Source organism: Mixophyes fleayi, chromosome 4, assembly GCF_038048845.1.
Source record: "Mixophyes fleayi isolate aMixFle1 chromosome 4, aMixFle1.hap1, whole genome shotgun sequence".
In the NCBI taxonomy this organism is placed as follows: Eukaryota; Metazoa; Chordata; class Amphibia; order Anura; family Limnodynastidae; genus Mixophyes; species Mixophyes fleayi.
The window spans coordinates 84,270,333-84,414,511 of NC_134405.1; the positions used below are offsets into that span (position 1 = coordinate 84,270,333).

The 144,179-nt window shown below is 41.7% G+C and overlaps 1 protein-coding gene, 1 long non-coding RNA gene and 1 other non-coding gene across 5 annotated transcripts; 1 reads left to right on the forward strand and 2 right to left on the reverse strand.

Annotated features, from left to right (window-relative positions):
• Window positions 1–13,688: 13,688 nt before the first annotated feature.
• On the reverse strand, window positions 13,689–59,219 carry SYNM (synemin). The gene is made up of 4 exons (XM_075207695.1): window positions 58,312–59,219; window positions 33,817–33,941; window positions 26,706–26,779; window positions 13,689–24,241 (listed from the first exon to the last, which is right to left on the reverse strand). Exons 1-4 carry the CDS (start codon window positions 59,104–59,106, stop codon window positions 20,010–20,012), a joined length of 5,226 nt encoding a protein of 1,741 aa, XP_075063796.1. The 5' UTR covers window positions 59,107–59,219; the 3' UTR covers window positions 13,689–20,009.
• A 5,787-nt stretch (window positions 59,220–65,006) lies between these two features.
• On the reverse strand, window positions 65,007–65,079 carry TRNAV-CAC (transfer RNA valine (anticodon CAC)). Its single transcript has one exon. It is a non-coding gene; the product is annotated as a tRNA-Val (tRNA).
• A 280-nt stretch (window positions 65,080–65,359) lies between these two features.
• On the forward strand, window positions 65,360–90,517 carry LOC142149903 (uncharacterized). Of its 3 annotated transcripts, none has more exons than XR_012690915.1 (4): window positions 65,360–65,415; window positions 66,017–66,119; window positions 86,490–86,824; window positions 90,193–90,517. It is a non-coding gene; the product is annotated as an uncharacterized LOC142149903 (long non-coding RNA). The 3 variants fall into 3 exon arrangements; XR_012690914.1 differs by having other exon boundaries at window positions 65,408–65,512; XR_012690913.1 differs by lacking the exon at window positions 65,360–65,415 and having other exon boundaries at window positions 65,715–66,119.
• Window positions 90,518–144,179: the final 53,662 nt, after the last annotated feature.

Genomic DNA, 144,179 nt, shown 5'->3' on the forward strand with positions numbered 1-144,179 from the left:
GTTCTGGGCAAACGAAGGACTATATGACTGTGACAGCCCACTGGGTAGATGCATCCCCTTCCGCAGCAACAGCAACAGCTGCATCAGTAGCAGCATCTACAAAATGGCTGCTCATGCAAAGGCAGGCAACATTGTGCATTACAGGCTTTAATAAGAGGCACAACGCTGCCAACATATTAGAGAAAATGAGGGAAATTATCTCCCAGTGGCTTACCCCACTTAGACTCTCATGGGGATTTGTGGTGTCAGACAATGCCAGTAACATTGTGCGGGCATTAAATATGGGCAATTTCCAGCACGTCCCATGTTTTGCCCACACCATTAATTTGGTGGTGCAGCATTACCTCAAGAGTGACAGGGGTGTGCAGGAGATGCTTGCGGTGGCCCGCAAAATTGCTGGACACTTTCGGCATTCAGCCAGTGCCTACCGCAGACTAGAGGCACATCAAAAAAGCTTGAACCTGCCCTGCCATCACCTCAAACAAGAGGTTGTGACGCGCTGGAACTCCACCCTCTATATGCTGCAGAGGATGGAGGAGCAGCAAAAGGCCATTCAGGCCTACACAGCCACCTACGACATAGGCAAAGGAGTGGGGATGCGCCTGAGTCAAGCGCAGTGGAGACTGATTTCCGTGTTGTGCAAGGTTCTGCAGCCATTTGAACTTGCCACACGAGAAGTCAGTTCCGACACTGCCAGCTTGAGTCAGGTCATTCCCCTGATCAGGCTGTTGCAGAAGCAGCTGGAGAAAGTGAGGGAGGAGCTGGTAAGCCATTGCGATTACAGCAAGCATGTAGCTCTTGTGGATGTAGCCCTTCGTACGCTTTGCCAGGATCCGAGGGTGGTCACTCTTTTAAAGTCAGAGGAATACATTCTGGCCACCGTGCTCGATCCTCGGTTTAAAGCGTATGTTGTGTCTCTGTTTCCGGCGGACACAAATCTACAGCGGTGCAAAGACCTGCTGGTCAGGAGATTGTCCTCTGAAGAGGACCGTGACATGCCAACAGCTCCACCCTCATTTTCTTCCACATCTATGGCTGCGAGGAAAAAGCTCAGTTTTCCCAAAAGAGGCACTGGCGGGGATGCTGATAACATCTGGTCCGGACTGAAGGACCTGCCAACCATTGCAGACATGTCTACTCTCGCTGCATTGGATGCTGTCACAATAGAAAAAATTGTGGATGATTACTTTGCTGACACCATCCAAGTAGACATGTCAGACAGTCCATATTGTTACTGGCAGGAAAAAAAGGCAGTTTGGAAGCCCCTGTACAAACTGGCTCTATTTTACCTGAGTTGTCCCCCCTCCAGTGTGTACTCGGAAAGAGTTTTTAGTGCAGCGGGGAACCTGGTCAGTGAGCGGCGAAGGAGGTTGCTTCCTCACAACGTTGAAAAAATGATGTTTATAAAAATGAATAATCAATTCCTCAATGAAGTACAGCACTGCCCTCCAGATACTACAGAGGGACCTGTGGTTGTGGAGTCCAGCGGGGACGAATTGATAATGTGTGATGAGGAGGAAGTACACACTGTAGGGGGAGAGGAATCTGAGGTTGAGGATGAGGACGACATCTTGCCTCAGTAGAGCCTGTTTAGTCTGTACAGGGAGAGATGAATAGCTTTTTTGGTGTGGGGGCCCAAACAAACCAATCATTTCAGTCAAAGTTGTTTGGTAGGCCCTGTCGCTGAAATGATTGGTTTGTTAAAGTGTGCATGTCCTATTTCAACAGCAGACCTCTCAACTGCAGCTCATCCCTCCTCTGCGGGGATAATGTCTCCTGTGCTCTGACACGTCACTCTGTGTACTCTCAGCCTCAGGATCTGACACTACAGCTACCATGCCTCTTGTAGCAGCCCTCACTCCAGGGCCTCTTCCATGTGCAGTGTCCCCCTCTCTCTTGGGTTCACTATAGTGGCATGGAGTTCTCCCCCTCATCCAGGGCACACATTCCTTGCCCTGGCTCAGTCACCACGCTCAGACTTCCAGGCAATGCTGGGGGAGCCTGGGAGCTTCCACCCCAGGTCCCCAGCTACAACTCTCCTCTCCTGTGTCTTCTCTCTCTTTCTGACACTTTAAAGATCGTGCCTTTAAATGAAAAAGTCAGTCTTCATTGCACGACTATGTGCAAGTGCAACAGGGACATTTTTTTGGGTTTACAAAGTCAAACAATAACACTACGACCCTGTCTGTCTGGGGTCTGTCAATGACGAATTGTCTGGAGCATGTTTTGAGGAGGTATTGTGGCCCCGGTATCAAATTGGGTACCGGGGCCACCCCACTATGCAGTCCAGATACTTGTTTGGTGGAATTCCGACACGTGGAGGGTTTTTTAATTATATTGTGGCCTCGGTACCAAATTGTGTACCGGGGCCACCACACTACGCAGTCAAGATACTTGTTTGGTGGAATTCAGACCAGTTGAGGGTTTTATTATTATATTGTGTGGACCACTCTATCTATACCACACTACAACTCTATACCACTCTATTTCCTACTTTAATTCTATTTAATTCTATTTCCTACTTTAATTCTATTACTAATTAATTAACATAAAGAGGAACAAAAATAACCAATTTTACCAAAAGTATAATATGACTTAGACTTACAAACACTACACTTGAAAGATCGTGCCTTTAAATGAAAAAGTAAGTCTTCATTGCATGACTATGTGCAACAGGGACAGTTTTTTTACAAAGTCAACTAATAACACTTGGACCCTGTCTGTCTTTAACATACTTAATGGGATCTCAATGACGAATTGTCTGTAGCATGTTTGGAGGAGGTATTGTGGCCCCGGTATCAAGTTGGGTACCGGGGCCACCCCACTACGCAGTCCAGATACTTGTTTGGTGGAATTCTGACACGTGGAGGGTTTTTTAATTATATTGTGGCCTCGGTACCAAATTGTGTACCGGGGCCACCACACTACGCAGTCAAGATAGATAGATGCGTATCATAGATAAAGTACATTCAGTGGTGTGGGGCAAATTGAAAAATATTCAAAATGCACTGACATTATCAAAAACAAGAGGTTGTCACACGCTAAAACTCCAACATGTATATGATGGAGAGGATGGAGGAGCAGCCGTATGTGTAGTGTAATGCAGACCTGTTGAAGGTTTTTTATATATTTTATTGTGGTGCCCAGTGCCCACTCCTCTACGCAGTCCAGGTACATTTATTGGTGCGATTCATAAAAGTTCAGGGTTTTTAATATATTGTGGTGACCCACTCCTCTACGCAGTCCAGGTACATTTATTGGTGCGAATCAAACAAGTTGATGGTTTTCTTATTATATATATTGTGGTGACCCACTCCTCTACGCAGTCCAGGTACATTTATTGGTGCGATTCATAAAAGTTCAGGGTTTTTAATATATTGTGGTGACCCACTCCTCTACGCAGTCCAGGTACATTTATTGGTGCGAATCAAACAAGTTGATGGTTTTCTTATTATATATATTGTGGTGACCCACTCCTCTACGCAGTCCAGGTACATTTATTGGTGCGAATCATAAAAGTTCAGGGTTTTTAAGATATTGTGGTGACCCACTCCTCTACGCAGTCCAGAAAGATACCTTTTTGCAACGTTTTGGACTAATAACTATATTGTGAGGTGTTCAGAATACACTGTAAATTAGTGGAAATGCTTGTTATTGAATGTTATTGAGGTTAATAATAGCCTAGGAGTGAAAATAAGCCCAAAAACTTGATTTTTAAACTTTTTATGTTTTTTTCAAAAAAAATCCGAATCCAATACCTTAAATCCGAACCGAGACCTTTCGTCAAGTGTTTTGCGAGACAAATCCGAACCTCAAAAATAACGAAAATCCGGATCCAAAACACAAAACACGAGACCTCAAAAGTCGCCGGTGCACATCCCTACTAAAATCAAGCGGTTTTTTTTAACATAAACCAATCTGATTACTGTGCCTAATACAGGTGTGTGAATATGGTGATAACTCATAGGAAAACTAAAATATATATATCATTCACATTACATTTTGTTAATTGATAAAAATAAACTATTAACACTTCTATTTTTGAAAGCATTCTTACTTTGCAGCATTTTTTCCACACCTGCCGAAAACTTTTCCACAGTATTGTGTATATATATATATATAATATATATTTCCTAGGCTATGATTGATAGTGAAGTTTAGCCATAAAATGTTTCTTTGCTGCCTTATGTACTTTGATTTAAATGCCCAATCCCTGAAAATTAAACAAGGAGCGAAGCTGTTGCCTTTTAAAATAATCCTGACCTTTTGAGCTGTCAGTGGGAGCATTCCTTGTTGCAGAGCTATTCCTGTGTGGTGTTCTGTGCTGCTGGGAAGATGTTCTTCTGAGTTACCCATTCTTAACCTGTTGACTGCCTGAGTTCCAGAAGTCAATGACAAATGTCCTTCAGGCATAAAGATGAAAATGCACTTTGACCTGTACACACCAGCTGGACAATGTGTGTAATATGTGCAATCATTGGGGGTCAGTTGATTTCTGTCATTTAAGAAATGGTTCACCACTCTCCAGTTCAAGGATATCTAATCATAGATTCTTCTGAGGTTGAATGTATCTGTTTATTGTCATTATATGTGGGTAAAGGCTTTTATATCTCAGTATAACTATGCCCAAATATTTACATATACAGTAAATCAAAGCTCTCATCCTATTTATTAGTTTTGTTGCAGGCATCTTAACCCTTTTTCAAAATGTTTATTTATCGGTGACTGATACCCAGTGTACTATATTATCAAGGTTACCTTGGATGCAGCCATTTTATTATTATTATTATCGTATATTTGTAAGGCGCCACAGTACTCTGCATTGTCGTACAGTAGGGAAATCAAGACATACATAAAACAGTGACATACAAGGCAGACAAAATAAATGCAGACATGAAAACAAAGGGTATGGAGGACCCTGCTCATTAGAGAGCTTACATTCTAAATGGAAGAGGACACAGCTGAAACAAGAGGAGTTAGTGAGGCTTAGAGTTGAGATTGGGACATTTGTGAGGGTGTAATAGTGTCAATAGTATTATCGGGAATAAGGTCACCTTTAAAAAAGAGATGTTTTTTAGAGAACTTCTAAAGATTTGAAGGCTGTAGGAAAGGCTGATTGGGTATGGTAAAAAATCACTTAAGTGGGGAGCAGCACGTAGTAGGCGCGAGTGAGAGGCGATTTCCAGAGATGAGACAAGACACAGGTCAGAGGTAGACCTAAGAGCGCGGGAGGGACGGGAGGAAGAGTATTAAGATATGAGATTTGAGATGTATGAAGGGATGATGTTTACACACACAGGCCAGATGACAGGTTCATTTAGCCACTGAGGATGGTGAAGTTTGACAGATGCAGTCCTTTGGGACTCAGGCCACATTAGTGGAACATAAAGAGGGCTATTAATACTAGAGATGTTCACTGACCCCCTGTTTTGTTTTTGGATCTGGATTAAGTTCATGTTTTGGTTTTGGTTTTGGCAAAACTGCCCTTGTGTGTTTTGGTTTTGGTTTTGGATCTGTATTTTTTTTTTAAAATATGCTAAAATATGCTAAAATCACATAATTTTGCTCCTTTTTTGTTCCTACATTATTATTAATCTCAGTAACACTAATTTCCAGTCATTTGCAGTCAATTTTGACGACCTCACAGGTCACAATATTATTTTCATACACTTTCGGACAAAGACTGCAGCGACCTGGCTGGATACTAAGTGACAGAGCAACAACACAAACACACGGCAGTTCATAGCATATCTAGGAAACATTGGCACACAACAGTGACAGAAAAAAAAAGTGGTGCAAGATGGAATTGTCCTTGGGCCCTCCCACGCACCCTTATGTAAGATATTCAAAATGACATGTATAGTTTAGCAAACAAAGAACTCCAGCGACAAGCAGTGCCACTTTTGTGGCTGAAGTGCTTGGTTTGTTTGGGCCCCCACAAAACAAGCTATCAATAGCTTAGCTGCCTTAAGCCCAACAGCGCTGTCAATGAACTCTACATTATTAATCCATGTCTGCTTGTGCTGCATCTTTAATCTCCTTCTCCTCTCTGGATACCTCCCTCTCATCCCTGAAGAGCTGTCAAACTTATGTAGACACAGGAATGGATATTACAACTGGAGTGGCATTACATCTGCTCAGACAGACTGTGACACGGAACATGTGGGCAGCATGGAATCCATCACGTTGGAATACGCTGCATTGAACAGAGATTTAAACCAATATATAGATGCAGTTGAGGAGACCGTAGATAAATTAAAACATGACCCACTGGATGAGGTCCCAAATTTAAGAGAGCTAGTACATGAGAGATACACTGCGCTACAGAAGAATAATACAGAGGCCTTCATCTTATCACTGGCAAGAACTTCTTCCACTGGTGCAGGACTTACAAAGTGGTATCCTACATTTGTGTATCACTGGCTACACTAAGAGGCATACCGCTGACAACCTGTTTGATAAACTAAGGAATGTCTTTGCAACATGGCTTATCCCGCTTGGACTCTCCTGAGGATATGTCATTTGTGATAACGCAACCAATATTGTGAGAGAATTACAGTGGCGAGAATTCCATCACATTCCCTGTTTTTCTCACACAATGAACTTGGTGATACCGAGCTTTTTGAAAATTGACAATGACATGCAGGAGATGCTGTCTGTGTCCTGAAATAATTCGGGTCATTTTCAGCATTCTGCAACATCATGTAGAAGATTGCAGCTGCTGCAAGAAGAGTCAAATTTGAGGGGGAATGTACTTTAGTCTAGCGCAGTGGAGAATACTTTCCATGTTGTGCAAGGTGCTGAAACCACTCTAAGTAGTCACCTTTGAAGCGCCCAAAAATCGTGACAGCTGTCGTAAAATGAACTACAAATTCCACTGGAAGGCCATTACCTGCAATTAAATCAAAGTATAGAGACTTCTGTAATGGTGGATTCCAGTAGGGATGAATTAATATTGTGTGAGGACGATGTACACACTGATGAGGGTGAGGATAATGACAGTGTAGATTGCAGGTGCTGGGATATAGCTGAGAGAAGGGAGTTAGCTGATTCTGGTATGCTTGTTATTATTTTGGGTAGAATGGCATGCTGGCAATTTTATGTTTTTCTACAATAAACTTTAACTTTCACCCTTATTAGAGAGGCGTTTTTTTCTTTAAAAAGGTACAAGTTTTGTTTTTTTTTACATTTTTGTTTCCCTAACATAAAACCAATGTGCACTGAACATAGGCTTTAGCACATGACGTAGAGGGATTAGTATCATCATGACTGAGACTGGAGAGTGACAAGAACAATGTGACTGAAGACTGGAGAGTGACAAGAAAAATGTGACTGGAGACTGGAGAGTGGCAAGGACACTGCCACCCCTCCTGTTTCTGTATGAGCTATGGCACAGTAGAATGTCACTGGAGACTTTTAAAAACACTGCCAACCCTAATGTTTAAATTTCTGTTTCAACACTAAAAACTGCCACCTCTCCTATTTCTGGGTGAGCTATGGAACAGTACAATGTGACTGCAGATTTTGAAGAACACTGACAGCCCTATTATTTCTATTTCAGGAATGACAATTAGCAATGGAGCAATGGACCTCTCCTGTTTCTGTGTGAGCTATAACTCAGTATGTCACTGGAGACTTTTAAGAAAACTGCCACCCCTCCTCTTTGTGGTTTAGATATGACGCTGCACAACTGCACTAGAGACTGCCAAAGAACTGTGCTACCCCTTCTGTGTCTCTCTGTGAAATGGCATTGGAACTCCGTGGAGGGTGGTACTTATAGAATCCAAAACTTGGAAGACCTGACGAAACAACAATGATGTTTTGCCTCGTTTTCTCTTCCAAGGGCGTGAAATACCGAGCCAGCTCGGTTCGCAGGGGAGGGCTGGCACGGGGGGCAGGGGGGCACATGTCCCCCAGGCCGGACATAAAAAAATTATTTCGGGCCATAAGGGACCAGCCACCTTCAATTGGCCGCGGATCCTAATGATCCATCCCCCCTCCCTCCCACTTTCTGTGCTCGCGCGATGCACTTCTGCTGTGCATCGCGCGGGTGCCGTCCCATGTCTGAAGAAACTGACAGCACGTGGGATTGATAAAGAAAATGGAAGTTGCTCAAATCAATTTATAGGCTATATCAGGTGCATGAAAGGGTGGGGTTATCCTAAAAGGAACAAACACAGACAAATACCCCCAGCACGTGGGATTGAGCCAGGTAAGTGACGGGGGAGGTATGTCAGTGTGCTAAATTAATGTCTGTGTGAGAGGGGGGCCAGTATATGAATGTATTGTGTGTAGGGGGGGCAGTATATGAATGTATTGTGTGTTTGTGGGGGCCAGTATATGAATGTATTGTGTGTTTGTGGGGGCAGTATATGTATGTGTTGTGTGTTTGTGGGGCCAGTATATGTATGTATTGTGTGTTTGTGGGGGCAGTATATGTATGTATTGTGTGTTTGTGTGGGCAGTATATGTATGTATTGTGTGTTTGTGGGGGCAGTATATGTATGTATTGTGTGTTTGTGGGGGCAGTATATGTATGTATTTTGTGTTTGTGGGGCCAGTATATGTATGTATTGTGTGTTTGTGGGGCCAGTGTATGTATGTATTGTGTGTTTGTGGGGCCAGTATATGTATATATTGTGTGTTTGTGGGGGCAGTATATGTATATATTGTGTGTTTGTGGGGGCAGTATATGTATGTATTGTGTGTTTGTGTGGCCAGTATATGAAAGTATTGTGTGTTTGTGGGGCCAGTATATGAATGTATTGTGTGTTTGTGGGGGCAGTATATGTATGCATTGTGTGTGATGGGGGGGCAGCAGTATATGTATGTATTGTGTGTTTGTGGGGGCAGTATATGAATGTATTGTGTGTTTGTGGGGGCCAGTATATGAATGTATTGTGTGTTTGTGGGGGCCAGTATATGAATGTATTGTGTGTATGTGGGGGCCAGTATATGAATGTATTGTGTGTTTGTGGGGGCCAGTATATGTATGTATTGTGTGTTTGTGGGGGCAGTATATGAATGTATTGTGTGTTTGTGGGGGCCAGTATATGAATGTATTGTGTGTTTGTGGGGGCCAGTATATGAATGTATTGTGTGTATGTGGGGGCCAGTATATGAATGTATTGTGTGTTTGTGGGGGCCAGTATATGTATGTATTGTGTGTTTGCGGGGGCCAGTATATGTATGTATTGTGTGTTTGTGGGGGCAGTATATGTATGTATTGTGTGTTTGTGGGGACAGTATATGTATGCATTGTGTGTGTAGGGAGGGTGGCAGTATATGAATGTATTGTGTGTTTGTGGGGGCAGTATATGTATGTATTGTGTGTTTGTGGGGCCAGTATATGTATGTATTGTGTGTTTGTGGGGGCAGTATATAAATGTATTGTGTGTGTGTGTAGGGGGGCAGTATATGTATGTATTGTGTGAGTGTGGGGGCCAGTATATGAATGTATTTGTGAGTGTAGGGGGGGGGGGCAGTATATGAATGTATTGTGTGTGGGAATGATCAGTCTAGGAATGTAGTGTGTGTGAGGGAGGGGGTCTTAATATAATGTGGGAGGTAGGCTATCAATTTAATTGAGGAGTGCAGATGGGGGCTAAGTATTGGGTGCTATTTTATTTGTGGGGTGATGGTGGGACAATTTAATTTAATAGTGGGTCCTATGAATTTAAGATGGAGTAATTGCACCTTTAAGTTAATGCTGGGGTGGTGAGCTATTAATTAATTGTGGGGCTGTTTGGGGAGAATGAGGTCTATTTATTAAATGTGATTATGAATTATTTAATGCCTAGGATTATTGTGGGAAATGGTTATATTTGTTAGACGTAAATGCTATTTAAAATAATGCTTGGGCTGTTTGAGGGGATGGAAATAGGTTTATATATTGAATGTGTTTGCTATCTAATGTCAGGGTTGGTTGGAGGGAAAGAGATCTATTTTGCAAATATGAATATTATTATTTTAAATTGTTGTGGCTGGAGGGAGGCCTAATTATAAAACGTGGGTGCTATTGATTTAACACTGGGACATGTTGGAGTTTTCTAAATTTTATGTACCCATTTTTTTTTTCCAAATAGGGCCTCCAATATTCCAGGATCCAGACAACCAGCAAATGAGTTAAAGTAACCAGCAGCCACAAGGGGTGACAGTGACAAGAACAGGTAGGAGAGATCAGGACAGTCTGCCAACTGTCCTGAATCTGGTGAGACAATTCCGAACTTGGATCACTGTTTCCCTTAGGACATTTAGGAGGTATGTGCCGCTTCACCGTGTACTGCTCGTGAAGGCAGAACTGTGTGCACCTAACAGTAGTGCACACAGTATTGCCTGTGTATTTGTCTAAAATGATAACCATGCTACATCATAGGGGGTTACTCAGTCTAAAGTGCCCAGGCCCCCCAGAGCCTTAATCCAGCTCTGGGCCTGGGCATAAAATATATATATGCATTAGGCAACACTACAATAGCCTCTTTTTATATAGATAAATATATATTGCACCAAAAACCACCCTTTAAGGATGGGCCGCTGCTGTGTGCTTGCCCCCTGGGCAGAAATCAGCCAGCCCTCCCCTGTTGGTTCGTTACTCGGATCGGCGAAGTTCGGATGGGCTCGGTTCTCAGAGAACAAGGGGCTGCATGATACACGACGGCTTGCTGTAATCCTTCTGTCCCAGCTGTTGCTGGGCAGCCTGGACACCTTCCATTGGCTGCCTCTCTGCATGTTCCAGCTGCTTGACAACCAGCCAGGATGAAAGAGTTACAGTGAGTTGTCACTTCTTCCGTCCACTGTAGCTGACATGTACCTGAACCGCTTCTTCTATCCCTGCGAGGGAGCTCACATCTGCAGGAGTTCCATGATTGGTCTACAGTTTTAAATGGCAGGAAATGCTTAGCCTCCCTGCCGGTTATAGCCTTTGTGTCCTGCACCTCATTTGCCTGCTTTGCTGACTATCTTGTTGTTTGATTACCTCTGCTTGTTCCTGGCTATTCTCTGGTGGATTACCAGTCTCTGCACCTCCTGGTTACCTGGCACTAAAATAAGTCTTTACTTCTTTGAGTTTAAGTCCTGGAGGCATCCGAGTACCTGTAGGAATATCACTCTCTATGGGAAAGGTGGCTGCTATAGGTAAAGACCTATATTGTTCTAAAGAGTCATCTAGTGACAGTGGTAACCGGTACATCATGTCTTAATGCAAATGACACTTACAGAAAAAAGGATTTTTCCAAAGGCGCCAAAATGAATGTGTATAGACACTAATAGGTTTGAAATACAGTATATTTAAACAACAATTTCAAATCAGTGCACTGATAACACAACAACCAATAGTGTCATAAATGATTACAGTATACATATTATGCTAATAGCATGTATGTACATAGATCATAACGTTACAGTCCATGGTGAATTGAGTCATTTGTAAACAAAGTCCATTGAATCAGTATACGATGATATTTCACGAATAATGTCTGAAGTTCTCGAGGCAGATGATATTCCAGTATTGACAGTGTTGCCTTTGGCTATATATAGGACAGTGACCTGACGAAGCCAGACCGGCGAAACGCGTAGGAACAGACATTACTGCACGATACACGCTACTATCTGCCCGCTTCCCCTGCGAATACGGAGAACATTTCTACCTTGGAACTCCTAACCGCAGAGTGTGCAAGCATGGGATAGACGACAGGGCCGCGTCTCTACAACAGCATTCAGAACTATACAGCCGGAGAGCCCTGCGAGGATACTACGGATCAGCACTGTGGATAAGATCACATGATCGGGTAAGCGATCCTTTCCCCTTTCAAATTATGAACATTGTATAGAAGTCTCGAGTGCGCTTTAAAGTGATAACTCGGTTTGAGTATACAGAAGCCTTCACTGCGCTATTGGAAAACCCTCAAATATTGGCATTAAGCTCTGGAACCAGAGATACTGTACACCAGAGGGAACGCTGTCCTATATATAGCCAAAGGCAACACTGTCAATACTGGAATATCATCTGCCTCGAGAACTTCAGACATTATTCGTGGAATATCATCATATACTGATTCAATGGACTTTGTTTACAAATGACTCAATTCACCATGGACTGTAACTTTATGATCTATGTACATACATGCTATTAGCATAATATGTATACTGTAATCATTTATGACACTATTGGTTGTTGTGTTATCAGTGCACTGATTTGAAATTGTTGTTTAAATATACTGTATTTCAAACCTATTAGTGTCTATACACATTCATTTTGGCGCCTTTGGAAAAATCCTTTTTTCTATACGTATGGAGGGATGAAGCCCACCCCTTCGTTTTACACATCCTATAGGCTGCCTATTTACATACGTTTAGGGAGCGCAAATTCCAATCCTCCCCCTATACACCGTTGTTCAAATGACACTTACGACTGCCTACAACTTGAGAGGTGGTAAGAACATTTTGATTTAAGTATTTTATGGCAAAATTTTTTTTTAACAATCCATACTTTTTTTTTTATGATGATACTGTTTAGAGTTATTCATTTATTTTATAATATATATATTTTGTATGCGTTCTGATGTGACCTTTCATTGCACATATGCATGTGTGTATCCTGCACTCTGTAGTGTACTGTCTACATACAGCAAGTAACATTTAGCATTGAGCATACTTGCACCCAGATTCAAATAAAAACATATCTTGAGATCCACTTGGATTTGAATACATGTGGACCTACGCTAAAGTTCTGTGTTATTTTAACCGAAAGGTGTGTTCCGATTTGGATCAGGCCCTAAAAGTGTTCTGGGTGTGTTCCGCTTGCATTTCCAGTTATTTCACAAACCTGCACTGTGATGTGAAACATACTTTGAATGCTTGCTTTAAAATACAAAAAAACATTAATGTACTATAAAACCCCAAATAAATAAAAAGCATAACAAACACATTTCAGGAGCATCTGAAAGAATGCTTTTATGCATCATTTGTGTGACTCATCCATCAAACACTCTGGGTCATTCTAAAACCATGGGCTGAAATACTTACGCTTCCATAATATGAACTCCAGGTTCGCTTTCAAGATTACATATTCATTACACAACAAGCCCATCAATCCAAGCTCATTAGAACATACATCTCTTCACCCTGATTATCTTAATACCCACAGCAATGCACATACTGAATGTATTTTGAAATGAATAGCAAGAATTTTACGCCAAGACACTGAATGTCTGGGTTAATTTTGAGAACACCCCTATTATACTGAAAACTGCAAGTATTCATTCAGAACTGTGTGTACACAGCCTAAACCTGTCCACAAAGGTGTCTATTTTGTTATAAATTTAAATAGATTTTGATCACACTGGTTAGAATAGGCATCTGAGAAACTCACAAAATAGCTGTCAAAATCCAATATGATCAGAGTAGATAGGTCAGGCCGCTATGCCTGAGTTTGGGGTAATTTCCCATCAGGTAGCACGGGGCCTTTGTGATGTATTTATTCAACCCATCCACAGAACAATTAGATCTGTCCAATTTGGCATGCCAGAGATTTGGTTGTAAGGCCTTAACAAATGGATTTCTATGTATGTGACCAGCAAGAATTTCCTGTTACCCTCGGACCACTTTTATCTTATTGACCTGATGCTTCTGTTACTGTATTTTGAAACTGTATACATGCGGCCCCTTAGTTTAAAGAATGACACCAAGGCTGCTTTTTTATATATTTTATTGTTCAACCGTAAAGGAAAAAATTGCAAACATAAGTAAATGGTGTAGTATCCAAAGCCTGGATATTAACAACACTTAAGTGGACAATTCCATCTGTATATAATACACAAGTGGTGCTAATATATGCAAAAACTCCTGTAATTCATAAATGTATACAGTGAGTTCTGATGTCATCGCTTATAATCAGTGAGTTCTTGTGTTATCACGTCAGTGTTCATTAGGACATTTTGTGTATTATAAAGAATAATGCACCCCTGTGCTGTAAATTACTACAGATATTAGAAGTCATCTCTATCTACAGCCTTGTGCTTTCATATGGTCACTGAACTGTTCTGTGACTTCTAATGTCCATATCATTTACAGTAGGCAGTGCATTATCCCATATATTACTAAGCTACACCAAGTGGAATATTGTGAGCTGCAAAACCATTCACATTACAAAAATAAACCTCATTTGCCTATATATCATAATATCATATCACTATTTCAGTAAAAAAAACACCAAAAAAAACCATAAAACGCTCTGGAAATGAAACATAGTTTGGATAAAATTCTTTATGGGGGGGAATCCAATTGTCCACGGAATGGTGGCACAGGCACTCCGTGGCGATGTAACATTGTGGATTTCTCCTCACTCCCCATAGAGGTGAACAGAAAAATCTGCAATATTGGGTGTACCGTAGTACCTGGAAATTTCCGCATCCACAATGTTCAGCGGCACATCACGCACAGTTGAATATCCCCTATATGTTCTAATACTATGTCTGACTGGCTGTGAGGAGAATGTGTCAAGCTACATTAAGGTAACCAGTGGCCAGGGCTAGTGTACACAAGCATATTTCTCCCACCAATTATTGTTATATTTTACAAATGCTGAACAGAGGTACAGAAAACTATCATTAATCCCTATGGCTAGATGCTTTTGTGCATTCACATGGCTGGGTCATGCTAAGATAGCATATACCACTCTATGAAAAGCAACTATAATTGGCTACTATGATGAAAGGGGAGGTGCCTGGACCAAAGGTCAGGCCCACCAATGCAAGTATGCAAGAAGCGTCACTATCTTATCATGGCCGGTATTAGCTCTCTATTGTTCCCAAGTGTCTGTCTATCCCAGCCATACTGAAACCAGCCCAGTTTAGTCATCGCAACACCATTTCTATCTGGGTAGCCAGAGTGTGTCTGCCAAAAGTGGGGAGACTCTAGGGCCTGGTGCTGTCTGCTGTTAGTGGCAGTGTGGGAAATATGAACTCTGTGGAAGCATTAGACCACTGGATGCCATTGTACATCCTCTGTGGGAACAAGCCCCATGAGGGGGATAAAAATCTGGTAACATTACCTGGTTGTTGTTTCTGTGCTTCTCTTATATGTTAGTGTGCAATTTTACTTTTTAGTGTGATTGTTGTGTTAGTTGCTGTAAATCTTCTAGGGATAAGATAAACGTGCTTTATATTTAATCAATATTGATGTGAGCTAAGAGTTCTACCATGCATTGGTATCCAGTCCCTCTGTTCCCTAGTCCATAATTAGGGGTTAGGTTACCCTCAGAAACAACTGAGGGGATTCCAGACCAAATTAGACCTCAGGATAGTTCTTTCACCTGGGTTTCATAAAAGCCACTACTCTAACATTAGGCACATATGAAATAAGCATGCTGCATGGCTGAATTAAAATTAAAAAGCAGCTATCATCTGCTCACAGTGGAGGAAGCCATTTTATTGTCTGAACCCATGTTCATGAGAATGCAGTCAATCCATTCACTAGGAACCAGTAGCATGGCTGAAACACCATGCCTCAGTGAAATTACTGGTTCCTAGTAAATAGATAAGCTGTATTCCCATAAATATTATTTCAGAGAACAAAATTACTGGCTGTGTGTAGGCGAAAGGTGGCATTTAACTGAGATGTATGCTTACTGCACTAAATGCAATAACAGAATGTGTGCAGCATATTGCCATGCATCATGTGTGTTTCTATATGTGCCCATTTTTAAAATGGCTGATCTGGCTTCACCACAGGTAGTTGGTGAAGTTCTGTCATGCTGTACTAGTCAGCATATGCACTTCAACCGCCTCTGCAGGGTCACATTTTGCCTTCTCCAGAATTAAGCAACGCAGCTAAATAAAAAAAACAAACCCCACATAATGTGTGAATCCAGCTGAAAAGAAGGCACGGAGAGGATCAATATAAAACAGTGACATCTGTAGAATAAAATATACAAACCTATGTGTTGTTGAAACATGCATAGTACAAGTTTAAAAAAGAAAAAGAAAAAAAGGATGAATATTATCTACAGATCTGATTTTCCCCATTGGAGGCCTATTTATCAAGCATTTTTTTTTTACCCAAAATCATGTGGAAATGGCAGTAATTTTTCTACTGCCTTCTGAAGAGTACCTTCCTAGGCCAGGGCCATCTATGTTATATTCATTATGTGTTCAGTGAGTAATGGTGCTTTCAAGGTTTACGATAAATTATATGTATTGCTTTATATTTATATCATCTCTGTATATATGATCCATTTCACACGGACATAATACTCCTCCCCCATTTTTCACTCTTATATTCCAATCGCGTCAATAAGCTGAACTGAATAACTGACTGTAAAGGTGTTTTTCAGTATGAAATATTGTATCTATCCCCAGTAATTCAATTAGGAAAGAAGTGGATAAACCGGGAGAAGGGACTCTGTCTTGTGTAAAATGGATCTAGTTAGCATATATGGTATATCAGGGCCGTAACTAGGGCTGTGCGACAGGGCCCACCGCCCAGGGCGCAACGCTGATGGGGGGCGCAATTTAGGAATATTTTAGGTTAATTTGGTTAAAATTGAGGGCTAGGGAGGCGGCATTTGTCTTTCTCGCCCAGGGCACTAGAATTCTAAGTTACGGCTCTGTGGTATATGAACTCTTCTAACCCTGTAACCTAACCTTAAATATCACAGACAAGCTATCTATATGATCTGTATTAACAGACTGCTTTATGACTTTACAGCAGCAATTAGTTCACCTCACTCTGATCTATATATAGGATAACACTTGTTTTGTCTAAATGAATCAATCAAAATCACATGTGAACTCAACTGCAAACAGCATTTAAAGACCATAACATATAAAATTATAATTTTTCCACCCTCCATCATAAAATACTAACCCCTGCCCGTTTGTCTTTCATGCCAGGCTTATTGGAAAAGCCGTGCTTGTTTCAACTCTACCGTAGAAAGTTTAGCGTGCAGTTAGTTGCAAAACTCCAGGACCAGCAATGAAGTCCTGCCTTGTTGTGATCACATTGCTTCCTCACCCCATCTGATTCAAAAGCTGGAAGGGGGCAGACATTTCAAGCTGATCTGCAGAGTACACGGTCAGCTGACCAGTCTAGGATGGTCCCCTTGTTTTTATATACTATATTATATAAGTATATTATGATAGTGGAGTGAGTGGGAAAAATATAAAAGTTACATTTAGTGATCTTTTAAATGGACCTTCAGAAACTAAGCTGCAGCCTAGTGATATGGATAAGAATATCCAAATTGTCAAACAAGTCAATCATGTGTTATTTTACAAACACACAAACTTTGACAAACTTGGGCAGCATTGCACTTTTTGTTCATAGTCTTATCAGATTGACACTACTGTCACACAGGGCTACAAAACACTGGTATTTTGCTATCATTGGTTGTACTTAGCAGGGTCCAGGCACTCTCACATGGCCGAGACTGCTATCACAGTGGGTGCTCCTCCAATCAGCAGCCGGCTTTCATGCTTTTCATAGTAGCTGTGTTGGATCTCTCCTGCTCTGTAGTTACACCAGCAGTTCCAAAGGTGATCAACAGTGGTCCTAGCTATATGTGACTGCTATATGTGAATGGTGGGGGCACCAACATAATACTATTATTGGAATTGTGATGATAGAGGAAAAAAATAACACTTATATTGGAAAACCACTTTAGTCTACATCTTTCCTTTTTGTGGAGATACAAAAAGTTTATGTGGAGCCGTTAAATGCTAATGCAGCAGGAAACCAGAATCTACATAGGTCACAATGGGAGGGAAATGCAGAGATCACACATTACATTTTCAGCTATGAAACAACAGCGTTTGGTAACCCTGTATAACATTACCGTAACCCCATGTTTAGCAAAACATCTCACACCTTTTCTTGACATTGAACCAATTATCTGATCTGTGCATCTGACCTCCCAGTTGACAGTCTGTATTAACTAAGCCCTGCAGGAACATTCAACTGCTAAGCCATGCTTTCATAAAAATAAACCCCTCCATTCTGTCCATTTACCGATTGACTATATTAATCATTACTCAGTTGGTTGAACACATTGCTGCAGCACAGGAAGAAAACACGATCAGTGTGCAGAATACTGGAAACAAACATTCAGCTTTCAGATACACAGAAGAGATAGATTCCAACTATTTAATAGGAACCCAATGATTGTAATTCATGAACAGTCCTGAAAGGTGCAAATCTGCACAAAAATATTAGCAACCAATCTGTGATGAGCTTTGTTTGTCTATTGCAAAATACACAATTAAAGAGCAAAAACTGACTGGCTGTCATGTTTTCAGAGCAGATCTGAGAAATGTTAGTAACAAATCATCAGTGTCTCCCATGCAAAGTATTGTCAGAATAATTAATACACGCCATAAATACAACTCAAACCTAGAGACATTCCTATTTCCTGCTACACATATTAAAGTATCTTCACAGTCTGCACATAGTGGAAGCAGCCAATTTATGTGCCGAGGCCGAGTCAATATGTATGAGAATGCAGGCTATCAATTCACCAAGAAGAGGCATGAGGTAGCACCTAGTGCCTCAGGTCTACAAACCGCCCATCATTTAAAAGTGCAAAATTGGTACAAAATAAGCCACACTTCTGAGCCACCCAAACCCACCCTGAACTGAGCAGCGACCTTTGCTTGATGCCTTGATTGCTTTCCGATAACCCCCACAGTGGTCCACAGATCGGAACTATATGCTGATGTCACTAGTTCTTAATTCTTAGCCTGCATTCTCAAGAATATGCCCACAATATAGCTGCCATCAAAATGTGTACACTATGGGTACACTGTAAGAGGCAGGTGCTTATAATTTACATTGACAATTTGACATCAATGAGCAATTGAAATAGCAAATTGATCTGATCCCTATTCACCACTGATTGTTCTTACAAATCAGTTGTTTCAATTGGCGATTTCAACCAGTTCATTAAGCAAATGCAGCAAAATGATTTAAAAAGCTATTTCACTAAGCAGGCTTGGCACAACTTTTGTTGATAATAGGCAAAAAGTTGGTCATCTCTAGACAATATTCTATTACACAGTTACTGGTGATACTTTTTTAAACAAAAAGTAAAGATACCCAGTATTCTAAAGTCCTTACACTGACAGCCACTCTCAATGACCTGTAGAAGAATGTTCAGATCACTATCTTGTCCGGTGGTAATCATCATATTGACACTGATGCCACCGATGATGACAACACCGACAAAAAAAAATATCCAATTTTTCAAATTGGATTTTTTTTGTGGGTGTTGTCGTCGTCTGTAGCATCACACTCGTAATTTCGTGCCCAACTCATCTTGTCCTGAAGCAAATGTTGGGTAATCTAAGGCTCTCCTGATGTTGATCTAAACTCTTACCATGTTTTACTGGCTGGCACAGCATATTGCGAAATTGATTCAACAATAGCTAGAGAGACACACACTTTTAAGAGGAAAGCACTTTACTTACTGAATGTGCTTAGCAAACTGAAACTACACTAAGGGGTAGATTTATCCAACCTTCTAAAGTGGACATGTTGCCCATAGCAACCAGTCAGATTCTAGCAATAATTTCCTACAATGTACTAGATAAATTATCGCTAGAATCTGATTGGTTGCTATGGGAATCACCTCCACTTTTCCTTTTTAGAAAGTTTGATAAATCTATCCCTAAATTGGGTTATAGAAAGTCATTCTCTGCACATCCCAGTCTCATTGAAGGACTGATGAAATGACTAGGATAATAAGAGTAGTTTTGAACAACAATACAAGTACTGATTAAAAATCAGGCCTAGCATTTTTTTACAGTCCTTGCAGAGATTATGCCATCACTTATGTATTAGGTACAACTGAAGGTTCAAGCAGTCTATAGGGATTGGTTGCACGCCCTAGAAAACACAATGTCAGTGCATTAAGATAGTTCCACTTGTGAGAGGAGACCAAACATATTTTTGCATCATTATGCCTGGAGGACATGTTATGTAGGTTTTCTTATTTTTTTTGTTGAATATATTTCTTGATTTTAAAATGAACGGCGTAAATAATCTTGGTCTGGTTCCTCGTCTTCATCAAGGTAAACAACTGCCACTTTCTTATCATCAGAGACCACGTGACTCTGATGAACTATTCTTTGCAGCTGCACTGCTTTATCAGTCTCTGACATATCTGTAATGCTCTGGTTGTGGGACATGATGTTATAAGAGAGCTGAGAGACGCCAGCAATTTCTTCCTCACCATATCCGCTTTCTGCCACCTCTGGATCATCCGTTAATTCACTCCATGACTGATTCAATTCTGGCTGTCCTTCAAACTTTCTGGAAGTTATTACCAGTCCACTATCCTGGGCTTCCTCTTCTCCTGAAATCTTTGTGGCAATTTTGGTTATATCCATTTGGAAAGTGAATGACTTCTCTGTTGGGCCCAGTTTAATATGTCTGATTGACCTCTCACTCTCACTGGAGTCTCCAGATGGAGAAGAAACAAAAAAATCTGATGATTCGTAAGATTCCGTAGTTGGTCCTTCGAATGTTACATGTTCTGATGTAAGTATTTCTGGGGAACCAAGCTGGATATATCTCATGGATCTGCTTGTATCTTCCAAGCGAGAGCTGTCTTCTTCACTCACGCGCACATTTGGAGAAAGAGAACCTTCAAAAACTATTTGCTCTCTGCTAGGACCTAATTTTATGTGGTGGACAGATGTATTGACATTGGACAGATCTTTCGACTCAACAAGATTCCCAGTATCTGCCACTTGATGTGGATCAGAAACATAACCCTGGTACTTAATTTGTTTTGCAACATGGATTTTCTGAGCAGCAAAATTATATTCAACAGGCTTACTGTCATCCTCTGAATTAAGGGTTTCCAAATTGATACGTCTACTAACATCATGATCACTAGGAATGGATCCCTCCAATATAATTTCGTTGTTCAAAGTTTCACCTGAGTTGATCTTAAAATGTGAAATGGTCTTGCTTGCACCTGCAGTAAAGACACTGCTCTGACTTGTATTTTTCTGAACACTAGCCTGTTGTCTCTCAAAAAACAAGTTAGCTTGGTTTACACTGTCTGATGTGGTTTCTTTGACTGATAAGTCTCCTGTGATATTAGCAGTTTTAAAAATAGGTCCCTGAAAAACAATCTGTTCTGTTGGGTACTTTTCTGTTGGGCTTATTTTTATGTGTCTAATAGATGTGTTCTGATCTGATCTGTCTTCTGTATTTTTAACTATGTCCAGTTTAAGTGTTTCCGAGATGGGACTCTCAAAGATTATTTGTTGCCTAGAGAGGAATTCCCTTGGCCCAAGCCTGATATGATGTTCAGATCTGTTAATTTCTGTTGGGGAAAGTTCATCAGACGAACCCTGGTTAATTATTGACTCCTCTGGTAATATTTGTTCATGGCTGCCAAGTTCAACATGTTTTAGGAAACTGTTCATATTTGTGGAGAATCCTAAAGATAGTTCCCTTGTAGGACTTATAAGGACACTTGTAGTAGTTGGTTCTTTCTGGCCGATTTCTTCAGAAGTGTAACACTCATCACCTTTAGTTGCTCCCACTGTAACAGAATGGTAAGACTCTTCAGTCCCACCAGATACTTTTGTTAATGTGAAACATTCCCTTTCTTCTGACTGGCAAGATGTTACATCTTCAGAGGCCTCACTTTTAACACCTTCAATTAGATCTAACTCATCTTTATTATCTATGTCCATGGTTTGTGATACATTGATCTCTGCTACAATAGTGACCACACCACTTTCTTCAGTTTGTCCAACCTTTTTAATATCCAGTGCCAAACTGCTGCTGTGTGTTTGTACTTCTCCAGCCAGTGTTGACAGTTCTTCCGCGATGTCTTGTGGAAGGCTTCCTTGCAGGCAATCCAATGTCCCTTTCAATCTTTCATGAGGATCTTTGACATCTGTTGAAAATAGATCCATTAATGATGACCGGATTTCAAGTGGAACTTTAATTTCCTTCTCAATCACAACAGTTTCAACAAGTGGCTCTTTTTGTTTTTCATTATCCAATCTATCACTGCTGTCTTCTGAAGTCATATGACTAGTTGAGGTTGGTTCAGTGGTTGTAGCATATTTAACAAACTCAGTCAAAGTTTTACGACCTTGAGAGCCCTGTAAGAACTCATCTTGCCAGGAATACTTAACATGGGACTCTTCCTCTGTGTGAATCTGTCCTCGTAATGTCTCCTCCTCCTCTTCTTCTATGTATTGGCTGTCATCTGGAATAGAAACAAAGTAATTTGTCTCCTCATCAACATTTTCACCCTCTATTACTTCTTCAACTTGAGTAGGACCTTCAGTAGATTGAATTTTATCTTGCAGTTTTTCTGTTTTTATTGCAGCATGTTCTTCAGTATTGATAGACCCCTCAACATTATAGTTATCTTCTGCTTCTTCTACGTGAAATGGAGTAGAAAATTCTCCCTTTTCATATCCAAAAGTCTCAAAGGTCTCCTCAACTATCTCAATGTTGACAGACTTTCCTGGTGTCCCCTTTAGTCCAGTGTGGACTATATTTCCAATCCATTCTTCTGCTTCTGCTCCTGTCACATCTTCCAAGATTGTTTTCTTAAGCTTCCTGTTATGGGATTCCTCTTCCAAGCACTCAGTTGTCCCACTCTTTTGGGATGATTGAGTGGTTGCTGTATTCCACAAATCGGTTAGGTCAGGTTCATCAAATAAATCAATCTCTTCCTCTGTTCTAGACTGCACGAAAATCTCAGTTTTCACAGATCCATCACTACACTGCGCCTTCCTTTCTACATAGGTTACATTAGTATCATCCAGGGCAGAAGGTTGGCCTAATTGTCTAAGGATATCAAAAACCATAGCCTTTTTCTCACTGTTCTGTGATGAACTGCCGACCACTTCATATTTCTCAGTCTTAATGCTTTCTTTGTTTTCAATATCTTTACTTGTTTTGTGCATTTCTTCGGTTCTTAGAAAAGTAGCTTCTTCATTCACATTTGTTTGTTTAACATTCCTTGAAAATCTGCTTTGCTCTGAATTTTCAACAATGTCTTTCTTTGAACTAAGTTCCGTGTTGCTCATTTGAATTTGTATTGGTATCTCCAGTACGACTGGTTCATCATGCATTTTTTCTCCAAATGTCACATTAATCTGACTCTCATCACAATACTGGCCTAGATGTCTAAGAATATCACTGACCACTGTTCTCTCTTGTCTGGGTTCTGATGAAGTTCTCGCTCTGTCCTCGGTTGTGCTGTTGTCAACATTTTTACTTCTGTGAAAAGCAGTTTCTTCATTCACATAAGTATGACTAACATTTCTCGCCATTTTGTTTTCAATATCGCTTGCATGTGAATTGTCTTCATCTTTTCTTGCTTTAAACTGTATCGGTATTTCAAAGGCAATTTGTTTACCCTTTGGTTTTTCTTCAAGTACAACTGTTTTCTTCACATGGGTAGTCTCATGTACCTCTACCTTTGATCCTGTTTCCACATTCATGTCACCCACTTCAACTTTCTCTACCTCTTCTTGTCTTTTTTTGGATTGCTCTCGTTTCTTCCTTTCTTTTTTAACAGGTATCTCTTGTGCTTTTGGTTCCTGAATTGTCTCTGTCTGTACTATCTCTTTTACACTTGCTGTAGCATCAATATTTTTTTGTTTATCTTTTGCGGTATATTGTACATTGTTCTCTGAAACTTGCTTTTGCTCTTCTACGGAATTCGAAGCTACTTTCCTCTCTTCAACTACTTTAGTTTCAAAAGCCATGTGTGAGTTTGATTCATGTTTTTTGTCTTCTGTTCTAATATCCACCTGACTTTTTCTGGCCTCTTTGGATTGAGTTCTTGGTCGAGCTACTGGCTTCAAATCTTTAATTTGCTCTTGACTAGTTGTTTTTCTAATGACTGTGGACTGAGTTGATGAATATGGTGTTACGATTGTAGGTTTTGCTGTTTGGTATGTAGTGTGTGGAAGTTCAGTATTGTGTGGTAAGTAATACCTGGAGGACATGCTTGTGTCCCATCTGCCACTTTTTTCCTGAGTTGTGTTCTCATTAGCATGTGATACATAAGATCTACTTGTATTACCTAAATTTGTATATTGTGGCCTAATCTGTGTTACTGGTACAGTCCGAGTCAGGAATCTGTCCATGTTTGTGTTCTGTGTTGTCCTTCTTATCTCCTCTTTGTTTCTGGTAATTGGGTATTCAATTATTTTTCCTCCTCCATGAGAGAATCTTGAGTCCTCAAAAGTCGATGTCACATATCCTAGGGACAATATAAAACATTAGTATATTACATATATGAAAACATTTCCCGCATTTAATCTAAATATGTTTTACATTGGTATATTACATTTTTTAAATGATAAAGGTGGATATACTGATTTATGCTTTACTTTGTTAATTAATTATACTATTATTTCTGTGTAAGGGAAATGTTTTTATCGGCCCCTTTCCCTAAATATCAAAAGCAACATCATGACAAATCTCTACTTGGCCTTGAACCTGTGAAATCAAATTTACAGGACCAGAGAAATGAAATTAGACACAGCGGTGCAAATAAATGGAAAAGACTGGAAACAGAGTTCCTGTAAGACATTCTTTAAAAAAAACAGCTGTTCAAGAAGAAGACGATCAAGATTATTACAGTTTTGGTATTATTCATGCTGTTGTAAGTGTGAGAGGTTATGCTGAACATACGGCTCTATGCAAAAGTATGGGCACCACTGATCAAATTACATGGCTTACTGAATCTCTAAATGAAGACATTTACATAACCTCTGCAGGGTACAAACTTAAACATGACATATTGATGCACATTTAAATGCACAATTACACTTTTTTGATGAATTTAACAGAGTTAAAAAAATAAAATGGTGAATGTGACATGTCACCATTCCAGTTGGTTTTATTAAAGACTCAAAACTTGATTGACTCTTTAGGCCTTAAATAAAACCAGGAGACAATTCCAAAGATAAAAAAATAATCTGACCCTTCTAACCTCTCAGAATGCAATATATCTCTACTTTCAAGTCCAGGAGACCATGGATGTGGAGAATGAACATAGGTTCATTCTCCACGTCCATGATCTCCTGGGACCTGATTCATTAAGGAACTTAAATTAAGAAGTTTCTTATTTAAGTCTCCTGGACAAAACCATGTTACAATGCAAGGGGTGAAAATTAGTTTTCTGTTTTACACATAAGTTAAATACTGACTGTTTTTTCATGTAGCACACAAATACTTGATAGCTTATTTGTACACTGGAATTTAAAGTTGATATTTGTGTGCTACATAAAAAAAACAGTCAGTATTTAACAGAATACTAATTTTCACCCCTTGCATCGTAACATGGTTTTGTCCAGGAGACTTAAATAAGAAACTTCTTAATTTAAGTTCCTTAATGAATCAGGCCCCTGGACTTGAAAATAGAGATGAATCACTGATACAAATCACAAAAAGACTATGAAAATATATGTAAATGCTTTCAGGTTGGGATTTTCACTGTCAGAAAACATTATTAAGGGATGGACGTTAAGGGGTACTGTTGACGTCAAGGTAACATCTAGAAGACCAACAAAAAATTTCCAAACTGGAGAGATGTAGAAAGCAGAACCCACATATGGCTGCAAAAGACCTGAAAAAAAGGTTTATCTCACACAAGTCTGTATACATAAAAATCTGCATAGAAGAGTTATCAGTAGGAATCTTTACTACAATCTCACCACAAAGGTCTGAGTTATGCAAAGCAAAACTTAGATTGGCCCAAAACTTTTTGGAACTGAGCGCTGTGGACTGATCAAACAACTTGCAGCTTTTTGGTCACAATCATAAGAAAACACAGAAAAACGGGAAAAGCATTTGACGTCATGTTAAGCATGGTGGTGAAATTATTATACATTGGGGTTGTGTGACAACATAATATGAAAAAAAAAATCTTAGAAGCCCAGCGAAAAAATTGAAACCAGAAAAGGTTGAATATGCCAGCTCGACAATGATCTAAACAATGCCTCAAAATCAATCATATAGTACTTACATGGACAAGTTATTAAGGTTTTAGGAAGGACTGTCCATAGATTTAAATATTATTGCAAATATTTTGGGAAATTTCAAACGTGCAGTGCATGCAAGAAGATTAAAAAATATTTCTATGCTAGAAGAGTAATACCAGCAATAGTGAGAAGAAATTCCTAAAAAAAAAGACTGGAAAGAATCTTAGCAGTCTACAAGAGACTTTATGAAGCTGTGATTTCTGACAAATGCTGTTTTAATTAGGGTGCCCAAAATTTTGCACATGCCCTGATCTCTGCTTTATACTTATCAGTCTGTTAATTCATCAATATGTCATGTTTAAGTTTGTATCCTGCAGAGGTTGTGCTAACTTCTTTTACTTTAGTGATGCATACAATTTAACCAGGGTGCCTAAAGTATTGCAGATAGCTGTATCTCTATGTACCTAAGGTGGTGTAGTAGGATTATGTACTATAGATCTCTCCACTAATAATCTCCCTATTATCACAACAAATTATTCATGTGTTTGAATAGTTCAAATATCTATCTATCTATCTATCTATCTATTTGCATGTGTGATACATAGCAAGGGCAACAGCAGGATATTTATTAATGGGACGTTAATGGGAACATAATAATCAAATTTAAATATATGTCAAGGACATGTTCTTAGAATCTTGTTGCCTGAAAGGGAAATCTGTCTACAGATCAATCCCTACCTGCGGGCCTGTCTCTCACTGAGTGTTCCGTCCAGATCACTGTGCGCTTCTTGTTTTCTGCCTCCAGAAGTGCCCTGTCAGGAAAAGAATAAAGCTGATCACACATTTAAAATCAGACTAAATCAGAATAATAACAATGTGTAATATATACAAAACTATCTAACTTATTCCTAAAACATACAAGACAAATAAAAGAAAAAGAAAATGTTCCCTCTGTACCCCGTTAAAATATTTAATCCTACAAAACAAACTTGTTATGCATTTGTGCCCAGAAGCAGGCAGGTTACTTAGACTTGTCCATATTATCCATGGAACATTCTGATTTGCCCACGTCCAGACAGTTCCTACCATCATAAGAAGTAAAACTTTGCTGCCCTCACAGTTGGCACCAGGCTAATTAGTGTCCTAAAGGCCGGATGCAGCTACACAAATAGACATATGATATCATAAGAGAAGAAGAAACGATTCTTGCACTGGGCCTCTACATTTTTCCAGTTCTTAAATTGCCACAATAAGGGGCCTATTTATGATTCCGGGATAATAACATAGATTATCTATCACTGCTCATTGCGACCATAGAAAATTAGGCTCCACCCCTACTTATCAATAAATTTTCGCCAGGGCGGCTGAATGAGTCTTACCGCGCGCCAACCCAGTACAGGGTACCTTTGTGTATGCACAAGGCGTCTTGCAGTCTCATGCATGAGCGCTGGATCTGGAAACCCAGACATGCGCTTCCAGTTCCAGATTTGTAAAAAAAAAAAGATGTAAAGTTTGAAAGAAAATAAAAAAATAGATTAAAAAAAACAAACAAACTATTAATAAATTGAGAAAATGACTTATTGTGTTAATAAAGCATTTCTTCCTTACCTGCCCCCAGAGCTTCACTAGAGGCCCCTGACAACGGCTACCGCTGCCGATAGCCGTCAATAGTCTTTATGGGCTGGGGGACTTGGATAAATAGGAAACATCCCTAATTCCGGTGAAAACTCCCATTTTCGGCTGATCTAGGAGTTTTCTCCTGATGATAAACAGACCCCTAAGTCTTTGTAACTCCAGAAACAAAGTATAATAATATAAATTTATGCTTTTTTATCTAACTAGTTTTGACTTGATTATAAATCCATCTTTAGATATTCAGTTCAATCGGGGAAACTCTGGTGTCTATGAAATAGTTAAAACAACAGGCATGGAATTTGTTAACTATCTATATTATTTTCTTTTCTTGCTCCGTTTATATACAAGCTATTTTGTGTAATGGAGCCAAGTGTTCCTTATCCTGGATCCAGGCAGAACAACATAACTAACAGTTAAGTGATTGGGCAGATGGCTTGGAAGATCTGGCTGCTGCTGTCAGTAGTCCGTGCAGCCATAGAGACTTCTAAATATATTAACCAGTGGGACATCCCACGTGTGGCAACTGAGCAACAGGAGCTCAGATTTAATCTGTAGCTCTAAGTTGTGAGAATGTAGTAGACTCAAAATAAATTCGGAAACTGACTCACTGCTTCTCTCTCTCTGGCGATAATTCTTTTTCAATATGTTAGGTGTGAATATAATGTTATCCAACATGCCAACCACACCCAGCAGGACTATTAGCCACGGTTTAGAAATGTGACCACGCATAGATGACAGGTGGCCGCAGAAATGGGTAGACTTGTTTTACATTTGTTCCAAGCATCTATACCATTGACAGCGAATATATAGAAGTTTATTAAAGAAAGAACATATAATGCAGCAGTAGCAAATGGGGCATGTAATCAGTGGAAAATAGAGTAGGATCCTGCCATTTACTATGATTAGTCCATACATGTAAACCAGCCCCTGATGTTCTGATAACACTAACCACTGCCAAGTCCCACTGGTTTTCTGAAAGAAAAACAAACTATTCAAAAATAATGTTTGAGTCATATACTCATGTCTGTCTGATTCAGCACGGGGTGTCATTCATTTCTGCTTTGTGATCTCATGCATTTATTTTTGTTCTGTAATGTTTATTTTTAGAGAAATGCACATGGAGTACCAAGCACAAAGATGCAGGAGGACATAGTATGGAGGGTGGATCATAGTCTTCCATGCAAAAATGCAAGATAGAAGCTATAATGACCCTTATCCTGTGCAAGAATGCAAAAATGAGATTTCTTGTACAGGCATTAGATTATTTAATGAGCTGCAAGGGGTCCCCGGAGACTTTATAAACATGCAGATTCTTACCCCACATAATTGCGCCACTTTAAATAAAGGTTCGACAAATCATTGGCACTTTATCTCAGACCCGGATATCTCCGCCCCTATTGGGCAAAGGATATGCCACTGAAATGGGTGTCTAAAGTCATCCCTTATTTGGGGACTTGGCTCCTTAAAAACTTGAGTCTCCTTTATCGCCTCAATATATCAATGGCCATTAGAGAATTATCCCACGAGATTGAGGGGAGGAAGTCTCTCCGTCTTTCCTTAGGCTTCTCTATCCACTACATCGAAAAGATCTGGCTGAGATCAACAAACATTTTCGCAATTTCATTTGGAACAAAAAGAAGTCCCAAATTGGACTGTACAGGATCCAACAACCAAGGAATAATGGTGATATCAATTTCCCTGACATTGACCAATATAACCAGACTGCCCAAATCCATTATCTAAGGGATTGGATAAAAGGAACTGACATATATGCCAACACTCCATTAGAACAAAAATTTATTCCCAATGACCGAAACACCGCTTTTTTGCACATGCATGATCAAGAAATTCCAGCAGAACTCCTTGACAATCCTCTATAGATATCCACGAGAAAACAGCGGCACATACTTCGTCACAGATGTAAAGATAACAGAGGGTGGGGATTCGCCCGAGGTAACATAAACGCTGAGGGGGCAGGTAAAAGAAAAGTAAAAGTATAGCAAGAGTTAACTCCACTGGGGGGCAGGGGTCAGCCAATCAGTGGGGAGGTAGGGGGCAGAATTATAGTGGGGGAAAGCAGGATAAGGCCAGGTACTGGCAGTCAGCTTCCCCTTTCACTGCTGGAGAGTTTACCCACCCACCCAGTCCCTAAATTTGGGTGTCTCTATCTGGTTTGGTATAGGAATTGTTTCTTTTTTTTTATGGTTCTTGGTGTTAGGTCAGTTTGAGTGATAATTTCACAAACAGAGTTCGTGTCAGGTAAGCAGCCCAGTCAGCAGACAATTGGGTCACACTCATGACGCAGGAGGCACTCTCCCCTTAAGGGGTGAGCACTTAGGGAGAATACCCCTTCGGGGTTATGGGGCTCCGCTTAGGCGGGCGGGCCTCAGCCGTACCCAATCTAGTGGGGCGGAGTTCATAGCACATGGGTGTGGCCTAGGGGCTGATTGGTCTCCTTATATTGGCCACCTCTTCTCAATATATTGAACATTTCAATAAATTACTGACTTTTCATTTAGCCAAAACAAAGTCTCTGTGTCTTTATTTCATAGTGGTATATTAACTCTGTCAGTAACACTGTAAAGGTAAAATGTCACCCGTTAAGCGGATTAGTTGAACCTCTACTCTTCTGTCCACCTCCCCTACTTAGTAACCTGAACTTTCAGGATGGAATGCTGCTTACCCTTCACGTATTGGTCTCATAAAGGATTTGGCACAATGGACCACTTTTTGAATCCTTCTGCTAAAAAACTTCAAATGTTTGCCAAGGCTGTGACAACCCATGTCGAGATCAGACCTTTTAATTTGGCATTTTTGTCAAAGCATTATGCTAGTCCAGCATTATGCTAGTGTAGTGATTAGAAAATTTTCCCCTGCTGATTGAGACAATCCCCTGGACAGGCTTCTCCTTCACAAACTGCCCTCCACGCACTATAAATTTCTCCAACCTATCATAGACTATGATGTTTTGGGCATGGGACTGGGACAATGGAGGGAGCGTTTCCCTAACTTAACTACTAAGTTCCTACTTAACTCCCTGACAAATGCTACAAAACTCTTGTAGTATTTGTCAGGGAGTTAAGTAGGAACCACTTATGTTGAAATGTCTTTGAATGTTTACCATAGAACTTAACTGTCCCTGTCCCGTCGCCCTGCTCCTCTCTGCCATATCCTCTAACCATAGCCCTCAGAGAAGAATAGTGAGGTGTCCATGATCAACTGGGAGCTTAATGGGCTCCATGCTGTGTGACGGCCAACACCAGGTTTGAAGACCCAGAATTCCATGCACACGAGCCAATAATTTGGAGTTTTAAAAATTAAGTTCTTCTAAGAGGAAAGTGAAGTCTAATGTTCCATTCTTCTCTGAGCAGGAACTACGGAGCGACGAGCACTGGAGCAGAGTCAGACAAGGTACATGAGGTTAGTGCCTCCCTTTCTAGAAACTTTGTGGCCCCTTTAAAAATGTTGCTAAATTTCTAGTTTGCCCTTATTTGTGTATTTTGCAGGTTACATAAATGATTAAGTAAACTGCATTTCATGATCACTAAATAAGGAGATATAGTACAGCAGCGAAGAAAAACGATTATGAACTGACCACATTCTACTTCTTGTAAGTATATTTGTGATCATTGGGTTTTCCTCTAGTAGGAATGCCTTGTACGCTTTATTTTAACTTTAATCTACCTCTTGTCTTACATAAAGTAAACATGTCTATTGCTCCATCCCTGTAGTTTCTTGCCTTCTTTATGGGCCTCATTTATGTTTAGCAACAAAGCAAATTTGCTCCTGTTATAACCAAGTTGCAATGCAAGGGGAGCAAATTGCATTTCTTTATTTATTTCACCGCAGGTGTTAGCTCTGCGAATGATTCAGTCACAGATGATGAAACCAGTCAATGGGTGGCTTAATAATTATTATGATGTTAAAAAAATCAAGGCCATATGCAATGTGGCACTTTGTAAAACAATGGATTTCAGGCAGGTTTCTAGCAGTTTGGCCTTTGTAAACTGTTTTGAAACTAGTAAAAATCCACATTAAACAGGGTGGTTTTGCAAAACTGCCTTTTAGTAAAGCTAGCCCCAGTCTAATTTTATTTTTGTATTTGTTTCCAATTGTAAAACACTGCAGAGTATACCGCCACTATCTAAATAAATGTCAATATTAATAATCATGACCATTATATAAGTATAAAATATACACTGTGTTAAAAGGAGAGGGGAGAGTTATTAACTCCCTGCCTACATGATCATAATTGCTGACAGTTTATACATTCACAACTGACAATGAAAGGGTCACTTCAGTCCCATAACTACAGGTGACAGAACATCCCTAATGTAACAGATGAGAAGGTTTTATTCCACCATTTAACTCACATGGTTTATCAGTTAGCAGCAAGATACAAAACAAAACTTGTGTATCATACTGTATGTTAAAAATAGGATAAAGTTACCTCACTCTGCAATACAAGATATCACAATTTATCAGGGAGTTCTGTGCCCATATAAAGGCACACACATGCATTGCCTGCATGCCAGAAAATGTATAACACACAGTCCTACACATTAAATGGGTTGTAGTGTCCTAGACCTTTTTATAAATGTATTAAATTCTCTCCTGCCACATACTTTCCAGTCTTAGTCCCGCTATAGTGTTTATGGGCTGCTACAGGCTGAAGTTAATGAGGGTAATTATTAGCAACATGCTCTAATCTCAAGTTGTCTGTAACAATAATAACATAGTCTATGGATGCTAGTGGCAGTTACAGTAACAGAATGGTAATTCCTTATGACATACTGATTATCAGGTTAGACTGCAAAAGGAATGGACTGTGAATTGATCCCTAGTATTCCCGACAAGCTGTGATATGCCAAGTAATAAGCTGAACTAGCTATAATATGCCAATTGACATAACCAGCCAATATGTAATATGACAAGTGTTATATGCTGTATGATGTAGTATTTCCAGCAAGATATGAAATGTAAAACACCCAGAACTGTGCCCGTGAGATGAATATAACTGTGTTCAGTCTTGTGCCCAGAACTATGACCAACATAGTTCCCTACATGGTGGCTACATCTGTCTAACATGACTATATTTCTAGGCTTTTTCTAGGCATATTACTAATGTCCCTAGAAAGATGACAAGTGGTAACTTATTTGTCATGTTAGGTACATACAAATCCGTAGCCTTCTTCAGTCAGGTACCACCAACAGAGTAAACCATTGCACCACTGTGCCATGTGTCATATAAAGTGGCAGTGACTAACTGTGATCAATAACAATCCAGTAGTATTTATACGTAATGTGTGAATATTAGAGTGCAGCTGGAGCAGTCTATTACTGGCAGGACAGTTTTACTCTCATTGACCTCAACCTCCAACCCCTTGGAATTCTCACCAGGCTACCCTCGAATTCTTCCTAACACAAAGGTGGGCATAGATATCTATGTATAGAAAAAATGCAGAATACTGCACACACAGCAGGCTTCCAAGCTCACATGACAGCTTGCTACAAGCACAATAAATCACTACAATTCACAAAGTGTAGAGCCAGTAGCAGTATAGATCATCATCATCATCTATTTATATAGCGCCACTAATTCCGCAGCACTGTACAGAGAACTCACTCACATCAGTCCCTGCCCCATTGGAGCTTACAGTCTAAATTCCGTAACATACACACAGACACAGACACAGAGAGAGAGAGAGAGAGAGAGAGAGAGAGAGGAATAACTAGAGGAATGTAAAGTGCATGCATCAAGTGGATCCTTTGAATATTCAGTCCTATCAAGATTACACTTCTAAATTTCCCTTCTGATGCTTCAGATATTGATGTTAATTCTATTCAGAACCAAATCTCTATTTGGTTCTGAAATTCCCTAACATGCACAAACAGACAGACAGAGAGAGACTAGGGTCAATGTGATAGCAGCCAATTAACCTACCAGTATGTTTTTGGAGTGTAGGAGGAAACTGGAACACCCGGAGGAAACCCACGCAAACACGGGGAGAACATACAAACGCCACACAGATAAGGCCGTGGTCGGGAATTGAACTCATGACCCCAGTGCTGTGAGGCAGAAGTGTTAATCACTAAGCCACCAAGATAAAGTTACATACATTATGCTGAAAATTGGGACAACAGATAAAACAAAGGTATGGACTTAGTTGAAAAGTGAGGACATGTGGGTGGTCTGAATCATAAGGCACATTACCTATATGTAGCCACTTCCAGGCTGAGTCCACTCTTCACTTGCATGAGGTCGTGATAATCCTTTAGACGTTCAGTGATAGTGACGGCGATGGTCTGTTTGTCGCTCTCCAGCTCCTCTATTATGATCTGCAGGGACAAACAAATTGTGAGCTCAGTAGTGTAATAATCAGCTGTAGTGCACGTACTGTGTAATATCATTAATATCATTCCAGAAACCAAAACTTTTTTTGTCCTTGTGAGACACAACTGCCGCATACCTACCAACATTCCTGATATTCTGCAGGCAATATAGGTTTGGACTCCCAATTTGGGGTCCAGCTATATTATATTGTCGGCATGGTATGATAGTAAAAATTTTATTGATAGTTGTCGGTATCTGTGTTAATGCAGAGCTGGCCTTGTGCAATGCCCAGTGATGTATCAGGAGAATACACATTTCTCTTTCTTTATAAGAATGTGTTTTCCCTCCTAGTTTCCTTTCTTGCTGCTTATTTTACTTTGCAGGTTTTACCTTCAAATGTGGGTAACGCAGGAAATAACCTCCATTTATGAGCAAAGGAGTAAAGGAGACACAGGTAAAATATATAATCACATGATGGACCACCGGAGACCACTGTAATGTAACGTACTGTCACTTCCCCAGGTTACTACTAGCAATTAATCAGCAATAACACATCTGCTTAGCTCTACACTTCAAAATGATCCCACATATCCCAGCCCCAGACTGGGAGATGCATATCACCTACTGTTGCCCTTTGCTAATGTTATCGATTCCTCAGTTGGTTATGATGACCTCACCTTAGACACCGTTGCTCATTAAACATCAACAAAGCATTTACTAAAGCCCTTGCAATAGATGCTCCTTTTTCTATTAATAATCAATCAGATTGCTCAATACTTAAACTAGCTGGGATTATATGCACTTATACTGAGTATACCATATTAAGTGTATTATTAGTATTTTAAAACTTATTAAAGTGAAATGTTAACACTTACCTTTTTGCACTACCACTTAGGTAGAATATTTTGCTACGATCTCGTCTACCCCTAGCTCAGTGGATTCCAAACGGGGTGCCGTGGCGATCTCACAGGGCCGGTGGTAAGCAAGGCGGGGGACTACTTGGTAATTATTTTGGCTTAGGGCTGCCTTAAAAAAATTATGGAGACCCTTAGGGTGTCTCGAACTGAGAAAGTTTGGGATCCACTGCCCTAGCCAAAGCCGCAGCCATTGAAACGGTTGAGCTGAAGGACGAAGGATTGCACACAGCAGCCATCACAGTTCCGGCCAGGGAGAGCAGCAACTTAGGAAAATATTTTACTAGCTGGTTCTGCAGCTCTGGCAGTAATGTAAATAGAAGAGAAATTTATAGCAGTTTCCACTTCACTTCTGAGGCTACAGATAGAGATATTGCATTCACTGTCCATGTTATAACTTTCTATATATGTTGTGGCTTAGAGATTCCATTCCCTTTAATTAAAATTACTTACTAAATGATTGTGACAGGCATAGGACACATTAATGACAAATTAATGACTGAATAAATAATGATTACTTATAGCATGTGCAGGATATGTTTTATTTGTGTGTGGAAAGTATATTTTTATATGACTTATTTTATCTAGCTCGTTGATTGTTTTTGATGTGCATAAAGGAATCTTAGGTCTGCATCTATAACCCTGGTGATGCATCCAGCTAAGATGTGAAACACAAGCTGGTTGTTCAGTTGATAATATCACCGCACTGAACATGCTACACCTCTGGTACATGCAGCTTTTGCCTCTCACATTTGGCTGCTGTAATCAGAGATCTCAGATTCTCTGGTTTCAGAGCACCGTAATGGTCCTTTCATACATCACTTTGCCAGGACTGACATAATAAAGTGGCACAGTGATGTATTTAAGCTGTTCTATATTTTGTAATATGCTCCTTGTTATTTATAACTTTCATTGAATTGGTCATTGTTAGTTAGTCTAGACTAGTATAGCTTTGCATTAGCATATAGGTCATTAACATTTTAATTGCCGATTCAACATCTGATTATTTGTTATACACCAGTGTGTTTTCATTATTTGGGATATTTCTATACAATTATTAATTGTGGTAGTATTACGTTGTTGAAAAACAATTATTGTCATATTTGTTGTACTATATAATGTATATGTATGTGCTCTATTGTTTATAATGACTGGACAATGATTACCTTTTCTCAGAGGCAATATAATGAGGTTACTGACCAATGAATTGAATAGTGTTGATTTATATCTTTGTTTGCAATAAAATGATACCAATTTTCATTTCTATTTGTGTGCAATTATCCATTGCATATGTATTCAGGCTAGAGAGAACTTATCTGATGGAGACGCTAGAGAGAACAAATCTGATGGAGAGATTAAAGACAACATATCTGGTAGAGAGGCTAAAGAGAACTTATCCGTTGGAGAGTCTAGAGAGAACGTATCCGATTGAGAGGCTATATAGAGCTTATCTGATGGTGGGGCTATAGAGAACTTATCTGATGGTGAGGCTAGAGAGAGCTTATCTGATGGTGGGGCTATAGAGAACTTATCTGATGGTGGGGCTAGAGAGAGCTTATCTGATGGTGGGGCTATAGAGAACTTATCTGATGGTGGGGCTAGAGAGATTTTATCTGATGGAGAGGCTATAGAGAACTTATCTGATGGTGAGGCTAGATAGAACGTATCTTATGGTGTTTTGTACATAGGTTAAAGTATTTTGTGTGCTACATGAAAAAACAGTCAGTATTTAACTTATGTGCAAAACAGAATACTAATTTGCACCCCTTGCATTGAAACATGGTTTTGTCCAGGAGAATTAAATAAGAAACTTCTTAATTTAAGTTCCTTAATGAATCAGGCCCAAAGTGAGGCACTGTTTGTATTCAGGCTAGAGAGAACAAATCTGATGGAGAGATTAAAGACAACATATCTGCTGGAGAGGCTAGAGAGAACATATTTAAAGGAAGAGGCTAGAGAGATCATACCTGATGGTGAGGCTATAGAGAATTTACCTGATAGAGAGGCTAGACAGAACGTATCTTATGGTGAGGCTAGAGACAACATATCTGCTGGAGAGGCTAGAGAGAACATATTTAAAGGAAGAGGCTAGAGATAACATATTTGATAGAGAGGTTACTTGCAATTTACCAGGTCTATTAGAAGGAATTATCACAAATTTGGCTTCATTACAGAGGACATTCATACTTTTCCTTCAGTGGTATAGCCAAAGGCTCCCGGCTTCTGGTCCTTGGTGCAGAATTTGAACTACACCCATCCCCCCCCAATATGTCCTCAACATTAATAATACCTACCACATTTACCAACAACCCAACCATCCTACCTACCAAATGCACTGACATTTTACCTGTGCTGTCTGCCTTTTTTGGCCTCTCAGAAGCTATCTTTCATCTGTCCTCCCTCCTGCCTATCCCTCTTTGCGACCTCCTGCCACCATCATGCCTGCCCCTCTTTGTCTGTTGCTCTACTTTGTCCATTGAGTGGCTCCAGGTTCATCTCTGTGACAGCAGAGACATCAGCAGAGCATTTTTAGTACTTATTATTGACCTTTTAGATCTGAATAGAAATGGTTTCCTGCGCAGTGTGTTTATTGAGCAGTGCTACTAATATAGAAAGTTTCCTATATCTGCTAAGCAGGTTGTACTGGTGCTTTCATGACTACAAAGAAGGAAATAAACAGTTATCCCTAAGCCTGCGCTGCAAACAGGGCTCATAACTGTGTCTGGTTGCAGTTGCTGGCTCTACTGCTCATATTATATGCTTTTATTTTACTTATTTATAACTTATTCCCCTACGTGGCTACTCCCAGTAATACATTTATTGTTATGCATTAATGCAGATACGCACAAAAATTATTCTGTTGCAGAATATAGAATTCTGTGGTATTCATTGTTCACATAAAAACTATCAATGTTTATCAATAGGAAAACCTTCTTTATTATAAATGAATGCACATTGCATATTCTAATTTTACTCTAAGAGGCCCTGAAAGTTCAAGTTGTAGGGTGCTAAAATATTTTGGCGTAAACAAATATGTTTATTACATTTTTTTTTACTGCTGGACCAAGAACATGACAAGCTGGGGCAGGCTGATAAGAACTTTACTAAATGATGTGTTACAGGACATCATGTGACCACATTCCTTCCTAGCAGAACAACCGAGACATAATGATATAATGGAGAAATATGTCACCAAGACCTATTTCAGCTGGAACATAATGTCCTCTGCTCCCAGGTTGCCAACTTATTTTCCAGTTTTAATAATATCCTAAATTATGTATCTGATGTGCGCTTTTTTTTCAAGAGAGAATTTAATTAAGCCTGGCTAATTTCAATTGCAAAAAAACAATGACGATGATGAGAGTAGAACATTGCCCTCGGGGATCAGGAGGCTGCATCAATATAACTGTTACATAAATACCTCCCAACATTGTTCCTAGTCCAAATAAGGACAAGGGGCCTGATTCATTAAGGATCTTAACTTAAGAAACTCCTTATTTCAGTCTCCTGGACAAAACCATGTTACAATGCAAGGGGTGCAAATTAGTTTTCTGTTTTGCACATAACTTAAATACTGACTGTTTTTTCATATAGCACACAAATATCAACTTTAAATTTCAGTGTACAAATAAGTTATCAAGTATTTGTGTGTTACATGAAAAAAACAGTCAGTATTTAACTTATGTGTAAAACAGAATACTAATTTGCACCCCTTGCATTGTAACATGGTTTTGTCCAAGAGACTGAAATAAGGAGTTTCTTAAGTTAAGATCCTTAATGAATCAGGCCCAAGGTGAGGCACTGTTTATCAGTGAATATTCATTAATATTGGTTAAGACCAGAAAATGGCAGCATCCACTCTATGTAAACAACTGGTGCACTTTGAAAACCAGACATATATGATATAAATGCAGTATTGAAACTTCTGTTACAGAAATGCAGAATTTATATGTAATGACACCAATGAATCATTAGTACCTCATATGTGTTTGGCTTGAATTTTCCCAGCAATCCTGGTGACAATTGTATACTAAATATGTAGGAGGTATTATTATTATTATTATTATCGTTTATTTGTAGGGCGCCACAAGGTTTCCGCAGCGCCGCACATAGTACAAACAGTAGACTATACAGTAGACTATACAGGGTAGAACAGTACAGAACAATAAACACACAGTACCAGTACTTCAGAAACTCCGGGAGGGCAGATACAGTAGAGACGGAGCAGAAGAACAGGTATGGAGACTGGAGGGAAGAGGGCCCTGCTCATTCGAGCTTACATCCTAAGAGGTATGCTGTTATTAAAATTAAAATGAAAGCAGAACTAAACATGTGGAAATGTCAGATCAGCTTTTTTTATCCTCATAATTCTTACCAATGCAAAAGTAAAAATTATCCATATCCTGTCACGCTGTAGGCCTATGAGACTGAAGATAATATGACACTAACCGGTATTGGTGCCACTGGTCAAACAGGCGCGGAGTCTAACGTACCCCTGGTGTTCACCAGGGACCCCCGCAAGGAGGTTTGGACTTCGCAGCAGAGAGTACGCAGAGAGCAGAGAGCACGCAGGTCGCGGTCCTTTTAGCCAGTTACCAGTGTAACGTAGAGAGGTCAGACGGTTCCGGGTCACAGCAGTCAGGAATATCAGGTACAAAAGGTACAAAAGGGTAATCCAAAGGAATAGTCGCCAAGCCGAAGTCACAGTACAGAATGGGTCACACAGAAGAGTAGAATGGTCGCCAAGCCGGGGTCACAACAGGTAATCAGGAATCAGAATACTCAGGAGTATGGAGGAATAGGGAAGCCAGGAACACTGGTGGTGAACCTGTTACTCTGGCACTCTAATGGCGCCAGAGGCAGGTTTAAATAGAATCCAGACTGAATTGATTGGTGGAGAGCGGAGGCGGCAGTGGGAACAGAAGCAGCGTCCCGTTGCCTAGCAACGGAACTGAGACCAGGGCGCATGCACCCGCTATCCGGAAGTCCTGCGGCAGCCGACGGGGAGATCAGACGTCCGTTCCCCGTCTGACAGGGAATCAGCGGGGACGGCGTCTGACATATCCATTACTGAACAAATGGGTATACTCAATTAAAAACAAAATACACAGCTTGGACAATTGAAGTGTCAACTTGTGTTTTGTATATTTTCCATGCTTTTTCTCACTCGTTAAAAAAAAGGAAAAAAAAAAGAAATCAAAAAATTCCAAGTCAGAGGAAATTACATCATCAATTACTTATCCAGGTGATGTAATTCCCTGTGGAGATTATGTCAGATTACCATTTAAGCACTTTAAAAACTAGTTAGCATGAACTAATGCACAGGAGCTTTAACCCAGAAGTGCTACAAGCCGAACAGGCACACGTTACATATGAGTTCTCACATCTGGACTAAAATGCAGGATACAGAAAGTTGGCACTAGGTCAACGCGTTCACTACAGATAGGAAATGGTGTTGCTTAACGTCAAACTCAATTTACCACATAAACTTTACATAGAAGAGCTAATGAAAAGGAACAACATGCTCTAAAAGTAAAAAAACGTGATCGAAATTTTGTGCGAAATAAAATGTACTGAAAATTACAATTGATTTCATGAGAAAAACTTGCATAGGTTTCCAGTCAGTCTGTAGGACTGGCTATTGGCCACAGTATGGATTGCCATTCCGAAGAGACTTTATGCATCACTGATGTTGTCAGCTAAGTCTGCTAGTATGGATTCTAGTAGCATTTCCAATCTATCCTGTATAGATTGATCTTCTTGGGTTCGATGCTGGATAGAGGTACAGCAGAATTCTTGAGGCATGCCACCAAAACTGTGGGGGATATGTAAGTTATAGTAGTGAAGAGTATCCAGTCTTACACTTCAGAGAAAGACAGAGAGGCCAGGATGGCAAAATAAAATTAAAGGTGTTAAATAAAATTAAAGGTGTTATGAAGGAGGATGTCCTCTACACAATTAAGTAAGTCTACTTGGAACGGTTAAACAGATTTGCTGAATAATTATTCCTACAGAGGCTGCTGTGGATTTTTTTCAAGCAACTTTAGGGAAGATTACCACTAAACCTCTTCAACTGAGGTGTCCCTGCTCTATAAGAGGAAGTCTATGAAAGGATCCGGTCAGAGTCTAAAGAGGCAAAAGTTACTAAACTAAAAGCTATGTACACTTTGCAGATTCATTTCTGGATATTGTATGGATTTCAAAGCATAGTAGTGCTGTACCATGCATAAACTGCTTGATAAAATCTGTTAGAGCCTATGTTTCCAAACATTTCAAATTATCAAAGGTAAACACTTAATATGCGTTCTATACAGAGGCAATTTTATTGCATTAATTTAATAAACACCTGTATGTACCTTAAATGATGTAATGTACAAATACTTAGGGCAATGCTATTTTACAAACACGTTTTGTGACAAATTGAGTACTTTCTGTATACAGACGGATATGTTAGATTTGGAAGGAGATAATATTAAAATATTAACAGGCACAAGGTGATGAGGGAGAGAGAGAGGGAGAGAGAGAGGGAGAGGGAGAGAGAGATAGGGAGAGAACACACAAAGGGAGAGAACACATAAAGGGACAAGCACTTAAAAGGGACTCTACTATAAGCACATTGTTGCAGGTGTATTTTTATTGACTTTTAGTACTATTTGACCATCTTCCCCATGCTTTGTACTATATAGGAACAGTCAGTGCATTTAGTTGTAATTTTAACACGGTTTTGAAAGTTATTCCATCAGACGGGGCAACTGTGCATACTACACAAAGCCTCTTAGGATGAAGGCACTGTGTAATGAGAAATCCTGCTTCCTCCCAGCAGTGCTTCAGACACCCTCATCATCATGACCATTTATTTATCTAGCGCCACTGATTCCGCAGCGCTGCACGGAGAACTCATTCACATCAGTCCCTTCCCCATTGGAGCTTACAGTCTAAATTCCCTAACACACACAGACAAGAAGAGAGACTAGGGTCAATTTTGATAGCAGACAATTAACCTATTAGTATGTTTTTGGAGTGTGGGAGGAAACCGGAGCACCCGGAGGAAACCCACGCAAACACGGGGAGAACATACAAACTCTACACAGATAAGGCCATGTGTGGTGGTCGAGTACTGATGGGAATCCTTCCCTTACCTTGTCCTCCAGACACGATTCAGGTTCTTTTATGTTCGGATATCCGGTGGTCAGGAGATAAATACTTCAATGAAAGGGACAAGGATTGGTCAAACAACTCGGGTTTATTGAGAATGCGGTAAGGATAGTTTCGGTAAGACACCACGCCACTGACCCCTTCAGCTCAATAGTATGACAAAATAATGCGTCTGATCAGCATAGAGCACAATAGCATTTAACATATAACATACACATTGTCTAATAAGGCACACTGGTAATCACAGTTACTACTTTCAAGTTAGCAATATCTGACTGGGGATGATGCAAGAACCATCAGTAATAACCCATCAAGACTCTTACGTCACTACCGCGCCCACTAGAGGGCTCCTTCTTATTCAGGTGTTTGGGGTACCGTGCTATTCCCTATGGGTCAGGCGCCCCACTTTTAGCATCTACTGCTGAGTTAACTTGAATTGCAGCGGTACCACTAACACTGAATGTCACACCTTCAATATTAATAAATCAATTCTTAGGTAAATCACATAACATTAACATCCATCTAAAACATTTGGTGCACCAATATTATCCCCGGTAACGTTACCATATTTTCCACTCAGTCCTGGGCTGACCTGTGCACAGGAATTTGGTAGTGTTCCAATGTCCTGCAGAGGTTTCCATCAAGGGTTAAGTATTATAGTAGAAAGCAGGGCTGTTGCTCATTTCAGCCACAAGGTGGCGCTGTTCTCTCAACAGTCAATGAATCTCTATCAGCACACACACAGGATATAGCTGAAACGACCATCTTAATTGTTCCCTGCAGCCTGTGTAAAGGTATGATCTGGGGAAAAGCTCTCACAATCCTTCCTTGTACAAGAATGCAATGTCAGTTTTGGATAGATTCTCTCATCACTCTTCCCTCTGACACTGGGGTGTGTGCAGTACACTGCAGGCTAGGGTTTTACCTTGAGACGGTTCTGCAGTTAGTGGAGACTGTCTTTGGCGCCCCGCTGCGTGTCCCCAGCTGTTCTCCGTCCGCTTTGCTGGCAATGTCACAGTTCTGGCAGCAGCTTATCTTCTCTCTGCTCGGCTGCACGTCCTCCCCCTTGTTACTTCTACCATGCTGCTCTCTCTCTCTCCCCTCCTTCCTGCACATCCTCTTCCAGTTACTCCCCCAGCCAATCAGGGCCTTCATCCTCCTCCTGTCAATCACTCCTGGGCACAAGTTTTCAGGAGCACAATTAACCCTCTTGTAACCCTGCGTTTTAAAAGCTTTTATGCACTCCTCTGTGCTGTTCAACAGGGCTTTGGGGTACCACATTCACCCCCGCTTTTTCAGGTGCGTGTCCTCACGCATTAAGACATAAAGGTGGTTGTTCTTTATCAACTCACTTCGTCCCAGTCATCCCTTGATGTTTCTTCTGGCCCTTGGTCTGGCCTTAGGCGGAGCTTGATATGGGTTCGGCCGTAATCACATACGGGTTCAACTTAAACTTGGGATCCAGTTTACTCCGGGGTCATTTATTCTTCTTGAGGACGATGCTCCTTTCTGGCAGCCGACAGGCCTGCGCATCCCGGTCGTAGTCTTTCTTCTGCCGTTTGTAGAAGAGCGGAGGAGGGCACCTGCGCTGAACAGGTCTCTGCTGAGGGGAAACTTCCTCTGCTCTCACTCCCTCGCTCACTTGCTCTTCACTTACTTTTCCACCAGATTCTGCAGCATTCTCTCCTCTTGGCCGGTAGAAACGTCTGCGGAACCTTCGTTGGTAGGGTGCAAATCTGCTTCCTTTTACTGGTACACCACCAGGGCCAGTCACGTTTGCTGCCTCGGCACCCTTCTCTCCCTCCACAACATCAAATTCCACAGTCTCCCCGTCTCCAACACTGCGCAGAAACTTCCGTGGGTTATTTAGCTTTATTGCTGTCTGGTGGACAAAGACATCTTCTTTGGTGTCATTTCTGTTGATGTAACCATATCCATTCCGCACATTAAACCACTTGACAGTGCCCAAAACTTTTACATGGGGACCAGCAGAATTTTGATGACCTTATAGGAGCCGAACAGTATGTTGAAAGGCCTGATGACCGGGGGACGCCGCTTGGGTTAATTTACCCTTCAAAGTCGCCACTAGCTCATCCAGGCATCTTTTCAGCACATTCATCCCCAGGATGATGGGGGCTATGTTCCCTTCACAGGGGGCGGTGATGAGACAGCCTTGTCTTGGCAACAAGGTCGCTCCGATCTGGATGTCCGCTTCCCAATACCCTTCACACACAATCTCGAGGCCGTTACTGGCGGTAAGCCGCAGCCAGGTTGGCGGTGGTGATAACAGCTGCTCTTTGCCCCAATACTTGTGGAATGTAGGTAGCCGGATGGTCGTAATCAGCGACCCCGTGTCAAGCATAGCCAGGGTCTCCACTCCATTAATTGTAACAGGTAACGTGGGACATTGTCCGATGAACTGGGGCCTCCAGTTTTCTGGATCCGGATCTATTCCTGGTTCGGCCCTCGTTTTCGGGGTGTCGGAGTTTAAATGTTCGTTTGGACGCAGTTTCGTTCTATGTGTCCTACCCCATGGCACCGGCGGCATATCGGGCGCCCTTGACCATCGAATTGGTTGGGCGATCGCCGTACATACTCGCGAGGTGGTTCCCACCTGCCTCGGACTGGTCTTTGTCTTTCGGGCCTCCACTGTGGTTCCCCGTAGGTGGGTGGCGGTGGCCTCGCCATTTGACGCATCTCTCGCTGGATTTCTACCATTCCGACGGCCAGCTCCTCCATTTGCTTTTTGAGTGTTTGTATTGGGTCTTCGGTGGGATACTAACCGCTCTGTATTACCGATTCTTGGGCCCGTGTTGATTTTTCTGTGCTGCTTGCCATGGCTCCCCTCAAGGTTGCGCTTTCTCTGAAGCCCACCAATTCTGGGTATTCTTCCTCCCTTCCCCGTTGGTTACCGACAATGGCGATGGCGGTCTCTTTAAACTCTCGGAAGGTTTTGCCTGGCATCTGTGCTTTCATCAGTCGTAGCTGAATCATAACGCTTTCTTGGGTGACTCCTTCTACGAACTGTATGGTCAGGGCTTCGTCCGCGTTTCGTACTTTCTCATTGTCCACTGCCTGAATGGCTCTTAGTATCTCTTGTAGGCTCAGGGCATAGTCCCGCAGTGTCTCAATCGGTTGTTGCTTGCGAGCATATAGTTTCATTTTCAGCTCCGGAAGAGTTCTTGTCTCAAACGTTGTGGAATTTTTTTTTTAAACTTGTGTCGCTTCATTCTTGTCGTCCATCGGCCATGAGATTACTTCTCTGAGCACGGACCCTGTGAGTTGCCCTATTAAGATCTCCACTTTCTGCTGTTCATTCAACAGGTATAGCCGGAACATGGATTCCAGTTTGTTCTTGAATTCTGTGAATGAAGTCTCCTGTAGCTTGTCGCCTTCTCCACTGTACTTCGGGAGCCATGGGGCCCCAAAATAGTACGGTGGGTTATGGGCATATTTGGTGTTGCTGCTGGGGCGGCCTGTTCTGGGTTTTGTGGCCCTGCCGGTTGCGCTGCTCCCCCGCCTTGTTGCTGATCCATTTTTCACTGAGGGTATTACTCTCCTGATGCACTCGGATCCTGTTCAGTTTGATGCCAAAGTTTATGTGGTGGTCGAGTACTGATGGGAATCCTTCCCTTACCTTGTCCTCCAGACACGAGTCAGGTTCTTTTATGTTCGGATATCCGGTGGTCAGGAGATAAATACTTCAATGAAAGGGACAAGGATTGGTCAAACAACTCGGGTTTATTGAGAATGTGGTAAGGATAGTTTCGGTAAGACACCGCGCCACTGACCCCTTCAGCTCAATATTATGACAAAATAATGCGTCTGATCAGCATAGAGCACAATAGCATTTAACATATAACATACACATTGTCTAATAAGGCACACTGGTAATCACAGTTACTACTTTCAAGTTAGCAATATCTGACTGGGGATGATGCAAGAACCATCAGTAATAACTCATCAAGACTCTTACGGTCACTACCGCGCCCACTAGAGGGCTCCTTCTTATTCAGGTGTTTGGGGTACCGTGCTATTCCCTATGGGTCAGGCGCCCCACTTTTAGCATCTACTGCTGAGTTAACTTGAATTGCAGCGGTACCACTAACACTGAATGTCACACCTTCAATATTAATAAATCAATTCTTAGGTAAATCACATAACATTAACATCCATCTAAAACATGTTGTGCACCAATATTATCCCCGGTAACGTTACCATATTTTCCACTCAGTCCTGGGCTGACCTGTGCACAGGAATTTGGTAGTGTTCCAATGTCCTGCAGAGGTTTCCATCAAGGGTTAAATATTATAGTAGAAAGCAGGGCTGTTGCTCATTTCAGCCACAAGATGGTGCTGTTCTCTCAACAGCACACACACAGGATATAGCTGAAACGACCGTCTTAATTGTTCCATGCAGCCTGTGTAAAGGTATGATCTGGGGGAAAAGCTCTCACAATCCTTCCTTGTACAAGAATGCAATGTCAGTTTTGGATAGATTCTCTCATCACTCTTCCCTCTGACACTGGGGTGTGTGCAGTACACTCCAGGATAGGGTTTTACCTTGAGACGGTTCTGCAGTTAGTGGAGACTGTCTTTGGCGCCCCGCTGCGTGTCCCCAGCTGTTCTCCGTCCGCTTTGCTGGCAATGTCACAGTTCTGGCAGCAGCTTATCTTCTCTCTGCTCGGCTGCACGTCCTCCCCCTTGTTCCTTCTACCATGCTGCTCTCTCTCTCTCCTCCTTCCTGCACATCCTCTTCCTGTTACTCCCCCAGCCAATCAGGACCTTCATCCTCCTCCTGTCAATCACTCCTGGGCACAAGTTTTCAGCAGCACAATTAACCCCTTGTAGCCCTGCGTTTTAAAAGCGTTTATGCACTCCTCTGTGCTGTTCAACAGGGCTTTGGGGTACCACACATGGTTGGGAATTGAACTCATGACCCCAGTGCTGTGAGGCAGAAGTGCTAACCACTAAGCCACTGTGCTGCTCACACCCTCTGGTTCACCTGTAACATATTCAGCAGCCCCAAGGAGATACATATCTCTACCTAGCATATTAAACAAATATAAGTACATAGATGCCAACATTTAAACATTATTTTTTCAGACACTTTGCAGCTGGGCAATCAGGATGAATGTAAGTACATCATATGCGGTGCTGCCTAAGAGGATTGTGGTCCATTACAATACACATCATGTCATATTCACTCTATATAGTTGTAATGTAACTTATATTTTAAATGCTCTACGTTTAAAAATAATAGTGAATAAAACAAACAGTGAGAATTAAATCAACTCTATAATATGCTTTATTGCCAACACTCCCTAATCTCCAGTCCCATGTTTTCCAGATTTGTCCCCGGAAATTACCCCATTTTTAAAATATTGATCAAATGTACAATAAAACTCTTCTTTTTCTGCACCGAGATGCAAATCTTATAATCTGGTCTTCTAGTTTTATTGAATAGTTAAATGCAAAATGGAAACAAGTATGTTATAATCAAACTAAGGACAAGGTCCACTAAGACAGTATCACTCACCACACAGCAGAAAAGTGTCCTTAGAAAGTATAATGAAATGTTGCCAACTATGTAATATGATGTTCATCATTGTTGTAAAATAGGGACATTTTCAGGGACAAAAATTTCCGGTTAGAAACCTTTAATACCTGTGACTGTTGCTGGAGGAGATTTGGCAACTATCCATTGTGCATAATACAGTAGTTTTCCATTAACAACTTTTCGTGGTGGTGTCACCCAGGCAAGTGGTCAACACTCTGTGTGATCCCTCACTGACGCGCGGCATTCTAGCAATGCTACTTGTGTTGCATATTTAGGATTAAATATAACTCAAATGTTTTCATTACTGTGACAGCCCATAATGGTTCATGCCTGTTATAGTTTGTTGCCTCGTTAGTGGCATTGTTAAAAACAAATCCTTAAGGAATCTATTATGAAAAATCATTAAAAAGAGTCATCTATAAACTGGTTGACATTAGAACTGGGGCATTGAGTTTTGACACACAAGGTGAAGTTGGTCTATGTGCCCCACCCCATCTTGATCAATTCCCATTTACCATTACAATTACTAATAAAACATTACCAAATGTTGCCCCCAGCAGTAATGGCACACATTATACCAGAGGTGACACCACAAATTATTCCACAACAGTAATCCAACACAATATATCGGTACAGTAATGACAGAGCCAATTCCTGTAATAAGTATACAATACATACACTTTCTCTAGTGGGTAGTGTTAAATAAAGAATCCATTATCTAATGACTAGTGTACAATACAGAATCCAATGTGTGGTGTCTATGGAGTCCATAGTCAGGTGACTAAGGTACAATACAGAGGCAACTACCTAGTAACTAGTATACAACACTGTCTGGTGGCTAGTATTAGTAGCTAGTGTACACATGACCCATTATCCTGCAGCTAGTGTATAGTACAAAGCCCATTGTCTTCTGACTAGAGCCTAATTACCTGGAGGTTATTGTACAATAGAGCCAATCCGCTCATGGCCCAGTGTACAATACAATCCGTTCCCCAGCAGGAGAGCATAGGCAGTGAAAGAACTCCTGTAGCCTGGGTTAAATGCTGTTGGCCAATTTTATAAACAGCTTGATATCAATTAGTTCCCTGTCCTCTGTTGAACTTTCATTAAAGAAAAAGAAGTTGCTATCAGTCATTGGGGTCATTGCAACTCCATGACTCAGAGGGAGCACTCAGATTATCCAAGTGCCAATGCAGTTTATGGAATTTAAGGAAAACTACGTAAATATACTCAGGGTCCACGTAGACAATACGGTGCATGACATGTGATAATGCACCAGCTCAGCAGCAAAATGTCCCTGGAAGTCCTTTTAAAATGTTAGCAAGTATGGGGCATAAAAGGCAGCCCCCCTCCCCCCCCCCCCCCCCCCACATACACATATACGCTTGGAAGCTGCATTCTTTCCTCCACACACACACACTTGGAAGCAGTGCTTTCAACCCCAGTGCTCAACTTGGCATGTGGATGGTGGAGGTGGTGTCCTCAGTTCCTCAGACTAGGCTGTGACATCATAAGGATGCGCCACACTCAAAGTATAACACTGATATGCAGGAACAGCAGCCAGCAGCTTCACATACAAGAAGTTGCTGGCTGCTTCTCCTTCAGGTCAGCGGCCAGAGCTCTGAGTGGGGCTGCCACCTTGTGCCTCTCATTCAGTGTTTTAGGTGCGCCTTTGGCAACCAGCTAGGTTCGCCTAATTGTAGCGCCTGCCCTGCACGTATGTGGTAGAGATATAGGGCCTAAGTCGTTAAGAAAAGTATAGCAAAAAAAGGAATAATGTTCTCTGGGACAAACCATGTTGCAATGCAAGGGGTGCATATTAAAGCTGATTTTTAGTAACTCTTCAGTACAACGGGAGGATTTGGGCGATTAGCATGAAAATTTGAACCTTTCGATATCCATCTATACTGATCAAAACGAAAGTCAAGTTTCTGATCATGGTCAGAAGAAGGGGTCTGGAATACCCTAATCTGCATAAGAAGGATTTGGAGTTCGCAGAGGGATACTATCTCAGATAAGCGCAATTATATTATTCATCTGGTACGAGGACAATTTGATAATTAATCTGATCACTGCTCTAACTTGGCAATATCACACTATGTTCTGGCGCTTCTTTTTCTCATTTGTTTATTTAGGGGTGCATATTAGTTTATTACTTTGCACATAAGTTAAAAACTGGCTGTTTTTCATCTAGCACACAAATACTTGATAGCTTTATTTTTACACTGAAATTTAAAGTTGATTTCCCAACTATAAATCTGTCCCCACATTTTAAATGTACCTCCCTCTCCAATGCAACATGATTTTGCCCAGGTGCAAATTTAATCCTTTTTTATGCCTTGCTCTCCTTAATTATTATCATTTATATAGCATCACTAATTCCGCAGCACTGTACAGATAACTCACATCAGTTCCTGCCCCATTGGGACTTACAGTCTAAATTCCCAAACACACACAAAGACTAGGGTCAATTTGTTAGCAGCCAATTAATCTACCAATATGTTTTTGGAGTGTGGGAGCAACCCACGCAAACACGGGGAGAACATGCAAACTCCTCACAGATACGGCCATGGTCGGGAATTGAACGCATGACCCCAGTGCTGTGAAAAAGTACAGTGTTAGACAGTTTCAAGGTTAAAAATGTCCAGGACAAAATCTTTAAACAATGAAATTGTCCCAACAATTACAGTCAGTTGACAGTTATGGAACTGGCCTTGGATTATATATATATATATATATATATATATATATATATATATATATATTTACTTCAGGTATACAAAAAGGAACAATTAAAATGTCATTTTTAATTTAGGAATTAAAGTATGAATGTGTTACTCTAATAAGCAATCCACCCACCAGCATTGAGAATTTCCTATTTAAAAGTAAGACCTTATTATACTGGTGATAGTCCCCTGCATTTGTCATTAATGCTATTACTGCATGCAACTAATCTGTCTTATTGCAGGTGCTGGTTCAATAAGTACCTGCTTACACTTTCATCTGACTGTTGGGTGATCATGTGACAAAGTGACAGAGTTATAGTCTGATGGAAAAAATGACAGCTTGGTTGCTGGATCCATACCACAAATTTATTGCAGTAAATAGCTGAATTTGGAAGGCACACGTCAGTAATGCTGATCTGCTAATAACACTGTGTTGTGTTGTCATCATATAACCCAAACTCTCTCAGGAGACACACTGTCTGCATTCTGTCATGTCACATTCTGGCACCTTCAGAATAACTCGGAGCAAGAGTTGGGGGAAGACATGGGGTATACCATTTTGTGTCTCTGTAACCCATTTACATACATGAAATACTAATATGTTAGGTTGTTAAAGGATATGTAATATAAGCCTGAGTCTAATGCTTTCACATTGTTTAGTATTGTTAGGCTATTTTTAGTAGTATTAGGGTAACTTCTGAACAATTACCAGGATGAGGTATATATTACATATGCTCCTCGCAGAGTGCAGAATGCAAGCAATCTATAAAATGTCTCAACTGTGTTCTGGCAAAGTATGAAATAGACATATTCTATGAAAAACCGAGCTGAATAACATAGATTATCTTGTTCCAATGACACCTGTCAAGGGGTGGGATATATTAGACAGCAAGTGAACAGTCAGTGCTTCAAGTTGATGTGTTGGAAGTAGGGATGAGCGCACTCGGATTTATGAAATCCGAGCCCACCCGAACGTTGCCGATCCGAGTCGGATCCGAGACAGATCCGGGTATTGGCGCCAAATTCAAATCTGAAACTGAGGCTCTGACTCATAATCCCGTTGTCGGATCTCGCGATACTCGGATCCTATAAATTCCCCGCTAGTCGCCGCCATCTTCACTCGGGCATTGATCAGGGTAGAGGGAGGGTGTGTTAGGTGGTCCTCTGTCCTGGTAGATCTCGTGCTGTGCTGTTTAGTTCTGTGCTGTGCTGTTTAGTTCTGTGCTGTGCTGTGCTGTGCTGTGCTGTGCTGTGTTCTGCAGTATCAGTCCAGTGGTGCTGTGTGCTGTGCTCTGTCCTTCTGAGGTCAGTGGTGCTGCTGGGTCCAGTGCTGTGTCCTGTTCAGTCCAGTGGTGCTGTGTCCTGTGCTCTGTGCTTCTAAGGGCATAGTTATTTCCCCAATATTCCCCTGTGTTTAAAAAAATAAAAAAAAGTTATTTAAAAAAATACCAAAAACTAATTTAATTTTTTTTAATTACCACAAAATTTGCACAACCAATCCTGCAGTATAAGCCCATTGGTACTGCAATATTACCAAGTTCACACATTCAGCAGTAAAAGTCCAGTGGTACTGCAATATTACAAAGTTTACACATTCTGCAGTATCAGTCCAGTGGTGCTGTGTCCTGTGCTCTGTCCTGCTGAGTTCCGTAGTGCTGCTGGGTCCTGTGCCGTGTCCTGTTCAGTCCAGTGGTGCTGTGTCCTGTGCTTCTAAGGGCATAGTTATTTCCCCATTATTCCCAAGTTTTTAAAAAATAAAAAAAAAGTAAAAAAAAATAAAAAATTTAAAAAAAAAAAAATATATATAATAATTATAACCAAATTTGCAAAACCAATCCAGCAGTATAAGTCCATTGGTACTGCAATATTACAAAGTTCACACATTCTGCAGTATCAGTCCAGTGGTGCTGTGTCCTGTGCTCTGTCCTGCTGAGTTCCGTAGTGCTGCTGGGTCCTGTGCGGTGTCCTGTTCAGTCCAGTGGTGCTGTGTCCTGTGCTCTGTGCTTCTAAGGGCATAGTTATTTCCCCATTATTCCCAAGTTTTTAAAAAATAAAAAAAAAGTAAAAAAAAATAGACATGTCTACTGTCGCTGCATTGGATGCTGTCACAATTGAAAAAATGGTGGAGGATTATTTTGCTGACACCATCCAAATAGACATGTCAGACAGTCCATATTGTTACTGGCAGGAAAAAAAGGCAGTTTGGAAGCCCCTTTACAAACTGGCTCTATTTTACCTGAGTTGTCCCCCCTCCAGTGTGTACTCGGAAAGAGTTTTTAGTGCAGCAGGGAACCTGGTCAGTGAGCGGCGAAGGAGGTTGCTTCCTCAGAACGTTGAAAAAATGATGTTTATAAAAATGAATAATCAATTCCTCACTGAAGTACAGCACTGCCCTCCAGATAGTACAGAGGGACCTGTGGTTGTGGAGTCCAGCGGGGACGAATTGATAATGTGTGATGAGGAGGAAGTACACACTGTAGGGGGAGAGGAATCAGAGGTTGAGGATGAGGACGACATCTTGCCTCAGTAGAGCCTGTTTAGTCTGTACAGGGAGAGATGAATAGCTTTTTTGGTGTGGGGGCCCAAACAAACCAATCATTTCAGCCAAAGTTGTTTGGTAGGCCCTGTCGCTGAAATGATTGGTTTGTTAAAGTGTGCATGTCCTATTTCAACAACATAAGGGTGGGTGTGAGGGCCCAAGGACAATTCCATCTTGGACCTTTTTTTTTTTGCATTATATGACCAATCAACAGTCGTTTGCCATGTTCAAAAAGTAAAACCAAATTTAAAAAAATTCAAGAAATTAAACCAAAAGTAAAATGCCGTGTCATAATTTAAAACAAGAGGTATTGACGTGCTCTAAAACTACTGTATTGTTGTTTATATTTTATAAACACTACACTTGAAAGCTTGAGTCTTTCAATAAAAAAGTAACTGTCCATTGCACGAATATTTGCAACAGGGACAATTTTAGGGTTAAGAAAGTCAACTAATAACACTTCGACGCTGTCTGTCTTTATAAACACTACACTTGGAAGTTGGAGGAGGTATTGTGGCCCCGGCACCAAATTTACTACCGGGGCCACTCCACTGTGCAGTCCATATTTAGGTGTATCAGATATTAAACAACGGTGACAGTTGATGCCCAATTTTTTAATTATATTGTGGCCTCGGTACCAAATTGTGTACCGGGGCCACCACACTACGCAGTCCATACCCTTTTTTGGTGGAATTCTGACACGTGGAGGGTTTTTTAATTATATTGTGGCCTCGGTACCAAATTGTGTACCGGGGCCACCACACTACGCAGTCAAGATAGATAGATGCGTATCATAGATAAAGTACATTCAGTGGTGTGGGGCAAATTGAAAAATATTCAAAATGCACTGACATTATCAAAAACAAGAGGTTGTCACACGCTAAAACTCCAACATGTATATGATGGAGAGGATGGAGGAGCAGCCGTATGTGTAGTGTAATGCAGACCTGTTGAAGGTTTTTTATATATTTTATTGTGGTGCCCAGTGCCCACTCCTCTAGGCAGTCCAGGTACATTTATTGGTGCGAATCATAAAAGTTCAGGGTTTTTAATATATTGTGGTGACCCACTCCTCTACGCAGTCCAGGTACATTTATTGGTGCGAATCATAAAAGTTCAGGGTTTTTAATATATATTGTGGTGACCCACTCCTCTACGCAGTCCAGGTACATTTATTGGTGCGATTCATAAAAGTTCAGGGTTTTTAATATATTGTGGTGACCCACTCCTCTACGCAGTCCAGGTACATTTATTGGTGCGAATCATAAAAGTTCAGGGTTTTTAATATATATTGTGGTGACCCACTCCTCTACGCAGTCCAGGTACATTTATTGGTGCGATTCATAAAAGTTCAGGGTTTTTAATATATTGTGATGACCCACTCCTCTACGCAGTCCAGGTACATTTATTGGTGCGATTCATAAAAGTTCAGGGTTTTTAAGATATTGTGGTGACCCACTCCTCTACGCAGTCCAGGTACATTTATTGGTGCGATTCATAAAAGTTCAGGGTTTTTAATATATATTGTGGTGACCCACTCCTCTACGCAGTCCAGGTACATTTATTGGTGCGAATCATACAAGTTGATGGTTTTCTTATTATATATCTTGTGGTGACCCACTCCTCTACGCAGTCCAGGTACATTTATTGGTGCGATTCATAAAAGTTCAGGGTTTTTAAGATATTGTGGTGACCCACTCCTCTACGCAGTCCAGGTACATTTATTGGTGCGAATCATAAAAGTTCAGGGTTTTTAATATATATTGTGGTGACCCACTCCTCTACGCAGTCCAGGTACATTTATTGGTGCGAATCATACAAGTTGATGGTTTTCTTATTATATATCTTGTGGTGACCCACTCCTCTACGCAGTCCAGGTACATTTATTGGTGCGATTCATAAAAGTTCAGGGTTTTTAAGATATTGTGGTGACCCACTCCTCTACGCAGTCCAGGTACATTTATTGGTGCGAATCATAAAAGTTCAGGGTTTTTAATATATATTGTGGTGACCCACTCCTCTACGCAGTCCAGGTACATTTATTGGTGCGAATCATAAAAGTTCAGGGTTTTTAATATATATTGTGGTGACCCACTCCTCTACGCAGTCCAGGTACATTTATTGGTGCGAATCATAAAAGTTCAGGGTTTTTAATATATATTGTGGTGACCCACTCCTCTACGCAGTCCAGAAAGATACCTTGTTGCAACGTTTTGGACTAATAACTATATTGTGAGGTGTTCAGAATACACTGTAAATTAGTGGAAATGCTTGTTATTGAATGTTATTGAGGTTAATAATAGCCTAGGAGTGAAAATAAGCCCAAAAACTTGATTTTTAAACTTTTTATGTTTTTTTCAAAAAAAATCCGAATCCAAAACCTTAAATCCGAACCGAGACCTTTCGTCAAGTGTTTTGCGAGACAAATCCGAACCCCAAAAATAACGAAAATCCGGATCCAAAACACAAAACACGAGACCTCAAAAGACGCCGGTGCACATCCCTAGTTGGAAGCAGTAGAAATGGACAAGTGTAAGGATCTGAGCGACATAGACAAGGGCCAAATTGTGATGGTTAGACGACTGGATCAGAGCATCTCCAAAACAGCAGGTCTTGTGGGGTGTTTTCAGTACGCAGTGGTTAGTATCTACCAAAAGTGGTCGAAGTAAGGACAACCCATGAACCCGCAAAAAAGGGTCATGAGCGCTGAAGGTTTATTGATGCAAGTGGGGAGCGAAGGCCAGAGAAGAGTTACTGTACCACAGCTTGCTGGTCAGAGTACTCACGCATACTGTCCACCACTGAAAGCTCCTACAATGGGCACGTGAATGCCAGAACTGGACATAGAGCAATGGAAGAAGGTGGCCTGGTCTGATGAACTACTTTTCTTTTACATCCCGTGGACGGCTGGGTACTTGCATCATTTACCTGGGGAAGAGATAAAACCAGGATACACTATGGGGAAAAAGGCAAGCCGATGGAGGCAGTGTGATGCTGTGGGCAATGTTCTGCTGGGTCCAGGCATTCATGTAGATGTGACTTTGATACGTACTAATTACCTAAACATTGTTGCAAACCAAGTATACTCATTCATGGCAACAGTATTCCCCAATGACAGTGGACACTGCAAATATTGTTCAGGAATGGTTTGGGGAACATGACAAAGAGTTCAAGGTGCTGACTTGGTCTCCAAATTCCCCAGATCTCAATCCGATCGAGCATCTGCTGGATGTGCTGGTAAAACAAGTCCGAGCCATGGAGGCCCCACCTCGCAACTCTCAGGACTTAATGGACCTGCTGCCGTCTTAGTGCCAGACACCACAGGTCACCTTCAGAGATCCTGTGAAGTCAATGCCTTGATGGCTCAGAGCTGTTTTGGTGGCTCGAGGACGACCTACACTATATTAGCCAGGTGGTGCTACTGTTGTGTCTGATCTGTGTTTAACCCCTATGCACGTGCGTAACACGCAATCATTGGGCCCCATAGCAAAAGTTGTTGGGGGGGCAGCAATGTGTATCTACTTACTGCAGTGGATCCCCCGCTCTGCTCTTATGAGCTAGCATGGGGCCAGCACATGTGTATTGGAGCCTGTTTGGGTTTTCAGTTTCATTGTGATGTTAAGGGTCTCCACTGTGCACGTGTTTTTTTTTACAAAATTTACGTCTGCTAGGTTTAGCCTTTCCAAACCCTAAGTGAAACCATAATTGTAAACCTACTAACTTTAAAATAGATATATTTTATTTGAAAATAACAGGCAGCTTTGGGAGAAACCAGTCTCCTCAGTATGCCTAAGTATGCCTTGGGTGCATGGACAGTGGACCCAGGGGTGCACAGATGGGGAAGAAGTACCAATACTCATGTAATAGCTTTATTTTTCATAAAATATGTCTTTTTCATACTTAAGAACATGTTACTTGTAACATTTACATAACAGAAGATGGGAAAAACAGTTTGTGATAATATTGTAGAATCCTAATTAAACTGGTGCGTTTATTATTTAAATACTTCTATTTGGAAGTAAGAACTAGTAGTTATCATATATAGGAGGCAGTAAATGATGGCAATGGTACGGGACACCAGCTTTATATCCTTTTTATTTGTTCTACCATCTCTATCCCACCCCTCCACCGAGCCCCATACTCAAATACAGAAACAATGGCTATTCCCTCATAGGGCATTCCCATAAAACCATCCTGGTGGGCATTCACCTATCTCATGTTGGTACACATTCATAGGAAAAACTATATATAAGTATAAATTTCCTGTGTCAAAGAGTGTTTTGAAACATTTACTTTGGGGTAAATTTATTAAACTGCAACCAATCAGATTCTAGCTGTCATTTTGTAGAATGTCCTAAATAAATACCAGCTAGAATCTGACTGGTTGCTATAGGTAACATCTCCACTTTTTCAAACCCGCCGCTTGAAAAATTTACCCCCCTATATGTGTAAATGTTTTATACCTTTGTAAAATATATTTAGAATGTCACTTTATTTTCAAAGAAAGCTTTGTTTGTGCCTTTTAAAGGGTTCTCCCTTGATAATTTGTGTAAAACAAACGAAAATGATCATTTGAGGGTTAATGAAGTTAGAGGTACAAGAGAAATGTTTGTCAACATTTACGCCGGGAAATGTCATAATCAACATGATTCCTATACAGCCACAGAACCTGCATGTTAATCAGGGAGAACTTTACGCATTCATATAAAACAACAAATGCTTTTAACTCAAATACCAATTTTTACACATAAATTAGTCCCTCATCACTGCTCATACTTCACAGAAGAGAGAGGTGTGGGACAAGTGCAGTTATTTCAGTATACGCCATTACATCTCTTGTTACGCTGGCCAAGTCTGACTGTCTAGATCTACAGCAGGTGCCTGGGCATGCAGTGTATTATAAGGTATGTAAACACCCACTCACTACAGATTTTGGAAGGATTAAGGTTTACGGAAAACTATTATTAGCTCCCATAACCAATATGCCATGTTAGGAAATGAAATAGAGTAAGTATTAGCTAGGCTGGGATCTATGGGTAAATGGGTCTACATACAAGTATGTGACAAGATGTTCTAGCAGAGATAGAGATAAGGGTGGAGTGTCTCTTTTAATTATTTATTTATAGTGTTTATCAAAACACAGAGTGACTTCTGGTAAATGGTAGGGGAGCAAGATGGGGGTTGGGAGGACATAGGAGACGAAAAACACGTGGATAAATTGAAAATTAAAGACCATTTATATTATCGAAGAGGAGTTGTTTGTTCGCATTATGAAAACAGGGTAGTAATATTCTTGGCCTATCATATAATAGAGAAGAGAGCATAAAACAATTCTTAAGTGAGAGAAATACGTTTTTTTATAAGGAAACACTACTAATTGTTATCAACATAGGAAGATGTTTAATAATTCCACAATGCTACCTGTCCTCTGTGGGAGAATGCTTCCACGCACGTACACAGATATTGCTGCTGATGCACCTACCTGGTATTCCTCCACCTCCAGTCTGTACTTCTCCTTCATCCTAAGCAGATCTTGTTCCAGTATCTTCTGGATCCCCAACAGTTCCTCATACTCTCTGCGCAGCTCCTCCATCTGCATCCTCTGTACCCTGACATTCTCTTCAACCCCATACCTGTCCTCCTCACTCAGCCTTAGGTTGCTTTCTAGTTCCTCAATCTTCTTCTGATAGATCAGGAAAGCATCTTTCCAGCACTCTGAAAGCTCCAGTGAGAAGCTCTGCACGTCTGTCAGGCTCAGCCTGGGACGTGCAACCTCCTGCATGGTAATTTGCAATGGAATCTGAAGAGCCTGATCTTTCAGTGCTAACAGCTCCTTTTGTTGAGAGCCCTGGAGCACCTGACATTCCTGCTGCAAGCGAAAATACAGTTGCTCCAGGGCTGCCTGGCTGGTCTTTGCTTGCTGCAGATCTTGCTTGTAAAGTGCTAGCTGTTGGTCAATTTTGAGTCTCATAGCCCTCACTTGTTCCCACAATTCCTGTAAGTCCTGCAACTCCTGCCAGAGGTTCTCTTTCTGTAGCTCTGCTTCAGATGTCTGTACGGTGAGGTCTTCCACCTTCCTCCTCAGCTGGCACACCTCAGAGTGGTACTCCTGTGCCCACTCTGCTCCTCGCTCCAGGCGAAGCCTGTGGATTTCTTCTACCAGCAGCTGGTTCTCTTCTTCTAGCTGCCTCACCCTGGAGAGATACTGGTCCAAACGTGCATTTAATTCATTTAGCTGGGTTTTCTCATCCCCAAACCCTCTTACTACGTGCAGCATGTTTAGAACCAATGTAATTCCTATGTATTCTTATATTTTGTGTATCAGTGAAATTATAGGTCTCTTCCCCAAACTGTCCACAGAGATCTAAGTCCCTTACTAGAGTGAAACAGAATAAGCCTTCAGAGCTGTGGGGAGTGACAATTACAGAAGGAGGAGTTCACTGGACTTCTGAACTAGGATTTCCAAAAAGAGTTGCTGTGAAAACAGAAATTGATGATTGCATTGCTCAGTGTGCAGTGAGCTAGCGCCACCTGCTGGGACAATGATCTCATATAACAAGTAAAGAACTTGGAAAAACTACCAAATAACACACTTCAACTTTATGAGTCAACAATAGAATCTAAGGATCCTACTACTTGAAGGTGAAACTTCAGTAGTAGATGACTATATCACAATCTGCCACAGGCTGAGAGGAGCACAATAAGCCTCTGAGAAACCTAAATTTCCCCAATTACTCTTCATTAAACTCCATCCCATGTCCTAAGCTTTTAGGACTCATATACACTTATCTGTTTTTCATACTCTTTTCGTGCATTATTAAACACTGCAAAAATGCATTTAAAATAGCACACTCAATTCTCTGTGGACTGCTGCTGGAGCCGCGTGGAATAAGGCTCCCGGCGATGTCCAGCCTAAAACCTTCGCCTATAAAGGTGCAATCATAAATAAGCGAAGATTTCAATACCATATTAACTGAAAGTGCACACAGGAGTGGTTAACTGAATCTCCCCCTATGGGGAGACTTTAGTTCTTAGCCATGTCCGACATACATTACTGCGATGGCTGTCTGCGCACACTACCGGCTACTATGGTAGAGTAATCTCCACTCACTCTGCGGGGTATGAGGGACAATGAGCAGAGATTTCAGGCTGGACATTTGCAGCGGAGTGGACCGTTCTGGAGTCACTACACAACGCTATGGATTAAATCCCCCCCAATGGGTAAATTTATCAAACTGTGAGTTTCCGGTGGGTTTGAAAAGAGGAGATGCTGCCTATACCAACCAATCAGATTCTAGTTATCATTTATTTAGTAAATTCTACAAAATGATAGCTAAAATCTGATTGGTTGCTATAGGCAACATCTCCACTTTTCAAGCCCGCCGGAAACTTGCAGCTTGATACATTTATCCCTAAGAGTTTAATGCAGTGTTTAGGTTTTCAGGATGCAACACACTCTTCCAGTACAATAGATTGTATTGGTAAAAGCCCAATGCATGAAAAGCACATGGAAAACACATTCAAAATCCATAACAAAAACTCACTAGAACATGTTTGTTTTCATGAGGTTTTATCCGTTTACCTAATGCATAAGTGTGAATGGGTCTTGAAAACAGTAAATCAAAATCCTTACAATATACCAATCCCAAAGATGTTTAATGTTTTCTTTTTTAAACTCCAGGGACAAGTCAAGGTTTTATAAATTTGTGGAACACAGCAGGTCCCAGGGCCGTCTCTTCCATTGGGCATGATGGGCAGGTGCCCGGGGGCCCTGCAGGCAAGGGGGGCCCGTCCGAATCCTAAAAAAAATTTTTTTTTTTTTATAAATACTTACCTTGCGGTCACATCAGCGGTGATCCGGCTCCCTCCCTGGTCCCCTCTTCCGTGCTGTGCTCGCAGTGAATGCTGGGCGTGATGTCACGCCCAGCATTCACTGCAACCACAGCACGGAAGAGGGCAGAAGAGACTCAGAGGCGCGGAAAAAAGAAGAGGATCGGACTTAAGGTAAGTTAAGGGGGCCCATATATATATATATATATACATATGTAAAAAAAAAAGTGATTATATATATAATCACGTTTTTTTTTACATGCATATATATTTTTTTTACACACACACACTATTTATATATATAAAGCGGGGGGGGGGGGGGTATACAGGGACCAAAGGGAAGGATGGGGGGGGGGTAAATGATTCACGCATCCAGTAAGAGAACAAGTATGCTTGCTTAGGAATATCTTTCCATGTCTAGATTCCACTAGAACTGGAGTGGAGATTGATTGTGATATATGGCCCATGGGGTCCAAATTTTGTAGAAGGAGACGGAGTCAATAAGCTTTTTTAATGACACAAAAGACTCACATATTACACCACCTGGAACTCAGCCTCCTCTTTCAATGGAATAACTTTTTTTTTTTACAAGAGCTCCAAGTTCAGCTTTTACATAGGGCAGCCTATTTCACAAGCATTGCTGTGGTAGATGTACTGTCACAATATTTATTCTGTAATAAAAGAAGATAATGCATTAAGAAACGTTGAATGGCAAACATTTTCTTCATAACTTTAAGGTAAGGGGCATGCCAGGAAACAAAAGTGCCACCAAAGGACACAGGAAACTGTGCCCTTAATCTTAACCAGGGGTCACATATGCTATGTCCAACCAAACCCGCCACCTGACCTTGTGTCCCAATGATAATCAAAACTGTTGTGCAATAACCTAATCTGTGGGAAGGGAACCCCCTTTAGGACCACCACCCGGCTCTGGGACAGAGATCCTCCAAAACAATAGCCGAATAGTTCAAGGGACAATCAATAATCCTCCTCTTCTTATCAGCCACATATAGAGGGCATTTCACACCTTAAATTGGCCGCTGCTTCCAACCATATCAATGGCCCTTTCCACTGCTTTCCGTAAATTTGTGATAAAAATATCCATGCCCTTATCAGAGAGATATAGAGGCTGGGTGTGCGCTCCTCTAATTCCCATATTCTTATTGAAAACAAGCGCGTAATGTTGATGTGTGTGTTCCGACACCTCTTTATTCACCTTTTTAAGGCTTCTATTCATTGTTCTGGAGCTTGTGGCCTGACTCAAGTCTAGTGGTTGAATCATATTGGACCACACGACCATGTACCTGTCAAGCATCTCACAAAGTGACACCACATACAGTATGTACAAATATTATATGCCAAATCTACAAATTTAATCAATCCCATATTATCTGCACCAACATCTAGTATTGTAAAATCTAGTTTCTTGTCACTTCCAGGATCACCTGGGCCCTCCGCAAGCCTTCCACCGTGAACCACTGCAGTTCTACGTATTCTGTAGCAATTCCCAGCTCTGCCACCCGTACTCCTGCCCAGCATATATACGAGTCTCCACATATCCATTCTTTAAATGGGTCAGGACCTAAAAATTAAACGGTGAACATGCAATATAACCAGGCAGAGACAACACCATTTATTACTTATTAATTACTATATGCTTATCTTATGTCATGCGCCCTATGATAAATATCCATTTCCCTGTTCTCTTTTATTTAATAATAATAATATATATATATATATATATATATATATATATATATATATATATATATATATATATATTGAGACCTGAATCAACTCCGCATTGGTGCGGTCACTAACCCCCAAACTTGAGCAGGGCACCTGTGAGCATCGGCATCTAACTGTAAAGCCAATATGCCAAATTCTAAGTAGTAATTATGCCTGAACTGCGCATCTGCTACTTGTTATCAACCTGTGGATGGACTTAATTTGCTTTTTTTTTACAAATACTTTTACTACTCTAAAACCGCTATTGCAACCTTTTCAAACTGCTATATACCAAACCCAAAAGGCTGGGAATACACATGAAAAGATTTTTTTGAATATAACACAAGCCATTGTCACAAAAGCCTGCAACCAATTCCAAATGTTTTTGCCACTTGATTATTAGCCCATTCACCCCCAACATATTCACTTCCTTATTCCTACATTGCCACCAAGCCTTTAAATGATGGAAGCAGCATAATCATATCTATATGCTCCCAACTCCTCACTGCAGCCACTGGCCATATTTCAGCTATGTCATGAGTGAGTCTGCTACTGTTAAATGCCCAACAGCAGCTGCCCTACCTTCCATCTCCTAGCTTGTTATGTTGTAACGTGATTGTGTTCTTAGTCGCGCTGTACCGAACTGTATTTGTCCCCTTAAATACTGACCAGTTGCTGGAACTCTTTCCTGTATCCCAGTTTGAACATTTTTTCACCTGATTTTTTAAAATACACCCATTGTGTTACTCCCAGCAACAAATTCAATGGGACACAAGGATGCCTTGTCGGGTATGTATTAAAAATGTTACTTCCCCGATCTCTTCCTGAACGTCTGCTTCATTTCTGTCTCAGCTTTATGTCCAATATCAATAATAGTATGTGCTGCCAACTGATCAAACAAGCACACCTGCTACCCGTTACTCTGCCGGCAATGCCAACAATGCCCTTCTATATCTGTCAGGTGTGGTATCTAACCAATATTGGCCACATTCTCTCACCTGCACCTTTGTGATGACCTTGTTGAAGTGACTTTAAACCAGCTGTCAGTTGGGGCAGCCTCTGGCCAGCTCTTACATCCTCCAGGGCCATCTTAACAACATTATGGGCCCCCGGGCAAAGCAGTGCACCGGGGCCTCTAGATATAGATATAGATATATAGATGTATACAGATACAGAGATAGAGATGGATAGATGTACTTGCTCAGTGACCTTTGTAGGTTTTTTTTGCAGGTTTTTTTCTTTTGCAGGATTATTTATGCTCATTAAGAGCCGTGCCTATGGGGCCCCCTTGCCCGTGGGGCCCCTGGGCAGCTGCCCATCGTGCCCAATGGAAAAGATGGCCCTGACATCCTCCCTCTCCTAGCATGCTTTTTGTATATTGAAACAGGAACTTCAAATTTGGTAGCTGCTGGAGTCTTTTTTTCGCCTGCATAAAGAGGACAGCCAACAACATGACAATTGCAATTGTTCACTAATCATCTCACATTTTTTTAATGACACTTACAGCCCTCACTCTTTTTTGTAATCTGTAGTTTAATTGCTGGCAACCTGGACCTTAGTGCCCTCAGGACTCCATCTTTCTGGTGACCGGATGGATCTCGTCTGCCGACTACTCAGGCTATGAATACTCCGCAGACAAGTTGGCTAGACCTCTTTTAGTTTCTTCCTCACTCCTAACCTGTTCCCTTCCACCCTTTTAATGGGTGGAATTAAGGTCTGAGTTCTCAGTTCTCTACTATTATCTACTATTCTAGCAGCAGTACTCCATTCAGATCCAAACTCTGTCTCTTGGGGTAACATCTCCCGCTCTGCTCCCAAAGTCTGCTCAACTATGTCTCCTCAGGATTTTGAAGTGGGAAAATACAATAAAATTTCCAATGCCTCAGTGGCTTCCTCTCCTCAGTTGTTGTCCTTAACTAATGCTGACAATATCCCCACTCTTGACTCACCTTGCCCCATTAGGGGGGGGGGGGGGGGCAGAGGCCAATCCTGTGGGCCTCTCTCCATACCTTGTGAACTGGATTCCCTACCTCCAGCAAACATCCGTGCAAGTAACCACTCTGGACCCTTCTCCAGGATCTCAGTTTTTATGGCTTCCAAAATCGCCTCTCAGCCAGCTTCAGAGCTCATCGCCATTTCCTCTTTCCACCTCATAAATACTGCACCAGGATATATTGAAAGCCAGTATTTCTGCCCCAGCGATATTTTCTAAATGAATTGCGGCGATAATTGATTTTCTGTAGCTGCAATAAGGGGGCAATAAAAAAAATCTGTGTTAGCGTTGCATATTAAAAAGAGAGTGGGCAGGGGATGCACTTAATTACTACTGTTATTCAGTAGTTCACCTATATATAAAATGCATAAAGGCATTTTATCTCTACATGTTGAGGAACTAATTCTCACACCTAGACAACAGCAAGTTACCTAAGCTTTAACTCATAAACCTGTTCTTTTATAACATATATATGGCTAATATAACATACTTGTATATATTACACGTGTTGCAAAATACTGTGATAACACTAAGTAACAACTGAATGGTAATTAATGCGGTTGTGAGGATGAACGATATGTTATGAAACAGAGAAGAAAAATAATTGTCCAAATAAAATAACTATGTGTTTCCGCCCGGGATCGAACCGGGGACCTTTCGCGTGTGAGGCGAACGTGATAACCACTACACTACGGAAACCTGAATGCGTTAGGATGTCTTATTCTCGAACACAATATAGACTAGTGGAATGAACCATTGGTTATTGTTCAATAGGTGCTTATTTTATGTAAATTTGCACTCGTTTTTTATTAAATTTACTTTGTTATCCTTACTATATATATAGAAAAAATAATCAAACTCAGCAGGGTTATTTTGTGGTTCTCTGCAGTCTCCGTTTTCACAATTCAACTAACGCGCAAATAAATGGTATATTCCGTTGCCTTGGCTACGCGGCCCATTGGTTGATTCGCCGGCTCAGTTATAGGTCATCTGCAGTTCTGCACAGTTGTGTTGTGGGAGCCCCTAGAGCCCACGGTGAGGGTGACGGAGGTGGTGTTATATACATAGTGCTCGCCTATGTTACATGTACTCAGACTGACATTACGTACTGGGGGCGCTGATTCTCACTGAGGTGCAGTGAGAACACGTTTTATACTGATCTGTACGTTTCCCACTCCCCATATTCACGTAATCCCTACTCACTGTCCTAGGACTATACCACCTCATAAGCAGTTTGTAGACTACGATCAATCATCAGTTTAGATTTTATTATTATAGATATAGTTTTCATCAATTTAGATTTCATAATTTACCATAAACCAGCATTATAACACGGTTTCATGGGTTAAAGCAAGAACATCGTATAATAATACTGCACTCTATCGTCATATATTACACAAATAGGGCGCTCAACACGTGTCCACTGAAAATGGTCCTAATGTTATTTCTGAGTATTATATATACACTCTCTCAAAGGCTATTAACAGCTTTATAACAATACATAATTTACAAAAGTAATCCTTGCATTGTGGGGATTCCTCCCCTGGGTCCCTCTTGTTCTGTAGAGATTGGACCTGTAATGAAATCAGAGTGTTGTACTGAAGCAATGTAATGGTAAAAAGATTTCTCAAAACAGATCCCTGCTGCTGCTAATTCACAAATCAGACCCTCTATTGTGGTCCATCAGCACAGAGAAGGGGAGACAAAATGAGGGCTCCCACAATTCAGGTAAGGGGCTGGTAGGTTGCATTTTAAAAAAATATTCTTAAAAATGTGGCTTTAATATTGAAATTTCATGTCTAAGACATCTATATATACATGTGAACATTATATGTGGCTGCTGTAGTCTGACATAAATCAATGTTTTAATTCACATTGTTTGGTAGCTTGCATGGTGCAGATATTACTGTGGCTCTGATTTCTTCCCACAGGTAGGTTAATGGCATTCGGAGTCCAGTTATACCCCATTCATACTGCACCAAAAACCCGTGTTTTTGCAGAGCCACGCTGAAAAACCCGGGTCTTGGTGCAGTATGAATAGTCCAACCACAAAATCCCGGGTCTAAAATCCCGGGACTTAGACCCGGGATTTTGCGAGGGGTAATTCCCGGGTTGGACCCCGCTCACCTGCAGTATGAATCGTGCAACCCATGTAATTCCGGGGTCTCACCATTCATACTGTAAAAAAAAAAAATGGGAAAGTAAAAAAAAAAGATTTTAATTACTAAAAAATATAATTTGTAATAGACTAGAAATTACGTCATTTTAGTACCCAGAGGTCCCCCTGACAGCCGGCAACGCGCCGGAGACACCGCTGGCTGAAAATAAGTTAAGTAAACCTTTGTTTTGTATTTTTTATTAATTAAAAAAAAAAAATTCACTTTTTTTTTCTAAAACCCGGGTCGGGCAGCTGCAGTATGAACCCGCCCGACCCGGGAATCTTCTTATCTATACTGCCCTGTGCCCCGGGATATTGCCGGGGCGGCAGTATGAAAGTGGTATTAGTGATGGCTGCATTTTAGATCAGCTTTGTGTCCTACTCTCATAAACATCTCGCATACATACAACAGTTACAAATTTGTGAAGGCAGTGGGAAATCACATGAAAGTGTCTGTTACCACAACAAGGACAGGGTTGTTTAAAGTGTCTTCTGGAATATTATCTTAGTTCAGCTGCTGCACCCAGTAAGGGAGTATTTTTGGCTGGGTACACACTACAGTGTTTTCAGCCGTTTATCGGGCCAATCAAACGATAAACAGCCGTTCATCTCGATATCGCATTAGTGTGAACGATTATCATTCCAAAGCACACTATATCGTTTCATTTGATTTTTAAACTGGACTAAAAATCTCGATCAACGATGGAACAATGTTGTTCCAATTCTGCAGTGTGTATGCACTCACGACCGGCAGTGTAGGCAGAGTTTACAGAGTCACAATCTTTTCAGCCAATGGTTATGACAGATGAAGAACACAGATATAAAGATAAATCTTGTAAAAATGTGTTTAATGTATAGACATGAATCAGCAAGCTGATCGGGATTTTTTTTGGGGTAGTCGTTGGTAAAATCGATAAGGAGAAGTTTTGTATAGTGTGTACCCAGACTTAATTCTCATGATTAAGATAAACCATAACTGAACCTAAACTGAGCAGTATTTTAGGAAAAACAAATGGAAAGTTTATTTGAGGTTAAGGTTACACTTTAACACAAAGCGTCTGTAAAATTGTTTCCGCCTCTCCACATATTGCAGCAACAACAGTCTGATGATTAACCTCAGCCCTTCAAATGAGCCACTTTGAAAAAATTGTATGTGGGTGTAGACCTTATTATTTGCACAACCATCAAATTGGTGCCATTGTACAAAATTAAATGTCTGCATATTTTGCTGTTGGTAAAAAACCCCTACAGTATTTTTCAAACAGCAGCATAATCTGAACACCTTGCTGTGCCATCCAGTCAGCGTTATTGGTAATCGTTTTATACATTTAAAGTTTTAGACCTACATAACTGATCACTATAGGCTGAGGCAGGGGCAAATATATTGGGAACTGCAGGGTTCTGGGATATGAAAACCCTGCAGTTATGCTATTTGGGGGGTTGGGAATTTGTTTTGTAAAATAAATGTAAAATAAATTAGGTGTGTCCTTTTTTAACATTGTGCTGTAAACATGCTGCAATTCTTCTACTTGCAGAGATTTATAGATCATTTTTGAGTTCTGTTCTCCAATACTAAGTTACTTGTAAGCTCAACACTGACAGTTCCCAAGAGGTCACGTGTGCTTTGCTTGACACCTTCCATTTGCACTGCTATATTCCTCATAAAACCATTTTATTGTTATCTCCCTTTTTCGTTCCAGGCTTCCTAGATGTTAGGTGAAAATGTGTGAGTCCTGAGGAGCTCAGGAGGTGAGAACACACGCTCTCATGTCTTTTCACCTCCCTACGAGTGAAGAGGTTGATTTTTTTTCTTTCTTCATGAAAGATGTTAACTTGATACTTGAACAGACTTTCTGATGTGAAGTCAAACTTAGCTTTATGTACTTTGTATTTATCAAACAGCTGGTATATCTCCTAGGGTCATGTCACATGGGTGTTTTGCCGCTGGGGATATATAGCCTAAATATGCACATTGCTGCCCTTAGCATTTTTGCAGGGAAGCTTGTTTTTCACATCCTGGTTCCTCTGTTAGGAGAATACGTTAATGGAATGGAACATGTCACAAGTATAAGGGATTTCAGTACCTATGTTTACTGAGTGACATCCGCTGGCAATTCTGTCCCCCACAAAATGGCTCCTGCAGCATGATCACTGTCACATGCAGTATGAAAAACACAATGTGACAGCTTTTAAAACCAGTGATCACTTTGTTAGGTCTCATACACATTGGTGTTAATTTTATGCATTTAACGTGTACTTAAAGCTGCACTACCACCAATGGAAAGTATTTTACTAATATGTTCCTCCCCCTATCCAGAGTCCCAGGAGCTGCTAATGCAACTGTTTTTCCCGGGGCTCTTCCCGCCCAAGCAGAAAACCAGGTGTGTGAGTGGGAGAACCATTTACAAACCACAATCCCACTCACAACAACCATCCACTGTCATTTTAAATTTGTGAACTGAATTGATTTTCTGGTTTTGTATTAATGAAAAACGACTGCATGTATCAGTCCCTGGGGCTCTGACTAAGAGGCGGGACATGTATTTAAAATGTTTTCTGTATGGTAGTGCATCGTTAAAGCCTATTAAATGCATTTTGACACTTTCTGACAAGCTTTACTTGGCTTCATATCAATTACAACATTGCCTGCAGCATTCAGACGTTTTAAAACTTCGTAAAGTTGTATAGTAACGCTCATTAAGAAAATTGTACATTGTTCTTCAGGGAAGCTTTGAGATGCACTAATGAATGGGTTTCTAAGGCACTGTGTGCACTTAGCCAATGGTCTAGTGCGGGCCCTTTCTTTTACACAGTTTGGACATGATGGTGTGAAGCTGGTGCTTCTCTGCTCTGAGTCTGGGACCAGAAAGCGGCAGCACCAAAGATCACCTAATCTGATGGTCTAGTTAGGGCCACAGCAGCAATTTATGAAGGACCCTGGGTGTTAGGCTTGTGCTCCTCTGGTCCCTAGCCTGAGGATCTGGAGATCGGCAGCTTTCAAGGTCCTCTGAGCTGCTCCTGAAGGGTTCTAATGTACCTAGAAGGAGAGTTGATTCCAGGAAGGCTCAGGGACCAAGCACCATAGCCAGTGCCGTAACTTAACATTTTAATGCCCTGAGTGAGACAGGGCACCGGCGCCCCCATCTAAGTTGGAGTGGAATTTGACAAGTGGGTGTGGCCAACCTAATGTGTGGGTGTTGGCTAGCACTTTACTGAAAGGAGGGGAGGAGGAGTAATTTACATGGGGGACTCCAGACTTCCTCCGCCGGCTGATGACAATCACAAAGGAGACCAGGTAATATGCACCTAGATCTCTTTATATAACAACGTGAGAGCATAGGGCACAGGCAGGATGATCCCTATTTTCTGAACATGATGTTCTGCAGCAGAATATGGTATTTAAATCCATCGCAGAAGCCTCACTTTGCATTTGAGGGGGGAGTAACTTACAAGAGCTTGGTGCTTCTGCCCTTAAGTTCCGCAGTGGAACGCATGTGCGTTCCACTGACAGGAAGTTCGGCATTTGGACGTTCCAAATGCCGAACTTCCTGTCAGTGACATGCGTTCCACTGCGGAACTTAAGGGCAGAAGCACCAAGCTCTTGTAAGTGTCACTCACCGGACCGTGAGTGCCTCTTCTCGGACATTTAGGAACCGTGGCCGTCCACCATCCTGAGGGTCTGCGCATGCGCAGCCCTTTTCTATACTTCAGTGTATACCCCTTTAACTTAATTGGCAGATCAGGCAACCTCCCTATATTAAGCACCTGTGGTCACTACCACGTTGCCTGATCTTGGAGTCTCATTCCTCATGAGTCTCTGAAGGTGTTCCTGTATTACTTGTGTATTCAGTGCTGCTGATTCCTGTGGTTTCCTAACCACTACTACTACTGTGGTTCCATACCACTTCTACCATCAACTGTATCATCATGACTGTTTGCTGATTCCTATCCGCTGCCTCCGTGCACTACAGTCTTCTACACCACTTCATCGTTATTTTATATCTAAGTGACTGTTTACTCATTGCTATCCGCTGCCTCCGTGCACTCCAGCTTATACCTCACTCACCTGCTTCTCATCAAGTCTGTTTGCTGATTTCTATCCGCTGCCTCCGTGCACTACAGTCTCCTGCTTGCAACTCGCCTGTGTTCAACATCGTGACTGCCAGCTGACTACTATCCGCTGCCTCTGTGCACTACAGTCTCCTGCTTGCAACTCGCCTGTGTTCAACATCGTGACTGCCAGCTGACTACTATCCGCTGCCTCTGTGCACTACAGTCTCCTGCTTGCAACTCGCCTGTGTTCAGCATCGTGACTGCCAGCTGACTACTATCCGCTGCCTCGGTGCACTACAGTCTCCTGCTTGCAACTCGCCTGTGTTCAACATCGTGACTGCCAGCTGATTACTATCCGCTGCCTCCGTGCACTACACTCTCATCTCATCTTTGCTGTGTCTTCCTCGAGACTGCCGCTTTTCATTACCATCTGCTACACTTCGTGATCTACAGCTCCTGCCCTGCGCTGCACTCCTGTTTCCCATCGCTGTTGGTTCCTGTGGTTGCTACTGGTTACCTCCGTGTGCCGCTGAGTCCTGCCGCTGTGGTCAGCGCTATCGTCCATCTCCTGCTGATCCACTCTCCACGCCTTCACGTGTTCCACTGGCCTCTACCCTCCTGTCAGCATTGGATTTGTATCTCTTCTACTACCCTCTGCTGGATCATCTCCATTCTCCTGGGTTTCCTATGAGTCCAGTTCCACGTGTTGCTGATTCCTGTGGATTCGTGCCCCTGTCGGTCTACTCTCCTGTGCGCTGCACCTGCTAGACCGCTGCTTCTCCTATCCAGGGACTTCCTATCCAGTCGGTCTCCAGCCGCTCAGGTACCGCTGCAATCCCATCTGACTGCTACTACTGAACCACGGTATGCATACTTCTCATTGACTGTGCTGTGTATTGCATATCTTGCTGGACTGTGTTTGGTTCTCTCTGGAGTCTGCTATCCGCTGAGTCTATTGTCATCATTGACTGTGTCATCATTGTGCTGGACTACTTCAAGAGACTTTCTAGATTGCAGACCTGATCAGTCATTTACATATATATATACCTATATTGTGCATATTACTGTGGATCGTGTATAAGGTGCCTGTGTATATCCTGTGTTGCAGTCTTCCCCCGTGCACCTCCTCACATATATATGCAGTGGTACAACTTGCTGATGTCAGACCACTGATCCCTGTTTCCGGTATCACCTGTTCCATTATCCTCTCACATAGCAGTGGTACAACTTGCTACCGCAGACCACTGACTACCTGGATACCTCCACTTGGATTCCATTCCTTCACTCAGACAGCGGTACAACTTGCTACCCGCAGACCGCTGACTCTCATCACCTCCTTGTCTCTGTTGGACATTCCTCCTCACTATAGCAGTGGTACAACTTGCTATCGCAGACCACTGACTACCTACACGTGTCCTTGTCCATACAGTTCCTTGTGTATCATTACCTCATTATTACCAGTGTTGCTAGTCATAGACTTTCCTGAGCATCTCATCGGTCATCATTTCATGTTCCGTGATCACCCAGCTACCAGAGTACCCTATTACCATCTACATTGCTCTGGTAAGCCTACCATCTGGTGATCCCTGGGTAAAGACTCCTAGTGCCCGTGACAGTAAGATCAGGCCATGACAGACCCAGATGTGGAACCTACCGCCAAAGAGATGCTGCAACATCTGGTTAGCCGTGTGGAGCAACAGGATGCCCGCCAACAGCTGTTACTTCAGTGTTATCAGTCATTAACCTCCCAAGGAACATCTGGACAGACTGTGACAGCTACTACTGAAGCTCCTGTGCTTTCCTCCGTTTCCCCATTGCCATCCCAGGTGTCTATAGCTTCCACGCTTCACCTGCCTACTCCGTCAAAGTACGATGGAGACCCCAAAACTTGTAGGGGTTTCCTTAACCAATGTTCAGTCCATTTTGAGCTCCAACCTCAAAATTTTTCTACCCATCGTTCCAGAGTGGCCTATCTTATCTCTTTGTTTTCCGGACAAGCCCTGGCTTGGGCCTCCCCTCTGTGGGAGAGGAACGATCCAATATTACAAGATAGTGCCAAATTCATTTCTACATTCCGAAGTGTGTTCGATGAACCAGGTCGTGTGACCTCCGCTGCTTCCAGCATCCTCCGTCTGCGACAAGGATCTCATACTGTAGGCCAGTACGTCATTCAATTTAGGATCTTAGCCTCTGAACTTCAGTGGAACACTGAAGCCCTAGTTGCCGCCTTCTGGCAGGGGCTTTCCGATAAAATTAAAGATGCACTGACTACCCAAGAGCTTCCTTCGTCACTTGAAGATTTGATCTCTCTATGCCATCGTGTTGATATGAGATTTCGTGAAAGAGAGGCTGAGAAAACGACTTCTGCTAAAGCACCTTTTCGCTCTAACCCTCAATTTCGTCCAGTGTCACCCGCTGTGATTCCCATGGAGATTGGACGTTCCAAGTTATCTTCTGAGGAGAGGAAACGAAGAGTCAAGAATAGACTCTGTATCTATTGTGCTGATTCCACTCATGTCCTCAGCTCCTGCCCTAAGAGATCGGGAAATGCCAGGCCCTAACTAGTTCTGGAGAGGTAAAGTTAGGGTCCCTGGAGTCCTCTCCATCGTCTATGAAATCTAAAGTCTGCGCTTTTGATGTGACTATTTCCTTTGCTACCAAGACCTTTGAGTCACAGGCATTGATTGATTCCGGAGCAGCAGGAAATTTTATTTCCAAATCGTTAGTTAATCAATGGTCTCTACCAATGATTACCTTAAAAACTCCCATTACTGTGACGGCTATCGATGGATCACGTCTCATCAACGGTCTCATCACCCAGAGTACGTCTCCAGTAACCCTTCAGATTGGTGCTCTGCATCATGAAGAGATATCGTTTTTAATTCTTCCTGTTACGACAAGTCCGATTGTCCTAGGCCTTCCATGGCTTCAGTGTCACTCTCCCCAGATTGACTGGCGCACCCCTCAAGTCACGTCTTGGGGCCCTGAATGTCACCATCATTGCCTTTCCCAAGTCATTCCTCTCAAGGTACAGCAAGCTTCCATTTCAGCTATTTCACCGGGACTCCCTCCTCAATATGCTTCATTTACCGATGTTTTTGATAAAGCTCAGTCTGAACGTCTTCCTCCTCATCGTTCTTGGGATTGTCCGATTGATCTTCTTCCTGGCAAGACTCCTCCCAGAGGCCGGGTCTATCCACTCTCGTTACCTGAAACTCAAGCTACATCTGAATATATACGGGAGAACCTCCAGCGTGGGTTCATTCGACCTTCCACCTCGCCCGCTGGAGCTGGGTTCTTCTTTGTCAAAAAGAAGGATGGATCATTACGCCCTTGTATAGATTTTCGTGGACTCAATGCCATTACTATCAAGAACCGGTATCCCATTCCGTTGATCACTGAGCTATTTGACCGCATCAAGGGAGCCCGTATTTTTACTAAGTTGGATCTTCGTGGTGCTTACAATTTAATCAGAATTCGTTCCGGTGACGAATGGAAGACGGCGTTTAACACCAGAGACGGGCATTACGAATATCTGGTAATGCCTTTCGGGCTATGTAATGCCCCCGCTGTTTTTCAGGGCTTCATTAATGAGATTTTTCGGGACTTATTATATGTATGTGTCGTCGTCTACCTGGACGACATATTGATTTTTTCACAGGACCTGCCTTCTCACCACCAACATGTGGCAGAAGTCCTCTCCAGGCTACGGAAAAATTCATTGTTCTGTAAATTAGAAAAATGTTCATTCGAATTACCCCAGATTCCATTCTTGGGGTATATTGTTTCCGGAGTTGGTCTGAAGATGGATCCTGACAAAGTAAATGCTGTACTACATTGGCCCCAGCCAACTACTCTTCGTGCCATCCAGCGTTTTTTAGGTTTTGCCAATTACTATAGACGCTTCATTCAAGATTTTTCTTCCATTGCATCTCCTATTGTGGCCCTGACTCGTAAAGGGGCTAATCCTAAGCAATGGTCTACTGAGGCTATTCAAGCCTTTCAAACATTAAAAGAGTCCTTCTCTTCGGCTCCAATCCTTCGTCAGCCTGATGTGACACTCCCTTTTTTCCTAGAAGTAGATGCCTCTAATGTGGGCTTAGGAGCTATTCTCTCCCAACGCTCGGAACAGCAAAAATTCCACCCTTGTGCCTTCTATTCTCGGGGTCTCCTACCCGCAGAGAAGAATTATACCATCGGAGACAAGGAATTACTGGCTATCAAAGCCGCATTAGAGGAATGGAGATACTTGTTGGAGGGAGCTCGCCATCCGGTGACGATCTTCACGGATCATAAGAACTTGTCATATCTCCAGTCTGCCCAATGCTTGAACCCTCGTCAAGCAAGATGGTCTCTTTTCTTTTCCCGTTTTGAATTAATAATTACCTTCAAACCAGCTGCCAAGAACAAAAAAGCTGATGCCTTATCTAGAGCCTTTGCTACGTCCTCTGATATAGAAGAGGTTCCCAACCATACCATTCTAGACCCCAAATGTATCTCACTGGCTGCTTCATCCACCAAAACGCTACCATTTGGGAAGACCCTCGTGCCTTCTACTCTAAGGAGGAAAATCCTTTCGTGGTTCCATGCCTCTCGTTTTTCTGGACACGCCGGTGAACACAAGACTTTTGAGATCCTCTCTCGAAGTTACTGGTGGCCTTCAATGAGGAGAGACGTCAAAGAGTTCATTGCTTCCTGTGAATTATGTTCGCAATTCAAATCCTCCCGCAGAACCCCAGCAGGGTTGCTGCGACCACTACCCATTCCGTCCAAACCATGGACCCATATTAGTATGGATTTCGTTACTGACTTACCACCTAGTAAGAACCATAACACTATTTGGGTGGTAGTGGACAGATTTTCGAAGATGGCTCATTTCATCCCTCTGTCTGGTTTGCCTTCCTCATCTATCCTGGCTGAACATTTCATTAAAGAGATCTTCCGTATCCATGGATGTCCATCTGAGATTGTGTCTGATAGAGGAGTACAATTCGTGTCCAGATTCTGGCGAGCCCTTTGTAAAACCTTGGGCATACGATTAGCACTCTCATCTTCTTACCATCCACAATCCAATGGACAAACCGAACGTGTCAATCAAGATCTTGAGACTTTTATAAGGATATTTTCATCAGCCAATCAAGACAACTGGGTAGAGTTACTCCCTTGGGCTGAGTTCGCCCATAACAACATGTACCATGAGTCATCATCCAAAACTCCATTCTTTGTGGTCTACGGTCACCATCCGTCTTTTCCGGAATTTCCTGCCCTCCCGCCCACCCAAGTTCCTGCGGTGGAGACTGTTTGTCAGACCTTTAAAAATATCTGGTCTCAGGTTAGAACCTGTTTAAAGAAGACATCTGTCAAATATAAATCTTTCGCTGATAAGAAGAGGCGGGCTATTCCACCACTAAAAATTGGAGATCGTGTCTGGTTATCCACAAAAAATATTCGTTTGAAGGTTCCATCCATGAAATTCGCCCCTCGTTTTATTGGTCCATATAGGATCATTCAAGTTATCAATCCAGTATGTGTGAAACTCCTTCTTCCTAAGAGTCTTCGGATTTCTAATGCCTTCCATGTATCTTTGCTCAAACCTCTTATTATCAACCGTTTTTCAAGTCCTCCCTCAGCTCCGCAGCCAGTTCAAGTCCATCAGGAGGAGGATTTTGAGATTACCGAGGTACTAGATGCAAAAATTTCGCGAGGAGTCCTCCACTTCCTCGTTCATTGGAAGGGCTTTGGTCCTGAGGAGCGCTCTTGGATCAAAGCTGAAGATCTTAATGCTCCTGCCCTTTTGAAGAAGTTTTACTCCAAAAATCCGGACAAGCCCGGTTCCAGGCGTTCTGTGCCCACCTTTAAAAGGGGGGGTACTGTCACTCACCGGACCGTGAGTGCCTCTTCTCGGACATTTAGGAACCGTGGCCGTCCACCATCCTGAGGGTCTGCGCATGCGCAGCCCTTTTCTATACTTCAGTGTATACCCCTTTAACTTAATTGGCAGATCAGGCAACCTCCCTATATTAAGCACCTGTGGTCACTACCACGTTGCCTGATCTTGGAGTCTCATTCCTCATGAGTCTCTGAAGGTGTTCCTGTATTACTTGTGTATTCAGTGCTGCTGATTCCTGTGGTTTCCTAACCACTACTACTACTGTGGTTCCATACCACTTCTACCATCAACTGTATCATCATGACTGTTTGCTGATTCCTATCCGCTGCCTCCGTGCACTACAGTCTTCTACACCACTTCATCGTTATTTTATATCTAAGTGACTGTTTACTCATTGCTATCCGCTGCCTCCGTGCACTCCAGCTTATACCTCACTCACCTGCTTCTCATCAAGTCTGTTTGCTGATTTCTATCCGCTGCCTCCGTGCACTACAGTCTCCTGCTTGCAACTCGCCTGTGTTCAACATCGTGACTGCCAGCTGACTACTATCCGCTGCCTCTGTGCACTACAGTCTCCTGCTTGCAACTCGCCTGTGTTCAACATCGTGACTGCCAGCTGACTACTATCCGCTGCCTCTGTGCACTACAGTCTCCTGCTTGCAACTCGCCTGTGTTCAGCATCGTGACTGCCAGCTGACTACTATCCGCTGCCTCGGTGCACTACAGTCTCCTGCTTGCAACTCGCCTGTGTTCAACATCGTGACTGCCAGCTGATTACTATCCGCTGCCTCCGTGCACTACACTCTCATCTCATCTTTGCTGTGTCTTCCTCGAGACTGCCGCTTTTCATTACCATCTGCTACACTTCGTGATCTACAGCTCCTGCCCTGCGCTGCACTCCTGTTTCCCATCGCTGTTGGTTCCTGTGGTTGCTACTGGTTACCTCCGTGTGCCGCTGAGTCCTGCCGCTGTGGTCAGCGCTATCGTCCATCTCCTGCTGATCCACTCTCCACGCCTTCACGTGTTCCACTGGCCTCTACCCTCCTGTCAGCATTGGATTTGTATCTCTTCTACTACCCTCTGCTGGATCATCTCCATTCTCCTGGGTTTCCTATGAGTCCAGTTCCACGTGTTGCTGATTCCTGTGGATTCGTGCCCCTGTCGGTCTACTCTCCTGTGCGCTGCACCTGCTAGACCGCTGCTTCTCCTATCCAGGGACTTCCTATCCAGTCGGTCTCCAGCCGCTCAGGTACCGCTGCAATCCCATCTGACTGCTACTACTGAACCACGGTATGCATACTTCTCATTGACTGTGCTGTGTATTGCATATCTTGCTGGACTGTGTTTGGTTCTCTCTGGAGTCTGCTATCCGCTGAGTCTATTGTCATCATTGACTGTGTCATCATTGTGCTGGACTACTTCAAGAGACTTTCTAGATTGCAGACCTGATCAGTCATTTACATATATATATACCTATATTGTGCATATTACTGTGGATCGTGTATAAGGTGCCTGTGTATATCCTGTGTTGCAGTCTTCCCCCGTGCACCTCCTCACATATATATGCAGTGGTACAACTTGCTGATGTCAGACCACTGATCCCTGTTTCCGGTATCACCTGTTCCATTATCCTCTCACATAGCAGTGGTACAACTTGCTACCGCAGACCACTGACTACCTGGATACCTCCACTTGGATTCCATTCCTTCACTCAGACAGCGGTACAACTTGCTACCCGCAGACCGCTGACTCTCATCACCTCCTTGTCTCTGTTGGACATTCCTCCTCACTATAGCAGTGGTACAACTTGCTATCGCAGACCACTGACTACCTACACGTGTCCTTGTCCATACAGTTCCTTGTGTATCATTACCTCATTATTACCAGTGTTGCTAGTCATAGACTTTCCTGAGCATCTCATCGGTCATCATTTCATGTTCCGTGATCACCCAGCTACCAGAGTACCCTATTACCATCTACATTGCTCTGGTAAGCCTACCATCTGGTGATCCCTGGGTAAAGACTCCTAGTGCCCGTGACAGTAAGTTACTCCCCCCTCAAATGCAAAGTGAGGCTTCTGCGATGGATTGAAGGTATGGAGGCAGGTAGCGGGCGGCTGCTGCGCCCCCTTGGCCTTGCGCCTTGGGCGACGGACCCGCCCGCACCACCCTCGTTACGGCCCTGACCACAGCAGAGCTTAATGAGGGTTAGTACCATGGAATATGTGTATACATTTGCCACAGTTTTTATAAAAGCTAGTAAACATAATAACTATTGGATCCTATTTGTTCCAGTGATGACCACTCTCCCTTCAGTGCTGTTACTGTGAAAAACAGATTAATTCATCCCCTGGCTGTGCAGCATTGAGCTCACTGCTTCTAAATCAGCACTCTGCCACCTACCCAGCAATCCTGATCTACAGTAAGAATTCAGCCAGAGCAACCATCAAATAGGTGATGCAGCAGCTACATATTGTCCAAGCAGTGTGAGTGGTTTCGGGCACTGGTGTAGTAGCCTAGTGGTGACAATGATTGCCCTCCTACAACTGGAAACACCACATTGATGTGCAGTTAACAAAGCTGATAAGTGGCTGGCACCAATTGAAGTATTCATTGAAGACTAGTAGCTAAAACCAGCCAAAACCCCAGAATTATGGTGGAGCTGGGTTTTATCTACATATGCCCCCCAGCCTAGCCCGCCCCTGTCCATAGACACACATGTGTAGAATTATTAATTTGTTTATCATGCAGATTGCAGGAGAAGCTGTGATGAATATAGTGTTTAATTGGAAAACCCCTTTAACAGAACCCCAAGCTCCATACCATAAACACATCATTCTCAGCTTTCAGCCTTGTAAAGTATATTAGTTACATAAACATTAAAAAAAGTGCATATTCTATTCATAGAGCTAAGGGTTCTGTATTCTGTAACATTGGTGGAGAATGGTTGTGTTTCCATTAAGGAACATGTCCACCTGGCAGAAATTTCTCCCAGGCGTGCTTAAAACCATGTTTATAGTCTGTGATCAGTTCCCGGTAATATTTTAACTGGGCTGTCCTTCCAACGGTTATTTAGTGAAGTGCAAAAATGCATGAATGCGTTTGCATCCCTAGCATTGCAACATGGTTTGTCCAGGAGCAAGTTTTTTTTTGCATTGCCCCTACTTCTATACTTCGACGCCCGAAATGTCTTGCTGCTTACAGTAGAGATCAGTACCCTGCCCTGATTCACTTAGCTCTCAATCAGGCAGGGGGATGATCTATTACTCCTCCATTATTGTCAGGGTGGCTCACCACTCTTCTATCCTTCCATTACCATCCTTTCCTCTGCTCCTCTTGTGGGCCAGCTTCTCCTTCCATTCCACATATAGGGCGAGGGATGGCTTGCCCTGCTTGCAGAGACTGTTTATCATTCATGCTCGGTATATCAGGTAATTGTGGTGGTGGGATATTAATGTAATGTGTAGAGATATTAACATAGTGGGTTGTTATTGTAATGTGAGGGTTGGTGGGGTGTATTAATGTAATGTGAGAGCTAGTGGGGGTAATTAATGTAATGCGGGGGCTATTTGTGTTATGTGGGATTATAAGGGCTTTGTCAGGGATCGCTGCCTCTACCAGCTCCCTGATTTAATATCTTATCATATAATCAAATAGTCCAACAATATATCACCTCTATTTTGTCAGGAAACCTCCCCTAACTGCCTCTACCTGTCACAAACCACACTCTACGCACTCGTGACTTACAAACTTACTGTAAGGGAACACGCAGGTTTCCAGTCTCAATCTCACTCACCTATCCCTTAAGCTACATCTCTAACTGGTCCCTGCCCAACACAGGCACCGGCTTCCACACCTCTCACACACTTAGATTCTGCCACCATCTACACATAAGGCCTGTAGAATGCCTAGGACTTATTACCCTATGGCGCACACTCTGTGCTCTGATAGAGACAATAGTTAACACTTCCCACACTGGTTAACAAAGCTGATTAATCAACCTCTTTTTAACAGGCAGTGAATTCGTTTTGAGCAATAATGACAGCACTTATTAAATGTTAGATTTAATATACAAAAAAGTACAATGCGTACAGGTTATAAAAATAATTAATAAAAGGTGACATAATATACGGCAAAACAGATTAAAAAATAAAAAGAACAGTTTCAGAATATAAACTTACATACAAGTTGTATAATCTGCGCCAAGGGAAATTGGCTTCAAAGATGGACAGCTTATCAATATTGATTGCTTTTCCAAAAGTCTGACAATTTCTTGTAAGTGATTTCATCTTTTTAAAGACACTTTTTCCACCATCCCCCTCCTTCTGGGATGGGCTCTCAATGGAGAGCCTGTGACACAGTTTTACAATTTACATCTTCCTGTTTAATACCCAATGCTAGAATGTAACATCATTTTCCTGCGGAGTGTCTCACAGACATTATTAATAAATCCAATACAAATTTACCAATTTATAGATTCCAAACAGAAATAGGTCCAGTGGATTAGGTGAGCTGATACTAATTTCCTCTCATTCCCAGAGTGACATACAGCTTTTTGACATGTGGGTTACTCCTCATCATACTATTTATGAATATGTGGTTGATCACAAATTATATTGACTGTAAGTTGTATTTTGGAAATGGAATTTTATTGGCCATCATGTGGTCTTGTTGTGTAAGACCACATGCTGAACAGTTCCTAAAAGTCTCTCCAGTTGCCAAAAAACATTCCTATGCCTGAACATAGCTCTCCCTAGGGAGCATTTGAAGCTGCTCAGTTTCCTATAAGGTGGCAATGTTATCTGGTAATTCTGGGGTCTTCAGAGGCACCAAATAAGCACAGGCCAGTACTTCTGGCCTCACATTTTACACATTGAGTTAGGTCATTAACCTTTTGAGAGCAGAGCTCTGCTTTGAAGTCATTTTCCTTATACCCTAATTTACAGAGAAACGCCAATTATATATGGATTCATTTTTGATATACAATGTTTGCAATGCAGTTATGATTATGCTTTATTCTCCACAGTTATGTTATTTGTTAATTCTTATTACTGTAATTCCTCCCTGTTCATTATAGGCTTTTATTTATTTTTTTAAAAACAATGTTTTATATTGAAATCACAGTGTGTGCAAACAATAGAAATAAACAGAACAAGATGTTCAACAGAACTATTCTTGCACACTAGCTCCATAAAATGTAAGTTTTCGGCAGATCATGGGAGGAAACTGAAGCCCCCAATGGCAGCCCAGGTGAACACTTCACGCAGTTAGTGCCCTAGTCGGATTAGAACCCAAGGCCCCAGGGCTTTGAGACACTCCCTTCATTAATCTCAGCTTTTTTTATTTTAAATACTTTCTAGTCTACTATTTCGAATCAAAGCAGTAAAATAGAAAGTATAGTTTGATTCTAAAATACTGCTTATTTCAGCCTTATTGAAAATAAAGGATGATTCCCCATTACCGGTACCTCCAGATCACTAACAAAAATAAAGAAGTTATCCTGCGACAAACCACCAATTGGGGGATGCTCCCATAAATGTGCCCCCTTCAGCCCATGAAGAATCTCTTTTTTTCAATGCGGGTGTGATACAAGGTATATGAATGCTCTCACCCACATTCAACCAGAAACACCCCAAACTGCCTAGCTCCCCCCAATAGGAGATGCTGACATCTTGAGACCAAATGAACTCCCCATAAAAATAAGAAGATACAAAAATAAAACGGGTACACAATGTCACAAAACACCATGGGCCTAACTCATCGAGGAATGCAAAACAAACTTATTGGGGTATATTCAATTCTTTTGAATTCCTGCGGCGTTAAAACTATTACCGTTATTACGTTACATTACGTTATTGGATTTCAGCTCGCGGCTCCCTGAGCGAGAAAACTACCGTAATAACGGTATTTACGCGCACTATTACCGTAATAACGGTGATAGTGCGCGCGCCGCAAGATTTTTGGCGTTTTCGCTAACAATTGAATATGCCCCATTGTGTGTTTTGTTTTTAAAACGCACATAATCGGGCATACGCGCCTTTGTATGCAAGAAGGAGTCTGCTCTGGTCCAACTGACAATACACTGCATGATACGTCCAATACCTATGTGGAATATCAAGTTACAAAAGAATGCACAGAAAGAAAAAAAAGTTTTTTTATTCATTGTACCCCTCCCACCATAAAATATATTTATTAGGATGTTATTGATGTCTACTCTAGAGAAATTAAATTTTTACAGCTGCTCCTGATTGCAGACACATGTTCTAGCTTGAATACACAGCCACCATCACTAGTAATCAGTACTAACACCAGACCTGTAACTGGTGCAAGTGATACGACTGAAAGTCACATACTTTACAGATGCCCAAAGCTTGAATTGGACACTACTGCGTTGCTTACTGTACATTTACTACGTGCATACACCCAGTCTGTTCCGCCAGTGAAATCCTAGGCTGTAGTAAGGGCTCTTTGTGCTCAAAGATAAATTGAACGAGTGGTGAGGGGCTCCAAATTGTAAATTATTTTTTGGAACAACAGATATAAATTTGTCATTCAGGAGTACAATACACTTCAACCAAATTTGGACACAATCTTGAATAACTTATTCTAAAATGGTTTCAATTCTAGTTTTCAATTGGATAAAAAGTACAATTGCTACTATTTTGCCCTTTTTCAAGAAGCAGATGAAGGACAGATTTGAGGGTTCCCAGGTGAAAAGTCTCAGATTTACCTTATGAAGTACAGTAGTGTTTCCTAAACCCAGTCCTCAGGACCCCTAACAGTGCAGATTTCCCAAGTGACCCGTGATATAGTTATACCACCTGTGGATCTTTCAAAATGTGTCAGTCAGTAATGATTACACCTGTGCTCTAGCAAAGAAATATGGAAAACCTGCACTGTTAGGGGTACATGAGGACTGGGTTTAGGAAACAACTCAGTCGGGACAGATTAAAACACAGAATTTAATATCAGACAAGAACTTGCAGTTCTATAAAGCCTACAAAAAGAATCATCTGAAGCTTTACAAAGTCTAACATTTAGCCCATTTAACCAGAATAAATCTATATATCGACAGAAGAATGAACATTTTGATAAAATTATGTCCCAGTTAGGATGCAAACAAATTAATAGAAGTAAATTCAAATTTTACAACCATGGGAACAATTCAGGCAGACTTCTCTCCAATTTACTTTGAGGCGATAGATCTAATATCAACATGTCAACACTAGAAAACCAGCATGGACTCAGAAGGCTATTTAGCTAATCATAGTGGAAAGGAAATCACAAAAATTCTAAGGGAATTTTATGAACAACTGTATAGCCAAAGTCCACTAAACATTAACTCAAAACAAGTCTGTTGGGATGGAGTCAGCCTACACCAGGTCAGTAAATGGAGAATGGAGATGCTGTTAGTGCCAGTAACAGTAGAGGAAATTCTTATCACAATACAACATTTAAAATCTTTCAAATCACCGGGTTCCAGATGGCATAAGCAGAGAATTTTACGAAATTCTCAAAGCACAAATAGCGGACACATTAGAAGATTTCTACAACACTATATTACAAGAAGGCGTACTTCCTATACTTTTCAATAATGCAGTTATTAAAGTTCTCTCCAAACCAGGAAGAGATCTGATAAACCCAGTCTCATAGCACCAAATATCACTATTAGATGTGGATTATAAACTATATACTAAAATTTTAGCTGAAAGATTAAAATCTATTGGCTCTACAATTATAGACAGAGATCAAACTTCATTTTTCTGGGACAGACAATCAGTGACAAATGTAAGAAATTTAGTAACAATAACCCAAGCACTAATTATCTCTGGGACCAAGTACCCGAACCTGGTGATCTCACTTGATGTCAAAAAGATGCAGAAAGAAATAAGTAATAATGTCACTGTATAGGACATTGGTACGGCCTCATCTACAATATTGTGTTCAGTTCTGGAGGCCATATCTCCATAAGGATATAAATACATTAGAGACTGTACAAAGAAGGACAACTAAGATGGTGCATGGTCTACAGGCCAAAACTTACCCAGAAATACTAAAAGATCTTAATATGTATAGTTTGGAGCAGACAAGGGAAAGTGGGGACATGATAGAAGCTTTCAAATATATGAAGGATTTTAACAAGGTCCAAGAGGGAAACATTCTTCAAAGGAAGAGAAGTATTAGAACACGAGGACATGCACTAACACTGGGGCAAAGTAGGTTCAGAGGAAATTTGAGGAAAAATTACCTACCAGAAAGAGTAGTGGATAAGTGAAATAGCCTCCCCTTTAGAAGTGGTAGAGGCTAATTCAATAGAGCAATTTAAACATGTTTGGGATAGATATAAGGATATCCTTACAAAGAACTAGGGATCAAATAGGGTTTGAGGTTACCATAGGTTAAAAAATAGAGTGGTTCTTATCTGCCGTCAAAGTCTATGTTTCTATGTCAAATTGGGGCTATATGGAGAATCCTTACAAGAACGTACATAAACGACCATTATGAAAATATTTGAATCGACCACTTGGGGGTAAATGTATCATACCCCCAAGGGAAGTTTCCCTTTACAAGGCAGCGCCGCTTTAAATTTAAGCTGCGAAGACGCCAATCTCCCGCGAGTTGCACAAACCGGGGTATGATACATTTACCCCCTGGTATCTACTTAGGAAATTATAGACCTAGTCCTGTGTCTTTAGCTTAAACTCACTTTTTTCTTCATAATATTTATCTGTTTGCCTTGCACCCTCCCCCCCCCCTCCTCCACCTGCGCCTTCTCTGTCCAGGCTGCACATTAACATTAACTCCATTATATTCTGTTTGCATCTAAATGGTTCCAAGAGTTAAACATGATGTTTTGGGTTTTTTTCTTCTATATTTGGTGGATATTTTTAATATTCCTTCTCCTGTATTGCAGATTATTATTATCTGTGTTTTGGTGTTACACAATGTTTTTTGTAATATGGAGAATAAGTTAAAAAAGGCAGAAAAAAACACTGTGCTCCTATTGTTTTAATGACTTTTATAGTAAAATGTTTACGTTTGTTGTGCATTTAACCAAAACCTAGGAAATTATATTGTATGAGGAGAATAGTGAATGACTATAAGATTTCTTAAAGTAATAAAGTGTTGAACGAAATGAGTTTTAAAATTCTAAATAAATGGACTCATACATCTCTTGATGCCAAGGAGCATAAGGGAGAGTGAAGAGTATATAATGAGTACTATAAGACTTTCATCCTGTAACTTGGTGTTTGGGGGAGAGCCCAGAATACCACTCATTTGTACATTGTCTTTTTCTGCAGATGGGATGGATGAGGCATAATCAATAAGTGTCCTGATTGAGAGACATACCAACATCTGCTTACCAGCTGGCTAAAGTGCAGCCATAACAAGAAAAAAGTGGATCTGACCGCCACTCACAAACTTGTGGCCAAGTCACCATGTTGTGTTATTCCTCCCGGGACTACATGGGCAGCACAGGGCTGACTAGTGGTTAAATGTTTTAGAAGTAGATAATACATTGTCCGGTTGTCTGTGTACAATACAATTGGACCTTCCTTCTCCATTCTACCTCTACAGAAAATCCAGTGTTATTAATACACCTCATTATTACTAATATACCCCAATATTACCAATAGTACCTGTAAAAGGATTTCTATGTTGATTATGGAGTCTTAATCTCCTTAATAGTCTGGCAAATGTATGGAAGACCATTTAATACCGTAATATTTGACTATTACCATCAACCAACTCCTGGCAAAGGTAGATTTGATTTAACCTAAGAAATATAATTCTTATTTTCCCTTAAATTCACAGGATCAATATTCATATATGTTATGACTTACCTGTCTTGCTGCTCCATCCGTATGCCGCACTTCCGGGTTCAGCGGTCACGTGACCGCAACCCGGAGGTGGGGATTTTGAATCCCCGTCAGTATTTAAATCCTAGAGCAACACTTACCTGTTCCTGGCTCCTGTTTCTTCCTTTGTGAATCCTTGTGTCTTCCAGCCTCCTGTGGATTTCTGTGTACCGACCCAGCTTGCTGACAACTCCTTCTCTGTGACCCTGTGTACCGACCCGGCTTGCTGACCACTCCTCTATTCTGGTGACCCGTGTACCGACCCGGCCTGATTGACTCCGAGATTGCCTTCTGATTCTGCCTGCTTCTCCTTCCTGTGTACCGACCCGACTTGTTTACTACGCATCTCCTGCTCCTACTCCGCTGCACTACATCTTGGGGCGAACCTGAGGACCGCCAACTGCGATTCCTGGTAGAGAAGCACATCCCACCTTGCAGCGGTTCTTGGTGAACATCGGGGAGATTGTTAGACTCCGCACCTCAGGTAAGCCAGCGCTAATCAAGATTAGTAGTATTATCTAGTAATCTGTTACAATATAATAGCTTATGCTCATATCTTCAAGAAAAACTACGCACAAAATATAGTTTCATTTAAAACGTGTGTTTTTTATTGTTAACATTCTAATTGTAAAACCTATGTATACATTATAAAACACAGTGTTACAATATTATAGATTTTGGTGCCAGACATTACATGTATTGCCTATAATATAAATATACAAGTCATTATGTGTTTGTTTTGACTAACTATTGTCTAAAGGTGTGTGTGTTTTAAGCTATACCTATAGTGCCAGGTGTGTGAATGCATTGTGCATGTGCAGAGGGAGGAGGGGGAAGACCAAACTGACCTGGGGGGAGGGAGACCACACAGACACACTCCATTTATCTCACATATCTTATTCAAAGTCCAACAGTCATATTCACTATCCACATTCCCTTCATATGAAAGCCTCTAGATGGCAGCCATTCTACAGGCCCGCCGCATACCAGATCCATCCTCTCCATTGACTGAACTCGGCTCATGGCGTTTCAACCACCTTATTTCAGAGATTCAGAGCCACAAACTACCCTTTAAAGCAACAGTCCAACAAAACATTATATTTAACAATCTGACCACTTCCTGAACCATCCAATCACCCTCCATGCATCCAAATCCCATCCTCCTCAGAGACTCAGAGCCACAAACCACCAATGCTTCCATGACCAAAACGTAACAAACACAGAATCATGTATAAGACAAATGCCGCCATTTAAACCAACAATCCATCCCAAGCACAACAGGAATTCGAAGAATTATACAGCATTACAAGAGTCAACACATTGTCAGACATCTTAATAACACGTGTTTGTGATGGCCTTATTTACTGCCAAATGCAACTTTCATAGCAACAGGGCCCAGCTCTTATTAGACTACACAATCACATACAAATCAGACTAGCACCATACCTTTACCTATGTTATATCTACACAGCATTGCAACATTACTACAAGGCATGCAGTGAACACTATCCATAACAAACCAAGGTCTAACTTTTAAAACCAACAAAATCTCAAAATAACTCTTGCACTAAATTTAGGCAATTCTGTTCACATTTACCACTGAACCTTCAAATAAACTTCCATATTACTAACACCAAATGATCATTCATTCATTTACTCATTTACTATACCACATATGCGTCCAGATTCGACCATCTTCCATTCAACAACACAATATAACATTTATAACATTTATGTATCCAGACTCCCTCACCTTTCATTCATGCCATTCAAAAACTCTAACATATATCCTGCTAGTCTGGGTCCAAGGCCCTCGGGTTCCTATTAGCCAGGGCCTGTGGAGGCCATGAGGTAACTTACTTGCCTGCATGTCCAGCTAGAAGCCATGGCTGCATGTCTCATTAGTCTTGAGCAGGCACACAAGGAGACCCTTCTTTCTTGTGTTAAGTGGAAACCTCCTCTTGTGGGCAGAGACTACCTTCCACAGGAACCACTCACAGCATTCATATGCTAATTACTGACTAATTGAAGAGTGGTTTTTCAAGTATTCAAAAGCCATGATTCCAGTGAGGGAAGGGAGAGCTTTTTGCCTAGGTCACCTAATTCAATTGTGGCTGAATCTGTTCATATATTGTGCAAATATATATATATATATATATATATATATATATATATATATATATATATATATATATATATATATATATATATATATTATAAAATGAGACATAAATAATAGATTATTTATGTACTCTTCATCAGTACCAACACACCCCAATATTACCAACACATCCCGATATTTCCAATACATGCCAATGTTACAAATACATCCTAATACATCCCACTATTACCAATACATCCCAAAAGTGCCAATACACCTCAAAATTACCAATACATCCCAATAGTACCAATACATCCCAATAGTACCAATGCATCCCAATATTACCAATACATCTCAATATTACCAATACATCCTAATAGTACCAAAACATCATAATAGTACCAATGCACCCCGATATTACCAGTACATCCTAATAGTACCAAAACATCCCAATAGTACCAATACACCCCAATATTACCAATAAATCCCAATATTACCAACACATCCCAATAGTACAAATACACCCTGATATTACCAATAAATTCCAATATTACCAACACACCCCAATAGTACAAATACACCCTGATATTACCAAAACATCCCAATAGTACCAAAACATCCCAATAGTACCAAAACATCCCAATAGTACCAATACACCCCAATATTACCGAAACATCCCAATAGTACCAATACACCTCAATAGTACCAATACACCTCAATAGTACCAATACACTTCAATAGTACCAATACACCTCAATAGTACCAATACACTTCAATAGTACCAATACACTCCAATATTACCAATAAACCCTAATAGTACCAATGCACCTCAATATTACCAATTTATCCCAATATTACCAAAACATCCTAATAGTACCAATACCACAATATTACCAATGCATCCTAATATTATGAAAACATCCCAATAGTACCAATACACCCCAATATTAGCAATACATCCCAATGTTACTAAAATTTCCAAATAGTACCAATACAACTTCTCCGACATGGAGCGGTAGGGAACAGCTCTGAGTTTACGGACATCATACATCTATTTCTGTGCATTGGCATCCGATTATATAGGTATGTACAGGGCTTGCTGTGCCAAGATGTGGTGTTGTGGCAGAACTAATGCGCATGCAGACTGCGCAAGGACGGCCAAAACTATCAGACGGCCATCCCTGCTTCATAGAGGAACAGCAGGGACGGTGCCTGATAGTAAACCACGCACATGCATCCGGCTGTCCACATGATGTAAAAGAAAACATTTGTCATCAGACCAGGCCATCCTCTTCCATTGCTCCATGGTCCAGTTCTAGTGCACACGTGCCCATTGTAGGTGATTTCGGAAGTAGATAGGGGTCAGCATGGGCACTCTGACCAGTCTGTGGCTATGAGACAACATAGTACAGAGCATTGCAAATTGGGGGGGAATTTTGATACAAACACAGACATGCAACCCAAAGTAAATGTGCGCCTGCCCGACAGGACTTTAATTCCCACCATAGAGTTTGCTATGTTTGTATATTTACAATATACACATTACACAGCTGATATTAACATTATCATTCCAGTATTTAGGTAAAAATGTATAGAATTTTTTTTTTTATTGTTATTATTGCAGTACCGTGTCAGCCAGAAAAATCTATGTGATGTTAAATACTTTTGTGTCAAAAAAAGACAAAAGTATTATAGGAGTGATACCTTTATTGGCTAACCAACATTTTTTTTTTTATTATATTTGCTTCCAGAGCACAGAGGCCCCTTCATCAGGCAAGTAGGTAACAGAGATCTGCTGCAGAGTCTCAAATGGCAGTGAATAATGGTATACAAGTGTGCACTGAGTTAACTGTGCAGGGTTTTGTGCTAATTAGTTAAGTTTAACTTTGAAAACCAACAACCGCCCCTTACAGGATTTTCATGGTAAATGATTCGTACAGTAGAGGAATAATGCGACAAACATATTACTATTGTAAAGACAAAAATACATAAAAAAAATCCCCCAAAAACATAACAAACCTGACAACCCCCCCCCCAAAGAAAACAATAAAAAGTGTGTGATTTTTAATAACAAAATCCATATTGTTACTTTGTTGTTTTTTTAAAATATTAAGGGGAAAAATGACAGGTTGTCAGCTTTTTAGTTATTACAGGGTTTCTGTGTCATTCATAAACAAGACAGTACGTCCCAGAAGCCTCGGTGCTTAATGTTTGGTCCTACCAGGCAAACAATCGGTTGCCTAGTAACAGACCGCCACAGACCAATCCCTGGTTCACCCTGACATTCCACAGTGAAAGACTGAAACAAGCTTTATTGTGGAGATGACATGCCAGCAACATGTGCTAATTACACTGCCCTGACTCCTCTGCCAGGACTCCTACTCAATCACATCCACCTTTCTGCAATGCTTGTATTAGACCTATATGAAAGCCTCATATAAGACACGTTCTTTACCCCCTGTGCAGCTGCTTGAAGTTTGCAACCAAGATAAGGTGAGGACAGGTGGAATTGTGCTATTATTTCTCACTATATGCAGTGCTCATTTCAGCAGTATCCCATAACTATTATTTATATATATTTACTTAGCCTATATGATTTGCATTTTTATCTTTTAGTAAATATAGCACAGTTTAATAAAAATGCATTTTATACCTACATTGTAATTTATATTTTAATATCATATCATCAATAGTCTATGTTGTTATTATTGGTTGCTCATTGATAATATTAATAGGTTTGTTACATATGTTATTTATTGCATCTGTCATTTGTCATCTAGGTTATGTTTACCTAGATGTTACACAGTTTGTGAGGGAGTACAATCTGGAGGGAGTTAAACCAGACTTATGGAAGCCCAAAACTATCCACAAGCTCATCAGAGCTAAGGATGTTATGGAGTCTGTTCCAGGGCTCCCTGCAGCAATTGATGCATCCTCCCCTTATATGTGTCTGTCTATCAATAAATCTTCGGGCCTGTGACCCCCGCTTACCTCCTTCACCTACCTCCCCGTCACACCCATTGCTTGTTGGAACAGTTGTCTTGTTAAAGTGATGCATTAATAGTGTGGTGTATAGTTTAGGATGTCATATCTTGTGTCTTGAATTGCGCTATAATTCAAGTGTCTGATTTATGTTTCACTGTGTATTGTGCATGTTAGCTGCACTGCGACGCAGTACACATATGAATGCAATGTCTTATGTCTGTTCTTTTGTATCTTTAAGCAAAAAAGTCACATTTTAAAATAAAAAAACCTCTTCATGCATACATTACCGAAAATAAACAAAGAAGGAGTGCCAAACATAATGTAGTATATTATAAATCAAATGAATATAAAATTTTGATACAACAAGTGGCCGATCACCAAAAATGAATCAAAGAAGAGCTTATCTGAAAAATATGTGGAATTCAGAGTGAGGTCATCCTCTTCAGCTTTTAAGATTGCAACCATATGAGAGACTTGATTCTGCAGAAGAGCACAGTTCTATATAGGTCCACAAGCAAAACATAGAATATAGTGTAGTACATTTTTAAACCATAAATGAAAGAAGGAGTGAATAAATATGCATACCAGAGAACGTATTCACTATAGCATACTGATATTGATATTCTTTATAATCCTGAAGAAAAACATTTCCATGGGGTAAATGTATCAAATAGTGATTTTTGCAAATCACCGATATCTGGTGACTTTACATGGTGAATTTAAAGCAGCATTAGCTTTAAAGGCACAACAATGGCATGATGTGGAAGTGCTGGGTGTGATTGTTACTCCTGTCTGATTTGGTTATGAACTTATGTGAGATACTATTTAAACTTGTGCTTTTATGATGTGACCTACACCCTTTTGAGGAAGACCTCATGATGAAACATGTAGGGTCTCCATTTGGGACTTACTTTCACTTGGAGGCTACACTCTTCCTAGTGATCTTGGGATTCTCCTGGCCAGAGACTTCCCCAGTCATTTGGATATCCTCATTAAAAGTTTACAACAAGATAGCAGATTATCTGAGTCGATATGACGTCCATCCAGGATAATGGACCTTACACAAAAATGTTATTCAATTCCTGGTTAAAAACGAATGGAATAGCTCAAATATAGGATTTGGAAGCATTCATTATTTGGTGCAAAGATAAATTGTTGGATCATTCTGCAACTTTTCCACAAATCCTGGATTTTCTTCAGGAGACCCTGGGTATTGGTCTTGCTCTCAATACACTGAAATTTCAAGTGACAGTTCTTCAGTTTTTCTGTATATCAGATTTGCATTAAATAAAGTTATTATGCTGTTCTCTAAGGCAGTGAAAAGAAACAAACCTTTGTTGTAGCACTAAGGGAACTTAAAATAATGTTAGATGCTCTAACAGCTGAACTCTTTGAGTCTTTGCAAGAGGTTCCTATCAAATGGCTTACACTCACATCTGCTTGTTGAGTGTGAGAATTCCATACCTTATGGTGTAAAGAACCAATCCTGACTATATATGTGGACAGAGTGGTACCAATCCTACTTTTTTAACTAAGGTAGTTTCTACTGTTCAAATCAATCAGGAAATCATTCTTCCTTCATTTTGTCCTCAACCAACCAGTAATAAGGAAAAGCAGTTACATACCCTGGATCTAGTCAGGGTAATTTCTGTATATCTTTCCAGAACTAAAGAAATTAGGAAAACAGATCAACTGCTTGTTTTGGGTTTTTTTTAAATCCAGTATTTTTATTGAAATTTTTTAAGATATAAACATACTAAACAACAAAAAGAAAAGAAAAACAATCGCATACATATCGGAATTAAATGACGGAATTTACAAGATTACATAAGAGCATAATAATAATAAATGTTCTATATTCATTCAGGATCATACATGGTAAATGCTTATACATAAGTATGTTACACATGCAGGGTTTATTACATGGACTCAGATACTTATTATAAGAACTGCGGTAGCCATACATTTAAGTAGATAGAGCATCTGTACTAGATGACATAGGATAGAATGGAGACTCTAACCATCTGTACCATATATTCTCAAATTCCTTCAGAGCCTGTCTGCTAGTATAAACAAATCTCTTGTGCCTTATGGTGGTATTGACCAGTGCCTTCCAATTTTTAACCGTGGGACTCGTCGGGGCCAACCACAGCCTCGCTATACAGACCTTAGCCAACATCAATAACTGTGAAATGTACATTTTTGTCAGTTTATTAACTTTCCCCTTCAATCGGAGCCCAAAGAGACAAGTGGCCGGTGAACTAAGAGACACTTCAATTCCAGTTACCTGAATACATCTCCTGATCCTTCGCCAGAAGATTTGTATACATGAACACTCCCATAGAAGGTGCCAAAAGTTAGCATTGATCGAATTGCATTTTGGACAGTTAGGGGTAGCATCCGGGCGAAATTTTGCCAATCTAATAGGTGTAAAGTAGGCCCTGTGTAAGATAAACACCTGTATTTGTTGAAATTTTAATGATGAAGTATACCCTTTAGTACTGTCTGTAACCATTTCCCACTCCTTGTCTGATAAAGGGCCAATATCTATTTCCCACTGATTCCTCAAACCATCCAAATCATCTGCAGTGGATTCATACAGAAGACATGAATACATTCGAGAGATCAGACCTCTATAACCCAAGGCCTGTAATTGTTTCCTCAGTGGATCCACCCCAAACACCAAAGTCTCCCGTTTCAATTGTGTGTTTAGGGCGTGTCGTAACTGAAGGTAAGAATAAAACATTATTCTGGGTACAGAGAATTCCCCAACCAACTGTTCGAAGGATTTAAGTACATTTGTATCATAAAGCTCACCTACCGACACCACACCCAACCGAGACCACTCCCTGGCCCCCTCCACTGTATTCAACTTCTCAAATTTCTTTGCCCCCCAGATAGGAGTATATGGATCAATGTCAGTTTGTTTCATTATTTTATTACAGATTGTCCAAATCTTAACTGCCTGAATCAGGAGTGGAGGAGCCCGCATACCAAGCCGCCCCGCCAGCAGTGACTGTAAGGGAGTGTGATTAGAATTAAATTGGTGTACCAACACCCAATGTAGCTCATGGTAATCGGGGTCCGAAACCCATGCCTTAAGGTGGACCAATTGAGAGGCAAAATAATATAATTTCAAGTTAGGAAGTGCAAATCCACCAGAAGATCTGGATCTATACAGCGAGCTGAGCTTGACCTTAGCCCTTCCCCCTCCCCAAACCAATGAAATCAAATAGCTATCAATGCATTGGAAAATGGAGGGTGGAATATATACAGGTGACTGCTGGAGTATATATAAAAACTTTTGCTGCACCATCATCTTAATTAAATTTATCTTACCGGAGACAGAAAGTGGGAGCTTCTTCCATACATGAGTTTTTTCTTTAATGTATTTGATCTGGGGCCGCAAATTAAGTTCTACATATTCAGCGGGGGTATTGGAGATCCATATTCCCAAGTATTTGAATTTCGGTGCCCATTTTAACTAAGCCTTCTGGCATTGTCACGGGACACTCCCATCCCAGAGGGAACACGCTAGATTTATCCCAATTAATTTTTAGGCCGGAAAAAACCCCAAATCCATCAACCACCCGCAGCAAATGTTTTAGGGAAGTGTCGTGATCTGAAAGGAACAACAGCATATCATCTGCATATAATGCCACCTTATCCTCTCTGTGCTCTGATCTAAGTCCCACAATTTCTCTATCATGCCGGATCTTACAGGCCAGCGGCTCTATTGCTAATGCAAACAGGGCCAGAGACAACGGGCATCCCTGTCTAGTACCCCGCTCTAATTGAAATTGTTGAGAAAGATGCCCATTGACACAGACCCGCGCCACTGGATGTGAATACAAAAGTTTAACCGATTTTATAAATTCCGGGCCCACTCCAAATCGGGACAATACCTCCCACAGGTATGGCCACTCCACCAAGTCAAACGCCTTGGCTGCGTCCAAGGACACCACAACTTAGCTCTCAGAAGAGGGTGACCGCACCTGCAGGAGAGTATACAGCCTTCTAAGATTGATAGACGTGGACTTGCCCGGCATAAATCCCGTCTGATCCGGATGAATTAATTCCAGCACCACTCTACTTAACCTCAAAGCCAGTAATTTTGCTAGAATCTTAACATCATTTGACAAAAGTGAAATCGGGCGGTAGGACTCAGGGTACAACAAATCTTTCCCTGACTTAGGCAGCACCACCACTATTGCCTCTGCCATTGAAGGGGAAAGAGCGCCAATCTCACCCAGCACGCTGAATGTATCCAACAACCTAGACACAAAAAAGGGCCGGTGTTTTTTATATAATTCAATTGGGATTCCATCTACTCTAGGGGCTTTACCATTAGGGAATGACATAATAGCTATATCAATCTCTTCAAGAGTAAAGGGTGAGTCCAAAAACTCCCTACTATCATCGGAGAGGACAGGAAGGGAGATACCATTCAAATACTGCTGTAACGTATCCATGTCATATCTGACCTGTGACTTATATGTATTTGTGTAATATTTATGAAATACCTCAACAATATCAGGCATCAGATACTTCTTAACCCCACTGTCATCACAGATAACAGGTACTGCTGCATCTGCCCTCTCCGCCCTTGTCAGATAAGCCAGGAAGCTACCATTTCTATCGTCCTCTGCATATCGTACATGCTTAGAAAACAGAAATTTACGTTTGGATTTCTCAAATACATACTTTACCCACTCTCTCTGGGCCAACTGCCATGTTCCCCTTGCAACCTCAGTTTTGTCCGCAATGTATTGTGCTTCTAAGGATTTACACTTTTTCTCTAATATCTGTTCTTTTTGTCTGGACGACTTTTTAATTTCAGCTATGCCAGCAATTAATGTCCTCCTTAGGAAAGCCTTAAAAGCGTCCCAAACTATAGGTAGAAGCCTTCCCACTGTGTCACCAAGGTTGCTCCTGTACCCATCAAGGAGAGCCAGAAGGGATTTAATTTCCAAAAGGACTGGCCTCTATCAATTGCAAAATCAATAGATAGGCAGAGGGGCGAGTGGTCAGAAATTCCCAAGCCCTATATTCCACGCTCCTTACCAGCGGTACCAGAGAGTGTGACAGCAGAGCCAGATCAATTCTTGAAAATGCATTATGTGATGTAGAAAAGCAGGAGAATTGGACATCTTCTGAGTGCCTCAAACGCCTGTCACTCACCGGACTGTGAGTGCTTCTTCCCGGACATTTAGGAACCGTGGCCGTCCTCCATCCTGAGGGACTGCGCATGCGCAGCCCTTTCTATACCTCCAGTGTATGTTCCTTTAACTTAATTGGCAGATCAGGCAACCTCCCTATATTAAGCACCTGTGGTCATCACCACATTGCCTGATCTTGGAGTCTCATTCCCCATGAGTCTCTGAAGGTGTTCCTGTGTTTCCTTGTTTATTCAGCCCTGCTGATTCCTGTGGTTTCCAAACCACTTCTACCTCTGTGGTTTCCAAACCACTTCTGCTACTGTGGTTCCCATACCACTTCTACCATCTACTGTATCATCGTGACTGTGAGCTGATTCCTATCCGCTGCCTCCGTGCACTACAGTCTTCTAATCACTTCAACTCTACCATGTATCATTGGGACTGTTAGCTGATGCCTATCCGCTGCCTCCGTGCATTACAGGCTTCAACCACATCCACTCACCTGTTCATGATTGTGACTGCCAGCATTCCTACCCGCTGCCTCCGTGCACTACAGTCTTCAACCTGCAACCCGTCCGTGTTTCATCGTGACTGTTTAGCTGATTCCTATCCGCTGCCTCTGTGCGCTTCAGTCTTCAGTCCTTGTCTACTCTACCGTGTTTCCTTGAGTCTGCCGCCACTATTGCTACCCGCTACTCTCCGTGATCATCTGTTCCAGTTCAACTCTGCTCCGGTGTCCCATCGTTACTGCACCTGCTGGTTGCTATTGGTTACCTCCGTGTTCCCGCAGAGACCCGCTGCTGTTACTTCTCAGCGCTACTCATCCATCTACTGCTGATCCGCTCTCCACGCCTTCCTGTGTTCCCTGCTGGTCTACCTACCTGTGCGCTGCACCTGCTAGACTCCTGCTTCACCCATCCAGGGACTTGTATCCTGCTGGCCTCCTGCCCTTCAGGTATCTCTGCACTCCTGTCTGACTGCCTTCTCCTGAACCACGGTATGCATACTTCCCATTGACTGTGCTGTGTATTGCATACCTTGCTGGACTGTGTTGGTCCTCCTCTGGAGTGTACTATCCGCTGAGTCTATTGCCATCATTGACTGTGTTGGTTCTCCTCTGGAGTGTACTATCCGCTGAGTCTATTGCCATCATTGACTGTGTTGGTTCTCCTCTGGAGTGTACTATCTGCTGACTCTACTGCCACCATTGACTGTGTTATCTCATGCCGGATTACTTCAAGAGACTTTCTATATTGGCAGTGTTGTTCAGTCATTTATACATTTATATTGTGCATATTACTGTGGATCAAAGTCAAGGTGCCCGTGTATATATTGTGTTGCAGTCTCTCCCCGTGCACCTCCTCACATATATATTCAGTAGTACAACTTGCTAGTGGCAGACCACTGACTCCTGTTTACAGTTTCACCTGTTCCAGTATCCTCTCACATAGCAGTGGTACAACTTGCTAACGCAGACCACTGACTCCCCGGATACCTCCACTTGGATTCCATTCCTTCACTCAGACAGCGGTACAACTTGCTAAACGCAGACCGCTGACTCTCATCACCTCCTCGTTTCTGTTGGACATTCCTCCTCACTATAGCAGTGGTACAACTTGCTACCGCAGACCACTGACTACCTTCACGTGTCCTTTGTCCATACAGTTCCTCGTGTATTACTACCTCCATATTGCCAGTGCTGCTAGTCATAGACTTTCCTGAGCATCTCATCATCTGCTATTTCCTGTTCCGTGATCACCCTGCTACCAGAGTACCATATTACCACCTATACTGCTCTGGTAAGCCTATCACCTGGTGATCCCTGGGTAAAGACTCCTAGTGCCCGTGACAGTAAGATCAGGCCATGACAGACCCAGATACGGAACCTACTGCTAAAGAGATGCTGCAGCATCTGGTCAGCCGTGTGGAGCAACAGGATGCTCGCCAACAGCTGTTACTTCAATGTTACCAATCGTTAACCTCCCAAGGAACATCTGGACAGACTGTTACAGCTAATATTGAAGCTCCTGTGCTTGCCTCCGTTTCCCCAGTGCCATCCCAGGTGTCTACAGCTCCTACGCTTCACCTGCCTACTCCGTCAAAATATGACGGGGACCCCAAAACTTGTAGAGGTTTCCTTAACCAATGTTCAGTCCATTTTGAACTCCAACCTCAAAATTTTTCTACCCATCGTTCCAGAGTGGCCTATCTTATCTCATTGTTTTCTGGACAAGCCCTGGCTTGGGCCTCCCCTCTGTGGGAAAGAAACGATCCAATTCTACAAGATAGTGCCAAATTCATTTCCACGTTCCGAAGTGTGTTCGATGAACCAGGTCGTGTGACCTCCGCTGCTTCCAGCATTCTTCGTTTGCGACAAGGCTCCCATACAGTGGGACAGTATGTCATTCAATTTAGGATCTTAGCCTCTGAACTTCAGTGGAACACTGAAGCATTAGTTGCCGCCTTCTGGCAGGGGCTCTCCGATAAAATTAAAGATGCACTGACTACCCAAGAGCTTCCTTCGTCACTAGAAGATTTGATCTCTCTTTGCCATCGTGTAGACATGAGATTTCGTGAAAGAGAATCTGAGAAAACAACTTCTGCTAAAGCACCTCTTCGTTTAAACCCTCAATTTCGTCCAGTGTCACCTTCTGTGATTCCCATGGAGATAGGACGTTCCAAATTATCTTTAGAAGAGAGGAAACGAAGAGTAAAGAATAGACTCTGTATCTATTGTGCTGATTCCACACATATGCTCAGTTCTTGCCCTAAGAAATCGGGAAATGCCAGGCCCTAACTAGTTCTGGAGAGGTGAAGTTAGGGTCCCTGGAGTCCTCTCCATTGTCTATGAAATCTAAAGTCTGCGCTTTCGATGTTACGATTTCCTTTGCTACCAAATCCTTTGAGTCACAGGCATTGATTGATTCCGGAGCAGCAGGAAATTTCATTTCTAAATCACTAGTGAATCAATGGTCCCTACCAGTGATCACTTTAAAAACACCCATTACTGTGACGGCTATAGATGGATCACGTCTCATCAATGGTCTCATCACCCAGAGTACGTCTCCAGTAACCCTTCAGATTGGTGTACTACACCATGAAGAAATTTCGTTTTTAATTCTTCCTGTTACGACAAGTCCGATTGTCTTAGGCCTTCCATGGCTTCAATGTCACTCTCCCCAGATTGACTGGCGCACCCCTCAAGTTACGTCTTGGGGGCCTGAATGTCACCATCGTTGTCTCTCTCAAGTTATTCCTCTTAAAGTACAGCAATCTTCCATCTCATCTTCCTCCCCGGGACTCCCTCCTCAGTATGCTTCATTTGCCGATGTGTTTGATAAAGCTCAGTCTGAACGTCTTCCTCCTCATCGTTCTTGGGATTGTCCGATCGACCTTCTACCTGGCAAGACTCCTCCCAGGGGTCGGGTCTATCCTCTCTCGTTACCTGAAACTCAAGCCACATCTGAGTACATACAGGAGAATCTCCAGCGTGGGTTCATTCGACCTTCCACCTCTCCCGCTGGAGCTGGGTTCTTCTTCGTCAAAAAGAAGGATGGATCATTACGCCCTTGTATAGATTTTCGTGGACTCAACGCCATTACTATCAAGAATCGGTATCCCATTCCGCTGATCACTGAGCTATTTGATCGCATCAAGGGAGCTCGGATATTTACTAAGTTGGATCTTCGTGGTGCCTACAATTTAATTAGAATCCGTTCCGGTGACGAATGGAAGACCGCGTTTAACACCAGAGATGGGCATTACGAATATTTAGTAATGCCCTTCGGGCTGTGTAATGCCCCCGCGGTTTTCCAGGGTTTCATCAATGAGATCTTTCGGGACTTATTATATGTATGTGTCGTTGTCTACCTGGACGACATATTGATCTTCTCACAGGACCTGCCTTCTCATCACCAACATGTGGCAGAGGTCCTCTCCAGACTACGGAAAAACTCATTGTTCTGTAAATTGGAAAAATGTTCATTCGAGTTACCCCAGATTCCATTCTTGGGGTATATAGTTTCCGGAGTTGGCCTGAAGATGGATCCAGACAAAGTAAATGCTGTACTACATTGGCCTCAGCCAACTACTCTTCGTGCCATCCAGCGTTTTTTAGGTTTTGCCAATTACTATAGACGCTTCATTCAAGACTTCTCATCCATTGCATCTCCCATTGTGGCCTTAACTCGGAAAGGGGCTAATACTAAGCAATGGTCATCTGAGGCTCTCCAAGCCTTTCAAATCCTCAAAGAGTCCTTCTCGTCTGCTCCTATTCTGCGACAACCTGATGTGACACTCCCCTTCTTCCTAGAAGTAGATGCCTCTAATGTGGGCTTAGGAGCTATTCTCTCCCAACGCTCGGAGCAACAAAAATTACATCCTTGTGCCTTCTACTCTCGGGGTCTTCTGCCCGCAGAGAAAAACTATACTATCGGGGACAAGGAGTTGCTGGCCATCAAAGCTGCATTAGAGGAATGGAGATACTTGTTGGAAGGAGCTCGCCATCCGGTGACGATCTTCACGGATCATAAGAACTTGTCATATTTGCAATCTGCTCAATGCTTGAACCCTCGTCAAGCAAGATGGTCTCTTTTCTTTTCCCGTTTTGAATTAATTATAACCTTCAAACCAGCTGCTAAGAACAAGAAAGCTGACGCTCTATCTCGAGCTTTTGTGACGTCCTCTGATGTAGAAGAGGTTCCCAACCATGCTATTCTAGACCCCAAATGTATTTCTCTGGCTGCTTCATCCACCAAAATGCTACCATTTGGGAAGACCCTCGTTCATTGGAAGGGCTTTGGTCCTGAGGAGCGTTCATGGATCAAAGCTGAAGATCTTAATGCTCCTGCCCTTCTGAAGAAGTTTTATTCCAAAAATCCGGACAAGCCCGGTTCCAGGCGTTCTGTGCCCACCTTTAAAAGGGGGGGTACTGTCACTCACCGGACTGTGAGTGCTTCTTCCCGGACATTTAGGAACCGTGGCCGTCCTCCATCCTGAGGGACTGCGCATGCGCAGCCCTTTCTATACCTCCAGTGTATGTTCCTTTAACTTAATTGGCAGATCAGGCAACCTCCCTATATTAAGCACCTGTGGTCATCACCACATTGCCTGATCTTGGAGTCTCATTCCCCATGAGTCTCTGAAGGTGTTCCTGTGTTTCCTTGTTTATTCAGCCCTGCTGATTCCTGTGGTTTCCAAACCACTTCTACCTCTGTGGTTTCCAAACCACTTCTGCTACTGTGGTTCCCATACCACTTCTACCATCTACTGTATCATCGTGACTGTGAGCTGATTCCTATCCGCTGCCTCCGTGCACTACAGTCTTCTAATCACTTCAACTCTACCATGTATCATTGGGACTGTTAGCTGATGCCTATCCGCTGCCTCCGTGCATTACAGGCTTCAACCACATCCACTCACCTGTTCATGATTGTGACTGCCAGCATTCCTACCCGCTGCCTCCGTGCACTACAGTCTTCAACCTGCAACCCGTCCGTGTTTCATCGTGACTGTTTAGCTGATTCCTATCCGCTGCCTCTGTGCGCTTCAGTCTTCAGTCCTTGTCTACTCTACCGTGTTTCCTTGAGTCTGCCGCCACTATTGCTACCCGCTACTCTCCGTGATCATCTGTTCCAGTTCAACTCTGCTCCGGTGTCCCATCGTTACTGCACCTGCTGGTTGCTATTGGTTACCTCCGTGTTCCCGCAGAGACCCGCTGCTGTTACTTCTCAGCGCTACTCATCCATCTACTGCTGATCCGCTCTCCACGCCTTCCTGTGTTCCCTGCTGGTCTACCTACCTGTGCGCTGCACCTGCTAGACTCCTGCTTCACCCATCCAGGGACTTGTATCCTGCTGGCCTCCTGCCCTTCAGGTATCTCTGCACTCCTGTCTGACTGCCTTCTCCTGAACCACGGTATGCATACTTCCCATTGACTGTGCTGTGTATTGCATACCTTGCTGGACTGTGTTGGTTCTCCTCTGGAGTGTACTATCCGCTGAGTCTATTGCCATCATTGACTGTGTTGGTTCTCCTCTGGAGTGTACTATCCGCTGAGTCTATTGCCATCATTGACTGTGTTGGTTCTCCTCTGGAGTGTACTATCTGCTGACTCTACTGCCACCATTGACTGTGTTATCTCATGCCGGATTACTTCAAGAGACTTTCTATATTGGCAGTGTTGTTCAGTCATTTATACATTTATATTGTGCATATTACTGTGGATCAAAGTCAAGGTGCCCGTGTATATATTGTGTTGCAGTCTCTCCCCGTGCACCTCCTCACATATATATTCAGTAGTACAACTTGCTAGTGGCAGACCACTGACTCCTGTTTACAGTTTCACCTGTTCCAGTATCCTCTCACATAGCAGTGGTACAACTTGCTAACGCAGACCACTGACTCCCCGGATACCTCCACTTGGATTCCATTCCTTCACTCAGACAGCGGTACAACTTGCTAAACGCAGACCGCTGACTCTCATCACCTCCTCGTTTCTGTTGGACATTCCTCCTCACTATAGCAGTGGTACAACTTGCTACCGCAGACCACTGACTACCTTCACGTGTCCTTTGTCCATACAGTTCCTCGTGTATTACTACCTCCATATTGCCAGTGCTGCTAGTCATAGACTTTCCTGAGCATCTCATCATCTGCTATTTCCTGTTCCGTGATCACCCTGCTACCAGAGTACCATATTACCACCTATACTGCTCTGGTAAGCCTATCACCTGGTGATCCCTGGGTAAAGACTCCTAGTGCCCGTGACAACGCCGTACATCTATTAACCCCCTTTCCTCAACCAGAGCAGAAAAAGCCGACCTAGAGTTGCCAACTACAGCATTTTTCTCTCGCCATCTGCCTACCTCTCCATTTATCACATTATTACAATCCCCTATATAAATGGCTGGAACCTCTGGGAACAATGCCATGAATTCTCCACATTTCCTTAACACCTCACCATCATACGGGGGGGGGGGGGGGGGGTATATATACAGCTAACAGAATCACCGGAACCCAATTAATGACAGCCTTCATCAGTACAAACCTTCCCCCTGCATCCACTTGAATTTTTTCCAAGGAGAAGCAGAGACGTTTATGTACCAATATAGAGACCCCTCGAGAATTAGTTGTGTAAGTAAAGTGGTATGTCCTACCTACCCATGCTTTTTTAAGGGCGAGTATTCTATCACCGTGTAAGTGAGTCTCCAATAGACAAACAATATCAGGATCATTTTTTCTAATTTGTCTTAGTACAAGAGAACGTTTCACAGCATTATTTAGGCCCCGCACATTCCAGGAGAGAATTTTCAGCTCCTTATCAGATGTACCAGAATACATATAATAGTAGTCCCTCTTATCTCACTACCCCGCATCCCACACCCCTGCAGAGCATACATTGACATACTTATAAGCACATATAATCCTTGTCTATATATTTGCGATAACATTAAAACTACCCACAACTTAAATAACTTTAATACTAAACCCATACCCCCACCCTGTATACTCCACCCTACTTAAGTATACCTTAAACCCTAACTAAAATTACCTTAAGATATTCAGCAGGCCAACACACTACCAAAAAAGGTCACCCGCCAACCCGCAAAATACCAGAAGATAAAGGAAGGAAGGAAAAGGGGCGAATTGAGACAAGAGAGGAAAAGAACGGCCTTAAAGCCATGGGCTCTCCAGCCCATTACATATTTTTTTTTATTTTTTTTTACAGTGGACCTTTCAATATTAGTTTGAAAATCACAGACCCCACCTGAGCGAAATACATTTTTTTTTTTTTTTTTTTTGTACCACAGAAGAGAAATTACATTATGTATAGCAAATACCATGCATAATATCAATGACAAATCAGCAATGTCCAAAGGACTATCAGGAGAGACATAAAAAAAGTACTCATTGTCATGATCTGCCTACAGCGTATGCATTACATGCTGCTTTGCATGGCAGCTCCTGCCTTTTTGTCATTCTATTATTTGTATTTCTATTTTGTGTTCCAGCAGTACCTCTTTTCCCCAGAGGTGCTGCTATTGTGCATTATTCTTGTGCTTTAGGAGTTAACCTGTATGTTCACTAATTATCTCATGCACCTGGGTGTGTCTCATTCCCCTTATATATACCTGTTCCTCCCAGCAGTCATTGCTGGTTATTGTTGTCATCCTGATGTCATATCCTGTGGTTCCACCTTGTGATTCTTTCTCCTACCCTGCTCCTGTGATTGTATGCTGCATTGGGATCTATCTCAGCATACTATCTGCTGACCTGTTCCTTATTTGTACCTGGGACTTATCCGTGTATTTCCCTGTGCATGCTGTCTGGAATATTACCTCACCTCCTATTTACCTGCATCAGCTGTATATCTGGTAAACTCTGCAAGATATTATCTCATCAACTGTTCACCAGCAATAAACATTGTTTGTTTTCTCCACCTATCCATGACTCCTCAGCTGTATTTCTACTCTGATTCGTGACACTCATCCAGCATCAGCATCCAGCAGCAGCTAGGCGGTCCAACCAAATTGCAGCCTCTCGGGGAGTATCAAAAAAGGATGTACGGCCCTCCGAAACCACTCTCAACCGGGCAGGGAAAATCATGGCATATGGGATTTGTAAATCTCTCGATCTTCTCTTCACCGAAATGAATTGAGCCCTGTTCTTTTGTACATCCAGAGCGAAATCAGGATACATTGCTACTCGCTGACCATTGTATTCCACTGAACCTTTCTGCCTAGCCAAGGGTAGAATGGTATCTCGGTCACGATAGTGCAACAATTTGGCTATGAAGGTGCGTGGGGGGGCTCCAGGAGGGGGTGCTTGAGTTGGAATACGGTGAGCCCGCTCCACTGCGAATTGGGCTGTAAATGAATCTGTACCAAACAGTTGGATTAACCACTTTTCCAAGAAGGATTCTGGGGAGACACCTGCCTTCTCGGGCAATCCAACCAACCGAATGTTGCTGCGACGCAAACGCCCCTCCATATCCGTAAGCTTTTGTTTAAACAGAGGTTTGCGACTCCAGACTCTCCAACCGGCCCGCAACTGGTGCAGAAGTGTCCTCCAATGTAGACACACGTGTCTCCACTTCACCCACTCTCTCCCTGATTTTTTGCACGTCTTTCCGGAGAAGAGAGAGGTCCACCTGCACCTCTCCTATTTTATCCGTAACACGCTTTTCAGATGCCCCAATGGCCTGCAGGACCTGCTGTAATGTAACTTCAGGGTCCGCCAGTGGAGCCGACAAAGGGGGGGTAACGGGATGTGATGCATCTCCTGAACCACAGGCTGTAGTGGAGGAGCGAGCAAAGCGGTCCAATTTTCCCGCTGCGGTGGACTGGTTATGTTTGCCCATAATTTCACAGGAAAGATGGGATGATATTTATCCTATAAGCTTATGTGCAACCCTGTAACCTGTATAGCTTTAATTACATATAGGTGTACAGCTCAGATTGTATTGCTAGCAGTGCATTGCAGCCAGTTATCTTCACAGAGAAAGGTATATCTCCTCCAACAACACTGATAATGATAATCAAATAAGTCCAGAGCCCAATTCAGTTACTCCTCACTTGTACAAGGATATAAATGTACCTGTATCAGATGGATATCACAGGCTGTGCTCACCTAGGCCAGTATGTGGTATTACAGAGGCGCTATGTCCCAGCAGTCATCAACTGCCACAAACTGCCACAGACTGCCTGTAGTATTCCTCTACCCAGATGCTCAACTCTTTCTCTCCCAGTCTTGGGTAAAATGGCAAGAGCACTATCAAAACAGGTACACTATGTACAGCAACTATTTGGATGCACAGTTTTGGGTCCAAAAGTTTCTTTATTCCACTATAACGGAGATCAACAGGATATCTGGGATGGAGAGCTCGTAACTGTGCTTGCTACTCCATGCTCGTCCAGGCCACGCCCCCCAACTGCTTGTTTTTACCTGTAGGATCTCATCAAGGCCAAGATCCATCAGAAGAGACTCTTGCAAGATGTATCAAAGATGTCACTGTACAGACCCAATAGGGGAACGGTCATAAGGTGCCAAAAGTTATAAAGGCACATTCTACAAGGGCGATGGCAACCTCTTCAACGTGCCGATACATCTTACAGTCAGGGCCTGATCAACCACTAGGCTGACCAGGCTGCAGCCTGGGTCCCGGGGGGCGCTGCACTGTGGGTATTTTTATTATTTTTTTAAAAAAAATTTTTTAAAATAATTTCGGGGTGGGGGAGGGGGGGTCGCCGCTGGGATCGCTGCGGGGGGGGGGGGGGGGGGTGGAGGGCTCGACGATCAAAAGCATTGGTGGTCAGTGGTTAGCAACACACAGCCAATCGCCAGGCTGCCTGTTGCTGTGCAGCAGACAGGAAGCAGGACGTCTTCACTTCCTATCTGCTGATCTGAGGAGAGGAGCGACGCTGGCACAACTACAGGTAAGTGAAGGGGGGAACTGCCCTGCATATCTATAGGGAGGGGGGAACTGCCCTGCATATCTATAGGGAGGGGGGGGGGACTGCCCTGCATATCTATAGGGAGGGGGGGGAACTGCCCTGCATATCTATAGGGAGGGGGGGGAACTGCCCTGCATATCTATAGGGAGGGGGAGAACTGCCCTGCATATCTATAGGGAGGGGGAACTGCCCTGCATATCTATAGGAAGGGGGGGAACTACCCTGCATATCTATAGGGAGGGGGGGAACTACCCTGCATATCTATAGGGAGGGGGGGGACTACCCTGCATATCTATAGGGAGGGGGAACTGCCCTGCATATCTATAGGGAGGGGGGGAACTACCCTGCATATCTATAGGGAGGGGGGGGACTACCCTGCATATCTATAGGGAGGGAGAGTGGGGACTGTCATGCATATGTATAGGGAGGGAGAGGGGGACTGTCATACAAATCTATAGGGTGGGAGGGGGGGTTGCCATGAAAATCTATAGGGAGGTAGAGAGGTTGATATGTATGAAGGAGGGCAGAGGAGGGGGGCTGATATATGTGACTGGGGGAGTTTTGATGTGACGGGGCGGATAGCTAGCTAGCAGAGTGGAGGTAAGGAAAATAGCTGCAAGGGGGGTGGATGCAGGGTGGGAGGTAAAGAAAATGGCTGCAGCAGGGGTTAAGGAAAATGGCTGTGCGGGGGGGTTGTGGTTAAGGAAAATGGCTGCAGGGGCTTTTTAAAAAATAGAGCAGCTTTGGGGGGCAGAATCTCATGATTGTGTGGTGGTCACATGGGTGGTCTTAGCAATCACTAGAATACTAAATATTAGTGAGATGGGGCTGGTAGAGGTTTGTATTTGATTGACAACAAATATTCAGATATTGCTTATATATGCCTGTCCAATGGGGTACTTTTAGCTGGCCATAATGGAGTGTTTTGTTTTAACTAAAGGGCCTAATCATTCAGGGTTTGCATTATAATACATTTTTGCATTTTCAAAAAAGGACGCCAACTTTCCAGAAGCCAACGAGAGGATAACAAAGTTGCAAGAGAGAAGAGCAAGGACAGGTAAGAGACAATGGCACAATCTGTCTAAATTTGAATGCTGGAGAATACACCTGAACATTCATATTCAGGAGTGTTCCTATACACCTATATATTCGGAGGAGGGGGGGGGGGGGGGGGGGGCGCGCTGCGGCCGTATTAGCCTAGGGCGGCCAGAACCCTTAATCAGGCCCTGCTTACAGTCATCTTTTTTAATCTCTCTTTTCATATAGCTGGTGATATATATCCAGCCCCCCCTCTCACCTCTCCCCCAGTGGGCACATACACATATCCCATACACCGCATTCTGATTCAGAAATCTATAGAAGTCCACCAAACTTCAAACACATCGCCTGTCTTCCGTAACTTTCAAAATCCTTTTATTGTACCCTACTGAATGTATGCTCTGTAACAAATTAACCTCCATTCATGTTCTATTACTTTCAAACAACTTCCACCTTCTAGCAATAACAGGCACATGGCTTGCACAATCAGACACAACCTCACCTGAGCCCTTTCACACAGTAGTCTCCAATTCACCCCCACCTCCAGACATGGAAGCAGACAATGAGGTGAGGTTGGACTCCTCCTTTCTCCATCTTGCACATTCACAGTTCTACAAAACATACTTTCATATTAATATCTTTTGAAGTACATGCTATCAAACACCCTGTTAAATCACTGTCTTGTATCTCAAATCCAATGCCCATCCAAGTATCTAAGTATCTTGAGAGGCTTGCCTACACTCTCCTAATGCTATTTCTTTCTTCATGCAACCTATTGGACCCACTTCAGTCAGGCTTCTATTGTTTACCTGTATTTTAATGAAAGTCATGTAAAATACCTCTTCTAACATACAAAGCCATAAATACTTGTTTAAAAATATCTCCTAACTCAACCCATATTCTCTGCACAATATCTGCACACTCATCTGCTCCTATTTCTGTTTACAGGACTTTTTTTCGGGCTGCACCTACCCCCTCCCTAGTACAACAAAACTTGTATCTAGCCTTCAATCCTTCAAGTGTTCCCTGAAAACTCACCTCTTCAGGCAAGCTTATCAAATTCCCAAACCACCTTCTTAATGTAAAGGGTACTGTAGGAAAAGGGGCCTCACAATTGGAAAATCCCTTGCCAGGTACTTACCCGATCCTGAGGGATGACTATGGGAAAAACCGTATGCACTTCACTAATACCCCCCTGATCCAAACTCATCGTATGGATCCCCCAGCACCTCGGTCTAGGGAATAAACCAGACAGATTACTGAAGAGCAGGAGTACCGAATGGGAGGAGAGGGAGTGTCTGAGGCAACGGCAGGGTGTAAAGACACTCCACTTTACCCGGATTGCTGACACCTCATTTTGTTCTGGGCCTGGGTGCAGGACTTTGGATATTCGGGACAGGGAAGAATCCCGCCCGAATATCCTACTCACCGTTGAACGGGTGAGGGTCCCACCAAAAGAGAGACAAAACCAAAATACGCGAGCCCTGATTGGCTCACTGCTCCTAGCCCTGACAAGGGCTCCCTGCTGTCCTGTGGGCTCCGTTTGTGTGGCCTGCACCATCTTCTTGCTTCTTTCCACCACTCTCCGGCTCAGCGTTGGCTGCCGATGTTTGCCTAGAGTACTCCCCCCCCCCCCCCCCCCTGCCGCTCTCTCCCTTTTATCCGGCGTCTTTTTTTTCTTGCCCCACCAGCTTCTTTGTTCTTTCCGGCTCTTTCTCATTTGCCCGCGCCATCTTCCTTCTTGATCACCGCGTCTTCGTTCCAGAGCTCTTCTCCACTTGCCTCTCGATGGGGATCTGAAACTGCGCCGCATGGGACGGCTTTATAAAAGATTAGTGATGTGGTGATCCCTGATTAGCTTGTTACGTCGCCAAAAATTCAAATTGGCTCACTATACCGGCCACTGATTGGCTGGCAGCTAGTCATTTCTGATTCGCTGCCGCCAGCACCAGGACCTGGAAGGAGAAAGAAGAGAACCCTACCTTCACTGGATCCCAGGACAGGTGAATCTTTTCCTCTTCTTTTCTTTTCACAGGCTCTACAGCCGGGGGGCACCCTCTCACATTAACATCATTAGGTTACCCTATTAGCACACCTTTACGCAGTTTACATAAAACTTACATGTTTTCTCTTCCTATACTCAAAAACCCTTTGACACCACAACAACATTTCTGTGTGACTGGATCACATAAGCTCACTCAGCATTGTAGCTCATTGCAGTCTGGCTGGACGAATATGCATTATGTGGCACCTAACCCCATGTATCAAACACCTAGCTTTCTATAGATTCTACATCACTCAGTGTGACATGAGAGATCTTAAACAAATAATGCTTGCCATATAAACTGTGCAATTGGCAACAATATTGAGCAATTGTCTTGACATTGCAATGCCCAATAATACATTAATATGCCACCCTATATACACTGAAGCCTGAACCTCTTTTCAAAGTACTGACGATCACATGGGAGCACTAAAGTTTAAAATGTTCTGCGTCAACCCTTTGTCTTTAGAATGTTCCCATGTGACAAGGAAACAGTATTTTCCTTTTTAATGATATGTATCACTAGACAGCATTCAATGCCTTCTTAAATGCCCATGGGCCACAGCTATATAATAAATAATAATATAAATTATGATAATATAGCTCTGCTTCCTGAAAGGACAATAAAAGATGACGAGTTACTGAGAAAGTCTACTGATAACTACTTCAGCCTCATTATTATAATTTTTATCATTGCTTATTTGTGTAGCGCCATCAATTAAATAGCGCTGTACATTCAGACCTTGCCCCATTGGAGCTTACCGTCTAAATTCCCTAACGCACACACACACACACAGACTAGGTTTAATTTTGTCAGCAGAAAATTAACCTACCAGTATGTTTTTGGATTTTGGTAGCAATTCTGAGCACCCAAAAGAAACCCACACAAATACGGGGAGGACACTAATTATTACTATCAATATTATTTCTTATTTATATAGCACTAATCTGTTTATAGTGTTGTAAAATCAGAGTGTTTTATTCATTTACATTTGTCTCTGACCCAATGGAGTGTACAATCTAATTAAAGAAAAGGAAGTACAGCGCTAACCCACCAATTGTGTATATATATAAATAATTATAATAAGAATGAAATAATTCAATCTCTCACAAATCACCAGTATAATATAACAGTCATTTTAATTTAGTTCTACAATGAATTGCAACTTCTATACCTATCAATAAAAACATGCAAATGGATCTAGCTAATTGATAAATTGGGACGCCTGTTAGTTTCTCAGAGACATCAATCATATAACAGTAAAAAGTTAAGTACAATAATCTTATCAGGCAATCTAATTTCCTGACACACAGGACAGGGCCAAATTTTGCAAGGCAATTATCTAACCAATCTTTGGACCAGGGTCAGGGGGGCATCTGCCCCCCGGGACAGTCCTGTAGTGGGCTACCTTGGGCTGGGTCACTAGACTGCGTGCATTTTTTTTCCTAATAGGCTGCTGAGCCAAGTCTCGCCCCCCCAGGCTAAAACATGCCAGCCAGCCCCTGCTTTGGACTGTGGGAGGAAGTTGAAGCACCCACTGGAAATCCAACCAAACACATGGAGAACATACAAAGTTCACACAGAAAGCACCATTTGGACCCAGATCCCCAATTATTTATTTCACCAATAAAACAGTAACGGTTAATACCCTTCTACAAACTTGTTTCTGGACAAAATAAATAACAATTATGTTCTTATTAAACCTATGTATAGACATAAATTATACACAACTGATAGTTATGAGCAGATCAAAGAATGTTGTTAATAATCATCTATGTGGTTATGTAATTATTACTGTCTTGTTTATGTGCTGTTAACACATTCCACAGTGCTGTACAAAGCATTGGAAACATGCTGAGTTTTCTTACTATATAAAATATAGGTGCTGCTTGCAAAATTAGCATGTTAAAAGAAATCTCTATAAGATAGAAAATGTTCCCTCTTATCATCCCCTCATGGCCACTCCATAGTGGTCACAGGGTTTTATTTACATATACCTGTCCAACAAGCCAGTGGTCATTGAGTGGTTAAATCATATTTATGACGGGAAAACCGGGCAAGACGCAGTGCAGAATAATATTTGGTGACATCACGAGACTCAATTTGCTGTGATATGCCCAGATATCCACCAAAGTGCATTGTTTGGGAATTTATCTGATAAAAGGGTAGCGATGAAGTGATTGGAGGTTGAACCTTGATGTGACATTTACACTTGATTGTTCTGCCTCCCCACAAACCCAGGTGCATTTCTGTTTGTGGAGACGTCTCTTGGGAGCCGACAGCACCTTGAAATGCGCCGGGCGGAACATCAGGACACACTGATTAAACACCAATGCAATTTACGGTCCGCATCTGATGCACATCCCACATTCAATGAATTGCTGTCAAACCATTCCATCTTAACTTCATACGCCCCACTATTAAATTAAATTGCCCCACCACCCATTAATAAAATATAACCCATAATTAGCCCCCATCCTGCACTCCACCATTAAATTAATAGCCTACCTCCCACATTATATTAAGATCCCCCTTCCCTCCCACATTATATTAATATACTGACACCTCCCACACACACATACACATTATATTAATATACTGGCCCCCTCATACACACACACACACACAATAGATACTGGCCCCACACACACACACAAAATAAATACTGGCCATTCTCATGCACAATAGATACTGGCCCCTCTCACACACAATAGATACTGGCCAGACACACACAATACGCTGACATACCACCTCGCAGTCCAGACACACACACACAGGTTCAGACTGCGTCATCTGGGGGCCGGGCTATCCCCCTGTAGGCCCGACCCTGATCGAAGAAGAAAGAAGCCAATAGAAAAGGAAAGGCAAGAGCAGAAGCAAGGGGTAGTAAAGGCAGCATGGCAGAGAGTGAAGGGGGAGCACAAACAGCATGACAGCGAGTGAAGGGGCAAAGGCAGCATGATGAAGGGGGGCCATAGCAGCATGGCAGAGAGTAAAGGGGAGCCAAAGCAGCTTGGCCGAGTGAAGGGGGGCCAAAGCAGCATGGCGCAGAGTGATGAAGGGGTGTTCGGAGAAGGGGGGGGCAAAAGCAGCACGCTACAGTGTGATAAAGGGAGGCCAGAAGAAGAGGGGAACAAAAGCAGCATGGTGGGGGCAGTGTGATCATAAGGAGGCACAGCATGGTGATGAAGGGGCACAGTAATGTGTGTGTGATAGCACAGCGGGCTTGTGGCAATGTAATGTGTGTGTGGTAGGTGGTGGCTAACTAATGCGTGCTATTTTGTTTGTGGGGCGATGGTGGGGCAATTTAATTTTATAGTGGGGACTATTAATTTAAGATGGGGTGGTTTGGGCGTTATTAATTGAATATAGGGCTGAGTTTCAGGAGCATGGGGTCTGTTTATTAAATGTGAATATGAATTATTTAATGGCAGTGACGGTTGCAGGAAATAGGTATATTATACGTAAATGCTATTAATTTATTGCTGGGGCTGTCTGGAAGGAGGGAAATAGGTTATCTATTAAATGGGAATACTATTATTTTAATGTTGGGGCTGGAGGAAGGCCTAAGTATTAATTGTGGGTCCTACTGATTTAACGCCGGGGCTGGTTGAAATTTTCTAAATGTACCCATTTTTTTCCCAAATAGGGCCCCCAACACTCCAGGATCCAGACAAGCCGCAACTAAAGAAACCAGCTGCCACAGGTGGTGAAAGTGACAAGAACAGGTAGGACAGTCTGTCAAATGTCTAGTGGAACAATCCTGATTTTTGGTGACTGTTCTGCTCAATCTAAAGGGCAGGTCAAGACTGTATTCTTTATATACACACTGCATTCTTAATACTACATAGATTGTAAGCTTGCGAGCAGGGTCTTCTCGCCCATTTGCCTGTTTTACCCAGTTTGTTTATTAGTTTATTGTGTTTGTCCCCAATTGTAAAGCGCTACGGAATATGTTGGCGCTATATAAATAAATGATGATGAAGATGATGGTGGTGCTAGCTGTCCTTCGTGGGCTGACACTCCCCCTCTAGTGTCTGGTCTCGCCTCTTTGATGGCTGGCCACACCCCCTCTGGTGGGCCCCTAGCATTGCAGTCCCCCGGTGGGCCCTTCATGCCCCAGTCCGACACTGTTCTCAGCTACCCCCTCTGCATTATTATGATTTCTTGGATGTCTTCTCAAAAAAGCTGCAGATTCCTTGTCTCTTCATCGTGATTATGGCTGTGCTATAAACCTGATCTCAGGGTCTAAGCTGCCTAAGGGCAGGCTCTTTGCTCTATCTGCACCAGAGACTAAGGTGATTGAAGAATACATTGATGAGAGCCTAAAGAAAGGATTTATTAGGCCTTCCAAATTTCCTTCTGGAGCCTGATTCTTCTTTGTCTCCAAAAAGGATGGGAGCCTACGGCCATTCATTGATTTCAGAGGATTAAACAAAATCACCTTTTAGAGAACTTGTCCATTACCCCTTATCTCTTGTTGTTTTCAACCAGTTAAAAGAGGCCACTCACTTCTAGTGGGATAGGGGTGTGCATCCTTGCTCCAACTCTGTCATTGGCTCATGTTTACAAGGCAGGGATGATTTAGCCTCCCTGATGGTTATAGCATATTTGCTCTGCAGTAGCTGTACCTGCTCTTTGTTCATTAAACTACTACCTGATGACTTGTTTTGACCCTTGGCCTGTTTCCTGGACTCTGATTGTTTCCTGATTGCCCCTGACCTCTGGGTTGTATTCCTGGACTATCCTTACCTGCTGCCAGCCCTGACATTTCAGCCTGTTGGACTACTCTGCTTTGCTTGCCTCTGACCTTCAACCTCCGGCCTGGCTCTGGTTATCCTGCACTTTGAGTTGCCTCTCGCTCCGATCTCCACAATACCAGTTTCTGGTTTCACAAAGCTTTCACAAACTCTGTGCATAAGTCCTGGTGGCATCCAAGAACCTGTGAGTGGATCTCCCTATAAGGGAGAGGCGGCTGCTATAGGTGAAGCCTCTTCTGCCTGTTCTAAAAGCTTATGACAGTATTGGGAAGCCGTTACAGTCATGTATTCCTTTTTTGAATCATCCCCTTCGGTCTCTCTTACTCAGATAGCAAAACACTATGAAAAAGATTACAGAGTATATAAAAGTTTATGTAATCTTCACCTTTATGAACTGCAATACAACTAATAAAATAACATCAGTTTAGTTAGGCTTACGTTACAATATAGCAAGGTCAGAGGAAGTCTCTAATGTTTCACATATTAACCAGCAGAGGTCATCAACTGCCAATATATGACAACTTGCAAAGCCACTAACCAACCACTACTGTATTGGAATAGCAAGGATAGTTTAGTTTAAAAAGAAAAGAAATTTAACGGTTTAATGATATATTGTGTACTGTAGCATAATTGCTCAAAACTGTACAAAGCATGCATTTAATGTAATTTAGTACATTAGTTGGTAAGAAAGATGAATGAATCTGCATTTCAGAAGTGTCTGGTTTCAGATGACTGACCAGAAATAAGTGAAAATTTCAAAATTGTTCCGTGACATATTTCTAATTCTAAATTTGACCACAAAGTTTTGCGCATTTCTCAGCAGAATTTGCTTTAATTGCCCATTCTTACCCGTTGCACACCAGGCCAGCTGGTCCCAGCTCTATTCATAAACTATACGTTCCATAAAATGGGAAATTACAAACACAGCATGAAATGGAATGACAAACTAAAACTCAAATTTGGCTGATTATATTTCTGGAACTTTGTATATGAAAATTTCAGAAATGTTACAAAATTTTCAACTTTGCTTGTCCTTTGATCTGATGATCCTAGTTAGGGGTACCCAATTGAAGAGGTGGATGTAGTCCTGCAAGGCAATTCTGTGACCCATATCTTCTATCATGCACTTGACAGGGACTATATTGTATGATCTGTATATACATATGTTGTGGTTCTTGACTTGATATAACTAGTTTAGTTAGACATTGCCTTTTGGACAATGTGATCAGTTATAAAACATTAAAAGACCTTTGAAACAATAAAATACACATTAAAAACGGTCATACTAATTATGATTGACATCAAAAGCAGCAATAAATGTACCTTTTGCAGTTACTTTTTTTGTCTTTCAGTCTAAGACTTTTCAGATGCTGTAAACATCTTGGATTACCAATGGCTTCTTCTCCAGCATTTGTTGACTTAAACTAATCCCAGTAATGTAATGTAAATTCGTCTCACAGTTGTATCCTGCTTCATATATTGATGTGGGAACCTTGGAGAAGTGATCACCTCTATTAGTGCGTCACTCCACCAGCGTCATTAGGATTAAGCTCCCAGCATGGATACGGAATAACCCTTAGAGCAGGATGCAGCCATTAGATACACTGTGTTTGTATCTAAGGAACTAAGGACACAGGTAGGACCTGATTAAGTAAATGAGTCTTCAGATTTTATCAATTTCTAAAGCTATATTTTACAAATTAGAGTAAGTCTTTAAGTTTCCAAATATGATATACCAAATCCAGGCTTTCTAATGTGATGGAATGTAAGCCTGGTATATCACCAACAGTGAATTCCAGTTAAATGTAGTTATTTTGTTCTACATTATAATTCACAGGTTAACAACCAGTTTCAGCTTTATCTCAATATTCAAATTTCAAATCACAACTTGCTGAAACTGATCACTAAGTTGTTAATTGTAATGAGGCCCTAATACAGCCACCTTTAATTTCTATGCGTCATTTTATTGAAGACGAAACCCGATGTGCTTTGTCTTTAATAAAATTGCTTTTATTGCCTATAGCAACTGCGGGTTTGAAGAAGTGGAGATGTTGCCTATAGCAACCTATCAGATTCTAGCTGTCATTTTGTAGAATGTACTAAATAAATTATAACTAGAATCTGATTGGTTGCTATAGGTAACATCTCCACTTTTTCAAACCCGCAGTTTAGTAAATATACCCCTTAGTGACCAGTTTCAGCTGCTTTGCTATTTTCACAATTTTAATGGCAACTTGGCTGAAATCCATTACTAAGCTGTAAATTGTAATGTAAAAGAAAATGAGACTACTTTTAACTGGTGAGTTTGCAGATGTTGGGCCTTATTCAAGTCGGGCCACAAAATGTGCTTATTATGTGTGTTTTGAAAAGAGCATGCAAATTCATAATTTTCTTAAAATACTTTATGATGTGAATACAGTAGTAAATTAGTTGCATTACTAAAGTCTGTAGTTTTTTTTTCTTTTAGCAACTGCACTGTTTAGTATACTTTTTATATGTGTAGTTACAATGAATTCACATCAGAAGACATGCACATGGATTTCATTAATTACCCTAAGTAGTCCGAAAACACTGCTGCCTACTGACAACTAACAGCTATTAGCCCATTCATTGCAGTACCCATTTTCACCTGCACTTTTCAATGCTAACATTTCAATATAGCCCTTACCATCAAATATATCTCATTATTACAAATTTGCATTTTATGAATAAACAAACATGCAATTTGATTGTTAAATATAATTTTTATATAACAGCAACATAACTATAAAATGTAGTAAATAACAATGACGTACAATTTTCAAAATGATTAACATTAATATTTTATATTGATTTCTCTAACGAGAGGGGGATCCTCCAAGACCTCTTCGTGATGTTGTTCACCTTTAAAAAAAAAAAAAGGAAAATAGATCTTAAATGCAACATACACAACTACTTTTTAAAGACACATGCAATGCTTACTGTTTTCTGTGTGTTGCTACTAATAGGCATGCGTGCAAGGTATTAAAAGTGTTTGACCTACCTCCTTAATAATTACCTACCTCCATAACAATGAAAGCAGCACTTCTGAGAAACAAAATAACACAATAGGCACCCTCCTCCAGTGTTGTGGTATAGATGAGATCAGTAGTGTTAAGTGTGCAGGTGAATTGGCAATCATCCAATCCAATTCTGGGATAACGCCATGTTGGTCATTACTATCATCTGGCATTTACACTTGCCCTGTAGATAGTGTAAAAGATATGCCTGAAATCAAGCGTACTTGTGATAACATAAGTTGAATTAGCTGCATCTGTGTTAATACGCCCTTCTTGTACACGGGTTACATTACTCCAAAAAACATACTAATAGGTTAATTGGCTGCTATCAAAATTGACCCTAGTCTCTACCTGTCTGTCTCCCTCTCTGTCTGTCTGTATGAGTCTGTCTGTGAGTGTGTGTCTATATTAGGGAATTTAGACTGTAAGCTCCAATGGGGCAGGGACAGATGTGAATGAGTTCTCTGTACAGTGCTGCGGAATCAGTGGCGCTATATAAATAAATGGTGATGATGCTGATGATTAGTCCACCGCTTCCTTCGTTCACTTCTATTAAGTCGTAAGGGGTCGTATGTCTCAGGTGCGTGTGGATGTTAACTGCAATTGCGCACATGTCTGTTTTTGGACCTGTGCAGTGCGATGACACGCAAGATACGCTATGCAAATGGGTATACATCTGAATTTTTTTCAGGGCCTGTGTCTTTTGTATCTCTATTTGGGGTGCCATATTAGGAGTTATATGATATGCTTCATATGGTATGCTATTGGTGTATGGAAACATTGGTAAACATGTGACTGAACGAGCCACAGAAAGGCCTCTGGAGATTATTTTACCCTTCTCCCACTATGATCCTTTTAATAACAGACATTAAAGCACTTAGGAAGACTATAAAATAGGTGTTTGAGAATAATTGAAGATGGATGTCTCCATCAGAGCCGTAACGAGGGTGGTGCGGGCGGTGCCGTCGCCCCGGGCGCAAGGCCAAGGGGGCGCAGCAGCCGTCCGCTACATCCCTCTGTACATTGATCCCTTAAGTTCCGCAGTGGAACTCATGTGCGTTCCACTGACAGGAAGTTCGGCATTTGGAACGCATCTGCGTTCCAAATGCCGAACTTCCTGTCAGTGGAACGCAGGAAGTTCGGCATTTGTAACACAGCAAATAATTATTTGAGTGTTGCCCGGCACCTTTGAGCTAAGCTCTGTTTCCAGGGGATGATGTTGACAACTGGACTAAATGCGGAAGTGCCGGTTCTCCGGTTATGGCCCCGTTACTAATATTGCTCCTGGCCTGGGTGGCCCTTGCCTCCCACGGGGACCGGGAATCCGTATATCGGGAGTGTGTGGCCACTTGTGAGCAGAGGAATTGCACCGGCGCCCGGCTGCAGGACTTCCGGGCTGAGCAACCCCTACATGAGACTCACTGGTGAGAGGGAACTCTTGTGACATCTCCATGACTGACCTCCTCTGGAGGCATTGAGGTGTTAGGGTTGGGTAGTGAAAGCTGCAGGTGGTAAGGGGAATGGACAGCAGTGTCAAGTTACCCTTCCATTATGTAGAGGGGGTGCACTATGGGGAGTGTCAGCAGAATGTAAGGGGGTACAGTGAGTGACCACTTTAAGAGGAAAAGTAGTGAATGTACTACAGTGAGTGGCAGCTCCAGGTCTAGAGGTTATCCAATAAATGAGTCATTAAGGTTCATTTACTAACAGTGCATGTAATGGCAATTTGGCACTGAACCACTTCAATTAATCAGTAACTAACTTTTTTTTCTATACTATTATAAGTTAGAGAATACAGCTCATTTGAATATAGAATGAGACCGGATCTATAGCACCATAGAGGCTGTGAAAAAATAAAGACAATGAAGGTTCTCTCTTGCTCTCTCATCATGCATTTGCAAATATGTGTAACAGAATTCTTTCAATAAAGTGCTAGCCACACCCCCACATTAGGTTGGCCACACCCACTTGTCAAATCCCACTTAGATGGGGGCGCCGGTGCCCTGTCTCGCCCATGGCACTAAAATGTCTAGTTACGGCACTGGTCTCCATGTTATATTGTTTTGTGCTAGAATGACTTTATTAATTACAGACATAACAAGTAAACATATAAATGAAATTAAAGATAGAAATTGAGTACTTGAACGTTTGAGGGCCTTTTGTAGAGGTGGATGCATTATATATATAAAAAAAAGCAGATATAAAATACGTAATAAATAAATAAATATTAATTTACATATGTATGCAGAGCTCCATGTATCTTAAGATATGTGTGACTAAGCATACTATATTAAATTCCCAGCAAGCCCTGATTTGTCTAAACTGTTTTGTATGCTGGCGCTTGTAGAACTACAAGTGCCAGCATGTCCATGCAGCCAGAGCATGGCCTGGGTATCCAGGATCTGCTGGGGCTTGTAGTGCACATGTAAACAAATACAGGAAAATAAAAACACAATCACAGTTGAAAAAGTATTGTATTAAAAATAAAAGGACCCACATCCTTGTTCTCCACTTCATTGCTCACCTAAATCGTGGGGGGATCTTCTTTCTTACAGTTTGGCAATCCAATGGGAAAAACTAAGAGCTTATTGCTCTTTTAGGAGCCCTGTTACTAATAACAGTCCTCCCAGCTTGTCAGTAACTGACCGAATAGAGTGAGTTCGCTCTGATTGGACAGAATAGGATAAAGCTGCTCAGATTGGTTAGGATGAGATAATCCCCATGTGACATAATCTACTTTATTCACACAATTTATGTTTTTTGGTTTTTTTTATATTTCTTTCTTCTGCTTTTAAACACTTGCAAGCTCATCCTCATCAGCACGCATCCTTTGTACATGGGGTTCAGCACCCACAACAGATACACCTCCTGGCAGTTGTATTTAAGGCAGCACAGTGGCCTAGTGGTTAGCACTTCTGCCTCACAAAACTGGGGTCATGAGTTTGATTCCCGACCATGGTCTTATCTGTGAGGAGTTTGTATGTTCTCCCCATGTTTGCGTGGGTTTCCTCCGGGTGCTCCGGTTTCCTCCCACACTCCAAAAACATACTGGTAAGTTAATTGGGTGCTATCAAAATTGACCCTAGTCTCTGTGTGTGTGTGTGTGTGTGTGTGGGTGTGTGTGTGTGTGTGTATGTTAGGGAATTTAGACTGTAAGCTCCAATGGGGCAAGGACAGATGTGAATGATTTCTCTGTACAGCACTGCGGAATTAGTGGCGCTATATAAATAACTGATGATGATGACCTCTACATAGATAACAAGTACATGAACAGGTCTTTACTGTACTTGCCCTACGTTGAAACGCCCTTTCCCTTCCCTATTCCGACTCTATAGAAAAACTCTACATCAGGCCTTGAAAGAGCACATGTTTACTCCTTGTTTATGCGCTATGTTGGCTTCACACTAACTATGAAGACAAGAATGTTTACATAAAACATATCCAACATAACATTATCTTATTAGAATTCTATTAAATTCTATGGGGCATATTCAATTGTCGGCGGGATCGCCGAAAATCCCGCGGTCCGCGCACGATTACCGTTATTACGGTAATCGTGCACGGAAAAACAGTTAATACGGTAATTTACTCGCTGGATTTCAGCTCGCAGCTCCCTGAGCCGCGAGCTGAAATCCAGCTAGATTTTACCGTATTAACTACAATAGTTTTAACGCTGCGTAACTTTCGGACAATTGAATATGCCCCTATAAATGTTTAAAGGCATAGGACACTACAACTACACAACATCACCTGACCACTTTACAGGATCATATAAAATTGCATTCCATTCCATACAGACATATAATATTACACCGACCTAATATGGCATAAGCACTTGTCATGATCCTGATACATTTTTTATATACTGCATATAGGCATATGATTAAATGCTTACTCATGATCATGTCCAATGGCTAAGTCAGGTTGGGTGTATATAGTGTCCTAATTCTGAATATAGTGCAAAGTGTATTGTGAACACTGGACATGTTCATAATACAATTTTATTAAACTATATACTGATATAAGGCACTACATCTTTCCAACATGACATGACCATAAGACGTGAAAATGATACAATACTACTCTACAAAGACATATAGCAATATACCTACCCAACAAGGCTCAATTACCTGACATTGTGAAAATAGCATTCTGTTATACTCTGCACAATCACCAGGCAACTGTGCTCCTACCCAATGGAAAATAAGGACTGGACATAATTATAATAAAATTTTATTGCACTTTGGACAGACATAGGACACTACACCTATTCAACACTACGTGATCATTGGGCATGTTTATTATACAATGCTATCGCATTTTAAATAGCAATCCTAAATCAATCTTATACTGAATAAAGCAGAAGAACAGATACAGTGATATAAGTCCAAAAATGGAAACAAGAAGAAGGTGATCAATAGTAATATTAAAAACTAAGAACATTGTGAAGGACAAAAATATCTCGGTCACAAATCGTCCAGACCTCTCTCTGGAAGTGAATAATATATTGTTCTCTGCTTGGACAGTTATTTGGCATTATCCCTTCAGCTGCTAGTATGATAAAACAGTGAAGAAACAATTCCCAGCCAATAGATAAAGAACTGTGGCTTCATTTAGTAGATTCTCGCAGGTAATTCCAAAATTGTACTTATATGTAAGGCTTTGTGCTAATGTTATGCTTAGGGTTAAGATTAGGTTATGTTAGGGCTATGTAAAGGTTAGAATTAAGACTATTATGTTAAAACTCTTTCTTTTTTTTCTTTTTTTTTGACCCAAGCAAACCAGAATTACTTTGGGTATCAGTCCATTTGAAAGAGGAGAGGGTTAACTTTTTTGGACATCAGGATGCGAGATAAAATCTTAGTAGGTACAATGGTGGACTCAGGGCAAATGCCTTTTACGGTTGGTGTCACAAGTGTCAGCTTAAGAGTGGATGTTCCTGGCCAAAGTGGGTCTTAACATTAGTGTATATGAGCCTCTGTGGTTTGCCATTTGTAATCGGCCTCACAGCTGACTGCATTAAATAATTTGGTATGGCTGAGGTATCATTCCCCGCAGAAAAATACAACAGCAACAAAACCTGGTAGACATGATAAGGAACAGGAAGGAGCTGTTTACAGTGATAAGTATAAGCACATGTTCATACTAGATAAAGAGTTCCTGAGCTTGGTGTCCTGTTTTCCATATTACTGAAAGTGTTAAAGCCAAGCTAGGAAACCAGATATCATGTTTACTGGTTAACAAACAGTCTCCCATAAAACATTGCAAATTTTGAAATAGTAACAGATAGTCTTTCCTGAACACCACCAGCATAAGCTGGTTATATTTATATAAACTACTCTTAATAGTAATTTGTGTGTAGAAAATTCTGTGATAAAAACAAAATACATTCTGGATATGAGCCATCACTGTGTTGACTAATTCACTTTTATGATATTCTGTATTTATTTAGGAGAGCACAATTCAAACAAGATTATGCTGCTTCTCTTATCTCGGAGTAGCTAGAGATGTCAAAACTCTGTAAATTATTGCTCCTGTGAGATTACTAGTTTACACATGGCGTGTTTTATGTTTGTTTCCGTTTTTGTAGTTTCAACATTTTCTGTAGTGCTACACAAGTTAATAGTAATATAATAATGAAGAAGCAGATACTAAGACACTGATAAGAGCCCGGTTTATCCAAGAAGTTCTTCCTTTTTAACCCAATGAACTCATATGCTGGCCACGCACAGGCATATCCAGTCATTTTGCCTAATATTAAACAATATGACTTTTTCCAGTCTGGCGTCCCGTTTCTGGGGCCAGATTAGACAGAACCAGCCATCTGTCAGACTGAGCAACCAGATCACTAGGGGCCAAATACTGTAGTCAGCAGATGACTGCACACACAAGCAGAAAGCAGTCATCAGCCAGCCAAATTTATGAACGCGCACATAAATTGTCTACAGTCATCCATTTCATGCAAGGTTGTGAATCTCACCAGTGATATTGCTGCATAAAGTCGGCCTTAATGTACACTAATATATATATTCCTCTATATAGAGGTGGAACTAGCGAGCTGTGGGCCCCGGTGCAGGGAGGAGGGAACCGGGGCCCACAGCTCGCTAGTTCCTCGTGCAGTAGGTCTTCTTATCTCCATGGGCCCTGGTGCACCGCACCTGCTGCATTAATGGTAGTTCCGCCACTGCCTCTATAGATAGATTTACAGCTCCTTATACTCACAATGGCCTCCTTTCAATCCACACACTCCCCTATAGCAGTTACTGACAAGACCAAGCAAACAGTGGAACATGCATGAAATATGCCACCTGGTTGTAACCTTAATATCCTCTGCTCACCTCTTGAGTTTACTACTGTATTGTAGATATTTAAGTGGGTTTTCTAAGTGAAGTCTACATGGAACAGAATTTGAAATGAGTCACCTAGACTAGAGGGAAAGATCTACTGTTCTGTAGACACAAATATATTTATTAAAGAGGAGGTGTTACTTAAACTCTTAAAGTCAGTGGGTTCAGATGGTATATAACCACAAGTATTAAAATAACCAATAGTAATGAAAGCCAGAGATATCCATGAGTCTGATTGGGAAAAGGATTTAATGAGGACCTGAATTGGATATTTAAACAGGTGTGGCCAAATCTATCGGTGTGCAGATTAAAGAATACACATACAAGCTGCGATATTGCTGGTACTTGGTTCCAACCATGTTACATATGATTTACCTGAACATTTCTCCTCTGTGCCAGAGAAGCTGCCAAGAGCCAGGCTCTGGTGGTCCTGTAGGTCTGATGTTCGGAATCTCATTCTAATTATAATAGATACAGATATCCATTTCCAGCTGAAATACAGTTTGCTATCTTTACCTTTCCCTGACCTTCCAAAGCATTTGAACACATTTATTAGGCACACCCTAAGTGCATGCACACCTGCTTCATTGCTAGCTCTTGGAAAAACCAGAACCTATCATCCATAGAGGCCCTCAGGAAAAAATTGTTGGTACACTGAAATGGAACTTATGACTAGTAGCTTGAGGAATTACTCTGCATCAGTCTATAAACTTGGGTTACCTGGCCTCACTTTAACAACCTTTCACCTGGACTCTTCTAGCTTTAGCTTACCTTACAGCTAAAGTCTATCCCGAGCTTGCAATGCACCTTTACACTGCCTGAGATGCTATCCGCTCCCACTTCCTTCCTACACCCTTCCACCTTCTTTATCTTTTCCTTGAATGAAATGAAAAAATATTTCTCAAAATATTTTCATTGATTTTCCTTTTGATTTATGTTTACTGTATACCAGCACTTATCCTCTGTTCAAGGTATTCACATGTTTCTTGTTTGTATTGTTTTTATGCTGTTATTAAAACATTGTTTAAAAAAAGAATTACTAGTAGTGCCTGCAGCACCATTAACCAGTTGTTGCTAACAGGTATACTTTTATGTGATTGGAGAATAGCAAATGTAGTTGCACTACACAAATATGGCAGCAGGGAAGAATATGATAAACTAGAAACGTGTCAGTCAATAGTAGGTAAATTGATTGAATCACTTTCAGAAAAAGAATTGTTGATTATGAAAGTCAAAACACAAGATTCAAGAGAGCATGGATTAGCCACTGAGTGATCTTGTCACCCAAATCTAATGAATGTTTTTGACCAAAGTGATAGATCGGGGTGGATCATTGGATATAGCTTATTTAGAGTCAATCAAGGTATTTGATATGATATCCCACAAGTTCATTCAGAAACTGAAAATCCTTTGATTTTACTAAACAATTGTAGAATGGATAATTTCTGGCTAAAGGACAGATGGGAGAGTGTTGTAGTCAATAGTGTAAGATCAGATGAAGAGCTGGGAACCAGTGGAGTATCTCAGGGATCAGTCCTGGATCCTATTTTGTCTTTTGTAGATGATACAAACATTTGTAACAGCTTTAATACCACAGAAGGGGTAAATGAAATGAGTAGGGATTTAGAGAAATTAGAGGAATGGACTAAAGTGTGGAATCTTAAATTTAATACACAAATATGTAAAATAATGCATGTTGAGACACAAAAATTTAAAAATGGAATAGAATACACAAAGAATGGTGATACAATGTCAACAGACAAAAAGGGACCTTGGAAATAAAGTTTTGATGGTATGAATGTAAACAAGCCGTGTAGTCATACAATGGAAAAAGCCAGGAGAATACTTGGTTCTATGGGAAGAACTTTTAGTAGGGAGATATACTGTATGTTGCCGGTAAGATAGCAACTTGAGTACTATGAACAATCCTGGAGGCTCTATCTACAAAAGACATTAATAAATACGAATAATTCAGAAATCTGCTGTTGAAATGATGCTTGGGTTGCATAACAAAACGTATCAGGAGAGACTTGAACATGAGAGTTGAACATGTACAGCTTAGACGATTGAAGGGACAGGTCATATGGTACAATCCTTTATATATAGCAACAATATTAAGAGTTCAGAAGGAAGTATTTTTCAAAATAAAAGGATTTCTATAATAAGGCGAGTAAGATTGAAAGGCAACATACGGAAGAACTTTTTTACAGAAAGGGTGATAAAGTCATGGTATAGTTTCCGAAAAAAACGTTTAATGTCTCACTAGTGATTTCAGCTGCAGTTTTCCACAGATTTTTATGAAAATTTTTCTGCAGCAAATTTTGCCCTTCAGCACACAAGACTAACAGTTACAATGGTGTACAAATATAAGAAACAACAAACTTCTCAAGTACATATCATAATGGTCACAGCCAGGTGCAACTTCTCCAAATGCGTCCAGCACATTTCTGTTAATGTTAATACTTAATTTCTGTCTATTTAATTCACTCCTTTACACCCCCTGAACATTTTTTACTTTAGCCTGAAGATGCTCGGGCACGGTTCCGAGAATAACGATGGCATAACGATGACAACCTGTTTGAAAAACTAAGGGATGTCATTGCAACATGGCTTATCCCGTTTGGACTCTCCTGAGGATATGTTATGTATGATAACGCCACCAATATTGTGAGAGCGTTACAGTTGGGTGAAGTCCATCACATTCCCTGTTTTGTTCACACAATCTACTTGGTGGTAAAGAGCTTTTTGAAAAATGAGAGGGTCGTGCAGGAGATGCTGTTTGTGGCACGGAAAATTTAGGGAAATTTTCAGCATTCTGCAATGGCATGTAGGAAATTGCAAGAGCAATTTATTTTTCCCTGCCACCAACTGAAGCAAGAGGTGGTGACTGTAATGGATTACTGGAAACACTACTAATCTTGATTAGCGCTGGCTTACCTGAGGTGCGGAGTCTAACGATCTCCCCGGTATTCACCAAGAACCGCCGCAAGAAGGGATGGGCTTTGCCCCAAGATGTAGTACAGCGGAATAGGAGCAGGATGAGAATAGTCGAACAGGCCGGGTAGATACACAGGCAGGCAATGCAGACAGAATCAGGAGGCAATCTTGGAGTCAATCAAACCGGGTTGGTACACGGGTCACCAGTACAGCGTACTCTACTTCAGTTTCTCCGGATACTGCTGCTAGGAAAAAACTAAGCTTTTCTAAGAGACCCAAGGATAATGCATATGATTCAGCAGAACATTTTGACATTTGATCTGGTTTAAAAGAATTGCTCAAAAATCGTGACAGCTCTGTCGTAAAATGAACTACAAATTCCACAAGGAAGGCCTTTACTGGCATTTAGATCAAAGTATAGAGACTTCTGTAATGGTGGATTCCAGCCGGGATTAATTAGTAATGTGTGATGATGATGAACACACTGATGAGAGGGAGGATGATGACAATGTAAATTGCAGGTGCTGGGATCTAGCTGAGAGAAGGAAGCTAGCTGATGCTGGAATGCTTATTAATATTTGGGTAAAATGACATGTTGGCAATTTTATGTTTTTCTGCAGCAACGTTTCACCTTTATTAAAGATGTGTTTTTTTCTTTAAAAAGGTAAAGCTTTTTTTTGACATTTTGGTTTTGACATTTATGTTACAGAGACTTCTGTAATGGTGGTCTCCTGCGGGATTGAGTTAATATTGTGTTAGGATGAAGTTTGTTTTCAATTAACCTTTCAATTGCTTCTCTCTCATACGTGTGACCACATACTTTCTTTTTCACTGGGTTCACCATCTCCAACCCACCGGGGCACCCCGGATTGGTCTTCGTCTGATAAATACACGCATCCCGGGGGGTCAGCACTCGTTGCCATGTATTAGCTGTAGAATTACCACAGTTATTCAAGTAATGGGTGGAGCAATCAAAGGAACCATAACTGATTTAATGAGCCATTCTCAGTTTCACTGTACTGGCCGTATCCATATCCAAAACTAAAACACCGGGGTCAGTGAGCATCTCTACTTTAGTCCAATATCAGTAATGAAACATCTGCATACCCTGTGTTGCTGGGTGCAGTAGTTCCACGCATGCTTAAAATACTAGGCTCTCTGTCACAGATGCAAACAGTGGCCATACTTCAGAAGTTTTTGCACTCTCTCCAACTAGGATTAACCACATCCCACTATCCAGGGATTCTCCTTGTCACGGGGCACACTATCCCTATGCAGGACCCTCCTACTCCAGTCCTACTGATGCTGGCAACACTGTCTCTTTCATAAATAGCATCAAAATATCCAGGGACCCTTAATTATCCATATTAAACACCATGCTGTTGTTACCGTTCAATTAAATAGACAGTTAATATGCGTTCAGGAAGACCTCACACTGTACACACATGCTAATTGTAATTATCGGCATGCATGAACAATATTTTTATCGGCCACAGTAGTTTAACAACAGCCGGGGAGTTAAAATGAAAGTACTCATTTAAACATGTTTAGATGTCCTTGGGGGTGTAACTATGAATAACGCATCAAGTGTGTTTACTACAGGTCCCAGCAAGTTTAGAAGGTTTAGGCCATTCAGGGCTAAACATATAGTGAAAGTGAAAAGTTTAACATATCAAAACAACATTAGAATACCGACTCCATAGACACTGATGCTAGGTAGTGTCTTAGCATCAGGGGAGGGCTCTGAGATTTTAGCCTGAGGGGCAAGACTGGAATCAGCAGCCTATTAGGAACAATTTAAAGGAAAAAAATGCAGATGGCCCAGTGACCCAGCCCAAGGTAGTCTACTATGGGACCAGCCCGGGGCGCACATGCCCCCCAGCCTGGCCTGCCCCTGTTTAGCATATTTATTGGTTCAATCTAGGCAGACCTTGGCGCGCTATAACCCTCAGCATGAACAAAGTCATAATGTATTTTCTTGTATTCTGAATACTTCTTTTTAGTATAAAGTTAGTCTTAAAGCCCAGATAAGAATAACAGATATAACTTGTGCATTGTATAAACATAAAATGAGAAATTGAACTAAAACTTTGATCATTGTTGTAAAATAGGAACATTTTTGGACAATTCATTTCCAGTAACTAATCTTTAAAACCTGGGACTATCCATGGGAATTAGGGACAGTTGGAAATTTTGCAGAAGGTAGAAATGTTAGAGAATCGGAGTAAACCCATACCTACTGAGAGGTTAAGCGGAGCACCAAGTACTCCTTTAGAATTCTTGACCTGTCTCAGATTTCCACTAGATTAAGAGCATGTCTGACAGTGCAGTGTTTCCTCTAACACTGAAATGTTTCCCATCTCTTTATATACACAGCACAAGGCTCTTTTATCGTGCCCCTCCCTTGTTAATGCTGTACATGTTAATGCCCTTAAGTCAAACTGGCTGTTCTATAAACGCATACTATAGGGTTTCTAAGGGGAAATGAGGATGAAGACACTGCTAAACAATTTTAGGAATGCTTTCATCTCATGGGATTTTTTGTATGTGTTTGGAGGGACATCATAGACTATTAAAAGTTCACAAAGAAAACAAGTAAATGAAAAGGAGATGTGCAATATGTACAGGAAAGTCTCAATTTCAGATATAATGGAAGTAATAAAGTGCTTTTTCGGAAGTGTGTCAAAAGATGTGTTTATAAAGATAAGAGATGGTTGTAGTTTTACTGTGGCTAGCAAGGCTTGTCTCATAATCCAGGTTACTGGAATAGAAAGGATCTAATTACCATGTTCTGCAGACAGGAAAGACTGTTTCTTTTCCTTATAGATTTGTGAGTGGAGCTGAATACTGAAAACTTTCTAGTAGCGTACAGTAGATATAAAAGACATGTAAGAAAGAGGTTGCGTCTTATTAAAGGAGCTATCTACCCAACTAAATGTTGTAATGTGAAATCCCCCTCCCCCAGTATTAGAATAACACATAACATATTGTTATTGCTCTCAATGCATGACAAGTACCAACATTTCAAAAATAAAAAGCCCTTAGGGTGGGGTAGGAGGCAGGGGAAGGCTGGCAAACGTTAGCTTGAAATGGCAGTGGGGGGGGAGGGGCAAGACTCGGGCTATTAGAAACATTTTAAAGGAAAATAAATGCCTATAGCCCATTGACCCAAACCAAGGCAGCCCACTATGGGACTGGCCCGGAGGGCATATGCCCCCCAGCCCAGCCAGCCCCTGGTAGGAGGCGGGATGAGCATCTCTGAACAGTTGTGGATCCCTCCTTTTTCTGATACTTGTAGGCATATTTATCATTAACTGGTGAAAGATTTTCCATCGTCTCTTATCGATCATCTCAATTTAACAATAAAATTTCACAAGGGCAGCTGAATGATGCTCAGTTACCTGGTGATACTAGCTGTCAGCAGTAAGGCTGAACTTACCACTTTGACAGGCCAATGTGGGACCATAAGCATGCACAGTGCAGCTAAAAGCCCAGATATTTTATTTAAATAATGAAACATTTTTTTATTGTACTGACCCTGGTTATTGCTATCCTGAGAAGGTGATAGCATTAAGAGGGCAGCGGCGGTACTTTGCCAGAGTGTCTCAGTAAAAGCTATTGATGACAATACCTGGCAACAGCTCAGGTACTTTGGTAAACAGGGAGAAGCCTTAAATCAGCGAAAACTTCTGGGCTTTTCTCCCTTTGTGAAATCGCCCCCCCTGGGGAGGTTAATATTAATTAAATGTATTTCCTTTAACGTGTCAGAATTAAAGAAGCCATTTTGTGGGATGAACCAACATTCATGAGTACCATATCACTGGCCTTTGGACAATGTCTACTAGTACCTTATACAAAATGTATCACTGTAGAGTGTGAAAACAAGTCAAGGGGTCTTCTGCAAACACTTCAGAGCACTGGGGCGAATTTGATGCTATAAAGGCAATCTGACCATACCCATCAATGAACCAAGCTATTGGTAAAATCTGGAAGTGTTTCACTTAAATGGTTGGGGATATCATCAAAGTCACAACCCCAAAAGGTCATTAATTTGGGGGACAGTCCTGATTTCTGTGACTTTGAGCAGGGAGGTTGAAACTCCCTGCACTATATAAGATCCACTCTGACACACTGTGTGTGTCAGAGCAACAGGTTGCTATCCCATGCTTCTGGCTCCTGCTGTACTGTACTTTCTGGTTCTCAGATCCTAGTGAATTCCTCCTGGCTTGTCTGACTACGTTTTATGGATTAACCGTTGTGCTGCTTACTTGAGTGTGTATCGGACCTGGTTTGTTTACTGACGTCACTTTCTGGATTATTCTTGGCACCACGTACTTCAGTGTCTATCCGACCCGGCTTGTTCATTGACCTTGCTTACTGGATTGTCCTCGGCTCCGTGTACCTAAAGTGTATCCGACCCGGCTTGGCATATTGACCACAACCTCTTTACCTGCCTGTGTTTATCCAGCTGCATCTGTCCATCTACCCTCTATCACATCAAGGGGCTACCCTGAGAGCAGCAACCTGCGGACTCCCAGCAGCAAAATCCATCCTGCCTTGCGGCGGTTCTTGGTGAAGACCGAGGGGTCTGTTAGACTTCACTCCTCCGGAAGGCTTGCGCCAATCCTGATTGATAGTTGCCTTCAGTGACTGTAACAGATAGAGGGGTATAAGAATGTTGAGTGGACAATAACTTATTTAGGGTGTATTCAAACAACATGCCAAGTGTAGCATCAACTTTTAAATTAAACTCTTCCTATAGGTATATACCTGATTATGAGTTTAGGGTTGTTTATAACTGATGTCAAGATTCTGTCTTTCCAGAGGTGAAAATGTATTATTGATTTGTATATCTTAGATAAAAAGAAACAAAGCCTTAATTTTAATTTATAGAACATACTGGAGAGAAGAGCTTCAGGAACTGTGAGTACTGACTATCAGGCTGTTTCAGTCATTGTAATCATAGGACCTAGTAAGTACAATGTCATTACAGCCTCAGTGGCTGTGATGTCCAGCAACAAATGTCGGCTCTGTGGTCTTAGGTCACATGAGTTCGGAGATGATGATGTAGTGCTTTGTTCAAGGTTGATAGAACTGCAAAATAAAAATCTATTCTTCTATTCCCAGTTCCACAACACACACATCGCTTGTTATTGTGTCAAAACAAATAAGGCTTGATTAACATTGCCATTCTGACGCTGGTAAACAAGTTTATTTACACTTGAGCGCTGTAGAAGAATCAAGTCATACAGAACAGTTCCTGGTAGGTGGCCCTGCTTTTTGATGAGGGGAAGTTTTACAGAATCATTACCGACTCGGCCAGACAAGCTGCTATTGAAGTAGAGTGGGGTTAATGAAGGTTTGATGTGCCCTTGTTAAACGGAGGACTGTAACGCTTGTAGCCCTGTGTGGCCACATTGTTATTTGATGATATGGACTCTGGAAAGAGATTCAGCTTTGTTACCGGCTTTACCCCACCTCCAACCCGTTTTTCTAATTTATATTTAATGAAAAATCAACAGAGTCCTCAGCTTCCACTACGCAAAACTAAATCCGCTGTAGACTAAACAATAGTCTTAGAGGAAAATTGTTGATTTTTAATATTGTGATTTAGAGGGATCTGTAGTTCTACTTATGATATAAGTATTGACACTGGTTCAAAGCCATTTGGTCAATGACATCTAAAAATCATTTTTGTTTCTCCCAAGACAGACCCTTAACTGTCTGGAACGTAAGCATATTCCTGTAAGTACACTAGTGAGTCAATGAAGACCACTTAGTCATTTTCATTGACTCACTTGTCTTCATACAGAAATAATAATGTTGCACTTGTTTGCTGTGCTATTAAATATTTTACTTTCCATTCCACCAGATGATGTCACTTATGCATAAGTGTGCCTTGTGACTGCACCATACCGCACATTAAGTGTGGCTCATAGTTGTTATTGGGAGTCATATAGGAAGAAGTGCGTGTCATTAAACTAGGCATGTTTAGAATCATTTGTGATGACAAGATAATGATACGTGAAGTCTTAAAGAGCCAGTAACACAAGTATTTGCAATTAATATATTAAATGATGTGTATTACTAAGTGTCAAGAATAGCCCCCTCTAGCTACTCCCTGATCTAATATCTTATCATATTTTCACACAATCAGACAATATATCACAGACAATATATCACCTCTGTTTTGTCAGGAAAACCTATCCTAACTACCTTTACCAGCCACAAACAGCACTTTGCGCACTCATGACTTGGAACTGTTTACGGTATGGGGTTACACACAATCCCAGCACTCAATCTTCTTCTCACCTATCACACAGGGTACAGATTTTGCCCCCAAACTGCGCTTACACAACTGCACCCACTTCGGTCTTGCCACAACCTATTGAATAAGGGCAATAGGACCCCAATATCCTGTCCCACACTGGCACGCAATGAGCACTCCTTGTTACACACAGCAAGGCACACACCAGCAATCAAAGGGTTAACCCTTAACCCCTCAAGGCTCTATGACACAAGTGTACATGCAGGCACACACTAAGCTTGGTATACAAATGTATTTACAAGTCACACTTCAGCAATGAAAGATTTAGCATGGTCAAGCAATTTGTCTTTTCTACACAGGCAATTAATTTGTTTAGAGCAATAAGGACATAAACTATTAATTTTTTTAGATTTAATATGCAAAATGTACAATGCTTACAAGTTATTAAAAACAACTAAGATAACATGATATACATAGCAAACAAAACAGTTTAAAATAAAGTGCTTAAATTCAGAGTATAATTTACAGGTAAGTGGTATATTCTGGCCAAGGGAAATTGGTGTGAAGATGGACAGCTTATCAATAATGATTAAATTCCCAAAAGACTGACAATTTCTTGTAACTGGTCTCCGCTTTTTAAAGACACTTTCACACCTTTCCCTGTCTCCTCTGTGACACTGTTTACAAACATGATTTGCATGTTGCTTGATTTAATACCCAGTTCTACTATGTGACCTAACTTTTCCGTGGAGTGTCACACTGACCCAATTTTATTATTAATGAATAATGAATGAATTTACCCATCTATTGATACCAAACAGGCCTAGGTACAGGGTATTAATCGAGCTTACACTTATTTCATCAACTTCTCTGTGTGATAGAATGCTTAATTTGACATATGAGCTGCCCTTCATCATGCTATTGAGGAGTATTTGATTGATCACTACTTTTATTGATTTTAAGCGGCATGTTTGAAAACTGAATTCTTTTTATCTATATAAAATATAGCCAGTCAGCACATGGTTTCCTTGAGCAAGACACCATGCTGAGCGGTTCCTAAAAGTGTCAAAACTCCATCCTATTCCAGGATATAGTTCACCCCATGAATCTGATACAGGTGACACTGCTATCTTCTAACACCGGGATGTGCAGAGCCACTGAATAAACACAAAACAGACCCACTGAATTCACATTTTACACAATGGTTTCATTTGATATACCATATTTATACTGCAGTTATGATTAGGCCTTATTCCACATAATTATGGGATTGGTTAACCCTTATAAATAACTGTAAGTTATCTATGTTCATGACAATAAGCTGAATAATATACATGGAATATTTGGTATGTACATACTTACCTGAATATATCCACCAAGCTCTTTCAGTCCTCTGCGGCAGGTTGCCATTTTAGGAGGGAATTGCTTCAATCTAGCTAAGCAGGCAGAGTCTGAATGACAGAGTAGATTTATAGAGTTGCTGTGCAGAAGTGCACTGTATGGAATAAGTAAGTATGTTACCCAGTAGAGTATCATCATTATCAGTATTATTATTTTTATTTATTAAACACTTCAAAGCCATATGAAGGTCATTGGAATATTTCCATATTTTGGGAAGTTTGTACATAAATGTCCATAAATGTTTAATTTGCATTGCAAATGTGTTAAAGTGTACCCGTTGACTTCACATAGCGGACCTCATTTATGAGGCACATTTCAAGGTGCACACCTACAATCTGCTTTTGGGAGACGCCTCCACAAACTAGAGGAGGCCTAGGTCACTCACAGGCTGATAGCGATCATCATCCAAATGCATTTGCCACAATGATCCGAATGAATTTGATTGAATTATTATCCGATGAAAGGGCCTATTTATGAACACACAGGGGTGCGGAAACTCAAACAAGGACTAGTCCCTCTTGAGATGATAGTTGAGAGATAAAAGTTAATGGGCTATTTTTTGATAACTATTAATAAATAGGGGCCTACATTTGGTGACACACATGCTGTGATATTAGGCCAAATGTCTAAAAACGCTGATACTGATGTTGCAGCTTAAGTGGCCAGCTTAAGTCTCGCTGTTCACGACGATATTGATAATGTGGGTCAAGCAATGGCTTGCTTAACATACCAGCAACCCAGATTTTGCTATGGAGCCCAGAAATGCACAGTTCTGCCCTGCTCTCTGTGCCAGTCCTATAGTGGACCCAGACATGGACAAACTGCACTGGGTGACCCAGGCATTGCTGTGCTTCCTAGTGGCTGTGCCAGGGACCATTCACCTTAGTCCATTCCTCTGTCATGCCTTACACTCTTCCATCTCTCACTATCCTCCCTCTCCCCTCCTTCCACGTCGGCCAGCATCCCACCACTCTTGGTCATTGTAGAAACGTCACTGCTCCATTGCAAGAAACTGTGTTGGGAGGATTTTATCTATGATATGGGGTCCGGGGGTATTAATGCTATGTGGGGACTGGTGTGAGGGGTTTAATGTTATGAAGCAACTGGTATGAAGTAATGTTATTGGAAAACTGGATTGGTGGTTAATATTATGTAGGGGCTGGTGGTAGGTTGGTTAATGTTATGTGGATGCTTGTATGAAGGAATTAATGTTAATGTTCTGAGTGGATTTAATACTATGTCAGGACTGATGTGGGGGAGTTAATGTTATGTGGGGACTGATGTGTGGGGGGGTTTAATATTATGTAGGGACTGGTGGTAGGTTGGTTAATGTTATGTGGATGTTTGTGTGAAGGAATTAATGTTATGTTGGAATGTTATGTGGGGTTCATAGACGCGGACCTAGATATGCTCAGGAAAGAACACACCCACATGTCGTCATCTACTGTCAATTTGTTACTGTATTTAATGTGTTTGTAACAGTATTTAGCATGTTCTGCTGGGATGAGCGGGGTGGTTTGGGCCACTGAAAACTTAATGTGGACTGGGTAAACCCGTTAGCCTCATGTTATTCCCACATGCAAAAATTAGATTTTTATTTGAAGGGAAAAGATATTAAAACAACAAGTGGGGAGGTTCATCAATATGCAGGGAGAAAGTCTGTGCTTATACAGGTGACTCCAACTGAAGATGTCACCGGCACTCTGCACCATCCACATGGAACTGCGCTGTATGAGTGGATGAGAGCAGCCCTCTGACACTCTTCTCCACTGGACACTAAAGCCAGGTAAGATATGGTGGAGGAGGGCAGAGTCAGTTAGGTCCAGCCAAGGATGACAGCTGGGTAATAGAAAGTAATAGTAATAGAAAGTAAGACATATCATTTTACCATTACTGCAGTATTAGTATGGCGCTGGTAATTTGCCAGTCCCTACGTCCAGGCTCTCCCTGCAGTCGAGACAAAGTCACAATATAAACAGTAAAGCTCATAAAAATAATGTATAAATGATCTTAGTGATATATAGTAGGTATATGCATTATATATGGGGGTCTCCTGAATTCTGTGGAGTTCTCCCGGACTCCTGGGAGAGTATGCCACCCTCCAGCATCCTGACACTTCTAGTAAAGATGGCGTTGCCCTGCTAATAGGATTCGCCTCATGATTGCATCATTGCACAGTGGGGGCAGGACTGTGGTGACACGAATCATGTCATTATGTCCCCCACACTTGCACTTTTTGGACTTCACCAAAGCTGGCAAGTATGGTGATGATCCTACCCAGTATTGAGCTGTTAGAGGGTGGTTTTATAATGTATGCACTTGGTGTTTTTACTGTTCCATTGCCTGTAAATACAGCAAGTGTTTTGAATGTGAAGCTAAGTGGTAGATTTTGTATGCTTTTTCATTACATTGTACATGAAAATCTGCTGCAAACAAAAGCTCTTGGATAACAGGTCCAGCTATAGCATGTAGCAGCACGACAACATAGAAAGTCTTGACAGACTTAAAGCAGCTTGTATATAAAACCCTACAATCTATACAGACATATTTCCTGATATTCCTCCCTCAGAACACTGTACTATGCTCATACATTGTCCCTCATTACAGCATTACTGACAACTTCCAAGTACTCTGCTTCTTTTACACCCAAGTCTGAAAGTGATAACTTTCCTGTAAGCTTTTGGCAATGGGTTTCTCATTTGTGTAGAATGACCACTCCCAATAGAGAATTAGGCACAACAAGTATTGCCTCATTCCAATTGCTGTACCGGAAAATGTGTTTATTTTGATTTGGGAACAAGGTGGTAATTTTACATTTGCAACATGTTCCAGGCTTGAGAGTAGCCATGAGCCACGTAACAAATAGTGCCAGTTTCATAAAGGGAATGATAACAAAAATAACAAATGATACTGGATACAGTCTTGATGCCAAAACTAAACTGCTTCTAAATATGTCAACATCGGTCCTCCACTGCAGTAACATAGTGTAACAAAGTGAATTCCTGTCACATGAATCAGTGGAACTTTTAAATGAGTCTCTGGTGAAAGATAGGAAGGTCTACAGAGTGACTCTCAGACAGGTACAGACAGCATTTAAGGTGTCAGTAACAGATCCCTCTTACTCACGCTGACAGTAAAATAATCATTAAATGATCAAACCCTTTTTAGTTGCAGGACGCATACATACATAAATGTAATGAGGAAAAGGGGGAATGTCATTTACAAAACCACCCCAAAAAATAGCGCAAAATCACAGATGTTGTTTTGTGAATCAAGCACCTACAGTTGTGCAATTGCAGAGAGGCAAAAAGTGCACAAGCGTTCCAACTTTTATACAGCATATCATTTTACTGGATGGGATTATTTCAGTGATATTAATGGGTGAAAAAAGGAGCATTTACAAGAGTGTCCCTTGCTTGGAATATGGGTGCACAGTCTTTCCTACCTCCATCACTTCTTAGGGACCGGATGTAAAGAAACGGGCATGGTGTATGGAACCAGTGTTACAATTCCTTAATCTAATCCATACCCAGACTGCACTTTTTAGCCATGTTGTTATCAGGCAGTATCAGTGATGGAACTATAATATCTCCTTGGAAAAGTACTTCAGGGGTTAAATTCCACCTCCACAGGAACACTCAGGAGTTGAGTGAATTAAGCTACCATTGTTATTTCTGTTTGCTCCCTATTCTCCACTAGTGAGCTACAGACAGCCAGAAGCCAGACCCAGCAGGGACCACCTGAGGAAGAACACCTGGGGAGGTAGGGGAGGGGGCTGGATAGTGTAAACAGCCCACCAATTGAGACTTTTTGCAACTCCCCTGGGCAGGCAGTTCCCAAGGTGGGATTATGAGGTGATAAAAGAGGCTACCCTGGGAGCTGGACATTTATGTGGCTGACTTTGGCCAAGAGTTGATGATCTGCCAGGGATGTGCTGTGGAATCTATCTCACTGGATTTATTTGAACTGATTTCCTCACTTGTTGGACCTACTATTGTTAAGGGGGCCGTGCAGTACATACCTCACTGGATTTATCTGAACCAATTTCCTTACTTGTTGGACCTACTATTGTTAAGGGGGCTGTGCTGTACCTATCCCACTGGATTTATTTGAACTGATTTCCTTACTTGTTGGACCTGCTATTGTTAAGGCAGCCGTGCTGTACATACCTCACTGGATTTATCTGAACCGATTTCCTCACTTGTTGGACCTGCTATCGTTAAGGGGGCCGTGCTGTATTTAATCCTGTTCTGCAGAATAAATCATCCTTCTATTTTTCCTGTAATACTAATTCTGAGTGATTTGGGAACTGTTACGAGCTGTGGCGGTACTCACAGCCGCCGCGGCTCGCTTCCTGTGCCCTCTAGCATCCCGGTGTTAAAGTCAGCAAATTGGATAAAGTCATTTCAATTAAAGTCGAGCAAACTTGGTTGTCTTTGTCTGAAAAGATGCGTACGGTACGCTACGGCGTACAAGGGCGCGCTACGGCGTGAAAGGGCGTACGCATCCACTACACGTGGCAGCAACAGTAATAGGTCTTTTACCATACATTCGCACAAACACGCATACTTATAAAATAGTACACATTAATGGTAGTTGCAACACATAGTCAGTTATGTCGAAATATAGTAGTATTTATATATTATTATTAGAGTTACATGTATATTAGTGAAATACACGGAACAGGTTGAAGGAATCATATCATGAGTGGTATCATAATAAACCTTTTTACATATCCTACTGTTTGGTTCACCCTGCGAAGGAATCGCAGGGTGCATACACAAGTTATGAATGATAGGGAATTATGAACTACTTAAGACTAAGGAATCTTGGTGGGAAGAGCCAAGCATACCCCCTGGAGAGGTGACCCCCTCCTTTGGATTCCTTAGGATGAACTAGCCAATGATTGACAACCCCTTGGACCTTCCTGAGACCTGGACCAATAGATGCAAGCTATACCATCTTCATTGTATTACTGTATTTCATTGTGTATATAAGCAGCAGCTTCACATCCAGTGTTCAGACATCTTGTCCCCAGACTTCAGGATTGAATGCTGCACATTGGATCCAGAGCGCCTGCGATAAGTAACGGCTGTATTTATTATCACTTCGCTTGGGCATATTATTCTACTATTTGCGAATAAATCTTTGTGCGTTGGAAACACAAATCGAGGTTCGACAATCGTTATTGGTTAGCGACAATACGCACATAACACCGGCCATCACCTTGATGACCGGGACGTCATTTCCGCTTAGGACCCGACCGTTGCCAAGGCAATGGTCGGACGCTAAGTTTCCCCGGCGCCGCGTCCTGGCACGATAGGGAAGCCAGGCACGCGCGCAGTGTGCTCACCAGCCTGTGGGCTAATTAAACTGTGGCATTAATTAAGCTGGGGCTGTGGATGATTTCAGAGCTAGGCTCTGATTGGCTGCCAGTAGTATTTAAGGCAGTGAGGTCTGAAGCCTCACTGCCGGTTATAGCGTGTCTGACCAAGTCTTGCTGACCTGCTCCTATTTCCTTTGCCCTGTCCTGTAGATACTCTATTGGATTTCCCGTGTATGACCCCCTGCTTGGATTTTGGACTCTGCCTGTTAGCTCGTGACCCTGACCCTTTTGGCCTGTACCTTGGACCCTACAACATTGCCACCAGCACGCCACCCTAAACTACAGCAATACCACCAATTATACAGACGCCACTGTAGGAAACAATGTTTTGCTTTTCTCAAATCTCCCACAAAATAGCAACAATGAACAGAGTACTTACACACACATATAGGTAACAGGCACCCCTTTCCTTCAATTAAATAGTAATGGCAGAATTTTCATGAATCATTCCACAAGAAATAAAACTAACATATATCTAAAAAAAACATAACTATTGAATGATCAGTTGAACCCACACGGCCGCATTAAAAGTATTTCCATCTACAGCAAAATGTCAGAGAAAAATATTTTTGTTTTACTACAGTAATTGGATATGCGTCTTTTCTATTCATTTTAAATAGCACAGTATATAAATTAAGGGGGATAGAGGAGGTGGGTGAGAAATAATTGGATGTGATCCATCAGTTTGATTAGATTGGAAACATTTAGATTATTTACCTGGACACGTCTACCCCCTTGACTCACAGGCAGGGCTGACAAGAGGAATTTTTGGCCCCGATACAGCAACTTCTTTGGTCTCCCATCATATTCAACAATGAAAGACTTGCCTTTGGCAGAAGTTCATATTATGCCACATCGTAGTGCCGCAAGGTCATATTATGCCACATAGTATTACCCTCAAATCATATTTGGTCATGCAGAAGTGCGCACAAATCATATTATGGCATAGTAGTGCCCCCAAAACATATACCATAGTAGTGCCCCCAAATCATTAGTAAAGCCCAGACAAAAACTCATTCACAAATAAAAATTGGTACAGCATATCAGATACTGAGTGTGAGTCCCAAGAACAGCTTAATACATCATTTACAATGCAAAAATAGATATATTGACACAATTACAGATAAAAATTATGACAAGCAATGTTTTTTTCCTCTTAATTAAAAATCTCTGTACAGATAAATATGCAAAAAACATTACAGCGCAATAATGAGCAATACATAGGGTTAAACATTATTGGATACGCTGTAGTGTCCCCATCGGCCCTTCTGGCATTTGCCAGAAGTGCCAGATGGCCAGTCCGGCCCTGTCTGGAGCTAAGTCCTGGGGGCATCTGAGTACCGGTGAGCGCATCAAGCTCTTAAGGGAAAGGCGGCTGCTAAAGGTGAAAACCTCTGTCATCTAGTTCTGTGGGTTGGTTATCAGGCCAGCAGCCTAACACAAACCATGTATCTTCACACCGGAGATATGGTATTGTCCCTATAATTTAATGGGACACGTCCAGTTGCACTTCTGCTGTAAGGTTCATTTCTAGGTGCACTTCAGCCAATGCAATAGAAAGTCCCAAACAAAAGTGACACAATGTCCCGATGTCCCCTCACTCTCATGATTAATTAAAGGCATAAATGGGGAAGGTTTTAAAGAAAAGAATGGAACTGATGAAATGAATGAAGGGATGACCCTAAAGTAGTAGTAGGTGGGAATCTGATGCAATGCTTTTATAATTTACACCTGTAAGGAGTGGAGGGAGCAGGCGAGCCACATCCAGTTCTTGCTCAGTTACCCGGGACGCTACCAAGTGGCTGGGTGGGTAGTTTAAATTTGCGATCATGTGGTTGTTTACAGTTGAATTCAGCAGTGGAGGCTCGGTTCCTGATGGAGGACAAGCGCAACAACAGCTGTCTTTATGTTTTTGTCCACATATAGGGCATATATATTGTCATGAAGCTGGTACCATGTATAATATGGGATTATTTGAGCGCTGGCTCATTTCTTCTCTGACTTTGTTTATATATATATATATATATATATATATATACACACACACACACAATATGGAGAAAAGTATTTGGCCACACCTGGTAATTATTGAATTGAAGTGTTTCAATCAGACCCGTTGCCAGAGGTGTATAGAATCAAGCACCTAGCCATGTAGTCTCCATTTTCAAACATTTGTGATAGAAAATGGGTCATTCTGAAGAGCTCACAGACCTACAGCACACTACTGTGATAGGATGCCACCTTTGCAATAAGTCGGTTCATGAAATTTCATCTCTGCTGGATATTCCACGGTCAACTATAAGTGATATTATTAGAAAGTGTAAGAGTTTAAGTACAACAGCAACTCAGCTACGAAGCGGAAGTCCACGTAAAATCACAGAGCGGTGTCAACAACTGCTAAGGCGCATATTGTGTAAAAGTTGCATAGATATAATATACACCGACAGGACCTCTACCCCACTTTTACACTCCTCCAACATTGCTCCTGTGACATGGTCTGACCATTCTGCGGTGATTGTACATATGACCCTGGGGGTCCATGCCGTGAGTATTCGGGTAGCTGGGAGCAGGTGCAGAATTTATTAATTGTCTATGTTCAGACTCAGGTGGTTGATTAAAACCATTTAGCCTTTCTTAAACCTGATTGGGCAGTCTGGGTATTTAAGGCAGTGAGGGCTTAGCCTCCCTGCCAGTTATAGCGTTCAGTTTTCTGGCTGCTGACTTGCTCTTGTACTGTGTTCCTGTACTTCTGGATAGACCCTTCTGTGTATGACCCTTGGCTAGTTTATTGGACCGTGATTTATTGCTGCTGACCCTGACTTCTGTCTGTGACTCGGATATCCTGTCTTTCTGCGGGACCTGACTATTTGCCTGAACCTCACCTTGTTTTCTGCTTGTGACCTATGATCTTGGCTTGTCTCTGACTTTGTTTATCTCCTGCCTTAATCCCCCTGCCCGCTCTATAATTATCTGCATAAGCTTGTACTACACAGAGCATAAGGGTGCATCTGAGTACCTGTGAGCGCAACAAGCTCTACAGGAAAGGCGGCTGCTAAAGGCGAATACCTCTATCTCCTGTTCTACAAGATTATGTCAATAACCGTTAGCCGTAACACTTCCATAACCGATCTCACAGCCTGATATCAAAGATATCCTAAACGGAAGACGTATCTAAAACTCCTTGCACTTAAGGGCCAATTGCAACACATACTTTCCTCAAAAGCAGCTACTTCCCTCTAATGGCTCTGACACAGGTTCTACGAAAGGGTGGACAAGGCTGACACTCTCTTAGCCCGTCCTCTACAAGCTAAAAGAACCCGCAATAGAATTGTTTCTATACAACTTAATAACAGAGTCTATGATCCTCAAACAATAGTGAATTGTTTTCGCAACTGTTACTCTAAACTGTATGACCTCGAGGCCAGTACCCATCCTAAAATTGAACTCTTCGATTACTCAGCTTCAAATGCCGTTGAATATGTTCTACTATCTCCTGCCCCATCTCACGCCAGACACCCATAAATTGACCTGAAAACTTCCTGGCCATATCCAGCTTGGTGCCTGATCGCCCAAAATTGGAAAAAGCCTGACCCCTCCATCCATTGCCACTCTCATCAAAAATGTTTGGCAGATACATAAATTGGAACATATTACCAGTATAATCCAAGAACGCCCAAACCAATTTCTGTCAATATTTTGCCTCATGAAATTTTCATTTCTCCCCCTTCTTAAATGCTCTGTGTTTTGAGAGCTCAATTTCTCTTTACATCTCTCTCTCTTTCCCTTCTCTCTTTCCCCTAACTCTCTCCCCTCCTTCCCTCTACTAACATTCCCCTGTGTCCCTCTCTTTGAACCCTCCTCTCTTTTTTATCTCTCCCCTCATGTGCAACAAAATCTCACTACAATGCATACTTGGTGTT

Coding starts and splice junctions, on each gene's coding strand:
- SYNM (XM_075207695.1), bottom strand. CDS start 59,106: ATGCTGCACGTAGTAAGAGGGTTTGGGGATGAGAAAACCCAGCTAAAT. Junction 33,942..58,311: donor TGGAGGTGGAGGAATACCAG/GTAGGTGCATCA, acceptor TTGTCCCTGCAG/ATCATAATAGAGGAGCTGGA. Junction 24,242..26,705: donor AGTGAGAGACAGGCCCGCAG/GTAGGGATTGAT, acceptor TATTGTCCCTAG/GATATGTGACATCGACTTTT.